Source organism: Sus scrofa, chromosome 6, assembly GCF_054392235.1.
Source record: "Sus scrofa isolate SSC_HxYL_T2T_F1_AM1 chromosome 6, Sscrofa_HxYL_maternal_Yorkshire_Landrace_v2.0, whole genome shotgun sequence".
NCBI lineage: Eukaryota > Metazoa > Chordata > Mammalia > Artiodactyla > Suidae > Sus > Sus scrofa.
Genome location: NC_139388.1, coordinates 51970192 through 52084003, shown reverse-complemented (window position 1 = coordinate 52084003; position 113812 = coordinate 51970192). Strand labels below are relative to the sequence as shown.

At 52.8% G+C, this 113812-nt stretch overlaps 7 protein-coding genes, 2 long non-coding RNA genes and 2 other non-coding genes across 43 annotated transcripts; 6 read left to right on the top strand and 5 right to left on the bottom strand.

Moving 5' to 3' along the window:
- Nucleotides 1-2706: 2706 nt before the first annotated feature.
- On the bottom strand, nt 2707-13053 carry PLEKHG2 (pleckstrin homology and RhoGEF domain containing G2). Of its 7 annotated transcripts, XM_084960473.1 has the most exons (20): nt 12211-13053; nt 11426-11541; nt 10353-10621; nt 10173-10273; nt 9599-9665; nt 9429-9475; nt 9071-9221; nt 8640-8777; nt 8254-8454; nt 7753-7845; nt 7586-7672; nt 7183-7216; nt 6721-6822; nt 6579-6626; nt 6297-6335; nt 6118-6134; nt 5509-5694; nt 4489-5413; nt 4377-4405; nt 2707-4280 (listed from the first exon to the last, which is right to left on the bottom strand). In XM_084960473.1, exons 2-20 carry the CDS (start codon nt 11526-11528, stop codon nt 2916-2918), a joined length of 4002 nt encoding a protein of 1333 aa, XP_084816599.1. In that variant the 5' UTR covers nt 11529-11541; nt 12211-13053; the 3' UTR covers nt 2707-2915. The 7 variants fall into 7 exon arrangements, 5 of the variants coding, with proteins under 5 accessions (XP_084816599.1, XP_084816597.1, XP_084816598.1 ...); XR_014806054.1 differs by lacking the exon at nt 6118-6134 and having other exon boundaries at nt 6282-6335; XR_014806055.1 differs by lacking the exons at nt 6118-6134; nt 12211-13053 and adding an exon at nt 11750-12117 and having other exon boundaries at nt 6282-6335.
- On the top strand, nt 12255-13939 carry LOC146402363 (uncharacterized). Its single transcript, XR_014806178.1, has 2 exons — nt 12255-12320; nt 13242-13939. It is a non-coding gene; the product is annotated as an uncharacterized LOC146402363 (long non-coding RNA).
- On the top strand, nt 13406-13498 carry TRNAI-UAU (transfer RNA isoleucine (anticodon UAU)). The gene is given in 2 exon segments: nt 13406-13443; nt 13463-13498. It is a non-coding gene; the product is annotated as a tRNA-Ile (tRNA).
- A 2418-nt stretch (nt 13940-16357) lies between the features above and the next one.
- On the bottom strand, nt 16358-18864 carry ZFP36 (ZFP36 ring finger protein). The gene is given in 2 exon segments (NM_001168419.1): nt 16358-17996; nt 18810-18864. Coding segments are annotated over 2 exon segments (981 nt in total). The 5' UTR covers nt 18834-18864; the 3' UTR covers nt 16358-17039.
- A 6959-nt stretch (nt 18865-25823) lies between these two features.
- On the bottom strand, nt 25824-30463 carry MED29 (mediator complex subunit 29). The gene is made up of 4 exons (XM_005657496.4): nt 30214-30463; nt 29319-29377; nt 28959-29043; nt 25824-26139 (listed from the first exon to the last, which is right to left on the bottom strand). The coding sequence occupies exons 1-4, from the start codon at nt 30430-30432 to the stop codon at nt 25897-25899; spliced, it is 606 nt and encodes a 201-aa protein (XP_005657553.1). The 5' UTR covers nt 30433-30463; the 3' UTR covers nt 25824-25896.
- A 265-nt stretch (nt 30464-30728) lies between these two features.
- PAF1 (PAF1 homolog, Paf1/RNA polymerase II complex component) lies at nt 30729-36106 on the top strand. Of its 3 annotated transcripts, none has more exons than XM_003359387.5 (15): nt 30729-30775; nt 30859-31044; nt 31636-31665; nt 31764-31856; nt 32154-32275; nt 32369-32435; nt 32523-32624; nt 32705-32810; nt 32899-32967; nt 33052-33155; nt 33399-33515; nt 33613-33741; nt 34952-35057; nt 35165-35255; nt 35335-36106. In XM_003359387.5, the coding sequence occupies exons 2-15, from the start codon at nt 30998-31000 to the stop codon at nt 35748-35750; spliced, it is 1599 nt and encodes a 532-aa protein (XP_003359435.2). In that variant the 5' UTR covers nt 30729-30775; nt 30859-30997; the 3' UTR covers nt 35751-36106. The 3 variants fall into 3 exon arrangements, with proteins under 3 accessions (XP_003359435.2, XP_084816861.1, XP_005657552.2); XM_084960735.1 differs by having other exon boundaries at nt 31764-31953; nt 32095-32275; XM_005657495.4 differs by having other exon boundaries at nt 30729-30779.
- A 772-nt stretch (nt 36107-36878) lies between these two features.
- SAMD4B (sterile alpha motif domain containing 4B) lies at nt 36879-79994 on the bottom strand. 5 transcript variants are annotated; one of them, XM_021094367.2, is made up of 13 exons: nt 79848-79994; nt 63121-63520; nt 53017-53487; nt 46598-46837; nt 45986-46095; nt 45740-45826; nt 44387-44729; nt 43605-43690; nt 42728-42846; nt 41700-41898; nt 41382-41505; nt 38474-38557; nt 36879-38271 (listed from the first exon to the last, which is right to left on the bottom strand). In XM_021094367.2, exons 2-13 carry the CDS (start codon nt 63314-63316, stop codon nt 38243-38245), a joined length of 2088 nt encoding a protein of 695 aa, XP_020950026.1. In that variant the 5' UTR covers nt 63317-63520; nt 79848-79994; the 3' UTR covers nt 36879-38242. The 5 variants fall into 5 exon arrangements, with proteins under 5 accessions (XP_020950026.1, XP_084816704.1, XP_020950027.1 ...); XM_084960578.1 differs by lacking the exon at nt 79848-79994 and adding an exon at nt 64337-64477; XM_021094368.2 differs by lacking the exon at nt 53017-53487.
- Nucleotides 79995-85469: 5475 nt separating this feature from the next.
- Nucleotides 85470-92490, top strand: GMFG (glia maturation factor gamma). The gene is made up of 7 exons (XM_003133210.7): nt 85470-85503; nt 85919-86015; nt 86129-86178; nt 86636-86685; nt 91501-91583; nt 92065-92138; nt 92312-92490. The coding sequence occupies exons 1-7, from the start codon at nt 85501-85503 to the stop codon at nt 92381-92383; spliced, it is 429 nt and encodes a 142-aa protein (XP_003133258.2). The 5' UTR covers nt 85470-85500; the 3' UTR covers nt 92384-92490.
- Nucleotides 91217-91322, top strand: LOC146402362 (U6 spliceosomal RNA). The gene has a single exon (XR_014808683.1). It is a non-coding gene; the product is annotated as a U6 spliceosomal RNA (small nuclear RNA).
- Nucleotides 92491-99064: 6574 nt separating the features above from the next.
- Nucleotides 99065-111440, top strand: LRFN1 (leucine rich repeat and fibronectin type III domain containing 1). 19 transcript variants are annotated; one of them, XM_084960593.1, is made up of 6 exons: nt 99065-99135; nt 101598-101630; nt 102385-102434; nt 103787-103841; nt 104240-105682; nt 109711-111440. In XM_084960593.1, exons 5-6 carry the CDS (start codon nt 104277-104279, stop codon nt 110609-110611), a joined length of 2307 nt encoding a protein of 768 aa, XP_084816719.1. In that variant the 5' UTR covers nt 99065-99135; nt 101598-101630; nt 102385-102434; nt 103787-103841; nt 104240-104276; the 3' UTR covers nt 110612-111440. The 19 variants fall into 19 exon arrangements, with proteins under 19 accessions (XP_084816719.1, XP_084816717.1, XP_084816712.1 ...); XM_084960591.1 differs by having other exon boundaries at nt 102359-102434; XM_084960586.1 differs by having other exon boundaries at nt 99065-101161; nt 102359-102434.
- On the bottom strand, nt 106021-110811 carry LOC102160572 (uncharacterized). 3 transcript variants are annotated; one of them, XR_014806165.1, is made up of 3 exons: nt 109735-110811; nt 108663-108831; nt 106021-108338 (listed from the first exon to the last, which is right to left on the bottom strand). It is a non-coding gene; the product is annotated as an uncharacterized LOC102160572 (long non-coding RNA). The 3 variants fall into 3 exon arrangements; XR_014806166.1 differs by having other exon boundaries at nt 106021-108320; nt 109735-110800; XR_014806167.1 differs by having other exon boundaries at nt 109775-110777.
- Nucleotides 111441-113812: the final 2372 nt, after the last annotated feature.

The following is a 113812-nucleotide window of genomic DNA, read 5'->3' as shown; positions in this document are numbered from 1 at the left end:
CGGGCTCCAGAGACCCCCTGGATGAGGCTCCTGGCTCCCCCCAGAGGCACAGCTGGGACGCATCTGGAGAGCTGAGGGGCTCGTCCCCTTCCCTGTTCCGGGCTGAGGAGTGGACAGCCCCCTTCTCCCTCCCGGCAGCCGGCCACCGCCTCCTCAGATGCCGGGCATTCCGGCGCCGCTGGGAGCCCGGGCCAGGCTGGGAGCTTCCCCTCCGCTGGGAGCGCGCAGCTGGGGGCAGGAGAGGAGGACCCGCCTCAGTACGGAGCTCAGGGGCCGCCGTGGAGCAGGTCCAGGCGCAGCCGCCTCAGCCCAGCCCTGCCGTGTGGCGTGGTGACCATTCACGATGAAACAGGACGGGAGCCAGCAGCTGACCTTTGCTGAGCCAGGCCCTGTTGGGTTTACCCTGTGAATTGTTTTCTCTCTCTCTCTCTCTCTGTCTTTTTAGGGCTGTACCCGCAGCATATGGAGGTTCCCAGGCTGGGGGTCTAATCGGAGCTGTTGCCGCCGGCCTACACCACAGCCATAGCAACGCCAGATCCTTATTAACCCACTGAGTGAGGTCAGGGATCGAACCTGCAACCTCATGGTTCCTAGTTGGATTCGTTTCCACTCATGTTTTTTCTTTTTTTACCCAGCTAATTAATTAATTCCCTAGGGCCTTTGGAGCACCAGGCTGCAGGTCTCCTGGGCGAGGAATTGTTCCCTGTCATGCCCCCAAAGGCAAGAATAGTGCCTGATGCAGAGAAGGACTGAGGACTTGGGCCTGGCTGTGTGGATGAGTCCCAGCTCTGTCCCTTCCCACTCGTGTGACTGGGCAAGTCCCTTATTCTCTCTGTGCCTCAGTTTCCGCATCTCTAAAGTGGGGCTTAAACACTATCCTCACTTGCCTTTTAGGGACGTTGTGAGGACTCGAATGAGTTCAGTGACTCATGCCTGTGGTATGCAGTTAGTACTCAATAACAGCATTTTTTGCTGTGATTAGCTCATTGTTAAAACTTCAGATTCTTAGGTTCTTGTCTTGGCGGTTCTGAGTCCATGAGTTGGGAGGAGACCCTGGGGCCTCTGTGACTTGAGCCCTGGTAAGTCAGGCTCGAACCCATTTGGGAAGTGATGCCATGCTCTCTGGGTCTTCACAGGGATACTGCGAGGCATACACAGCTGTCCTCACTGTACGGGTGAGGAAACCCAGGCTCAGAGGCAAGTTACACACCAAGTACTAAAAGAGCTGGGACTTCCCCTCAGCCGGGATACTGTGCGACCTCAGAAAATTCCAGGGATGATTAAGTGAGATGACGCTCTCCAGCACAATAGCTGTGGTAGAGGAAAGAAGCTAATGTGACCGAAGGAACTCCTTAAATTGTTGTTTGGCAGAGCCCATGGCCTGTGGAAGTTCCCCGGCCAGGGATGGAAGCTGCACCATAGCAGTGACACCACCAGATCCTTAACTGTGTTGCAAGAGAACTCCAGAAATTGCATAAATTGTGCTTCTCCCTAGGCATACCACTGCTGGGAGGGGGACAGAACAATTTTTTCTTTTTCTTCTGTGGCATATGGAAGTCCTCAAGTTATGGATCGAATTGGAGCTGTAGCCACTGACCTACACCACAGCCACAGCCACACAGGATCCAAGGTGTGTCTGCAACTTATATCACACAGCTCACGGCAATGCCAGATCCTTAACCTACTGAGTGAGACCGGGGATTGAACCTGCACCCTCACGGACAGTAGTTGGGTTAGTTACCCATGGGGCACAATGGGAACTCCCAGAATAATCTTAACACAAAAGCCTTTGTCTCTAACACCTGAGTTAATTTGGGGGGGGGGCACACTGAGGCACCATGGAGGTCCCAAACTAAGGGGGGAGGATCAGGTGTGTATGTGTGTGTGTGTACAAGAATCAGAATACTCGTGAGGGTAGAGTAGTTGCCAAGAGAAATAAGACAGATGTGCACACTTTTCCCAGAATCCCAATCCTGGTCCACTTTGGTGGTAGCATGGAACTGTCCCTGGAGTTCTGTAGTACCAGGATACAGAAGAGTCCCATTAAAGAGGGATGGATGGAAAGAGACTAAAACGCTTGGGTGGATGGTCGCAGAGATGACTGGACGGTTGGCTTGATGGATTAGGAGGTGGGTAGGTGATGAGGTGTACAAAGGAATGGACAGAGACGGAAACAGGGAGGGACAAATGGGTGACGGCAGAGGTGGCTGGAGAAGATGGGCAGGTGGGATAGTAAGTGGACTGATGGAGGAATGAGTGGGTGTAGGATGACAGATGAACAAGGCAGAGATGGCTGAATAAAGGAAGACATCTGGGTAGGATGACGGATTGGAAGACAAGAGAGATGGAGGGAGGAGAGAAGAAGAAACAGCTGGATGGACAGATGTAGCGATGGCCAAGCTGATGAGATGCGTGGATGGTGCTGGGACACATGAACTGGATAAACTGCTGAGCCAATGAACTGCTAAAGGGTCTGCTTGGAACAAATCTTCTTAACTTGGTTTTCCTGGACGGGCATCAAGCAGTTCATGAACCCTCTGAAATCATACACAAAATTGTAATGCTTCCAGTAACTCTCAAAGGAGTTTGAGATTCCCCAAATTTTCGGAACGACTGCTAAGTGCCGTGTCAGACCTTCCCATTCACTGTTGTCTTCTGGATCCCCCACTGTCTCCAGCATGGGAAAACATACATAACTTCATAATATTAATTAACAAAATATTAATGACACTCCCCTTGCCCATCCCTGCTGGGTAAATCCAGGTAAGTAATAAGGACCAATCACCAAAGATCCCAGGCATTGGGAAACAGTAGCAATTTTTGGACCTGCATTCAGTGTCTGGACCTCTGTGAATTCTGAGGCTCTGTGGTATGTGGCTGAAGTCTTTGCTTTTCAAGAAGCCCAACATCCTGGGTCACATGTGGAAAGGGGCATCCGGAGCCCCCTGGGCTCTGCGAAGGCCCACAGATTCCTGGGGGGGTGCCAAGAGAGCAGGGTGATTCAACCTGACCTGGGCCTTGGCTGGCCGTAGCCGCCCGCCACCCCCAACGTGGATGTTGACCGTGGTGGCGTAGCTGAGCCTCCTGGCTGGGGGCGGTGGGGGCTGGGGCTGGGGCGGTGGTGAAGGGGCCCGTGATGTGGGGGCAGAGGAGGACCAAGGGCCCCGGGAGGCTGGGGGGGCCTCTCCTCCAGGCCCCTGCCGCCGGGCCAGACTCTGGCTGATGTACGAGGCTGCCAGGTATCTTGAGAGGGCAGCTGCACTGGGGCCCAGGAGCTGACGGGTTGGGGGTGGGGGACTGTGGGGTGGGGTCAAGTCTGAAGACTCTGAACTGGCAACACGAGGGATTGAGTGGCCTCCTGGTTTGCAGCAAACCACGGTGGTCTGAACTGGGCTGGGGAACGGGCCCTGAACATCCTGAAGGCTTCCCTGCTCAGGCAAAGGGGCAGCGGCTGACACGTGGCTGTTGGCGAGGTTCTTCTGCTCCCACAAAGGTGTCAGTTTCTGAACCTGCAGGTCTGTGAGGCGTGGCTCCTGAAGCAGAGGCACAGCAGCTGGACCCTGGACATCTGAGAGGCCTCCCTGCTGGGGCAAAGGTGAGAGGGTGTGGACCCCGGTGTCTGTGAGGCCTTGGGGCTGGGGCAAAGGTGTGGCAGCTGGAACCTGAAAACCTGGGAGGTCCTGGGGCACGGAAAACACAGCCTCAGCTGGCATCTGACAGTCTTCGTGGCCCCCGTGTGCAGGCAAAGGGGAGGTACCCAGAATCTGAGTGTCTGGGAGGTCATGTTGAGGGAGCAGTGGGGTGTCGGCTGGGACCTGAGGATCAACGGCTTGGCCACAGGCAGTGGCTGGGACCGGATCGTCCCTGGAACCTCCTTGCTGAGTTAATGTGGTGTTGGTTGGGCTCTGGCTGTCCAAGTGGCCTTCTCCCTTGGGCATAGGAGTGGTGGCTAAAACCATGACATCAGAACAACTTTCCTGCTTGGGCAAAGCTGGGGAGGTCGGCACCTGGCTGTCCACTTGGCCTCTATATTCAGTCAAAGGAGTGGCAGCCGGAACGTGAGTTTCCAGGTGGACTTCTTGATCAGACAAAGCTGTAATAGCCGGAGGCGGGCCGTCTGAGGGGACTTCCTGCTCGGGTAAAGGCGTGGCGGCTGGAATCGGGATGTTCCAAAGGCGGCCTTGCTCAGGCAGAGGCGGAGCCGCGGGAACCCGGGTGCCCGGGTGGTCTTGCTCAGGCAAACTTGAATCCTTTAGATCCCGGCCATCCAGGCAGCCTCCCTGCTTAGTCAAAGGTGTGGCAGCTTGAACCTGGGCTGCAGGGCTTAGGGGCACAGATTCCTGGGCACAGGTCAGCGGGAAGGCCAGCTCACATACCAGCACATGTCCAAAGGCAGGAAGGGGCCCTGTATACAGAGAAACAGTGGATCGAGTTGAGATGGATGTCCCCGCGTGGGCCACCTCTGCCGACCACGTACCTGGACCTCACCTGGCTCGGCCTGCTCATGCGGCGGGCAGGGCAACAGCTGGGGCTTGGCCAGAGCCCGCGGCCGGCGGCGGGGGGCATTGGCCGATGCCCGGGTCTCAGCCCGCTGCATCTGCTGGATCCGCTCACTGTAAAGCCGGGCCAACTCTCGCACTCGGGACGCTGACCTCTCCGATGTCGGGGCTCCCGCCTTCCCGCTCCCGCTGCCTCCACCCAGATCCGAATCTTCCAGGATCAGCAGTGGCTCGGGGAAACCTGGCCGGGCCAGCTGCCCCTGCTCCAGAGCCTGCCAGGCGCTCCGGATTTCTGAGCACGAGCGGAACTCCAGCTCCTCCGCGAATCCATGGTCTGAGGGGACATCCCGGGGCTGGAAATCTGGGAATGATACTCCCTCCCCCTCCTCTGGCCCCGCCTTCCTTTCTGCGGAGGGCTCCCCCCGTTTTCCAGAACTGCTTGCAGGGAACAGTTCTCTCCTGGAGGCTGGAGCCTCACCCGGCTCCTGCAGAGCTCCCTGGAGCCAGGAGTCGCAGGGGAGGCCGGGGGTGCTGGGAAGGCCAGGGATGTCGGGGACACTCGCCATGGCTGGAAGGCCGGGCACTTCAAAAACACCGGAGATGTCTGAGAGACTGGGAAGGTGGGGAATTGGGGGAATTTCAGAAAGGCTAGAAATTTCAGGGAGGTTGGGTACGTCAGGATTTTTGGAAAGGCTGGGAATGTCGGGAATTTCAGCCGCACTGGAACTTTCGAGGCCCTCTAAGACGTGGAGTGGGGAAGGCTCCCGTTCGTCCGTATCCAGTTCTTCTTCCTCCTCCTCTTCTGAAGAGTCCCGGCTGGGCAGGGCTTGGAATGCGAGGGTGTCACCGTCGCTTGGCCCCTGGGAGTCTCCGGGAAACTTGGGGATGTCGTGGTGGGGTGGCTGCAGTGGGCACTGAGGAAGAAGCCAAAGGCATCAGGGTGACCCCCAGTCTGGGCCTGCCCAGGCCGAGAGCCCCAAGGACACCACGAGGGGGACGCCAGGCTCACCCCCGGATCCCGGAGGCCTCGTTGGTTCAGCAGCTCCAGGATTTCTTCAGTGATCGAGGTCCCAGAGGGGTCCAGCGTTGGGGGTCCAGGGTCCTCCGGGTCCTCCAGATCCTCCGGGGGTCCGGAAGCTGGAACTGGTGGCTGAGGCTCTAAGTGGGGGTAGAGCTCCCCCTCACTGCCAGCGTGCTGCGAGGAAGGACGGGAAGGCGGGCAGGACTTGAGGGCCCCTCCCCTTCCCCCTAGTCTTCAGACCCAGGACTTTGTCTTTTGTTTTTTGTCTTCATAGGGTCACACCCACGGCATCTGGAGGTTCCCAGGCGAGGGGGTTGACTCGGACTTGCAGCCGCCGGCCGACACCACAGCCACAGCCACAGCCACATGGGATCCGAACCATGTCTGCGACGTACACCACAGCTCACGGCAACACCGGATCCTTAACCAACTGAGTGAGGCTAGGGATCGAACCCGCGTCCTCACGGATACTAGTTGGGTTCGTTACTGCTGAGCCACGACAGGAACTCCCCAACCCAGGACTTTGGAACTCCAGCTCCCTCCTCCATCAGACCCCAGAGTCCAGGTCCCAAAACCCTGTCCCAGAATATTTCTCACCTTGAGTCTAGGCTTAGCTGGGGATGAAGAGATGAGAAAGAGAAAAGAATGAAATGTAGGAACACGTGTTATTCCTTATAAGCGATGAGCTGCCCCTACGGCCCCCCCCCATGAACACTGGTCAACCCGCGGAATCAGACAGACAGGAAGGGACGAGGCTGGGCTTGGGGGTCACTCACCATCCTGTGGAAACATGACATAAGGGTCCTTCAGAGGCTCTGTGGGGAGGACACAGTGACATCAGGGGCCAGCTCCCACCCAATGCCCAGCTCACTTGTTTTTTCGGCCGCCCCTTGGCATACGGAGTTCCCGGACCAGGGATCAGATCTGAGCTGCTGCTGCATCCTTAACCCACTGTGTTGGGGGTCGAACCTACGTCCTGGCGCTGCACAGATGCTGCCACCGATCCTGCTGTGCCACAGCAGGAACTCCTAGCTCACTCTGAGGCAGAGACGACTCACCAGACTGTCTGCGGCCGCGTCGGGTAGCAGCGGGTCCTGGTGATGGAGCTGTGGGAGAGGCGGGTCACAACCCTGCTCTGAGCCCAACTCCAGCCTCCTGGGGGAGGACTGGTGGGGGGACTCAGGGTTCCATTTCCTTTACCTGTGTTCCTTCGTCCAGGGGTGAAACTTCTAGCATCTCGAGGTCGGGGAGACCCAAGTGGGGGTGTCAGGGGCTCTGGGATAGGCTTACTTTTGGGAGCACCTGCAGAGAGAGATTTGGGGCTAATAACCTACTTTCTCTTGGAAGTGATTCCTCACAGTTCCCGTTGTGGCTCAGCAAGTTAAGAATCCAACACAGCGTCAGCAAGGATGCAGGTTTGATCCCTGGCCTCCCTCAGCTGCCTCGAGGGGCAGTGCAGGCTGCAGATGGGGCTTGAATCTGGCTGTGCTGTAGGCCAACAAATGTAGCTCCGATTCAACCCCTAACCCAGGAACTTCCCTATGCTGTACGTGTGGCCATGAAAAGCAAAAAACAAAATATTTTTAAAAAAAAACCCTCTTTAAAAAAAAAAAAAGTGATTTCTCTATTTCCACATCCCCCCAACCCAAGCCCCCAACTCACAGTGCAAGCTGTTTTCAAGAAGAACTTGCTTTGCCTGAAAGAGACAAGGATGGCGGTTGAGGGACTGGTGCCTGAGCAACCGGGTCACGCTCCCGCTCATCAGTGCTGCTGCGGGTCAGGCGGTGACATGACTGGGGCTGACTAACCCTCACCACGACACGATGAGGTTGGTGCAGTTATTCTTCCCAGTGAGGAAAGGGAGGCCAGAGAGATTAACTGCCCAAAGTCACAAAGCAGGGATGTGCTGGAGGTGGGACTGAAACCCAGGCAAGCTCGCTCTGCAGTTTAACTAGCACATTCTAAAAGAGCCCCCTACGCTCAGCTCAGGGTTTTTCAGTATTATGGGGGAGGGGGAGCAGGCCTCCAGCACCCTGAGGGCCCCCAGCGGTGGCAAGAGCTGTACCTTGGCAGGGATGGAGGCAGGGTGGTTCTCGAAGAAGAGGCGCTGGAGACAGTGAATCCACAGCCTCTTTTCTTCTTGGTTTTTGGCCTGGGGGTGGAATGGGGAGCCAGGTGTGAGGTCTCAGGGTCGAGGGGCAACCTGCCTGCCCAGCCCCACCTGGTGCTTACCTGGAGCAGGTGCCGGTGCTTGGGGATGGTCAGATCGGACACCTTGAACCCCAGGGGGTCTCGAGGGCTCTCACTCACGCTCAGGTTGCAACACTGGAGGAGGGGCAGGGGGGGAGGTGAGCTCAGAGGCCTCAGACTCTTCCATGGGCCCCTCATGTGCTCCTACCCCGCTAGAACGATGTCCCCTTTCCCCCCGTGGACCCTCCTCATCAGGCTGGCCTCAGCTCTCCCTCACCAACCCTCCCCCCAGGAAGACGCTTGCCTGGTGGACAAACTCAGGTCTTCCTGCTCTGGGCCCTCCCCACCTCTGCATCCTGCTGGCCTTATCCCTCCTCCTCAAACCCTGTCCCCCTCCTAGGACCCAAGAAAACATGGCCTCCTTAAGCTGGATTGTCCTTCCCTGCAGACCCGCCCCAGTCACACCTGTAGGTACACAGGTAAAGGTGTATAAAATACGCCTTGCAGGTCCCATTCTGGTCCTGCCCCTCTCCCTGAACTCACAAAGATGTGGCCCTTGTAGGTGTATTCCGGCCCCCGGCGCTTGGCCACAAGCAGCATCCGTGAGAATAGAAAGAGCAGCCGTTCACCCCCTCGAAGTCGGGGGCCGCCCCCTCCACCACCTCGGAATGCACCCTCCAGCACCAGCTCCCCAAAGGCACTGAGCTCTGGGCCGGTCCAGCCACCCAGCCGCCGCTGCACCTCCTGCAAGGGCCCCGCCAGTGCAGCGGGCACAGAAACACATAGTGGGCGGTGAATGCATGTCAAGACACAGGGCTTGGCAAGCAGACTGTGTGGTCCCGGCCCACCCTCCGAGGCACTGTGGACCCCCCAAAGGCCTTCACGCCCACTCCCCTCAGGCAGCTGGCCCCAATCCCGCCCAGGGTTACCTGGAGGCGCGCAGCGTGCTCCTGCTTGCGTTTCATGTCATTGATGTACCAGGCGACCGCTGTCATGGACACGATAGCCTCCTCCACCATCTCCCGGCCCCCGGCATCTGGGCCCTCCGCCCAGTGCTTGCCAAGCTCCTGAAGGGCAGCAACCAGGCACCCAGGGAAGGGAAGAGAAACAGAAAAAGAGAGAATGTCAAGAGAGAGGCGTATAAAGGCCAAGCCAGAGACAGAAACTAACAGGCAAAGACAGGATGTGGAATCAGCTGGTGGCAGCTCCCCACTGCCAGCAGACCCTGCCCCAAGTGCTGGCCCAGTTTCTAGGGGCGGATGCATCCCTAGGCCAGGGCCCACACTCCAGGGGCAGCACCAGGTGGCCAGTGGCCAGGCTCTTGCCCCTCCCCAAGCAGCCCCCAGGGCTGACAGCTGACCTGCAGCAGCAGATGGTACTTGAGGATGCGCTGAACGGGTTTGAGCAGGAAGCTCTGCAGGGGCAGGGAGTGCTGGAGCTGGGCCTGGCGCTCCTGCAGCCACACAGCCGCTGGCGGAGACAGCGACAGCTCCCGGAGTAGGGCCAGGGAGCTGGGGGCACAGCAGAAGTCAGGGGGACTGGCAGGGGTCTGGGAACCGCCAGGGGCCGGCAGGGTTCAGGGGCAGGTGGAGGGGAAGTCAGATACTGTCGAGGTCTGGTAGGGGTGGCAGCTGGAGGGGTCCGGGCGGAGGGAGGCTGGCTGGCCAATCGGCTCGGGGGCACAGCCTGGGGCCCAGCAGGGGCTCCTCGCCCCTCACCTTGGGTAGTTCATGCAGTACAACGTGTAGATGTCAAAATCCTCGCTCTGCGGGCAACAAGGGAGTCAGGGAGACCTCAGTTCCCAGCTCCCCATGACTCCCATGCCTAGCCCGGGCCTGCTCCCCCTCCCGCGGAGCCCCCCCCCCCCCCCCCCCCGCTCATGCCTCACCCTCTGCACGAAGCATTCGGCAATGCCCCCGGCACTGCTGCTGCCCTCCAGGTCCTCCAGGAGCTCGCTGTGGGGGAGAAGGAAGGGTGAGGGATCCCCCCAAGGGAGGGCTCCAGGAGGCTGGGGCTCTGGTGGCTGCTGGGATCTCTTAAGGAGGTGTCACGTCCAGGTAAAGGGACCACTGATCATGACACGGAAGACTGTAACCTCCCCAGACTTTGTCCTTGGTCAGCGTTACGTTCCTTGGCCTGAGATCTTGCCACGGCTGGCATGAGCCTGGGGGTCTCAGGGTGTGACCCAGGGAGAGGGGTGTCAGACCCTCAGGGCTCAGATGATCTACTGTCACGGCCCTCAGGCCCCACATGAGCCTTGAATTCAACACAATCCTGGACCTGACATAGCGCTAGACCCATCTCAGGGCCTGCATTCCTCCTGATCCCTGCCCAATGTCATGACGCCCCATGTTCCAGCTCGGACAGGGCATCGTGGGGCGCAAAGGTTCATGTTAGCCTGCCTCCCCTGACCACGACCACCCCCCCAGCCAACACCCCTGCCCACCCCACCTGTCTCTGACCTGCTGAACTCATAGATGTCTTCGATGTTGGCAAACAGCGTGCCCACCTGCTCCGCACTCAGCCCCAAGACCCCGCCATCCAGCAGAGGGCCCAGGTAGTCCTGTGGGGATGGCTGGGATTACCGAGGGGGGAGCGGCTGGCCTGGGACCCCACTGCACTCGGGTGCCCACCTGCCTCACCTCCACGATGCTGCGGAGGTCCCGGACATAGGCCCGCTCTGTCTCCACGATCTCACGGGCCACACGCTCCAGCCGCGAGGGTTTTGCCGAACTGGGGTTCCCCACAGGTGACAGATGCAGGCGGATGGGGGGCCCTGGAAGGGGCTCTGGCCTGGAGGCGGGGCAGGCTGGGGCAGGCCCTGGGGCCGGGTCTCCCTCGGAGCCCACCGTGCTCAGGGACGTGGAGCTCCCAGAACCTCGGGGTGAGGCCATGGCGGGGGGTGCAGGGGCTGCTCAGGTGTGGAACAGGTGATCAGGGGGTCTCCCCAACTGAGTACGTGCGCTCAGCCCCCCCCACGCACCCACCCCGGTCACCATCTCTCCCATGGGCTCCCTTCTCCCCTCACTGTGCTGCCCGGTCCAGCCCTGTCCCCTGCCGGCAGGGTCCTCTCTGGACTGCTGGCCTCCATTCCTTGAATCCAGCTCCCCATGTCAGCCTGGGAGAACTTCCTAATCTGCCTGTGTGACTCTGTGACTCTCACAAGTATAGGCCCATTCCTGCCCTCGGGATAAAGTCCAAACTCCTCAGCTCCACAGGGCCCTGGGCAAGGTGGCCATTACCGACCTTTCCCATCTCTGCTCCCTTCCCAGGCCACACTGCGGACTGCGTCAAACTCAGCTTCTTCAGTTACTTAAAGAAGCAGCTGCCTCTCACCTGTGTGCTCACGCACACACTGTTCCTTCTGTGCGGAATACTCTTCCCTGCTTCTCTCAACTCACTCCTCCTCATCTTTCAATTTTCAGTTTAGGTGTCCCCTCTTCCAGGAAGCCTCCCTTGACCTCCCGGACTGGGTTCCCACAGCCCCCTGGGCTTGTGCCACCGCATCCTCTGCACGGGGCTCCCCTTGCTGACTAACACAGTCTGGGGAAGGGTGGGTCTACCCCCCCCCAGACTTGGAGCTCTGGACATGCAGGGCTGGGGCTGTCTCCATCAGCCTGTGTTGCCAGCCCTGCCCGGCACCGGGCCAGCTCCAGAGGGCTCCACAGGGCCTGGAATGAAAGAAGGGAGGTCCACCCCTCCCTCGACGGCTCACCTGTCCGAGTCTCACACACGGCTGCACAGTCACACTCTTCACCTCTGCGGCCGAGGCGAGGGCTGGGTTTGGACAAGCCCAGTCCACGGGCTCCCTCAGGCATGGCTGAGCGGCTTCTGCAGAAAAACCCCTTTCTTGCCTATCGGGACCCCATAGGCCTCCCTGCCCCCCCTCGGAGGAGCGGTGAGAATTAGGAGTGTGGGCTAAGACCAGGGAGGGGGCCCTGGGAGAAGCTAGTGGGGGAGACAGAGACAAAGTGACAAAAAGAGGGAACAAGGAGAGCTACCACTGAGAAAAAGATGGAAAGGGTGAGACAAAGAAGACCTAACGAGTCGCCCAAGCTATGAGTCTGGTGTGTCTGGGGCCAGGGGCTCAAGGATCCTGGGAACGTTAGGGCTCCGGCTTCAGCCGAGGGCGAGGGGCAGGGCTGGGAAAAAGCCGTGGGCGGGAGGCCGCGGGGTCCCAGGGGAGGGCGGAGCAGGCTGGGGAACCGGATGCCAGGGTCCTGCAGACGGCTCCCTCCCCCGCCGAGGGCTGCGAGTTGGGGCGGGCTGCGAGTTGGGGCGGTTGGCCCCGAGTCCTCGACCCCCTCTGGCCGGTCCCTGCGCGATCCGCTCACTGTCTCCACCGCCGCAGCTCCCCCGCAGCGCCTCCCTACACCCCTCTAGCCCCCAACTCCCGCTGGCGCCTCCGCTCGCCCCCCGCCGGCACGCCCCCTCATTGTTCAGCGGCAGCGGCGCCGCCCCCTCCCCCAGCCCGTCGGGGCCCCTCGCCTTCCCCCTCACCTCCCGGGGAGTCTCCAGCCCCAGAGCAAGGCAGCCCGGTTGCTATTCGACCCTCGCACGGTCTCCGAGGAGGAGCAGAACCGGGGCTCCCGCGTCTCAGCAAGTCCGAGGTGTGAACTTCGTGCTCTCAGGTTCCGAGAACAAACTCCGGGATCTCTCCGAAAATGGGGTGTAGTGGTCCGAATTTCTTTGGTCCTCTAAGCAGAAGATGCTGGGAGCCTCGACTCTTGAATCTCAAATTGTAGTGCTGGGAACCCAAATTCCTGAGCCTTCTAGATGGGTTCGTGGGTTGGGGGGGAGTCCGTATTCCTGAGTTCCCCTAACTCTAAGAGCAGGAATTAAACCATCTCTAGGCAGGAGTGCAGGGAACCCCAAATTCCAGGGTCCCTTTCCCTTGAAGTAGTGGGCGCTTCAGCTCTAAACAGGCTGGGTAGGACACTAGGAGTCCGTATCCCAAGTTCCTCCAACCCGGGGAGTCTTGGACTTAGCTTTCTGGGAAACTCTAGAGGGAAACTCCGGTCTGGGATCCTAAGTTCTTCGAAACTGAGTGCAGGAAGCTGGGCCTACAGGGTCGCGCGGGGCTGAAGGGGACTCCTGGCTTCTCCAGGAGGGGGCGCTGGGCACCTGGATGTCTGGGGTCCTCAAGCTTGGACGCTGGGTGGGGCCTGGGCTTCGGGGGTCTCTCGGGATGCGGTGCAGAGTTTCGGGCTGTTGGAGTCTGCGACTCTGGACCCCTCAGGCTCCAGGATGGGTGGCACGGGTCTCGGACGGTGGCGGCGCCACATCTAGGGCTGGATAGTCCGGTCTCAGCTGTGGGGCAGGGGGCGGTCGCCCGAGGCCTCCCCTCCCCCCAGCCGCCCGGGCTCATATCCTGTTCCCGCCCGCAGGGGGGAGGGGCCGCCTTCCGGCTGGCCAGCCAGCTAAGGGTTAAGACCCTTCCTCCCCAGGCTCTGAATATTCATAAGAAGGCGAGTCCCAGGCAGGCTACACCCCCACATTCCAAACGCCTTTCAGACTTTTCCCTTTTACAGCAAGAGCCTTTGAGGCGTGAGAATCCGGAACTGGTAACGCGCTTTCTCCTATTGGCCAACCCAAAGGTTCCTATTTGTATATGCAAAGATGAGGCGGAGCTAGCCAGTGAGGTCACGTGGTCAAGAACGACTGAAGGACCCCGGGACGCGAGGGTGCGGCCGAAGCTCCAGTGGCGCAATCGGTTAGCGCGCGGTACTTATATAGCAGTGCAAGCGGAGCAATGCCGAGGTTGTGAGTTCGATCCTCACCTGGAGCAACTTTTCTTCATATCAGTATTTTAGAGATTTATATGTCTTATTGATCGAGCCGAACACCTACATCACTTAGAGGAATGAACGTTTCGATCTTTGCAATTTTCAAGCTGGAAAGACTCCTGGGACTCTGACGATGGTCGCTAAGGGAGTGTTTTGTATTGTGGGAGGTGCCGTTCTCTTCATCGTCACCAGGGGGTGGCATCGCCTCTTAGATGCCTGGGTCTGCAAATCTCAGTTCAAGACTTCTGCACATGCCAGACTTTTGTGTCCTCTGCAAACTCTGTATGTGACACTCTCTCCTCCATCTGTCTCTGTCTTGAATTTCTTCCCTCCAGTTTTGTCGAGATATAATCGCCGCATATCATTGTATTAGTCCAAGGTGTACAAAATAACAACCTGAGATAGTGTATAAAGTATGAAATAATTACCAGAACCGTTAACATCAATTACCTCACATAGGTACTATTTTGTATATGTGTATCTTGGAGTTTTCTCTGTCCCTCCTCATTTCGAATCGATTTATTATTTTTACTTTAACAAATTCTGAAATTTGTGACCCTTGTATGTCTGGTCTCTGTTTAGAGTTTAGGTGTGAGTGATAAGAGCAGTGAACAAGACAAAGTCAAAGTCTCTGCCCCAGTATTTGACTTTCTAGTGGGGGAGGCAGATTGCTATAAAGATCTAAGTCCATTTTATATGTTAAGTGGTTATAAACAACAAACGTAATGGAAAAAGTAGAGCAACATAGGAAGGATGCGGGTTGCAACAATAGCAGTCAGGGACCATCTCACTAAGGACACATTTGGGCAGAGACCTGAAGGAGGGGAGTGAGCTATTGGGACACCTGGGGAGTAGTCCAGGCAGAGGAACAGCCTGTGCAAAGGCCCAGTGGCTGAAGCGTGTCAGACGTATCGGTAGAAGCTAGCAAAAGGGACCAAAGATGAGAGCCAGACTGGGTAAGCCGGTGAGGACTTAGGACGTTGGCTTTTATTCCATTTGACTCAAGTGTCATGACAGGTTTCCTCTGGCTGTCTAGAGGGGGAGTGTTGAAAAGTCAGGGCAGGGACCAGAGCCAGGAGACAAGGAAGGGGTTCAGGTGGGAGATGATGTTGGATAGGATCAGGGAAGGGACCAGAGGAGGCAGGAGGGTACATTGTTACAGCTCTTTGGGGTGAGGGTTTGAGAATGAAGAGTGTTAAGAGGACTGCTTCCCAGGTGTTTGGCACTGGTACCTGGTGGTAGGTGCCATTTTCTCAGGTGAGGGTTGGTTGGTTGGTTTGGAAGGGGCAGAAAATCTGTTTTTGCAAAGGGAAGGACCAGACCGTGTTACTTCTTGTTCTTTCAGTGTCTGCGTGCCTTGCTCTCGCTCTCCAGTGTCTCTGGGTTTCTGTCTCTCTTTCCCAATCCTCGTCTCCAGGTATGGGGGACTTGAGCCTTTTCCCAAAACTGGGCGGGGTCTTCCTGTAAGGGAGGTTAGAGATCAAAGGCAAGGGCCCGCCAGTGGGCAAGGGGAGAGGGCCAGAGAGGAGTGAGAGGGCAAGGAGGGGAGGGGAGGGGAGGAGAACACTCGCAGGAGGGAATAGGGTGGGGAAATAGGGTGAGGAGGGAAGTGGAACTGCGAGGATGAAGAGCACGGAGAGGGAAGAAGGGGGGATGGGAGAAGGCGGAGGAAGGGGGGATGGGAAGGAAATTGAAGCGGGGGGATAGAAGACGGAATGGGGGCAGGAAGGGAAGGACATTAAAAGGGGAAGGGGAGAAGGGCGCTGGGGAAGGGCTGGAGTAGGGGGGAAGAAGGGGAGAGGAAGGGAGGAGGGCCTGGGGAGGAGGAACTGAGAGAGAGGAGGAGGGGTGCAGTAGGGAGAGAGGAGGAGAGGGAAGTGGCGCGGGGGGAAGAGGGGGAAGGAGAGGAAAGGGGTCGAGGCGGAGGGAGGCCTCCGCGGAAGGGGGGCGGGCCGCAGGCACTGACGCGGGGCGGCTTCCGGGCGCGGGGCGCTGGGCTCCTCCGCCCCAGGGTGGTTCCCGCCGCCCTTTGCCTTGTATGGTCCGAGGACGCCGCTCTCCCCCGGGGCCCCGCCCTGACGCGGCCGCGACCCACAAACCCTGGCCTCGCTACCGCGACCCCCACCCCGCCTGGAACGTGAGGCCGCGAGCTTCCGCGGCTCAGAATCGTCGAGGTCCCGCAATCCCGAACTGCCCGAACCCCGACCGGCCAAGATTCCGGAATTCCGAGGTCCTAGGGGCGCGGAAAGCCAGTTCTGAACGTTCTGGGACCCCAAGGGTCTAGAAGTCGCCAAGAGACCAACGCTGATTCCAAAACGTTGAGATCCTAGAATCCTGAAACTTTCAAGCTGTCCCCCCGACACTCCCGCGTCCTGGAAGGCCGGGCGGTGAGACCCCAGGACGCCCCAGCTTCCGGGGCCACCCCTCCCCCACCCGCCGCGCCCGCCCTGGGCTCGCGCCCCGGCACATTCCGTCCTCCCCACTCCGCCCTGCCCTCCTCCCTCGGGCCCGTAGGGACGGAAACATCCCGTCCCCGCCCGCGTCTGGCCGAGAGCTGGGTCAAAGAGCCCGGCGGGACAGGAGCGCCGGCGCCCCCCCACCCCCACCAACGCCCGGGAACTGGCTCTCCCGGTTTCTCCCGGGTGACCTCACCTGGCCCCGCCCTCTCAGGTGAACGGCCGGGGCAAGTGACGTCACTTCCTGCCAGGTAAGCGCCGCAGGCGGCTCAGCTCCAGGAAGGTTTGGAGGAGCTAAGGGCGGACTCTACCCCGCTTCTAAAAAGGTCCACACCCTCCTCCCCTCTCTGACCGCCTCTAGACCGCAGAAGAGCCAGGATTCCAACTTACAGATTTCTTTTATTTAAAAATTCCAAAAAACACAAAAATAAACTTTTAACAATATATTATTACTTAATATATTATTATAGTATACTTACTTATAACAATAATTATTCCATTGTTTCCAATATTACAAAAAAGAGGAAGAAAAATACAGGGAAGCAGACGACCCAATATATATAAATACTATAAAATCTATTAGAATAAATAAAGTCGTCATAAATAAAGGGCCCAAAGGCGAGGGCGGGAGAGCAGGGGGTTGACGCTGGCTTTGGCTACTTGCTTTTGGAGGGAAATTTGAGCACCAGGATACCCCCTCCTCAGGGGAGGCTCCAGTAACCATCAAACACTGGCACCTCCGTGTCTAGGGAAAAGTGGAAGGGGGCAGAGGGGGGCTTATTATTCACAGCATTGGGCAGGGGAGAGGTGGGAGGAAGAGGGTTCACTGCCTCCCTCAGATTTGCTACATCTTTTTTTAAGACCCCAAACACTCCTCCCCCCTAATACCATGACCACCTGAGCTCACACACTGGGGACCTGCCCCAGCATGCGGTCAGGGGAGTGAGTTAATGCACTCTGGAAAGTGAGGGGAGCTACTTGATTAAGTCCCTCAGTTCTCCACAGCCCTGGGACCCCTTGTGGTGCCCACAGCACAAGAGAAATGGCCCCCTTAAGATCCAGCTCATCTGTACTGGGCAGGCACTTGTCACTCAGAAACAGAAATACGATTGAAGATGGGGAGTCTTCGGGGAACTGCAGTTGGCTGGGGTGGCCCCAAAACCCCGGCATCGAAGACAGGTGAATCGGATCCCCCCAGGCTGCTGCCACTGCTGGCATATTCGTCAGGATCAGATCCCAGGGAGTGTGCAGAGGGGCTCCGAGGCAGGCCACCCAAGGGCCCCCAGATGCTGCTGGGAGTGGCCCTTCGGCAGGACGGGCAACAGGCCGGGGTGGGGTCCCTTCGGGCCACAGGGGTCCCAGGGGCAGCAGAGAAGGCAGAAGGTGAAAGTGGAAGGTCCCCAGGTGGTGGTGGTGGGGAGCTGGAGGGCGAGAAGGAGCATGAGGACAGGGAAGGGCCTGCTAGGCCGGGTGGTGGTGGCGAGGTTCGGCGACCGGAGGGCAGGCCTGAGAAGCTGATACTCTGGCGCAGCACATGCGGGTGACCGGGGGCAGCCAGGTCTTCGCTGGGGTTGTGGATGAAGTGGCAGCGAGAGCCGTAGGGGCAGCGGCCCTGGAGGTAGAACTTGTGGCAGAGTTCCGTCTTGTACTTGGGGTGGCGGCTGGCCTGGCGCAGCTCGCCCAGGCCATGGGCAAACTGGCACTTGGCCCCATAGCGGCAGCGCCCGCTCTCTGAGAAAGTCCGACATAACTCAGTCTTGTAGCGGGAGGAGGTGGTGGGGGTCGAAGTTGGCGAGGTGGGTGAGGGCGACAGTTCAGGGCCTGGGCGGGGAGCCAAGGGTGCAAAGCCTGGGGGTGGGGGCACCCAGCCGCAGCTGCGACCTTCCACCAAGCTGGTGGAGCGACCAGGTAGGCGGGCAGCGACCCCAGCCGGGCTGGAATCGGATGAGTTGAGGCTCCACAGTCCCGCGGTGGCCCAGCCCGGGCTGGACTCAGTCTCTCCGTGGTCGGAGGATGGCAGGTCAGGGCTCAGCGACAGGAGGCTCTGTGGGAACAGGGATGGGTTAAGACACCGAAAATACAGGGTGACGCCCCGCCCCCAGCTGCAGAGCACCTAAAAGCTTGCCAGTCCGGTTTGTGGGTTCCTGGCTAGAACTCCACCCGCCCGCAGGAAAAAAATACGGGTTCCGGATCGCAAGAATCTCGATTCGGAGGTTCTGAGTTTATATTCGCGACTTAAGCTCATCCCGAGGGGCCCAGGAATCCCGGCTGCCCGGCAGGATCAAGTCAGGACACACACCGCTGTCTTCCAATTTTAAGCCTCTGGGCCTCTCGGGATCTGACTACACTCATCGGGTTCTCCAGTTTCACAAGTTGGAGACGCGAACAAAGTTAACCCAGGAGTGCGGACCTCTTGGGTTTTAGAGTTCCCAGAGTCGTCCTCTGGGTTAGGGAGTGGGGAAGCAGAAGTCGGCTTCCCCTCTCCGAGACTCTAGCCCCAGAAACGCCTCCGCGCAAAACCGCGCCCTCAGCAACTACTAGGGGTAAGCCAGGTGTGGGGCCATTTCCGCCTCCAGACAGCCCCAGCCTGAGAAAAGCCCTCCAGCTTTCCACTTCCGAAGGCCAGCCCACCCGTGTTTGGGCTGAGACCACAAAGTCACGGGCTCCATTTTCACCTCCAGAGGATCACACTGGTCTGAGAAGAGGCAGGATCCTCCCGGCCGGAGTGCGAAGCGCTAAAGAGCTTAGTTTGAGAAGGGAGCCAGAGTCCCGGGAGGGAGTTTGCGGCGCTAGAGGGTGAGACTTGAGAAAGGAGTCAGGCATGGGGACTCCGGGGTGCAAATCAGCGGGGGCTCACCTCGTAGATGGCGGTGAGATCCATGGCGGCGCAGAGGGCCGAAGGCTGAGGGGCCGGCCAAGAGTGGGAGCGCTGAAGTCAGGCTACAGCGGGGCCCGCACAGTGGCTGCATTTATTCAGCAGGAGGGGGCGTGGCCTCGAGAGGGGCGGGCCTGGGCGGGCGGGGCCAGGAGGGGCGCTTCCCGGACGCACCGCCCCAGCACAGCCCGCCCGGCCCAGGACCAGTCCCCTTCCGCCCGGCTGCGGGCCGGGACTTGCCTGATCCGGGTCCGCGGGCGATCGCGACCCCGCGGGGAGTGTGTGGGGTGAGGGGTGTCGGCCCAGTTTTCAAAGCTGGAGCCCGAGGCGCGGAGAAGGGAACTGGGACAGAGGTGGGGGCGGGGCAGGGCCCCTGGGGGAATTGACCGGGGCAGAGGCCAACGGACGGGGGCGGGGAGAGGCCCACTGAGTGCAAAAGACAGAAATGGAGGGAGGCAAAAAGACAAACACTGGGAGACAGACAGACACACACACACAGAGACGCACACAGAGGGGAGACGGGTACAGAGAGGGAGAGGGGGTAGAGAGAAGGAAGGTGGGGAGGCAGAGATAGAAAAGACGAGATATAGACGGTCCCAGACGGCAAATTCAGAGCAAGAAGTGGGGGGGGGGGCACATAAAGAAACAGAGAAAAAGGGAGAAGGGAGGGGGGGAGAAATAAACATCCACAAACAGAAATTCTCAGGAGCAAGATGAAGAGACCAATAGGCCCGATGGAGAATTCTTTTGAGACCTGCCAGCCTGACATGGTCTCGCTCCCAAATTATCCAGGTCCCAAGACCTGTACCGCCCCACTCACGAGGGTAGGAGGAGCGCTGCCCCGACACCTGGCTGGAAAGGGGCCTCTTTCCCCAGTTCCAGGGCTTCTGTGACCTCTCACCCTCAAATATATAATGGCAATTCTAACCGCTACCTCTGGGTTAGGCATGAAAGTGCTTTACGTACATTAACTCAAGGAGGTATTATGCCCATTTTCTACACAAGGAAACCCAGGCACAGAGAGGCCAAGTTATTCTCCAATTAGTAAATGACAACAGCTTAATAACAGGGCCTTGAATTATGTTACGAGTTTGCACTCCGAGAAGCTCAAGATAGGAAAAGGTTGGAGATCTCTTGTTATGGTGGAGGGTTTTCTTGGTGGAAAGCCGTCTGGAGGTGGAAAAAGTGGGTCATCATCAGCTAATAGTCGGATGGGTCTCAAGAAAAAGGGACGTGCCTTGAGAGAACGCTAAATTTGCACAAATCACTCCCCCTATTGGCAAATTTTTTACTGTCAAGGGGTTGCCCTGCATGAAGCTCAAGATAAGGAGAAAAAACTAATTTTTAAAGGGGGTCTTGGTGAGCTGGCTGCCCTGAGTGAAAATAAGAGGGGTAGAAAGAAATCATTGCCACGCAGTTATCATGGTGGAAAGTTCATTCTTGCAGGCTGCCCCTGCAGACCGCGGGTTTGTATTGAGGTGGGGAGATTCTGCTAGGCACGCCGACTAGCTCGGCCGACAGAGCTCGGGGGAATCCCTGGTGCGGCGCCTTCTGGGGCCGAGGGGCCTTCCTGGCCGGTCCCGTGAGCTGGGAGTCTGCGGGCGGCTCTGGCACGGTTGCAGCCTCCCTCTCGCCTGTGACTCACTCGCAAGGGGCGGGGGAGGAGGGGGGCTTCCTGGAAGCCGTGACGAGGAGGCTCGGCCCGGACGCCCGGGTTCCTCTCTGTAACCAGGGCTTCTGTAGCCTGTAAACAGAGGCTTGAGGACTACGGGAAAAGGGGGAAAGGGGAGGTGCCTGGCACCCGCCGCCCGTTTGTGCTCCAAATCCCTGTGTCGCTAGTACGGCTCAGGCGGCGGGAGCACGAGAGGTGGGGGGCACCCTGGAGTCCCCGGTGTCCGGCTCGGCTCTGGCAGCGATCCCGATGGAGGGATCCCAGTTTCGATTCCCTGGAGACAGGGAACATTTCCCATCCTTGAGTCAGGATGACCCCCTCCCCTCTCCCATCTGCTGAGTCATCGGCCCGAGAACCAGGTCGCTCTGATTGGGCGACTCTCGCAGAGGCTGGAGGGGCCTCTGCGCGTTGAAGGACGGACCACCCATCGAAACACTGACGCGGGGTTGTGGTCGGGAACCAAACCGGGGCCTCGGCCCCCGCTTGCTCAGCACTAGGGGTCCAGGTCGCTAAGCAGCCTCCAAGCTTAGACCCTGGAGACCCAGCCCCCAGCCCCCTGCTTCATCAGACCCAGGAGTCCGAGCCCCCAGCCTCTCCTCCCTCCGATTTAGGACTCTAGCTCCCACCTCCCATCCCCCTCCCCCGCCCCGTCCAGGCCTCCGGCATCCCAGCCCTGGAGGAAGTTCAAGGCTGGACTCCGCCCCGCTCCCCACGTAGCCAGCGGGAAAATCCGTGGCTCTGGCGAAGGCCGGGAATCCCCTCTGGAATGACGGTGGGGAAGGAGACGGCCGGGGTCCCCCGCGGGGCGCAGGGGGGGTAGGTCCCGCGCGGGCAGACCTAGGGGGAAAGGGGCGGAAACCAGAGAGGCTAAAAATACTGCGAGCGCTTCCGGCCTAGGGGGGAGGGGAACGGAGAGCAGAGTTTCCAGAAAAACAAGCGGGGACGGGAAACGCGGGGGTGTGAGAGCCGGTGCGAGTGCGCGGGCGAGCTGGGGGCCGTGTACTCGCGGCACGTGTGCCAGGGCCGCGCGTGTGCTCGGCGTGATTGAGCGGGCGCGGCCGGTCAGGCGGCGCGTGTACCACACTGTGAACAGCGTGTGCACCGCAGGCGTGCAGGGGGGGCTCCCTGGCTTGCCTGGGTGTGCGGTTGGGAAGGAGGTGTGGGACCCTGGTGCTCCCACGTTCCTGTGTGAAGGTTGTGTCCTCACAACCCGCCTGACACAGCCCCGAGAGGAAACGCGTGAGGCCGCCTCTGCAGGTGTGATTGACCCCACTGTTTACTCCAACCGTCCCTGGGCTGGGAGAGTGTACTCAGCTGTGACTGTCTTTGAAGTCGCCTCGGTGAGAACGTGTGGCTCACATACCTACCCGCACATCTGTGTGTAGCTCTGAACCCCCGTGGGGTCTGGAGTGACGAAGCGCGGAAGCCCTTGAGGCAGGCTGGTGAGGGGATTGACTTTGCCCCTGGTGTGATGAAGGTCCCCGCGCGTGCGCACACACAGCTTGAGAGTGGAGGGTGTGTGTGAGCATCTGCGTGGACTGTAGGCAGCCGGGGCTGTGTGCAAGCACACCCCCCCCAGCAGCCTCCCGTGCGTGAATAGTGTTCCTGTGTTAGTCTGTGTCTTTGAGGTGTAGCTGAAAACACAACACGGGAGGGAGGCAGGAGTATGGAAGCAGTTCCTCTGTGGCTCAGTCACAAGGCAGTGAAACTGGTGAACGTTGGTTCCTGACGTCTACAAGCGCACATGATGGGGAGGGCAGCTGGTCCACTCCCTGTTCCAGGTCACTGTTCCTGTCTCGTGCTGGCCTCCGTGGGCAGAGCAGGGGGCACATACAGACGCACAGGCGAACTTGAGAAGCCTTATCTAAGTCCAGCCTCCACTGCTTTTGATAATGTGCTGAGGGCAGGGCTGAGTCAGCCTATGATGGGCAAAGTCTGAGATGGGGTAAGAGATAGCAGGTTAAGTGGTGGTTAGAGGGTTGTTTGTATAGTCACATGGTTAGATTCTTCCTTGAATCTGTTTGTTTGTGGGACTGTCTCTGGGCTAGAGACTCTGGGGACACCATGATGTAGGATGGTGGGCTATGCTATTCGCTGCTAGGGGAGAGGGGTGTCCTGTGCGTCATCGTTTTGCTCCGCGTGACTGTGCATCTCATGTACACCCTTCCCAGGAGTGGGTGGTTGTGCACCAGTCACACAGTCTCCCTCCCGGTCTGATGAGCCAGTAAGAACCTTTGCTCAGGTCCTCTCCTCTCCCTGCCTCTTCACTGTGGTCCAGGCCTCCACATTATTCCACCAAAACACCAGCACATTTCTGCCTCAGGCAGGGCCTCTGCACATGCGGTTCCCTCTCCCTGGAATGTTCTTGCCTCCAAAGTCCATGACTTACTCCCTCTCCTTCGAGTTCACTCCAGGACCACCTTCTCACTGAGGCTTTCATGACCTCGGTCAAGGATATTTTAAAATTTTATTTTAGTTGGTTTATATTGTTCTGTCAATTTATTTTTCCTCATGTCTTTTTAGGGCTGCACCCGAGGCATATGTTGGTTCCCGGGCTAGGGGTTGAATTGGAGCTGTAGCCTACTACGGCTATGGCTACATGGGATCTGAGGCTTGAGTGTGACCTACACCACGGCTCACTTACGGCAATGCTGGATCCTTAACCCACTGGGCAAGGCCAGGGATACTAGTCGGGTTCGCTACCGCTGAGCCATGACGGGAAGTCCTGTTCTGTCAATTTCTGCTGTACAGCAAAGTGACCCAGTCATACATCTGTACACACTCTCTTTCTCATAATTATCTTTCATCATGTTCCATCACAAGTGACTGGACATAGTTCCCTGTGCTATACAGCAGATCTGTCAAGGATTTTTAAAAGGTTTAAAGTAATCTTGTCATTTATTTAAGAAACAATAAGTATAGATCATACTAGCACACATGAACCAGTACCCAACCTAAGCTCTCCAACTTTCATGTTTTCCAATAAAGTAACAATTATCCATACGCAAATCTTACATAGTGTAATTTACTCCTAAGTACTTTTTTCCTATTATTTTTCTCCACTGTTTTTTGTTTTTGTTTTTTTTTTTTTTTTTGCCATGCCTGTAGCATGTGGCAGTCCCTGGGTCAGACCTGGGCCACAGGAGCAGATCCGAGCCACTGCTGCAGTGACAACGCCAGATCCTTAACCTGCTGGGCCACAGGAGAACTCCCTCTTTTCCACTTCTGATCTCATGCCTCTGCTTTATTTTCCTTCATGGGACTTCCGGCATACTGTGTTTTATCTCACACTTAGAACTGTCACTAGAATATCATCTCCAGGAAGGCAGGGATCTTTGGGTTACACTGTACAGGGCTTGGACCAAACTAGAAGAATGTATTGAATGAATTACACTTCCTGGTGCACAACTTCCCTGTGTGTGGCTGCTGAACTGGGCATCAGTCACCCCACTGCCCACCACGTGTCTCCGTCATCTCCCTGGGTGTGGGTTTTAAGCACTGTTGGGCCCTGTGTCATGGCTGCTGGGATGTCATGTCCCCATCCATGTGTGAGGCTGTTTGGCTGACTCCACCCCACAGGGCCAGCTGTACCTCTTTCTGAGGGTGTGTGCCTGGGGACTGACGCATGTCTGCTGTGAGGTGTGTGCCCCCAGGCTGGAAGCAGGTGGGCTTTTCTGGGGAAAGAGTGCATTTTTGGCTGAACACAGGTAACTGCATCATGTCAGGCTGAGATAGGATGTTTTTGTAGTTACTTGGAGATTAAATATGGTTAAAGAGATGTGTATGGGTGCCAAACTGACGAGGACAAAGTTGTGATAGTTTTACGTGTCAAATTGGCTAGGTTAACATTCCTGTTACTTAGACACACTCATCTCGATGATGCTATGAAGGTATTTTGATGTGATTTAAAGGCTGGAGTCAGTTGACTTTAAGTAAAGGAGAAGATCCTGGAAGATCTGAGGAATCATATGCAGGGGCTGCTGCAGTTAGATAAGTGGGCAGAACTGTGGCTTCCTTGAAGAAGAAATTCCACCTGTGGACAGCAGCTTCAGCTCCTGCCCAAGAGGTTTGTTGTCCTGCCAGGGGCTTGCCCCATGTCCCTGGCCCTTTAAGGAAGGTCAGGGAGAAAGAGAAGGAACTTTCTGGGACGTGTACTCGTACACACACACACACACACACACATACACACAGGGTTGGCCGTTTCCCAGGATTACAGTGTGGGACTTGGACTCTGGGTGAATCACAGGTCTCTATGGCCCTGGGTTTTCCTTGCAGATGTAGGGTCCAGGACAGGAGGCCTATGGGTGGTGCCATGGGAACCAGGGCACAGAAGGTGTTGGGTGGGGCAGTCCCCCAACCGGGCTGAGGGCTGAGGGTTGAGTCACCGGAGCCTTTCGCACCCCACCAGCTGGGCCTGGGCTGGTAGCTCCGCCCTACACTTGTCCAGGCTTGAAGCCGCGGCTGAGATCCTTGCGGCTCCCTCTCAGGGAAGTGGGGAGTCTGGGGGGGCATTCCCTCCCCGAAGCCCCCTCCCCAAGGTCTGCTTCCCGGAGCTAGGGCCCAGGAGCCTGGGTTCTTCCCCAAGACTGATGAGTCACCCCTGCTGGGGCCCTTTCACTTCTCCTTTGGGGCTAAAAATATAGGGACCCAGGCATCCAGCTGGGCCAGGCTTCACTGCAGATTGCACAATGGCCCTCGTTTGAGCGCTGCTGACGCAGGCCCTGGGTATGGGTGGGGGCCTGGCTTGCTCCCCGACCGACCAAGCGTATTGAGGTCAAGGCCTAGACCCCTCCACTTCCCCTTTCCTGGGTCAAGCAGACTGGGAGCTGAGCTGACCTGGGAGGTGCTCCCTGGGCGTGGCTATGGGCCCTGGAAATGAAGCTCCTGCCCCGGGTCCCAGGTAACTCTGAGGTTCTGGCCTCCATCCGAGCCCCCATGCAGAGACACAGAGTTCCAGTTAGGCAGAAGACAGCCAAGGGGGACGAGGAGAGAGACAGGGGGATGGTGACAAAAAGAGACCGAATGACACAAGACACAGAGAAACAGCTAGAAAAAGGAGCAGACAGAGACCGCTTCTAGACAGGATAGAATCAAGGAAGGACAGAAGGAGTGGAGCCAAACCAGGGCTCCATGCCCAGACCAGGGCTGGGAGAGACCCTGAAGAGGTCACCTCCAGGCACAATCCAAAGCCTACTCTCAGCCAGGGAGGAGAAAAGGCAGAGGGCAGAGGCCAGGCCCCACCCTGCGCACTCCCTGCTGGCCTCTGGTGCCCCCTGCTGGCTCCGGCCGCAGTGTTCAGTGGGAAGAAAAGTCAGAGACGAAGCTGCTTTGAGGCCACTTTTCATTCCCTCCCTGTCCCCCTCCCCCACTGCCTGCCCCATTCCTAGTCTGGCCAACTCACAGGGTGCCCCCAGGGCCTGCTGGTGGCGCAGGCGTCTTGCCTGTGACCTTGTTGGCGCAGTCCAGGAGAGCAGTGTGAATGTCCTTGGCACAGGCAATCTGGGCTTTGATGACCGCCAGGTACTGTGGGTAGGGCAGGCTGTCAGGCTGCACGGCATCGGGCTTGGTGGCTGTAGGCACCAGCGTCGGAGAGTGCTTGGCACTGTCGCAACTCTGTGACAGGCACTCATGTGCCAGGCGCTGTGGACAGGCAGACAAAGGGTGGTGGCATCAGCTTCTCTCTGGGTACTGCCAACTCCACCCTAAGGGCCAGCCTGGGGTCTTGGGGTCAGAGCCTGGCCCTGCCATTCACTTGCTTGGTGACTGCGGGGCATGCAGCTGCTCCTTTCCGAGCCTGTCTCCTCCTTTGGAAAATGGGTTTAATAACTACTTCTGCTACCTCATAACCTGAGAATGGTGAGAGCAGTGTATTTGAGAAACAGTCAGAGATCTTGGCAAGTTTATTTGTTTTTCTTTTTTCATTTTTGGCCACCCCGCAGCATTTGGAGTTCCTGGGCCAGGAATCAGATCCAAGCCGAGGCTGCAACCCAAGCTGCAGCTATGGCAATGCCGGATCCTTAATCCACTGTGCTGGGCGGGGGGGATCGAACCTGTGTCCCGCTGCTCCCAAGACATAGCTGATCCCACTGCAGCACAGCGGGAACTCCTTGGCAAGTTTCTCAAGCACTAGCTGATGTCAGTACCATTATTGTGACTGTCCTAACCCTAGGCCTGGCATTGGCACTGGCTTCTCTGGTGGCACCTGCTTCTCCTGGTTTTCCTCCTACTTCTCTGGCTGGTCCTTCTAGGTACTTCTTAGTGTACTTAAGCCTTAAACATGGCAATTCCCAGACCCTGTCTCCTCTCATTCTCATGCCCTCTAGGGGCTCTCTCCCTCACTCCCACCACTCAGTTCCCACCTCTGCACCCATGACACCACATCTGTGTGCCAGCCTCCCCTAAAATTCCAGGATGCTCACACTCTACTTAGTGAACCATTCACTTTCCTGGGTCTTTGTTTCAGGGATGGCCCCACCATTCCAACGAGAGCCCTGGGCCTCATCCTGGAGACTCTGCCCAGTCTCTCAGGGTCATGGCCCTGTGCACAAGGCCTTCCCATCTGCCTTTCCCACTTCTTCAGGACCCTTCCCTGGTGGAACCTTGCCCTCTTGATGCCTGCTGTGAGCTCCCAGCCTCCACCTGAACCCATCCCTCATTTGGCAGCCAGAGGTATAGTTCTAAAAAAGCAAACGAGTCCATATTCTTCCCTGCTTGAAACCCTCCATGGCGCCCCAGCACCCTCTGGGCTCTCTTCAAACTCCAGTAAGTCCCAAGGCCTACCCCACCACAGCCAGACCAGATTTCATGACGTTTGTGACGTTTCTAAAGAGAACTTAGAGCAGAAGCTGTTCCTCTTAGTTGGAACACACTTCTCCTTTTACTTTTTTGTCTTTCTGGCATCTCTTGGGCCGCTTCCGCGGCATATGGAGCTTCCCAGGCTAGGGGTCGTATAGGAGCTGTAGCCACCAGCCTATGCCAGAGCCATAGCAACGCAGGATCCGAGCCGTGTCTGCGACCTACACCACAGCTCACGGCAACGCTGGATCCTCAACCCACTAAGCAAGGGCAGGGATCGAATCTGCAACCTCATGGTTCTTAGTCGGATTCACCAACCACTGCGCCACGATGGGAACACCAGATTTTTTTTTTTTTTTTTTTTTTTTGTCTTTCTCCTTTTTCTTTTTTTGGCTGCACCTGCAGCATATGGAAGGTCCCAGGCTGGGGGTCAAACTGGAGGTGCAGCTGCAAGCCTACACCACAGCCACAGCAATGCCAGATCTGAGCCGCATCTGTGACCTACATCGCAGCTTGTGGCAATGCTGGATCTTTAACCCACGAGTGAGGCCAGGGATCAAACCTGCATCATCACAGAGAACCTCAGGTCCTTAACCCAGTGAGCCACAAAAGGAACTGCCAGAACACCTTTCTACCACCACGAGGCTTCTTCTCAAATTGCCTTTTCCTTCAAAACCCAGTTCAAAATAATGACAATGATGATACTAGAGGAAACATTTGCTATGGGCCCAGTATCACGTTAAATGCTTTACATGCAAGATCTTGCCTGAGTCCTTCCCAAAAATCCACTTTCCAAAGGTGGAATGAAGGCTTAGAAGTAGCGACTGATGGTCCATCTGATTTTGGAGGCTGTGTTCTTAGCCATCTGCCCTCCTTTCAACTCTCACCTGTCTTCCATTTTTTTTTTTTTTTTTTTTGTCTTTTTGTTGTTATTGTTGTTGTTGTTGTTGCTATTTCTTGGGCCGCTCCCGCGGCATACGGAGGTTCCCAGGCTAGGGGTCGAATCAGAGCTGTAGCCACTGGCCTACGCCAGAGCCACAGCAACGCGGGATCCGAGCCGCGTCTGCAACCTACACCACAGCTCACGGCAACGCCGGATCGTTAACCCACTGAGCAAGGGCAGGGACCGAACCCGCAACCTCATGGTTCCTAGTCGGATTCGTTAACCACTGCGCCACAACGGGAACTCCTGTCTTCCATTTTTTGTCCCAACCTCAGCTCAGGTGCACTCTCCACTAGTGATCTACCCTGAACCACTTCCTCCACAGACCCACTCAAGGCAGGGTGCCTTTTCTGGGCTTCCATAGCCCCCCAGAGCTTCCCTTATTTTAATCCTGACCCCTCTGCCTGTGCCTCCCCCATCCTAGTCCTGACCCTTCTGCCTTGTCCCCTCCTCCCCTGCTCATAGCCCTCCACGGCTTGAACTTCTCCCATCAGAGCCCTGACTACTCTGAGCTGTCACTGTTTGAAGATATATTTGTCACCCACTGAAGTGGAAGCTCTGTGAGGGCAAGGATCAGGCAACATTATGTCCCCAGCATCAGCACAGTTCTTGGCCACCAGGAGATGCTCAGTAAGCATGTGTCGATTGATTGAATGAAGGCTCCACAAGCCCAGGAACTGAGGCAGGGTTGTGGTCACCCGGTGCCTAGGCGGTCCCTTACCAGGCAGAGCTCCAGCTGGTCACAGAGTGCGTAGAACTCCTCCAGACACTTGTCAAAGCGCTGTATGGGTCCATCGCTGCTCTTTCTACAGTCCAAGAGAAGAAGGTGAGGAATGGGATTTCAATCTCCGGGACTAAATGACTACCCAACCAGGTAGCATCAGGAAACCAGGTATAGGCCCAGGAGACCAGTGCAAGGCCTAGGGGGACAGTTAATAGTAGAAGGGGCAAAGAAGGGCAGTTAGGCTCTAGGGAGCTGGGCTTGAAAGTAAGAGAAAAAGGGGATGGGTGGGGTGCAGAGGGGGTGAATTTCTAAAACTAGGATGGAGATAGGACACCCTGGGGAAAAGGGATTACTCACTGTCCATTGTCAATGTTAGTATTCTGAATCAAGTTCTGGGCTGCAACCTTCATCAGGGTCTAATTAAAGGGAAAAAAAGGTGAAGAAAATGCAGACACAAAAGAGAACACCTTTGGTCGATCTAATCTCTTCTTCTTCTTTTTTTTTTTTTTTTTTTTAAGCTATTTTTTGGGCCGCTCCCATGGCATATGGAGGTTCCCAGGCTAGGGGTCGAATCGGAGCTGTAGCCACCGGCCTACGCCAGAGCCACAGCAACGCGGGATCCGAGCTGCGTCTGCAACCTACACCACAGTTCACGGCAACGCCGGATCGTTAACCCACTGAGCAAGGGCAGGGACCGAACCCGCAACCTCATGGTTCCTAGTCGGATTCGTTATCCACTGCGCCACGACGGGAACCCCTAATCTCCTTTTAAGATACCCCAATCTCAGGCCTCTTCACTTGGCACTTCTATCCTGCCACTCCAGAGTAATGCCAGCTTCCATTCCTCTATAGCAATAACCACCTGTACGTTCCCGGAGGCCCACTCTCGGTCACCTGGGGTTCTCGCCAATAACCTCTTGGACATAACTTGAGTCATCCCTCACCCACCAGTCATGGTCACTTTCTGTACAGGCCAGTCCGTTTTTCAGGCTTTCACGACCCGAGCTAGGTTTCTTCTTTAAACTCCCTCCCGCGTGAATTCTGATAAATCCTAGGCTCAAGATTTGCCCTGATCCCACCGCACACTGTCAGTTCACAAAGCTTCGCTCTGGCCTCTCCAATATCAAGCCTCACTCATCTTCCTTGCCTAAATCTCCTTTTGCGCTCTCCTTGACTAAAGAGCCCCGCCATCCACCCCTATTAAATCAGAGAGCCACATCTCGCTTGCTTCTCGCAGCTCGTGGCCAATCACCTGCAGACTCTCTTTTAGCTGCGGGATGAGCATCTTATATCGCTGTACAGGATCGAAGTCCTGTTGCTGTTGCTGCAAAAGCCCGCCCTGGGCAGGCCCCACCAACTGTGCCTGTGGTTGCGGCTGCTGCTGAGGACCCGAGCCGCCAGCCGAACCCGGACCCGACACACCAGCAGCAGCAGAAGAAGCTGCAGAAGCCTGAGGTTGGGATGCAGCCATCTTCCCTGCTTAGCGCGCCGGAAGTGCGTCCAAGTGCTCCTTCCGGGTTTCTCTTTAGCGTCTTCGTCTCTAGGCCCTGTTTGCTTGTTAGCTCCGCCTCCTAGACAATTCAGCCAATGGGAGGAAAGAAGCCACCCTCCAACTCTGGATTCTCAAAGCCGACGTCCAGACCGAGATACCCAGTCGCCAATCACAAGAGGCTCTTCCTTCCCCGCTCCGCCCTTACCCGGTCGTTCGCCAATCCGGGTGTAGAGCCAATCAGACTCTATTTCCCAGAAGGCCTTGCGGCCTGAGGCGCTCTGAAGTCCTCGGCGTCTTGGCGGCAGTTGGTGGAGTCGGAGCTGTGAGTATGTTGTGGGCGTTGTGTGCGCGTTTACCTCAGTACCGCGTATTAACTCAGGTGTTAATTGGAACTCTTCTCACCAGCTCACCTCACTCCGACCCTATTCCTGAGGAGAGCGGCGCCAGCCCGAGCCCTGTCTCGGATTGGGCGTCCGCCGAGGTCGGCACGCCTCTTCCTGTGGCTCTGTGAGGCTCTCGTCAGGACTGCCGACGCCTTGTCGCCATGGCGCCCACTATCCAGACCCAGGCCCAGCGCGAGGACGGCCACAGGTAGGAACCGCGCCGCCTGGCTGCACCGCTTTTTTCTAAATCTGTGTAGGCATCAGCGAGTTGGGAGGGTCGGGCGCGATGTCAGTCGCAGTATCACCAGCCCCCTAGGTCTGTCCGTGACGTCACGGAGCGCTCACCTGCTCACGGGGGCGGGTCCCGGGCGGGGTGTTGTCCCCCTCCTCCCGGCCACGGAGTTCTGGAATTAAGCTCTGGAGACGATTATATCCAGATGGGACTGAGCTCCTATCCCTCCAGTCAAGCATTTGGAGACCCCTTTTCCTAGAAACAATTGAGTACGTGACTCTATTTATTAGAGAGCTCAAAAGACCTTTACTTCAAGAGAAATTGACTCGTGTTTCCTGCTGTATGTTTAGAAACAGAAGTATTTGTATAAATTTAAAAAATCGAGCACTTGGTTTCATTTATTGAGGCATTTCTCTGAAAGGAATGAAATACTTGCGTCCCTCCTACCAAGAGGGATTAGCATTTATCACCCTCTCCTTCCCTCTTTTAGAAGCTTAGAAAAGCCCCCTTTGCTCTCCTGCAAATCCCGTTCTATCTTTTGTTAATGTCTTTTTTTTTACTCTTCAGGCCCAATTCTCACCGCACTCTGCCTGAGAGGTGAGCACTGATGTGTTTTCCCGCGAGGGGTGGGCCGCTGGGGGCTGGGGGCAGAGGTGGGGCAGCAAAGGCTGGGTTTTGAGCCACTGTGTTTCCAGGTCTGGAGTGGTCTGCCGAGTCAAGTACTGCAATAGCCTTCCTGACATTCCCTTCGACCCCAAGTTCATCACCTATCCCTTTGACCAGAACAGGTGAGACTGCGATGGGACTGGGAAACAACCCACTCAGAATGTGAGTTCCTTGACGGCAGGGACTGTTTCTCTTGTTGACTGTCGAGAGCCTAGAGCAGTACCTACCACATAACAGTAGGTGCCCCATACTGCAAGCAGCATCCACGTGTCTTCCCACTAGAGAGCTGCTAGCCTTCTGACTCCAACATGGGAGACACTCCGAGTTCCTCCCTGGAGTTGCTTAGCTCCTGGGAAGCAGAGAGGTGAGGAGTAAAGAAGGCATCAAGAAGCCATAAATGGGCATGTTTCCCCATCCAGGTTCGTCCAGTACAAAGCGACTTCCTTGGAAAAACAGCACAAACATGATCTCCTGACTGAGCCAGACCTGGGAGTTACCATTGACCTTATCAACCCTGACACCTACCGCATTGACCCCAATGGTATGTGAAGAGGCAGGGAGGGCCTGCTCTCGGCCAGCGAAGGCCAGGCCCGGGCCTTCCCTATAGTTCTTCTCTCCCCTGGTTCTCTTCTAGTACTCCTAGATCCAGCTGATGAGAAGCTTTTAGAAGAGGAGATCCAGGCCCCAACCAGCTCCAAGAGGTGAGGAGGTACTGAGAGGGAACTCAGGACTGGTTTTCCTGAGAGAAGGGCGATGGGGTCCTAAAGTGCCTGAGCCTTCCATCCCAGATCCCAGCAGCATGCGAAGGTGGTGCCATGGATGCGGAAGACAGAGTATATCTCCACGGAGTTCAATCGTTACGGCATTTCCAATGAGAAGCCTGAGGTCAAGTAAGCTGGTGGGTAGGGAGGGAAGGTGGAGATATCAGGTGCGTCTAGTGGTCCCTAAAGGCCTTTCTGTTCCTTCCTAGGATTGGGGTTTCTGTGAAGCAGCAGTTCACTGAGGAAGAAATATACAAAGACAGGGATAGCCAGATCACAGCTATTGAGAAGACTTTTGAGGATGCCCAGAAATCTGTAATTGAGGGACTGGGATGGGGGGAGGCAGTCAGCGGGGTGGCTTCAGAGTGCTGTGTACTCCTCATCCTGCTTTTGCCCCTATCAGATCTCCCAGCATTACAGCAAGCCTCGAGTGACACCAGTGGAGGTCATGCCTGTCTTTCCAGATTTTAAGGTCAGATCCAGGGCAGGAGGCAGAGAGGGATCGCCTGTGATCTCTGGCTGTCCCATTCTAATCCCAGTGCCCTCCATCCCCCAGATGTGGATCAACCCATGTGCTCAGGTGATCTTTGATTCAGACCCAGCCCCAAAGGACACGAGTGGTGCAGCTGCATTGGAGATGATGTCTCAGGCCATGATCAGGTAAGTGGTCCTGCTGCTCACCTTGGCCTGCTCCTTATTGGCCCCCCTCCCCACCCACCCACCCCCATTCTTTTTTGGGGGGGGGCGACACGAAGAAGTTCCCTGGCCAGGGACTGAACCCACACCATAGCAGTGATCCAACCCACTGCAGTGACAATGCCAGATCCTTAGCTGCTGATACACCACAAGAGGATGCCCATCTTTGTCTTTGTTTTTAGCTGCTCCTCTTTTCCTCCCAACCAGGGGCATGATGGATGAGGAAGGGAACCAGTTTGTGGCTTACTTCCTGCCTGTGGAAGAAACCCTGAAGAAACGAAAACGGGACCAGGAGGAGGAGATGGATTATGCGCCAGATGATGTGTATGTGGGTTGGAGTTAGGTTTGGGGTGTTAAGGAGTAGGTCTCTTTTTCTCCTTCACAGGGAAGAAATGGCTGACCCTGTCCCCTTCATCCTTAGGTATGACTACAAGATTGCTCGCGAGTACAACTGGAATGTGAAGAACAAGGCCAGCAAGGGCTACGAGGAAAACTACTTCTTCATCTTCCGAGAGGGGGATGGGGTTTACTACAATGAATTGGAGACCAGGTACTTAGCACTGTCCTACCTCACTGAGATTATCTGGGCTTGTACTTCAGATTCAGGACCCTGGGGTATGCAAGTGCCACCTCGGAGGTCATTTGTACCTAAGGATTTGCCATGTGCATTTGTAAGAGCAGGAGCCTGATCACCCTTGCGGGCTAGACCTGGTTCTAACATAAGAACCCAGGAAGACATTTTTTTTTTTTAAAGGGCTGCACCTGAGGCATATGGAGGTTCCCAGGCTAGGGGTCTAATCAGAGCTGTAGCTGCCGGCCTGTGCCACAGCCACAGCAATGCCAGATCCAAGCTGAATCTGTGACCTATATACCACAGCTCATGGCAATGCTGGATCTTTAATCCACTGAGGCCAGGGATTGAACCCGCAACCTCATGGTTCCTAGTCAGATTTGTTTCCACTGCACCATGACAGGAACTCCAGGAAGAAAATCTTTACCTAACTAATACTGGAGATGTTTAGTGTTCACGTAGGGTAGACTGCCAAGTATCCCCTGATGTTAGTAAGAGACTTCACGTGGAAGTAAACATAGCCGAAGTATAGAGTAATGCATAAAATGAGCATGGCTATTTTAAATGAAACACTAGATATCCAAGTTCACATGTGACCACCTAAAAGTTTTCCCTGATGGCGAAAACGGCTGTGGTGGGATCCTTGGTGTGTAAAGACTGGCAAGGAAAGTATGACCTTGAGTTTCTATTTAAAGCAGAGATCACAAATTTTGATCCCATTAAGCCAAGCAAGAAAGGTAGAAAGCACAGTAGGCTATCGGGGTCCAGATGACTTGGAGCTCCTGGCAGCCTCCAAGGGGCACCATGACACAGCCCACTGCTGCTATGCTGTGGGGAGGGGGTGCAGCAAGGGCCGAGTGGGGTCTTATTTTCCAAAAGCCAGAAATCCAAATTCTAAATGTTAATACCTAATTCACACTAAAATCTATTTATTCATACACTTACGTGTATATGTACAGGGCATACATACACACACATACACAGCGCAGGGCAACTACACTGCTATCTCGGGAGCTGTCATCCCTGTCCCCAAGTTTAGCCTCCCTTATGCAGTCTGTATTTATTCTGGGCCAAGCGTAAATGAGTAAGGATGGGTAAGGAAGAACCAAGTCAGTCCAGCTTCCCCACAGGGGTGAGTTCTTTAACCGAATCTCTTCCATATCCCTCTCCCCCAACTCCACCGTTGCAGGGTCCGCCTGAGTAAGCGCCGGGCCAAGGCTGGGGTTCAGTCTGGTACCAATGCCCTGCTTGTGGTCAAACATCGGGACATGAATGAGAAGGAGTTAGAAGCCCAGGTAACAAGCACCACGATCCAGGGCACCCACGGGGAGGGTGAAGGTTGGTGAGGAGAGAGAGGAGGTGTACAGAACACTCTCCTTCCCCTCACCCCTGCTGCTTCCAGGAGGCACGGAAGGCCCAGCTGGAGAACCACGAACCAGAGGAGGAAGAGGAGGAGGAAATGGAGACAGAAGAGAAAGAAGCTGGGGGCTCAGGTAAAGCTGGACCAGCCAAACTCTGGGAGCCCGGGGAGGGTCGAGAACTGGGTCTCACTTCTTCATGCTCCTTTCACAGATGAGGAACGAGAGAAGGGCAGCAGCAGTGAGAAGGAAGGCAGCGAGGATGAGCGCTCGGGCAGTGAGAGTGAACGAGAGGAGGGTGACAGAGATGAGGCCAGTGACAAGAGCGGCAGCGGCGAGGATGAAAGCAGTGAGGATGAGGCCCGGGCTGCCAGGGACAAAGAAGAGATCTTCGGCAGTGATGCTGATTCAGAGGATGACGCTGACTCTGACGATGAGGACAGAGGACGGGCCCGAGGCAGTGACAATGATTCGGACAGTGGCAGTGATGGGGGTGGCCAGCGGAGCCGGAGCCACAGCCGGAGCCGGAGTGCCAGTCCCTTCCCCAGTGGCAGCGAGCATTCTGCTCAGGAGGATGGCAGTGAAGCTGTAGCTTCGGATTCCAGTGAAGCTGACAGTGACAGTGACTGAGTCCCAGGGCCTTCAGGGCTGGAGCAGGTACAATTACTACGCGCAGGAAGGCACTTTTCAAGTGGTCTATTTGCAAGCTTTCTGCTTTGTTTCTCTCTCCTCCTCCAAACCTTTGCTGTTTAATAAAGCCACCTTCCTTTACTTCCCCTCCCAGGCACTACAGTCTCCTTCTGCCCCCTCCTCCCACCCCACACCCCCACAGGTGCTTAAGGCACAGAAGCAAAGGCCACAGAGGTAGGGCCACTAGGTTTTCCATGAAATGTAGCATAACAAAGGTCAGAATCCTTTTTGTTTGTTTGTTTTTTCTTTTTTTCCAAAATAAGCCCAGACCATTAAACAAGTGAAACTCCAACAAATAAGTTTTCTCCAACAGCGAGAAAAACTGTACAGTTACTCAAAGCTGATTCTGCCAGTGGGGCTAGGGATAAAAGGGAGGGTGAAATCATGGCAGAGGGGCCAGGGGCTGGGGAGGGATGGGAGTAGGTCAGGATCCTGCCCATCAGAGTGGGGCCGCCTGCGTCCTGCACACTCTGTCAGGTGGTGGGGAGGGCAGCAGCTCTTGCCTCCCGCTGTGTTTGGGGGTGCCCCTCACCACCTCCCAGTGCCTGGCAGACCCAGCTCACTCTGATGGGTAGTGAACAGGACAGGACTGCTGGGAGGAGGTGAGGGTCTCTTAAGAGGGACACCCTGCTGATTCCAAACGAGGTGGCCCCTGTCCATCCCACTTCCCTGGGCTGGGAGGAGGACTGGGGAAGCCCTGGGAGTTGGAGGGGAATGAGCAAAGGCACAGAAACATGGAGGGGCCGGGGTGGGGGACTTGCATAGGTTGATGAGTGTGCAAGAGGTACATAAATAAACCTGACACCCCACCCAGCCCGGCACTGGGAGAGGAGGTGGGGACCCAGAGCAGGTCCCCTGGGCCACCCTGCCCCCTGGCTTCCTCCCACTCTCTGGGCTCAGAGCTGAGGGAGGTCCAGACCAGGAGGGCAGAGGCAAGGAGGTCTGGGGAATGGGGTGAGAGTGCAGGGAGGGTGGTGATCTTTAAAATTTTTTTTTTTTTTTTTTGGTTTTTTGTTTTTTCCCAACATTTTGTATCTTTAATAACATACACAATGGTTACCAGCCATATTCATAACAAAAGTTATTCATAAAATGTATCTAAAAATAACATTTTTTCCTTTTCGGTGTGAAAAGCTTGAGAATGTCTCCCAGTGGGGGGGGGGGGGGTTGAGGGGGAAGGGGGTTTGGAATAGGGGACCCTGGCTTCCCCACAGCCTGAACCCCCAAATCCCCTCCCTCCACCTGGGCCCCAGCACAACCCCTCAGTAGGAACAGGGATCAGAGGGTCTGTATGACTTTGGGGCTGCAACACATCTCTGGGTTATGACATAGTGTTCCACTTAAGTGAGGTCATGACAGAGTGGGGCGGGCGGTGCGGGGGGGGTGATAGGGGAAGGTTGAAAGAAAAGGGCGGTGGGGAAAGAAACCAAAACCCAATCCCTTTCCCTTATTCCTAAACCCCAAGTCTTTCAGCCACCAGACCTGGGAGTGGAGAAGGGTCTGTGTTGGTGGGGGAAGGAGACTTTAAGGCAACAGACTTCCTGACCTCACTGGCTGCCCTGGCTCCTGGCCTTCAGCCTCTGCATCTGGGGAGCCAGGGTTGGGGAGAAGTGGGGAAGGGCTACCGGGTCTGGAGGAGGGGGCTCTGCCCTCTCCCCTTGTAAAATTCAGGCTCCCCCTGCCACTTTCTTAGCTCAGAGAGAGGCCTGGGGATTCTAAAAATGAGAGGGAATGATCAGAGAGAAAAACCGTTAAGAACTATATAAATATGTATCTTAAATAGGCCTAAGAAATTAATTGTATAGAACCTCTGATAAACAGGGCAAAAGGAGGTGAGTGAGAGAAGGGCAGCTCCTGTCCTCAGGAATGACAGGAATGGGGAAGGAGAAGTGGCATTTGGAGGGGGGGGCGGTGCTGGGAAAAGAGAGAGAGGCAGACATACTCCTCGCCCACCTTCTTCTCAGCTCCTCTCAAATAACATTTAGGAGAGCAGGTTATCTGTCCCGCTTGTCTCTCCCCAAATGTCAGAAGGTTCTGAGCAGGCCCCACAAGACAGTGGGTCAGTGAGGCTCCGGGAGACTGTTTCCTTGGGAGGGGCAGGTGGCCGGCGGTCTGGAGGAGGCAGGGGTGAGACAGGGCCAGGTAGGGGATGGAGGAGGGAAGGAAGGGGCAGGCAGGCTGGCCAGTCCCTGCCCCCTTTATCCTGGCTGCCCCCTGCCTCCCTGGGTCTCAGCAGAGATCCCTTGACAGGCCTGGGGGTGAGCAAGGCGTGTGCCAATGTTAAACAAAAGTTAAAAGGGTGAGAGAGTAGAAAAATATTAGAATGTATAGCTGAGCCAGCCCACCCTCTCGCTGTCGTGAAGAAGCCCGTTGGGGGTTGGCCCCCGCCCGCCGCCCGGGGAGCCTATGGGTGCGCTGGGCTGTGGGTCCCGTCAGATGGTGGAGGTTTTGTCTGTCCCATCTGTGGTAAGAAAGGGAGGAAGGGAGGAAGATCAGGAGCTGGTGGGAGGCTCATCCCAGTCCGGCCTGTCATCCCAGTCAGGCCCTCCCTGGAGTCCGGCCTCCCCTGGGGACCCCTCAGGATGACTCTGAGTTGCTCAGTTCAGAGGTGGAGACGCTGCTGGGTAGGTGGGAGCTGGGTCAGGGAAAGAGGAAATGCTCACCACCCAAGGCGTGTTCTGTCATGCTCAGACACAGAGACTCCAGAGTGGGATTGATCTCCAGGTCAGGCCCAGGGACCGGACAGTCTGGGTGGGAGAGAGAACAGAAGCGATAAGGACTGGACTCGGGTAAAGGGTAGAGCCGTGAAGACAAAGGCTGGCATGAGGGAGAGGCTGAGGGGGATGAAAGGGAAGAGGAGGGAGGAGAGGAAAGGCAAGAGACAGAAAAACAGAGCATGTGAGACATGTACACACTTGGATGGGAGGTATGACTGGGCAGAGATGTATCTGGGTGTGTGACAAAGCAGGCAGAGGTGACAATGGCAAGGGCAGAGGCTTGACAACACAGAGAAAGCCTGACCTGTAGACAGAGAAAGTGAGGTAAAGCTGGGGAAGCTGCCTGGAGGCCACACACAGGCTGCGACTGTTTTGGACACTCGCAGCACATTCCTCTGGGCATAGTCTGGGCATCTGCCCTGAGCATTGGGCAGCCCTGTGCTCCCTGATGGATGACCTGCTCTGTACTTGGTGCAGAAGCTAAATCAGAACCCTTCTCATCCCACTTGGACTTGCCCGTGCGATTGGGGCAGGTTCAGCAGGGGGAGCGGACCTGGACAGGCACCCCGGGATGGGGGCGCGCTTGTCCTCACACTGTCTCTCAAAGGGTCTCCTGTTTTGGTGTCTGGGAAACAGCCTACCAGGCCCCTGGGCAGACCCAACCCCACTCACTGCTTCAAACCCTTCCTGGGCTCCTCACTACTTCTACAGGAACTCTGAGCTTCTTAGCTGGCTTTAAACAACCCTGCTCTCTCATCTTGCAGCCCCACCTCTCATCATATTCCCTCTGAACCCTGAGCTCAGGCCATGTCAGACAATTTTTCTGGGAGGGCCGGACTTGTGGCATACAGAAGTTAGTTCCAGGGCAAGGGATAGAAATTGTGCTGTAGTGATAGCAATGTTGGATCCTTAACCTTCTGCACCACCAGGGAACTCCAAATTGTGTCTCTTTAATAACAAGAAAATTTTGACCTTGGACAAGTCACTTCTGAGACTCAGATTCATGACTAATAAGATGGGAATAACACCGGTGCTTTCATGTGCACAGTTGGGAGGATTTGATTCAACAATGCAGGAAAGCTGACTGATAGTCCAGCACACAGCATACTGGTAAAAACAACTGTTCTCATCTTTTGCTCCTGTAATTCATCTATCCAGTCATTTAATATCAGTTACAGATGCCTACCATGTGTCAAACCCTCTACTAGAATAAACATAATAAATGGGGTCTCCTGCCTCCCACTGATGGCAGTCCACATAATCACATCAGTTAAGAATCCCTACTGGAGTTCCTACTGTGGCTCAGCGGGTTAAGAGCCCAAAATAGTGTCTGTGAGGATGCAGGTTCAATCCCTGGCCTGACTCAGTGGGTTAAGGATCTAGTGTTGCTGCAAGGTGTGGCATAGGTCGCAGATGCGGCTTGGATCCAGTGCTGCTGTGGCTGTGGTGTGGGCTGGCAGAAAAAGGAAAAAAAAAAAAAGAAAAAGAATCCAACTGCTGCACCTCGAGTCGCTGAGGAGATGTGGGTTTGATCCCCAGCCTGGTACAGTGGATTAAAAGATCTGGCACTGCGGCTGCTGCAGCTTGGATTCAATCTCTGGCCTGGGAACTTACATGTGCCACAGGCATGGCCACATAAAAGAAAAAAAAACAAACAAAAAAACCCTTCCTGATTTGGCTATTTGTGACAAAAAGAGCTTAGGGTCACAGACAAATCAAAGATCTCTCTAGAGGCAGCCCTTTCTAGCCCAGCCTTATTTGCCTCTGCAGCCTCAGTGCCCAGCAAGAGACCTGGCACAGGGAGTCACCCCCGAATTGCTGAACAAGGCAGGGCTAGTGCTTGTCTAACCTCCTTTTTGCCCACTTTGCCCTCACTTTTTTTTTTTTTTTTTTTTGTCTTTTTGCCTTTTCTAGGGCCACTCCCGCAGCATACGGAGGTTCCCAGGCTAGGGGTTGAATAGGAGCTGTAGCAGCTGGTCTACACCAGAGCCACAGCCACAGCAACGCGGGATCCGAGCTGCATCTGCAACCTACACCACAGCTCACAGCAACTCCGGATCCTTAACCCGTGGGGCAAGGCCAGGGATCGAACCCACAACCTCATGGTTCCTAGTCGGATTCGTTAACCACTGTGCCACGACGGGAACGCCACTTTTTTTTTTTTTTAAGGGCCACACTTTCAGCATATGTAAATGACCAGGCTAGGGGTCAAACTGGAGCTGTAGCTGCCACCCCAAGCCACAGCAACATGGGATCCGGGCTGCATCTGCAACCTGCACCTCAGCTCACAGCAACGCTGTATCTTTAACCCACTGTAGAGAGGCCAGGGATCAAACCCACGTCCTTGTGGATACTAGTTGGGTTCATTACCACTTAGTGGCAACAGGAACTCCACACTTTGCCCTCATTTTGATCTCCCATCTCTAGGCTGGTCTGTGGGCAGAGGGAAGACAGCCCTTCCACCTCAAATACCCTTTAGTGTAGAACCAATCCAAGAATTGAAGTCTACTGGTTCCTGCCTGGTCACCTGGCTTCTGCAAGAATGCCAGTGGATGGATAGCAGGACTCCCCTCCATAGAAACCTGGCTACTTGTCTCATCCTCTCCATCCCTTCCAAACTGAGTACTTAATGATCCTTGAAAGAGATGGTGACAGAGACCAAAGTGAACACTAAGATTCCGACACAGGAAGGGAGAGAGAGAGAGAGATGGGTGGGAATAAGAGGTGAGAGGAGATGGTGTGGCAGAGGGGGAGACAGAAACAGAACATAAGCAAAGACAGTGTGTACAAGACCCAGAAGAGAAATGAAAGTCCAGCTAAGGATGCTATTCAGGCACAGTCCCAGAGTCCTTACCTGGAGGGAACATGAGAATGGCCTGGGGCGATGAGTGGACCGGGAGCGAGTGGGTGCGCTGCACAGAGCTGCGGCTCTGGCTCGGCATGCTGTTACTGCCTCCGGGGTTGGCGAACCACAGGTTCTGCATAGGGCACGAGGAGAGAGAAAGCACTGGGTGAGTGGGGAAGATGCCAAGACCCAAGAGTGGTGGCGTTGGCAGAGGAGTTCCCTCCCCTCCAAGCTGGGCTCAGACACAAAGAGATGGACACACATTATCTCAGGCACCATCACCCCCAACCCCAAAAGTACCAGGCCCTCTGCTTCCAGCCAGCTCACCTGTCGGCCCTGGCCCCCAAGGCTGGGGCTGGTGAGGGCATGTCGGGGGGAGATGCCCCCAATGCCCGAGGGGCTCAGAAGGCCCATCCTGCCAGGTGGAAGGGCCCGGGGAGGCATTGGGAACTGTCGCTGGGTCCGCCGGGCCACCCCCATCCCCACAGAGCCAGCTATGGGGAGTGAGTTGGAGCCGAATGCCCAGCTGTGAGAGAGCAGAAGGCAGGGTATCAGTTTAGGTGGATGGGGCCCATCTGATCACCTCTTCCTCGTACCCTTCCTCCCCAATCCCTCATGGGTAGGACAGAACACAGATCTGCTCTGAGCAAGGATTTCCTGTTCAAGTCCCTGCACTGTACATTCTGTCTCTTCCTGCCCTGAAGGTACTCCCAGGAAGGTTTCCTCAAGTCCACTCAAAGCAGTTCTGCTAACTTCAATTCTCTCTTTTTTTTTTTTTTTTTGGCCTTTTTCTAGGGCCGCTCCCACAGCATATGGAGGTTCCCAGGCTAGGGGTCCAATTGGAGCTGTAGCCGCCGGCCTATGCCACAGCCACAGCAATGTGGGATGCAAGCCATGTCTGTGACCTACACCACAGCTCATAGCAACGCCAGATCCTTAACCCACTGAGCAAGGGCAGGGATCGAACCTGCAACCTCATGGTTACCAGTCAGATTCGTTAACCACTACACCACGACAGGAACTCCTAACTTCAATTCTTGAGTGCAGTATCTGCTATTTGTTTGGGGTGAGAAGGGACTTCAGAGCCCTCTGCACACAGGTGAGGAGAACAAAGGATAGGCAAGGGGCCAGCTATTGGGATATGGGCTGGTTTTGCCAGCTCAACACTCTATGGTAAGAACACCCTAATTTTCTTATGGGAAAGTCTTCACTGGGTGACTTACATAAGGTAACCCAGTGACTGAATGAGTACAACTGGATTCCCAGCTCAGAAAGCAATCACTCCTCTAAGTACTACCTGTCAACCAACAAAGGCCTAGGGAGGGAAGGTCCCTGTGCCCCAGCCACCTGCCTACCCTTTTTGCTGCCGGTAGTTCTGCATCTCTAGTGCAGCTTTGCGTGGGAAGGTCCGGAGGAGCTTTAGCACTTGCTGTTTCCAGGACAGCAGCCGTTTCTTCTGCGTCTCCGTGAAAGCCTAGAATGAAAGGGGTGAGGGGGTGTGTGTGCTTCTTTCAAATCTGCCTTCCATCCATTCATTTTTTTTTTTTTTTTTTTTTGCCTCTTAGTGCCACATCCGCGACATGGAAATTCCCAGGCTAGGGGTTGAATCAGAGCCGCACCTCCTGGCCTATGCCACAGCCACAGCCACACCAGATCAAGGCCGCATCTGTGACCTACGGCATAGCTCACAGCAACATCGGATCCCTGACCCACTGAGCAAGGCCAGGGACTGAACCTGCATCCTCATGGATACTAGTCAATTAACCTGCTGAACTGCAATGAGAACTCCTCGCTCACATTTTTATTAACTGCCTGCCTTGTGCTGGGCAATGTCGGGACACAGAGGTGACCTATGCTCAAGGAGCTTACAGTTTAGTTGGGGAGAAGATACACACTCAATCCTGTGACAAGTGACGTGAGGGAGAAGCACAGGAGGCATAAGGAACCTGATGTTTGAGAGGGCTGGGGAAGGCATCCCTGAGATACAGATATATGAACAGAGAGCTGAGGGGCCAGCAGGAGGGAGGGGGACTTATTCCCCAGAGAAGGATTAGGGACTTAGGCTCTGAGGACGAGAGCTCAGCACATCCACTGAACCAAGAGTGGTAATGATGAGGGCTGGGGAAGGGGGCAGGTGCCAGCCAGGCAGGGCCCTGTTGGTCACATAAGGAATGCTGGTCCTGAGTGATGGGACAGCCTTTCCCTCCTTGGGAGCCCTAGAGAAGGCCTCACCTCATGAGTCAGGCACTTTTCGATGAGCTGGAGGTAACTGGTGATGTTCTCCTCGTCTGGTCGGGACACCAGCAGCTGGGTGCACACTTGGGGACATGGGAAAGGATAGGAGGTTAGCATGTCCTCTGCCATGTTCCAGTTTCCCTGGCCCCAGCTGGGTGGCACAGAAGGTGGATCAGGAAACTCATGCTGGATGAGTTTTAGCTATGTGCCAAGCAATATACCTAGCTTATCATGAGGACATAAAGTGCCCACCATAGTGCCTGGCATAAGGCAGATATGAAGTCAATATCTTTTCTCCCTTTAAGTCTTGCAAGTCTCATCCATGGAGGCATTTTTAGCCTGAGGAGCCTGAGGCTCAGAGAGGTTGAGTCTCTTGTCTCAGGTCACAAAGCTAAAAGAATCTAGACCCAAGTGTAAAGGTGCCTATGCCATGCTGCCTGAGTAAAGGCCGAGCCCATTCACCATCCCCATCTCATGGACTTCAGTCCTCTCTGAAAGAACCAAGGGATATGTCTTATCTGATCCCTCTTTATGCATATAGTTTCTTTTGCTCAGGCTGGAGATGCTTTGAGGGTAAGGATTGTCTCCTACCATCAGCCTGGAGACACCTGAGGGCAGGGGTCTGGTCATTCTGTCTTAGCCACTCTGTAGTGCTCTAGTCTCTGGGGTGCTTTATAAAAAGTTCTGTTCCCATCGCTGAAATTGGACTTGACCTTTGATGCCAGGGTTCACTTGAGGTCCTGCCCCAGAACTTCTTGCTAGGCCCTGGGTGGTCTCACCTTTGCCCATCACCCGTGTAAACTGGCTGGGGATGTCTCCGTCAGCGACGGGAGCCGGGGCTGGCTCACTGCCATCAGTGGAGGCTGGAGCTGGTGGAGGAGGGAAGCTCTCTGCAGCTGGAGGGTCCTTGGCCTCACTGCCCTTGTCTGTGCCGGGGTGAGCCAGGGGAGACTCAGCACCTGGCAGCGGTGGCTCCCCCCGGCCCCCATCCTTGGCAGGAGGGGTGGTGGTGGCACCAGCAGCCACAGTGGCCTGGAGGACACTGTAGGCCTTGATCGGGGTGATGATGATCTGTTGCAGCTCCTGCAGAGCGTTTCGCAGATTTCCACCTTCCAGCACATCCTGAGTGGGGAAGACACAGCCTGGGTCACGCACCAACCCCCAAAGCTATGTAGAACTGCACAAGTGGGATCAGACAACCCTTGTGAAGAGCTGGCAGGACCCAGGGTTCCAGGTGGTAAGAGCACTGCCAGAGCATAAGCGCGCGCGCACGCACGCACGCGCACACACACACACACACACACACACACACACACTCTCCCTCTTCCCCTGTTCAAGGTGGAGTTCCATGGAGCTCAGGAGAAGGTAGCCTAATGCTGGGGGCCTCGGGGATCCCATCAAAGACAGACCCAGATTAGAGTTCCCATCGTGGCGCAGTGGTTAACGAATCCGACTAGGAACCATGAGGTTGCAGGTTCGATCCCTGGCCTTGCTCAGTGGGTCAAGGATCCGGCGTTGCCGTGAGCTGTGGTGTAGGTTGCAGACATGGCTCAGATCCCGCGTTGCTGTGGCTCTGGCGCAGACCAGAGGCTACGGCTCTGATTCGACCCCTAGCCTGGGAATCTCCATATGCCGCAGGTGCAGCCCTAGAAAAGGCAACAAGACAAACAAACAAACAAAAAAACAAAAGACCCAGATTCAGACTCAGAGATGTGGACTAAGATACCAAAGGGGGCAAAAACCAGAAGGTAAGCAACAAGGAAAGGGAAAAAAGAATGCAAATCAAGGCAGATATGGGAAGAGAATGAGTAGTTGAGAAACAACTGGAAGAGAGAGAATGTACACTGGGGAGATAGCCCTTCTCTATCAGAAAGACCTGTTAGAAACAGAACAGTGAAAAAGAAGAGAAGGAGCTGAGTCAACAGATTCTGGAGACACAGACCAGAACCAGGACAGACAGGGAGGAAAGCCTCTTAGTCAGCCCTGTGATCTGACTTGTACTTGGTCCCTGGAGCCCGGATCCCCAGGGCTGGGGAGGCCCCTTGGGCAGCAAGGCCAACCCAGAGCCTTCAGCCACTGGCACTATTGGGCAGCCAGCTGGTCTTGGGGATGCGGATACCAGGTCCTCTCACCTTTTCCAGGGATTTGAGGACGCTCTGCCTTTCACGCAGCTTCTGGATGCTCAGGGCTATCTTGTGGCGGGCACCTTTGGTGACATTCTGTGGTGGGGCAGAAGGGGACAGGAAGCTGGAAACGGGAGGCTGAGGTACTCAAGGTGCCCCAACAAGGCCCGAAGAGATGGAGGAGGCTCAGGCCGAAAGGGTATTGTCAAAATGGTGCTGCTGCCGACCCCGCCATGAAGGTCCCCTCGGCTTCACCTGAGATTCCAAGTGCTGCTCAGTCAGTGTCATCATCTCCTCATAGCTCATCTGTGAGAAGAGGGCCGCGTACTTGTGCAAGCGGAGGCTCTTGAGCCACGAGGGCACGTCTGTGGAAAAGAAGGAAGGACAGAAGCTCAGGAGTCTAGCCCTGGTGGCAGCTGTGAGGAAGGACTAGGCATAAGCCACTGGCTGTAGAAAACTGGAAGGGGGCAGGGAGAAGCCGAGGGTCCACAAGCTACTTTTTCTTCTGCCCAGCTGCTCCGCTGGAAGTGTACTAGCATGACCACTGATGTCTTCAAAAGTGTTCCTGGAACCTCTGCGTTCCATCAGTTACCTCTGTGTCCTGGCTTTCTTGTCAGACAAGGGTGTCTGGGGACAGGGGATTCTCCTCAATCAGACCGGGGCCTGTAGGGGTCTCCTTGCTCAGTCTTGAGCCCTAACGGCAGGGACTGTCTACTCTCCTCAGACCTGTCCCCCTTCTCTGCTGGGGGCAGGGGGGAGAAGAGTCGGTTGGGGAAGGACAGGACAGATGGGGTGGCAGCTTCAAGTTCCCTTCTGGTCTTTCAAGCTCTGCAGAAGCCTCTGGAGGAAGGTCCTCCCCTGCCGTACCTTTCATGCCACTGCCGTCCTCCTGGAAAGTGTTCCGGCTGGAGCCCTGCTCCTCCGTCTGCTCACTGCCAGAGGAGGCCACGCTGCTTTGGGGTGAGAGAGGCGCGTGGTCTGGCGTGGTGAAAGTAGCCCGGGCCACAAGCTCCTCTGGACTCGGCCACTCGCCAGGGGCCTGGGGGCTCGTGGGGATGAGCGACATGGAGCGCTTCAGTGGGCTTGGGTGGATTTGGCAGGGGAGACCTGGCCAGAGGGGAAGAGAGGCAAGAGGTCAGGCTTGGGGATTCTGGCCACAGGAGACCATGGCCCCCGACCCTTGTCAGTGCCAAGGACGGCAGCTCCGCTCTAGACTCCAAGGGGAAGGGACCCTGGGGGTACTGCTGGTTCCCTCACCCTCAACATCCCTAAACGTCAGCAAGCTGCCCGCCACGTCTCTGAACCTCTCTACTTCCTCTGCTAACACCCTGGGCCAAGTCCCTGGCATCCCTGGCTGGAATTACTGCCACAGGTGCCTCACTGGTTTTTTGCTGTCATTTTTGCCCTTTACAGTCCATTTACCTCACCAAAGCCACACTTAACCTTCTTAAAATGCAAATCTGACCCAGTCGGTCCCTGCTTAAGTCCTACCTGTAGCTTCCCTTCACACTGAGAATACAATTCAAACTCTTCTCCCTGACTCCCCCACCCCCAAAACATACAAGGCCTTATAGGACCAGGGCCCGACTCATCTCTGATTTCTCATCTTCCGTAACTCATCCTTTGGTTCAAGCCTTTCTAGACTTTGCTGCACTCCACCCTCAATTTGTTCCTGGAACACTCAAGCTTGCTCCAGTCTCAGGATTTCTGCTCCTCCTTGTTCTCCTAATCAGATGGCTCCTCCAGGTCTCATCTCAAGCAAGCATCCCCCTCTTCTGAGGGCTTTTCTGAACCCTCAATCAGAAGTAGGTGCCCCCTACCAACCCTGGTTACTCTTAGCATTTTACTGTCGTATCTTTCTTACAGCACCCAACACAGCTTGAAATGACCATATCCACTTATTTGTTGACTTGCTTACTAACTGTACACTCCTCCACAAGATCTGGGACAGCAGGGCTCTGTCCTGTCTTAAATATCATTGAATCCTCAGCAATTACAGTGGGGCCTCACTAGGAGATTCTTCACACCTACTTTTTCAAATTTTTATCTTTTTTTTTTTTTTTCCCCTAGGGCCGCACCCACGGCATATGGAGGTTCCCAGGCAAGGGGTCAAATCAGAGCTACAGCTGCCGGCCTACACCAGGGCCACAGCAATGCCAGATCCTAGCCACGTCTGCGACCTACACCACAGCTCATGGCAACGCTGGATCCTTAACCCACTGAGCAAGGCCAGGGATCAAACCTGCCACCTCATGGTTCCTAGTCGGATTTGTTAACCACTGAGCCATGACAGGAACTCCTCAATTTTTTACCTTTTACAACCGCACCCATGGCATATGGAAGTTCCCAGGCCAGGGACCGTGAGCCACCGCTGTGACCTACACTGCAGCTGTGGAAACACCGGATCCTTTAACTCACTGCACTGAGCCAGGGATTGAATCTGCATCTCTGCAGTGACCTGAGCCTCGGCGGTCGTATTCGTAACGCACTGCGCCACAGAGGGAACTCCATTTTCATGACTATTTTTAAAGTAAGTGAAGAAGTACATAAACTTCTTTCTCAATATCTCTGTTATCGGGCTTCACTACCTCCCAAAGATTGTTCCTGTACTGAGTCCAAATCAGGGTGAATCCATCCTCTTCCACGGGATGTTTCATATCCTCCATCCATCCCATTCCCAAGAAAGAAAAAGGGATCCAACCAGATTTTTTTTTTTTTTTTTTTGGTCTTTTTTATGGCCACACCCATGGCACACAGAAGTTCCCAGGCTAGGAGTCAAATCGGAGCTGTAGGTGCCGGCTTATGCCACAGCAATGCCAGATTTGAGCAGCGTCTGTCACCAACACCTCAGCTCACGGCAATGCTGGATCCTTAATCCACTGAGTGGGGCCAACAATCAAACCCCCATCCTCACGGATGCAAGTCAGGTTCGTTACCACTGAGCCACAATGGGAATTCTCCAACTTGATTTTTAACCATTTTCAGGACAGGGCAGGTTCCCATAAACTTCCAGACCATTACACATGCTATTCCCCCTGCTTAGCTCACCTGCCAGCCACTTCGGCCTTCACTCCCGGCTCAAGTGTTCCCTCTTTTGTCATACATTTTTCTGCATTCCCTGAGCCCCTGTGCTTTTACTGCAAGCCCAGCACTTACTGCCACCTTCACTAGCCTGCCTCACACTGGACTCAGGGCTTGCGGCAAGCCTGTCCTATCATTTCTGCATCCCCAGCCCAGGGCATGATACACAGAAATCCCAAGTTTTCATAAGTCCAAATGGAGGGCACTCACCAGCCTAAAGGTGCTAAGGCGGCCTCTGAGCTGACAAAGGAAATCTAGAAAGTTTTCCAAGTCAAAAAAGAAAAGGAAACAAAGCCAAAAAAACCTCACCTTGGGTAGGTGAGAACATCTAGGCCCAGGGAACAGAAGTCCTTCGCCCCAGTTCCCACAAGGAGTTGGGAGACAGAGACAGAAGAACCCCAGCCTTATTGTTGATGGATTTTTTTTTTTTTTTTTTGCTTTTTAGGGCCACACCCACAGCATGTGGAGATTCCCTGGCTAGAGGTCTAATCAGAGCTACAGCTGCTGGTCGCCACAGCCACATCAGATCCAAGCCACCTCTGTGACCTACACCACAGCTCATGGCGACGTCGGATTCCTTAACCCACTGAGCAAGGCCAGGGATCAAACCTGCAATATCATGGTTGCTAGTCCAATTTGTTTCTGCTGTGCCACGATGGGAACTCCGGCTATTTATTTTTTGCCTTTTTTTTTTTTTTTGTCTTTTTAGGGCTGCACCCACAGCATATGGAGGTTCCTGGGCTGGAGGTCTAACTGGAGCTACATCTGCCAGCCTACACCACAGCCACAGCAATGCCAGATCCGAGCCGCATCTGCGAACTATACCAGAGCTCACAGCAACACCAGATCCCCAACCCACTGGGCGAGGCCAGGGATCAAAATCTCAATCTCATGCTTCCTAGTCGGATTCGTTTCCACTGTGCCACAATGGGAACTTCTATTTTTTGCTTTTTACCTTACTGCTGATGGAAAGGCTGGGTTTCCCTGTCAGTGCTACACTGACATCCTGCCCTGGAAGGATGACCAGCCTGGTACAGGCCCCAAAAGCACCTTCCTTCATCTGTGACCAGCATCTATTCTCCTAACCTAGAAGTCACCTGAAGGACAGGGCAGTACACTGACCCGCCCACTAAGGCCAGCTTCCACCCCTATCTGTGATCTCTGGGGTCCTCTGCATAGGGCTTCTCCCCAAGCCTCTTGACTCCCAGAAGAAGAGGGCACCTTCCACAAGGCCTTTTTTGGCCTGTCTCGGTGCCCTGGCCTCCTCCTTCCTCCCTTCTCAGCCAAGAAGGGGGCAGGCGAGGCTGAGAGGGCAGGAAATTACCCTGATTGGAACGATTGTGCAGTTCCTGAAGGAGCCCTGCTTGGCCCCACACTGGGGTGGAGGCTGGCCACAGCAAGAGAACTATGAAAACTGGAATGCCAGCCAGAGATCCAGGGCTGCACACTCTCCAAGAAACCCTGGTCTGTCCTTGGCAGCACCCCAAACCCACCCTGCCTGCCCTTACAGGCCAATCCTTGCTCCCCACTCAAAAATATTTTAGTGGTTTCCCTTTTCCTGAAACTGCTTGAAATTGAAAAGCTTCATCTTATTCTTCAAGCGCCCCCCTTCCCCAAATGGCCCTAACATACTGAGATCTGAGAGTTAAGACAGACCTGAGTTCAAATTCTGGCTCTGTCACCTATTAACTTCATGATTCTGGGCAAGTCACTTCATTTTATCCCTCTGCCTCCACTTCCGTGTTAAGTCTTTGGCACAGGGGCAGACAAATGGTAAACATGAATATTTGTTACTACTGTAACTCATTTAAATCCTTGCTCCTCTCCATCCTAGCCAGACCTGTCTACATACTGTCCCCTCCAATTTGAAACCCCTATACCTTCAATTAATGCTGTGCCCTCAATCTGGAACATCCAATTCCTTTCTCTCTTCTGGTTCAAATGCCCTCCCCAACACTGCTGCAGTTGGTCTTTCTTCCTTTTTTTTTTTTTTTTTTTTTTGTGGCTGTACCCATGGCATGTGGAAGCTCCTGGGCCAGGGGTCAAAGCTGTATCAGAGTGGTAACCTGAGCCGTAGTAGTAACAACACTAGACCCTTAAGCCACCAGGAAATTCCCCACCTTGGCCCTTTAAAAGCCACTGTCCCCATCACAGGGAAGAAAGAATGTATGGGCACCTGCATGGGTGACCTCTTCCCTTGACGAGGTCTGAGCATCTTTAGGAGGGTCACTTTTAGGTGGGGGGCAGTGTAGCACAGGAGTAAAGAACATGAGCTGTGGATTCAGACTGCCTGGATTTTAATTCTGGCTACACCATCTTGGGCAGGTAACTTTTCTGTAACTCAGCCAATGAATTTACAGGTATAAAATCTGCAGAATGGCTTGTGGTAAAGATTATGCTGAATTACATCTTACCTAGAATGATCATTATTAATATACCCTCCCAATCTGAATCCAGAAACTGTCTCAGAGGAGACTGGAAAATCAGGCCCAAGACACCCTGGGTTGCTAGAGTTCCCAGAAATGCACCTCTATCCCTCTATCTTCCCCGATTCTGGCCAGCACCTGGGAGGGAGACAGGTGACAAGGACATCCATATTCAACTAGGGAAGAAAGAGGCTTGGGGATGACTGATATGTACCAGGTACCACACAGCTGGGTACCAAAGACCCAAGGGTTACTCCACCCACTGGCACAGAAGACATTTCACTTTCACCTGCTCCTGGCCTGCTTTAACCAGTGCCTGCAGAAGAGGGGCAGCCACCCTGACATTAAATCTTGGAAACCTCTTGCCTTTTTTCTTTTTTGGCCATACCCGAGGCAGGTGGAAGTTCCCGGGCAAGAGATCAAACAAGTGCCACAGGAGCGACCCGAGCCACTGCAGTGAAAACACCATATCCTTAACCACAAGGTTGCCACAAGGGAACTTCCGGAAATCTTTTGTCTTGAGTCAGGCCACGTCACCTCATCAATCCTTGGAAATGGCACTCTCCCTTACCCTCTTCATTTCAACTAATTCAGAAGCTCACTGGAATACCAGTTTCTCCTGCTCACCCCAGCCTTTGGGGGTGCTTGTTAAGAGAGCCCTTTCGAGATGACTTAATTGGAGGATGGCGCAGTGGTCAGAGGCAAGCTTGATATCAGACTGCTTAGGTCTAAACCTTGGCCAGTTCTATTACTTGTTATGTGACCTTGGATACATGACCTTATCTCTTGGTGTATCAGTGCCCTCATCTGCAGAATGGGGCTAATGATATGGTTGTCATGAGTTAAATGAGATCCTGTCTGAAAGGTGCTTATAAAAGAGTACCCGGCCCAGTCAATGCTCAACAATGTTACTACTACTAGTGCCTTGCAGCAGGAGTTCCATCTTACATGAACAGGCTAACAAACACACGTTTCTCAGAAATGAGTCTGTAAAGTGAGGCCAGATACAAGCATTCAGAATGTCTGAGCTGGAAGGGACCTCAAATTATGGTCATTAACTCAATGCCTTCAGAGGTCAGGCAGGTTTATCACACATGCCCAAAGTGGGGCGGGAGGGGCAGAGGCACACTGGGACACGTGTGCAGGGTCTAAAGGCGGTGATCAACACTCAACTCCACATTGTTGCCACCAGGAATACAGGCCTTGAGCTGCCAGATCTTTTGACTTTTCAAGAGAAGCTGAAATCTTGATTTTTAGGGAAAATTTCCGATTTCTTATGTTGCTGAATTTATTTAAAAACATAACAAAACAGTTTTGTTAAGTCTGGGATCAATATATAACATGTGCACAGGTCAGAAATAGCTCTGGTGGGAGCTCCCATCGTGGCGCAGTGGTTAACAAATCTGACTGGAACCATGAGGTGGCGGGTTCGATCCCTGGCCTCGTTCAGTGGGTTAAGGATCCGGCGTTGCCGTAAGCTGTGGTGTAGGTCACCGATGCAGCTTGGATCCCGTGTTGCTGTGGCTCTGGCGTAGGCCAGCAGCTACAGCTCCAACTGGACCCCTAGCCTGGGAACCTCTTTATGCCCTAGGAGCGGCCCAAGAAAAGACAAAAAGAAATGGCTCTGGGAATGCCAATGTACAACTTCTGTACTGCCTCATAAAGCTGAGACCCTGGGAGGCTATGTGATTACCCAAGGTCATAGAGCAAGTGAAGAGAGAGAGCCCAGTCTGACCCTTTTCAAGTAGGCATGGCCTCCGGGGACTCCCACCTCCTCACCTGCATTTGCGTTGCTCCCAATACTGTTGATGGCTGGCGGCACTGAGCTGGGTGGGTGGAAGGGCACGTGTCCATTTTCCCGGGGTGGTTTGTCCTGCCAGCCTGGTCCTGCCTCCCCAGGGCCCAGCTCTGCAGGGCCCCCCCACTCATCAGAGCCCTGGCGTGAGTGGTAGCTGGGCTCAGGCCGGGTGCGGAAGCCGCTAGCTAGCCGCTCTTCCAAGTGGCTTAGCCAGAGGGCCAGAGCATTGCGGTCCTCCAGTGTGGTGGCCGGGTGGATGAGGGCATAGGAGAGCAGCTGGCGGCTCTCCTCGATGAAGGCATTGCTCTCAATCGAGTAGGCCAGCACCTTCTGCAGCAGCCTCATGTACTCCGACTTGGCCTCTGTGTTGCCCGGCTGGAGCAGGGGCAGGTGGGACAGCAGGAGGGACACCACCTTCTCTTTGGACTCCTGCTGCCACTGGCTGACGATGGCTGCAGAGGGGACAAGAGGGAATGTCAAGGAAGCCGGGCTGGGGGTCTCCTATAAAACCAAGAGAGGTGCCCATAGCCTGCTCCCTCAGCTCCAATCTCACTTCTCTTCTCTTTTCATGACCCCGACTTCATCCTTTACATAGGTGATATCAAACACACCCAGCTTGCTTCCAGAGTCATTTTCTCTGGTTCCATCACTCCCACTCTCCGAAACCTGCTACACTCTGGAGTCTGAGCTCCTCCTGCTGTCCCTAGGCCTGCTCTTTGCGCTGTATCCCCCCTCTTTATCATCATGGCCTCTACCCCCTTCCCCCAACTATTAAACCAGGCTCTTTCCTGACTTGGAGGACAATAAAGTATAATAGTTAAAAGCTGAGGCTCTGGAATCAGATGGTCTGGACTCTCCAACTTACTAGCTAGACCTTAGAAAAGTCACTTGAATCTCATAAAGCACTGATTTCCTCACTTGAAAAATTCTGAAGATAATTACAGTACCCAATTCACAGTGCTGCTCTGAGATTCAATGAGTTAATAAAGAATGGAAAAGTGGAGTTCCCATCGTGGCTCAGTGATTAACAAACCCAACTAGCATCCATGAGGACGCAGATTTGATCCTTGGCCTCGCTCAGTGTGTTAAGGATCCAGCGTTGCTGTGGCTGTGGTGTAGGCCGGTGGCTATAGCTCCGATTAGACCCCTACCTAGCTTGGGAACCTCCATATGCCACGGGTTTGGCCCCAAAAAGACACACACACACACAAAAAAAAAAAAAAAAAAAAAAGAATGGAAAGTGGCCTAGCATATAGAATATACTTAAAATCTTTTTGTTGTTTTTTACTGGACTCAGCCTTTATCTTCACCCCTCCCAATTCATCCCAAACATCCAGATGGATTTTTCTTCCTAATGCACACCAGGATAACATTCTCCTGACCAGAAGCTTACAATGGCAACCAGCGCCAAAAGACTCACGTTCAAGAGCTCCTAGCCTAACATCACCTTCATTTCCAGGGCACTCCTCTACCTTCCTTTCCTCTACATAAAGACTCGGTTTAGGATAGCCCCATTTTTCCTGGAGCTCTCTCCATGCCACACTCACCCATGCTTCTACACTCAGGCTGAGCTGTGATTCAAGGATTGCCTGCAAGTCTCCTTCCTCCTATCCAAATTCGAAGTCTTTGATGGACTGCTAAACCCGCCCTTCTCCGGCAGGTGTTCTCTGGCTATTTATTCCATGCCCTGGTGATGTGGCGACATCTTCTTCCCCTCCCATAGTGTGAGGGACTGTCTGTCTTGTGAAGATAAGTGAAGCTTTCTCTCTCTACCCAGAAGTATATACCCCAAGAATAAGGCCCCATAAAGGAGGCCTCAGGAAGGAACTGTTACAGGTCGGATTGTCCTCCTTGAAAATCTTACCACCTCCACAACTAGCTCGATGGAGTGGTGGATGATGGGTAATGCTGACGGAGTAAGGGAAAGAGACAAAGAATACTAATATTTGAGAAAAGAGACAATGATCAGTGACTGGGGCCAACACTGTCCTTACTCTTGAGCAAGTGAGCTCATTCTTGTAGCCACGGTGACTACTGTTTTTTTTTTTTTTGGCTGCACTCAGGGCACATGGAAGTTCCCCAGATAGAGACTGAATGTGGGCCACAGAAGTGATGATGCTGCATCCCGAACCTGCTAGGCCACCAGGGAACTTCATGGTGATGATTTTTGAACACCTAACAAGGGAGTTTTGAGAGCTGAGTTACTGGGCTGTTGGTGAGGTCTTGGTAAGGGACAAAGGAGCTGGCTCTAACCCAACAGAGCTAGGACCCCAGAAGGGTGAGTGATGAAAAAGAATAGGCAAAAATGTGGCTTATGTCCCTCTCTCCCACTTACTAATGAAATATGGTCACTTCACTGGGCTCAACTTTATCTGTAAAGTGGTGCTCAGAATCATTCCCACCTGGCGTGGATGCTATGAATTGATACCAGGCACAAAGTAGAGCACAAAGTTAAGTCCTCAGTCAACATCACTGGCCATCATTTTTTTGGGGGGGAGGGGCACGCCCACAGCTTGCAGAAGTTCCTGGGCCAGGGATCGAATCCAAGCACAGCAGTAACAACACTGAATCCTCAATTGCTAGACCACCAAGGAACTCCTCAGCTGTCATTTCTAACACCATGGATCTTACAGTGGCTCCTTCCTTTTGAACAGCCCCAGAGATTCTAAAGGCACAAACCAACTCCTGGACTAGGAAACAAAGAAGCTAGGAAGAGGCATATATATAAGGAGGAACTTAGAATTCTAGGCATCTGGATTTCAAGTGAGCCCTGGTCTAGATCCCTCTGCCTCTGATGGTGGCTCGACCCAATTTCCTTAAGGCTGACATTCCAAGGACTTCTGGTCTCCTCTGCCCACACTACAAGTGGGACGCTGGACACCTGGCCACTGGAAGGCTTGCACAAAATCCTGAGGAATACTTTTTTTACACATCTCTTCCTCTTTATGACCTGTTTGGAAATCTATGACCTGGGAATTCACATAAACTTCTAATTCCTACACTTACAGCTCTAAGAAAACGAATTACATACAACCCCCAACTCCTGGCCATGTAAGTGCACATTTTCTTGGCCTGGGTCCCTCTGCCCCAAGCTTCCTAGAGAACCCCTATTTAAGTGCTCAAGGGCTGATCCATTTAGTCATAAATTCATGCTATGCCCATAGTACTGGCTAAAACAGGACAATAATATCACACAATCATAGTAACAATGGGTAGTATTTATTGAGCATTTACTATGCACCAGACACATGCTAAGAACATGATCATTTTTCATCCTCACCTCAGCCCTGTTTTAGCATCTCCATCTTGTACATGAGAATAATAGATTTGGGAAGATGATATGACTTCTTTAAAGTGACAGAGCCAAGATCTGAACCCAGATCTCTCTGCCTCCAGAATTGGGAGGAACTTTTATCTACAACCCCCACCCATCTCTCCAATGCCACAGATCTTCTTCTCCCTGTCCCTGGATTTCCAGATCGCTTTCAGGACCTTCCACTCAAAGCTAGGAAATCTCACCCACTCCATCTTCTCCTGAACCAGCTCCCCGTGATCACAAAGCTATCTCTTAGGTCATCTCCATATTTAAAGGGGACAAGCCTTACTGATTCCAGGGAGCCTTCACCTTTCTATCTCTCCCACCCCCACCTGGCACTAGATCACGTGGAAAGGAACTTCCTAGTACTCCGTTTCCCTGACTTAGTCCCTGAGTTTTTAGTTCCTGATGAGAAGGAAGAATACATATGAGTGATTAAGGTTAGGGACAGAAAGTCAAGGACTTGCTGTGTAGTTCAGGTGCCTGGGCTATGTGCTTCATCCTCTGTAAAAAAGGGATTACAGGGCTGCTGAGAGGATTCAGGGAGACAATGCATGTAAAGCACCTGACAGAGTCTGCCCACAGTACGCACTCAGTATGTGACTCGATTGGTATTCTTCTCCCTTCTCCAGCAATAGTCCTATCCCTTTAGTTCTACCCTGATGCTCTCAATTGCTGTTGTTTAGGCCTTGCAGGGTAGCCAGAGGCATCTGGGACAGAGAGAAGCCTTGTCTAGTCCCTCCCCCACCCTAGAGTACTGCCAGGACCCCAGGGCTAAGGGACACAGCTTCTCCTATGGTACTGCCAGGGGATGTGACAGAATAGCCCCAAGGGTTGGGCTCAATGAAGGACCTTATTCTACTGCAGAGAAAGGGGAGAGTGGTTTTGGATGAATGGAGGCTGACTCCAGGGAAATGTGTGTTCATGTGTCTGTGCAGCGGTGTGCTGGGAAGGGTGGGCCTCTCATGACTGGGAAGCATCAGTGAGCGCTGGAACTGATCCAAGAACTCTGCACAGCCTCGAGCCCCTTGGGGTGAGTCCAGCTGTAGCTGCAATGATGGGTGTGGATGAAACTTCCACTTTCCTGCCCAGATCAGAAAAGTCTGGCCCAGAGTTGAGGCATGGCAGAGGCCCACTGAAAACCTGCACAACTGAACCCAGAGGGTCCCCTGGAATGTAGTGGTATCTATGTGTGTATAACGTGCCCTCTAGGATCCCTTGGCCTCAGGTCACCCTAGCTCATGTCCTAGCAGAGTATACTGAGTAAGAGCACAAATTCAACAGGTAAACTTGCCTGGCTTTGACATCCAGCTCTGCCTCCATGACTTGGGCCAGTCCCTTAACCTCGCTGAGCCTGTACAATGGGGGTAGTTAAAAGCCCCTACATCACAGGGTTGTTGTAAAGATTCAATGAGACATGGAGTTCCCGTCGTGGTGCAGTGGAAACGAATCTGACCAGGAACCATGAAGCTGCCGGTTCGATCCCTGGCCTCGCCCAGTGGGTTAAGGATTCGGCATTGCTGTGAACTGTGGTGTAGGTGGCAGATGCAGCTTGGATCTGGTGTTGCTGTGGTGTAGGCCAGCAGCTGTGGCTCTGATTAGACCCCTAGCCTGGGAACCTCCATATGCTGCAGGTGTGGCCCTAAAAGCCAAAAAAAAAAAAAAAAAATTCAATGAGACAATCACGCAAAGCACCTGTGTTAAGCACACCATGCATTTCAACTACTATTGTTGTTACTCCTGGTTAAAGATCTAGACCCTGAGCTATCTCGGGGCTGGAGGGAGCAAGTCACATAGGAGGGCACATCTGGGTCTGCCCCTTAAGATTCCTGACAAGGGTGGGGAATTTCATGCAGTTATTTACCAAAAACAGACACGTCTCTGGTTCCTCTGAGCTACAGGCACAAGCAATGATGAAATTCTAGAGGTGGGTGGATGGGGGAGGAGATGAGGGAATGCCATGACGCCAATGACTGCTTCTCACCAAGCTGCAAACCCAGACTCCAGAGAGGACATAGGAGACTGTGCATATGAGTGCTCTCCTTGGCCCGGTGACCAGAGCTAAGTAGGTCATGACCCCGGGTGCTGGCAAATCACAGGAGCCAAATATATATTGGAGATTGCCACAAGAACAAACCTATTTTTAAATGCTGAGCTGTTGCAACAATCGTGGCAGCCTTAAGGCACCAGTTAGAGGGGTTGGGGTTTGGCTCCAAACATGCCCCTCTATGCTCCACCCCAGCTTACACAAAACACAGGGGAGGGTTGGGGGCTCACATTTTTGTTTGATGAACCGTGTTAGCAGAGCTTGAAAAGGGAGGGTGGAGGCACCAGAATTGAGCTCCGGTGACTCACTCCGCCATAGCCCACTCTTGACCTCAGTTTCCCCACCCAGATTCAGTGAGCCAGAGAGGGAGGGGCTTAGACCTGCTGGATGTGGGGACTCTGACTCAGAAGACAGGAGGGAAGATATGCAGGAAATGTGGCCCAGGAAGCTTTACGACCAGGGAGCGAAGGGGATTTCAGCTTCCTTGGACCCACCCTTCTGGTCTAAGTCAGCATTGGGGGGGGGGGGGTTAGAAAGGGCCAGGATTACTATTACAGCTCCAGGCAGGCCAGGAAGATAGCACTGAGGGAAGGAACAGGGATAATGACTAATGACAAAGGGAAACCTGTGGTTTCTCTCTCTCTGTTCCAGAGCCCCTTGAGGTGCTGCTTCTTATTTCCAGGTGTTGTCTCAGACTCTGCTTCCACAAAACCAACGCTGGCTGCCTGGCCTGGGGGACTTCCCTATACTCTCCTAGCTACTTAAGAGGAAGGGACGGCCTAGACCAGAGCCCTCTTCCAAGCCCCCCACTCTCCACTCCCAGTAGGGTCATGTGATGGTACCCTCACCACCTTCCTGGGTCCACCTAGAATCAGTATAAGCATCAAGACCAGTAGTTTCCAGTGGATGCACACAAGAGCCAAATAGAGAGCTTTAAAAAAAACCCAACGAAACCCAAAAAATTGCTAGAATCTCTGGAGATAGGACTCAGGCTTCAAGTTCTTTTTATAAAGTGATTCTGACATGAAGCCAGTTTTGGGACCCACTCACCTAGATGGAGGCTTACTGTACCCCCTGCCCTTTCTGGGAAGGAAATGGGTAGGTGGGTAGCTCTGACCCAGACCCAAACCTGAACCCAGGGTCCTCCTGGGATAACAGAAGGAAGTAGCAAGGTCGGGTAGATGGGACAAGGAGTAAAAACCCAGAAAAAGGCAGAGAGAGGATCTGCCTCATTGTTTTGTCCTCCTGGCCTGAAGGCATCTGAAAGGCTGAAGAAGAGCTTCAGACCCTGTAACAGGCTACCTTTATCCATGAATAGATGGATCGACTGAACTCAAGATGTGGTTTGGGAGGTAGGGGTGCATCTCGGTGGAGAGGAGGGACAGATTCTCTGAGGGGCCCATCCCATAAAATACTAAGAATTACTGCTGTACCTGGAGAGTATCTCGAACAATCCCCTCATTGTCTTGATGTGAATCCTCAGGCCCAAGAGGGGTGGGGCTAGCCCAGGTCACAGAGGTATGAGTGGCAGAGCTGGATCTGAACTCCTGGGTGTCCTGATTCCTATTCTCATGTCCCATGACAAATGAATCATCCAGTAGAGCACCAGCTCACAAACTGCTTGGTCAGCAGAAGAACCCATTACCAGGCCTCTCCTCTCAGGAGTCTGATTTAGTGGGTGTGGGTCAGAGGCTCAGGAATCTGAATTTTAGGTCATATTCACTCCCCACCAGATGATTCTGATGAGGATGATGCAAATGTGGGAAACACAATAGAATGGGAAAGCCGTAATGAACAGAGGAGGCAAAAAAGAGGATGCAGGCCTCCAGACGCAGGAAGCAGCTCCGTCCTTCACAGTAGGGTGGGACAGCTGCTCTACTTGAGGGTAGGTGTGTGAAAGGAGATACAGGCCTCCTTAGTCATGGAGCCCTGATGTCTATTAGGAAGAAGCAGTCAAGGCCCTGGAGAATTTACCTCTGTGATCATTTCTCTCTCCATTCATGCTTTTGCTCTAATCCTGGCAGGATTTCTGCTAACTCTGGAACAGACCTCCCTCTCTTTCCTCATTCAAAGTGTTCCCATCCAAGTACTAACTTGGTTTATTCTTACCACCTAACATGGGGCTATGGATAAAGACCTCGGTTCATACATTCATTCGTCAGGTCATTCCACCACAGTTCTTAAGGACAGGCATTATCCCCAACATCTCAAGTCTGAGATGGGTCTCAGGTTCTTGGTATAAGGTGTATGATGTCTTTCAAGGGCAACAGGGTAACAGCAAGTGTTTTAAACATGTATTAACTTCACACTAGTAGTTCCACAGAATTCTAGGAATTTATCCTAAAGATGTTTAAAGGGTACTTAGTAGAACACTACTTATAAGAGTAAGACCAAACATAACAAGTATTAAAGAACCCCAAAGTCAAATTCCAGCTCTACCTCTGACCAGCTGTACGACCCAGGGCACATCACTAACCTCTGCAGACCTCAGTCTCATCTGTAAAATGGGGGAGTTATAAGAACTTGCTTCCAGAGCAGAGGTGAGGGTTATAAGTAACAAAGGTAAATCGTTACTTGACAGACAGGGCAGGCTCTCTGTTACCTTACTGTTCCATCAAGCAGTCATTAACAACAATGAGGAATATATATGTATGTGCTGAATATGAACTGATCTTCAAGTTATACTGTTAAGTGAAAAAACCAAATTGGTCAATATGCATGATGTTCTGCTCTGTGTGTTAAAACAATCAAAACAATAAAAAAGCTGGAGGGAGAACGTGTGTCTGTTCATACGTGAACAGAGTATCTCACAAAACGTACACAAACTAGGAATGTCCAAGTCTAGAAGGGAAACCTCACTTTTCATCTTTCATATGCTTTTATTTTACTATAAAATTTGAAAACAAAAGCAAAAAATCAAACTGCTTTGATAAATAAATAGCAGTAATTATCAGTGGGACTCTGATATACAGCCAGGATCAGCAGCCAGTGCTTATCCAACTGCCTGCTCAGGATAGGGTGGTGGGATACGTAACCAAGATGCATGAGACACGGGCCTGACCCAGAGGAGCCCCCCAACTCTGGAGGCACAGCCATATCACAACCTCAGAGCCCATGCCCTGGTGCCAGAGCAGAGGGGAGCCCTTCCTGGTGCGGAAGATGGGAGAGTTGTGAAATGGCTGAACTCTGAGCCTGCTGTAGCCAAGCTGGGATCCTGCTGCCTACTGTCTATGAGACAGGGACTTAAGCTGATGGGACTCCTGGCCTGAGGAACTATCTTCCCCTACAATCATGGCATTTCTGTAAATTGTACATAAAATTTCAGAAAAATAAAGGTGACTGTTGCTAAGGCAGGTTGGCCTGAGAAGATGAGGGAAGCAGCTCTGGGGGTCCCCAAATCCCAATCCTAGCAGCACATGCTGATTTCCTCACCTACAAAATGGGGACAACACCACCACCTCCCTCATAGGGTTGCTGTGGGGACTAAATGAGTTGCTGACAATAAAAGTAACTGACATTTCCTGAATCTTTACCACATGCCAGGCACTATTCTCAAAGCTCATAACTAACCTAGAACGTCGGCAGCGTTACTGTCCTGACTATAAAAATGAGGATGGAGTTCCTTGTTGGCCTAGTGGTTAAAGGATGTGGCGTTGTCACTGCTATGGCGCGGGTTTGATCCCGGCCTGGGAACTTCCACGTGCCACAAATGCAGCCAAAAAAGAGGCACAGAAATAAAGATAAAGAAACCAAGGCTCAGAAAGGTTAAGGTACTTGGGTTATAGAGCAAGTGACAGAAGTGGGATTCAAAACGAGTCTGACTCTAGAGCCACCAAAGAACACCGCTTTTAAAGTTACTACACCAGTACCTGGCTTGTTGTAGGGACTCAACATGAACTGTTACCACACGGAAGAAGGTGGGAAAGGTCTGGACACTCCACAGTGGGTCCTGGGGTTCCCTCCAAAGCTAATTTTCAGGTACACATACCCCCCTCTTCTTTGGCCTCCATCTCTCCCTCCTGTCACCGAGGTCAACAGCTTCGTGAAGGTCCACAAGGCCAGAATGGCTTCAGCAGTGCCTCCTGGAGAGAGTTCTCTGGACTGACTCTTTTCTATGCCTGGGGCCTGAGCTAGAGGTTCTAGAGAAGCCTACCTTACCCATCCCAATGCCAACCTCATGGGACAAAGAGCACTTCTCTACTGAGTGCTCCAGGAACCGACAGGGACCTTATCTAAATTTTAAAACTCTCTTGAAGCTGTTTATGCCTAAGACCAACCTATCTTTGGGGGAAGGGGTGGGGGGAGGGTGTAGAATAGTAGATGATTTAGGAATTTGGGGAGAATTCTAAAATTCCTTTCCAGCTCTGAAGTCCTGGAGCTTGAGAAATGAATTAATGCTGATCTTTCATTCCTCTTTCACAGGTAATGGCTTTAGTCTGTTCCTTTCAGCAGCCCAGACAAGCCACTCTATGTGATGGGTGGTTTCTAGTTTGCACTGCACTCCCCCAGGATTCCCCCATCCCATGTCTGAGAATTTCTGGCAACAAAGCCCCAGGAAAGCCATGATGATGACCTGGGAGATCAAGGACTGCCCACCGACAAACAAGCCTAGAACCGCATTTCTTAGCACCCTGCTGGGGAGGCCTCCTCAGCCACCTGACACCTGTTCCTGTTCCAGGTTTCCCTCCTGTTGTGCTCCCATCTCTGGGGGTGGAGACTCACCAGCACTGTTGGCCTCCGACTCCAGCAGGTGAATGTCATTGCAGTCTGCCAGTGAGTGCTCCAGGCAGAGCTGCAGAAAGCGGGCCTGGGTGCGGGTGACTCGCTTCAGAAGTGACAGCAGGGCCACTGTCTGTTCACACTCATTCCAGCCCTTGAACCAGCCAGCAAGGATGCCCACCTGGTCTCGGAACATCATGGTGCCGGGCCTTGGGCCAGGGTGGGGGGGACGGCGGTGGCAAGGGCCAGCGCCGTCACATGGTCTCGGCTCCGGGCTCTGGTTACCTCTCCCCTGAGGGCCAGGGCTTGAGGACGTTCCCTGGCGTGGTGGCAATGGGTGATGGGGGGAAGACACCTGCTCACATCGGGAGAGGTCTTGGTCCAGCCACACCTCTCCAGGCTCCTAGAAAAGGAAGAAAGGGGGTCAGATAGAGGGAAGAGGCTGGAATTAGCCTGGTGAGTTTGGGTTGAAGGGCTAAGGAGGCCTCATAACTTCCTCTTTTAGGGTACATTCTCTGCTGAGCTCCTGGGAGAAAAATGAAGTCAATATCAGATACTAAACCAACTCTTCCTCCAATCACCAGATCCAGAGAAAAGGCTTGACTGGGACTCAGAAACCTAGACAAAGAAGAGAAAATGCTACCCCTCAGGTCTGGCTGTCATAGGGCCAAAGGAAGTGGATTTAAAGCAGAGAGTAAGTTGTTAAGATTTTTCTAGAAAGGGGAAACAGGAGAGGCTGCACACAATGGGAAAAGATCTGAATTAATGGAGACCAGGCCCTAGAAGACATGTGATCCTGACCACATGTCCTAACCTTGCTGGTCTTCGGCTACTGCCTCCGGAGGGCTGGACGGAATGATTGCTCACCTGCTAAAAGGACCCTATCGGCTCTGTATTATAAAATCCGCAAAGCTAGGACATAGGTGAGTGGTGATCCCGGTAAAGATCTCAGGCATGACCAGCAATTGTCTGGGCACTTAAAGGTAGGGGCAGAGGCCCTCTCAGAGGTATCCACAGGCTGCAGGGAATCTCATCTCCTCCAGTCCAGCTCTTCCACTCTGATCTCTAAGATCCCACCATTCTCTGTATCTCTCTCAGCTTTCTTCCTCATTCCCTTGAAGGCTACTCCTGACCCAAGTCCCCTGGGTTGGGAAGTCTCCTTGGCTCCCAGAAATGCCAGCCTGTCATTTAGACTCATAAAAGCCAAGAGGATACTAACCTGAGGAGAAGGGAACTCATTAATGTCAAAAACTCCCAAGCAAGAAAGCATCCAAATCCTCCTCTTAGGCAGGAACTACACAGGAGCTGTGTCAACTGGGCAGACAACAGGCCTTCTTCAACTGACTGGTTTCTGGACACTATTCTGAGCCTTTTTCTAAGTGCCTCCTGCTCCAGGTCTCCACTCATATTTCCCATCTGTCTCTCTCGCAACCAGTGCTCTTGGCTCCCATCCCCAAACCACCACTCGGCTCCATGCTCCTCTGGCTGCCAAGAGGACTGAGAATTCCACACAAAGACCCATTGAACTTGCTGGGCTCAGGTCTTAGGGAGCTACTGCCATCTTCCTGAACGTCCACGTTCCTGCTGAGGAGGGCTGAGAGGCGCACCTGACAATGGCTGTGGCTCACCTCACATCCTTGGTGGGACACCTGAACAAAGCAAACTAGCCTGGTTGTCAATCCCTTTGGATCTAAGAAACGAGGAAAAGTGTGGGGAGAAATGAAACCTTGTGCCCAGGTAAACAAGCCTCCCAGAAATCTTTTTTAAAAGCCAAATCAAATGTTGCATCCCTGGCTTAAAATCCTCCGATTTCCCACTGCATTTAAAGAAAATGCCTATAGGGCCCCCTACAACACTCCTGTGGCCTCTCCAACCTCATTCTGTTCCAAGTTCTTTCTTGTTCACTGGACCTATCCATGGCTTTCCAACCTACTGCTGGCTCCTACTTGTCACTCAAGTCTCACCTCAGTCCTTATTCAGATATCTTCCCTGATCATCTACCAAAGGAGTTTCTTGCTTTCATTTTTTTTTTTGCTTTTTAGGGCCCTACCTGCGACATATGGAGGTTCCCAGGCTAGGGGTCAAATCAGAGCTGTAGCTGCCGGCCTACACCATAGCCACAGCCCTGCCAGATCCAAGCCAAATTTTCGACCTACACCACAGCTCATGGCAACACCGGATCCTTAACCCACTGAGCGACGCCAGGGATCGAACCCACAACCTCGTGGTTCCTAGTTGGATTTGTTTCTTCTGCGCCACAACGGGAACCCCTCTCTCAGTCATTCTATTATATTAATGCTATTTCATTTATTCTACATAATTAGGCACCTTCAGATATCATCTTATTTATGTTTGTTGATTCTATCTTCCCATAAAAATGCAAACTATACAGGTGCCCAGTGCTGGGAACAGTGACTAATACACAGAAGGTACTCTCACTCTCTCAATATTTTTTTTTTTTTTTTTAGGGTTGCACCCATTGCATATGGACATTCCCAAGCTAGGGGTCAAATTGGAACTACAGTTGCTGGCCTACACCACAGCCTCAGCAACCTGGGATCCAAACCGCGCCTGTCAACCTATACCACAACTCACGGCAACACCAGATCCTTAACCCACTCACTGAGGCCAGGAATCGAAGCAACATCCTCAGGGATACTTAACCTGCTGAGCCACACCAGGAACTCCTCAATATATATTTAGTGAGTGAATGAATAAAGAAGGTAAGTATGGAAGCCACACTCAGGACTTCTACAGCCTTGGGGAGAAGATGATAGAAGAAGGAAAGGCCTAAAGGATGATAAAGAGATTTGAAAACTTTGTCCTAACAGAAAAATTTGAAGGTACTAAGGAAACCTCCTCTGAGGAAGAGAGGATTCAGGAAGAATGGCATAACTGACTTCAAATATCTGAAGAGGTAGCACAGAGAGGAATCAGACTTGTTTACTCCAGAGGAGAACGAGGTTATGTGGCTCTAAGAAAAGCATCATGAGATATGGGAAATGTTGAAAGTCAAGAAAATTCAGTTCTAGTCCTGCCCCAGCCACTATTTCACTTTAATCTTTGAGCTAGTCTGTTTCCCTTCTAGAATGTGTAAGATAAGGAGCTAGACTGGATCAGACATGACAAATGGGTTTTACCTCACAGGCTAACTCCAAATGACTGGTAGTGGATGCCTGGAACACTGTGGTGAAAGGGACCCTGAAGAAATGAAGCAATGGGGAAATCCTGTTGTGGCTCGGCACTAACAAACCCAATTAGTATAAATAAAGACGCAGGTTCAAGCCCTGGCCCCACTCAGTGGGTTAAGGATCTGGCACTGTTGTGAGCTGTGGTGTAGGTTGCAGACATGGCTCAGATCCCGAGCTGCTGTGGCTGTGGTGTAGGCCGGCAGCTGCAGCTCCGATTTAACCCCTAGCCTGGGAACTTGCATACGCAACAGGTATGGCCCTAAAAAATGAAAAGAAAGAAAAAAGAAATGAAGCAATGGAAATACCCACTAATGGAGAATGATTAATAATAAATCGGAGCATACCTCTCACAAGGGGATATTATGTAGTAATTAAAAACATGGCTGACCCAGATAGCAGAATTCAAATGATATATCTATACCTATGTATGGTGCTTTAACTACCAACCTGGAGGAATGTCCATTAAGTACACAGTAAATTGTACAATAATGGCATTTTTGTAAAATGGAAAAAAAAGAGCCATATACAAAAATTCTCATTTATCTTTTTTTTTTGGCTGTGCCCACAGCATGTGGAAGCTTCCAGGCCACGCATCAAACCCAGGTTACAACAGCGACAACACCAGATCCTTAACCTGCTGCACCACAAGGAAACTGCTATATATCTTACATATGAATGCCTACATATGTATATAGAGAAATGTGTAGAATATACACCCTATGCTGTTCACAATGGTTACCTTGGAGAGGAGGAGGAATTAACACTCTTTATATAACTGGCTGTACCACAAGGAACTCCTACTTCAGTCATTTTTAAAGATAAATGAAAAAAAAAAAATTAAGGCTGTATTCTACTTTCTGGCTCAGTGAGAAAGAGTAATGTGATCAATTATCAATGTTTGCCCTGGATGCAGCACTGATGAATGGCAGTTCATGTGCCTGAAAAAATCAGTTTCTCTTCCTAGCTCCAACATTTTGTGGCTTTTAGTCCCAAGGAGACAGCAGCTGCCTCAACATAAGGAAGAATTTTTAAATAATGTATCTCTCCTAGAATGGAACTGGCTGCCATGTGAGGAGGTAATAAGCTCCCTGGCTGCTGGAAGTGGTCAAGCAGAGGCTGGATGAATATCCCTCGGGAGTGGGAGGGATTCCTCTACTGGGTGGCAACTCATAAGACAGGACACGTTACTATTTCGGGGGAACATTTGTGACGGGAGGTCTGCTATGCCAACAGCATTTATGGCAAAAAGATGACCAAATCCATAAACAGACTAAAGTTGTGCATACTCTTTCCTATAAACACTTAGTGGGTTGTTACTTTTCCTAAGCAACAGCACTGTGTCCCCCAAATAAACTGCTGACTGAATACTGACCCAGCTTCTTCAGCCAAGCCAAATGCTAGAAGCAAAGCCCTGGGACACAGCAGGATCTCAAACATGGTGTTTGCAAGGCCAGGGTTTGAATGGAGCAGACTGGTGAGGACTACTGTGAGCTGGAAACACATACCCTGTCTAAAGGGAGAAGTTACTATGCTTTAATCAACTGCTGCCATGTGAGAATGTGGGTCCAGTATGGTTAGATCTTAGAATTTTTTTTTTTTTTTGTCTTTTGTCTTTTTGTTGTTGTTGTTGTTGTTGTTATTGTTGCTATTTCTTGGGCCGCTCCCGCGGCATATGGAGGTTCCCAGGCTAGGGGTTGAATCGGAGCTGTAGCCACCGGCCTACGCCAGAGCCACAGCAACGCGGGATCCGAGCCGTGTCTGCAACCTACACCACAGCTCACGGCAACGCCGGATCATTAACCCACTGAGCAAGGGCAGGGATCGAACCCGCAACCTCATGGTTCCTAGTCGGATTCGTTAACCACTGCGCCACGACGGGAACTCCCTAGAATTTTTTTTGTTTGTTTCTGCCTTTTCTAGTGCCGCTCCTGCGGCATATGGAGGTTCCCAGGCTAGGGGTTGAATCGGAGCTGTAGCCGCCGGCCTATGCCACAGCCACAGCCACATGGGATCTGAGCCATGTCTGCGACCTACGCCGCAGCTCACAGAAACACTGGATCCTTAACCTACTGAGCAAGCCAGGAATCAAACCCGAAATCTAATGGTTCCTAGTCGGATTCGCTTACCACTGAGCCACGATGGGAACTCCAGAATTTTTTTTTTTTTTTCCAAGAGGAAACAGGAGTTGCCTTTCTGGCTCAGCAGAAATGAATCTGACTAGTAACAGTGAGGACACAGGTTCGATCCCTGGCCTTGCTCAATGGGATAAGGATCTGGCATTGCCGTGAGCTATGGTGTAGGTCACAGATGGGGCTTGGATCTGGCATTGCTGTGGCTGTAGTGTAGGCCAACAGCTACAGCTCTGATTAGAACCCTAGCCTGGGAACCTCCATATGCCATGGGTGTGGCCCTAAAAAGATACACACACACACACACACACACACACACACACACACACGAGGAACCAGAAACCTGGACTTTTAAGAAAAAATCCCGTGTGTGTATATATATATATATATATGTGTGTGTGTGTGTGTGTATTTTTTTTCTTATTTTCTTTTTTTGGGGGGCGCCCACACTCAGGGTATATGGAGGTTCCCAGGCTAGGGGTCTAATCAGAGCTGCAGCTGCTAGCCTACACCATAGCCACAGGAATGAGGGAACCGAGCCGCATCTGCAACCTATACCACAGCTCACGGCAATGCCAGATCCTTAACCCACTGAGCGAGGCCAAGGATCAAACCCGCGACCTCATGTTTCCTAGTCAGATTTGTTTCCTCTGTGCCATGACGGGAACTCCTTTGTATTTATATATAAACACGTTCGCGCAGGCGCGTGCGCGCGCGCACACACACACACACACACACACACACACATTTTAGAGCCATACCCACAGCATATGGAAGTTCCCAGGCTAGGGGTTGAATGGGAGCTGTAGCCGCAGGCCTCCACCACAGCCACAGCAACTTGGGATCTGAGCTGTGTCTGCAACCCACACCACACTTCAGGGAAATGCCAGATCCTTAAACCACTGAGTGAGGCCAGGGATCCAACCCGCACCCTCATGGATACTAGTCGGGTTTGTTACCGGTGAGCCAGGACAGGAACTCCTTCCCGTGTTTTTAAATGTTGGAAAATAATTCACATTAAAACAGCAACAATGAACCACTACACAGAACAAATAAAGCCTGTAGCCTATGGTCCTTAGATCAGCTAGGCGCTAACAGGAAAAAGACTAGTAAGTCCAATAACTATTCCTCCCCAGGGCTAGAGAAGGTCTTATACTTTCAAACATGATTGGTAGAGAAGATTTAGTGCCCAATGGTGGCTTGGACAGTCCTCAGGAACGACCTGGGCTTTAGGTAACAGCCACTTTTAAGAATATATTATTAGGAAAGGGATAAACTACAAGTTTGGGATTAGCAAATACAAACTATATACTAATTAGATAAACAACAGGGTCCTACTGTAGAGCACAAGGAACTATAGTTAGAATCTTATAATAAACCATAATGGAAAAATATATGAAAGAGAATACATGTATATATAAACATAACTGAATCACTTTGCTATATACCAGAAACCATCCCAACATTGTAAGTCAACTACACTTCAATGACCATAAATAAAAATCATCCCTAAAGGAAGTGTTCCTATGTTGGGGCAGAAGAAGGGTGCTGGATATTTGGTCTGGATGGCAACTGGAGAGGAAGACTGGATGGCTTCTTCCATCAAAGGGCCAGAGGCCCCCAGTTTCCTCCTGGGTGCTTGGCAACAGTGAGAAAGGAAGACCTGGCTTGGTGAGACTGGCCAGAGAAGAGGCATCAACACCATTTCAAGGCATCTTACTATGACAGATTCTGGTCAATTTGCCTGCCAAACATTCATGACCATTTTCTGATACCAGGACCCTAAATTCCTTTGGAGAATTAACTGTCTTTCTTGGATCCAGGTGTAGACATGGAGTAAAGCCTGGCCAAGGAAAAATTATCCCTGGACTTTTGCTGAAACTAATGGGAAAAATAAGTTCTTGGTTAGGGTTGCTCAGATTATACATTTCCTGATATTTCTGGTTGCCATGTCTGCTACCTCGGTCAGAGCCCACTTCAGAATGAAGTCAATACAGATGAAAGCAGAGTCAAAAGAGGGAAGAAAAAGGGAGATTTGTTCACATCATTTGAACACCAGTCTCCAGCCAGCCTGAAGCCTCCCACCCTACCTCCCCATCCCAGACTTTTCAGTTATACAGACCAGTAAACTCCTTTTTGATGAGGTCAGTTTGAGTTAGGATTCTACCACTTTCAACTTTAAGCCTTGACTGCTCCCCTACAAGAAAATTCACCACTGCTCTAGTCTCTTTATCCTCATGTGATCAAAAATGACTCCCCACCTTTGAGAAAAGATACTAGAGGGGAAACCCTATGGTAAAGTCTCTCAAAATGCCTACCAATGTGGCTGCCATATTTGGTCTCTAAGAGACCAAGTAACCTTCTTTATTTATTTATTTGTCTTTCAGACATTTCTTGGGTTGCTCCCGTGGCATATGGAGATTCCCAGGCTAGGGGCTGAATCAGAGCTGTAGCCACTAGCCTACACCAGAGCCACAGCAACGCGGGATCCAAGCTGCATCTGCAACCGACACCACAGCTCACGTCATTGCCGGATCCTTAACCCACTGAGCAAGGCCAGGGATGGAACCCGAAACCTCATGGTTCCTAGTCAGATTCGTTAGCCACTGAGCCACGACGGGAACTCCGCAAGTAACCTTGAGAAACACCTTCCAACCCTAGAGGGTGGGAAATGGAATAAAAAATCGGCCAAGAGGTTCCAGGAAAAGCTGTCCATTGGGTTCTTTCCTTGGCTCCAAATAGACCTAAGGTACCTACAGAAGCAGCAGCACTGTGAAGTCAGTTTGACCTGGCTGAAACCTGAGCTCCCCTACTGATGCTTGCTGTGGTGACCTTTGGCAAGTAATTCAGCTTCTTCCTCAGTGAAGCTTGTTGTAAGAATGAAATAAAATGCAACAATGTATATAAAAATACCTAGCATGATGCTTTGCATGTTTTCACAGTCTATTGTGTCTGTCAGGTGCCAGGCTTATGCTAACAGCTTTCCAGGGATGAGATCATTTGCTCTCAAAAACTATGGACAAACACCGACAGACACATATGTATATGTGTATATAGGTACTAATATGAGTATATAACAATATCCTCATCTTTCAGATGAAGAACCTGAGGCACAGAGACAGTTAAAGTTACTTACCCAAGCTGGGATTTTCAAGGCCAGGCAGTCTGGCTTCAGAGCTCATACCTGTTCCTGAGAATAATGCTACAACCTCTTGTAAATTCCCTTCCACTGCCTAGAAAGTTGGACCAATTGGCCCTTTAACGCCAACATTTCTGTACAGATAAGGGAGGTGGGGTGGGGTCTTATTAGCCTTCCCACCTATTTATAGCCCTTCTAGGGCACCTATCTAAGCCTTTGAGGAACTTGCTCACTTCATGAACAAGGTAACAGGCTAGTTATCTAAGTTTAACTCACTATCCTGACTTAAGAAGAACAAGAGAATATCTAAAGCCAAGGGAGCCCAACTTCGCTCTTGTGAAAACCATTATTTGCTGTCACTGCATGGCTCTGGTTGCTGCTGTGGTGCAGGTTAGATCCCTGGCTCAAGAGCTTCCATATGCTGCAGGTAGAGCCAACAAAACAAAAACAACCATTACTTTCAGAAACCCCTGAAATACATATACAAAATATGTGTATTATTGCCTCGGCTAAGAAAGAGGCTTTTGTATGAATGGTTCTAGAAAAGGGAGCAGGGGAAGGGAGAAGCTAGGCAGGGAAGATAACACAGCCGGGAGCTTGGGGAAACTTGCATAATTCGAGACAAGTGTTTTCACCTCGCTGTGCTTTTCATCCATAAAATGGGTTTAATAATAATACCTACTCACAGTTGTGAGGCATAAATACTCTCATAGAGCTGTTAGCTAGTATCATCATCCTTGATTCCCTTCTCTAACCCCAACATCAAGTCCTGTTTTCTCTATACCCAACGTGTGTTTCCATTCACTCCATTTTTACTTCCATCATATTCAAATCTCCACCCTTTCTCATTTGGACAAATGTACTGCCTCCTGCTTCCATTTCTGCCTGTTTTCCTTGCGGAAACCAGTTCTCTCTCTTTAAAAAGAAACAAACAAGATCATGTGACTGTCTTGCTTTAAAAATCCTTACTCTTTAGTGAAAATGTAAACTCCTTACCTTGGCCCACAAGGCCCCACACGATCTAGCCTGTGTCAACCACTCCAAGCCCCTGTCCCTTCTGCCTCAATTATGCTTTAGTCACACCCATCTCCTTGCTGGTTCTTGAACACATCTCAGGGTTTTGGTTCTGGCTGATCCCTCTACCTGAAATGCTCTCCCCCAGATCATCACTTGGCTGGTTCCTTCTCATCAATCAAGACCTGGGTCATGTGGGCCCCAATCTTCCTCATCTCCACAGCAGGAAGGAGTCTTTGCTCAAAGGTGTTTCTACAAAGGCTGCAAGTCTTCCAGAACACCTCATCTGTAAGACCCATGAAGGAAAGGAGGACTACGGTTGTATTATTCGCTGCTACATTTTCAATTCCTGGCATCGTACATGGCACACAACAGACCCTCAAAAAACATCTGTGAAAACCTTCCCCACATTGCAACCTTCTCTCTTCACATGTAACAATGCTTTAGATTAGAAATGCCCAGATCTTCTCACAACTGGTGCCTTCTCATCCTTCAGATAGTCAGGCTCAATTGTCACTTCCTCAAAAAGGCCAATCTGACCACCATGTATACAGTGGCCAACCCCCCAACCCTTCACACTGTTTTAATTTGTTCATAGCACATATCACTATCTGATTTCTTTTGTTTGCTTATATATTTTTCCTCCATCAGAATATAAGCTCCAGGGAGTTCCTGTCGTGCCTCAGCGGTTAACGAATCCGACTAGGAATCATGAGGTTTCGGGGTCGATCCCTGGCCTTGCTCAGTGAGTTAAGGATCCAGTGTTGCCGTTAGCTGTGGTGTAGGTTGCAGATGTGGCTTGGATCCCAAGCCTGGGACCCCTAGCCTGGGAACCTCCATATGCCCTTGGAGCAGCCCAAGAAATAGCAAAAAGACAGAAAAAGAAAAAAATATATATGTAAGCTCCAAGTGTTCCAAGACGTTGACTGCTTCATTCATTGCTGTAACTCTTGTACCTAGAAAAAATACCTTCATAAACTGTTTAACTGCTGAAGACACTTGAGACATGCATACTCTATACATTGTGGTTCTGTTACTTGCCCTCAATCAGACCCTATTCAACAAATTTACCCTAAAATAAAACTCTACTCATAGTAATCTACTTAATCCTCTTCTAAAGTTCTGAGCCCTGAAAACCCAAAGCTGAGGTAGGGAACTGAACACCAGTACTCCTGGATTTCACTACCCCAGGGCTACAACCAACCCAGGCCAGTCATCTGATTCCTGTCTCTTCCAGTGAGATTGCAAAAAAAAAGTCTGGTTGGGTCAGACCAGCCATAAACTCTCTCTGGATCCAAACAATCATAGAGAAGAGAATGACTGGGTTTAGGGAACAGAAAGGTCCTGGGATGGAATCAGTCTTATCTGGTTCAACAAGCAAAAGAGTTTCAGGGTGAAGAACCCAAAACATATCTCTAAGAATCTTTTGTCACCATTTCACTTATTCAGAGAAGAAACTTTTTTCAAGCTGGGGCTTTCAGGAAAGGGTTCTCTTTCCACTATAGCTACTAAGGAGGTAGGGTTTAAGCCTAGGGGATTGCAGAGGGTCATCTGTTGCCACAAAGCAGAATCCACTTGAGGATGAAGCTAAGTCAGTGGAGAAATTACTGGCAAGATTGTTTGAACTCCTGGATGCAGCTAGGTCTAAAGCCATACTAGTTCTGGATTTTTCAGTACATAAGCCAATTACTTTTCTTTTTTAAAGTTTTAATTAAATCAGTTTGAGCTCAGGTTCTGTCACTTACACCTTTATCTAGAGTCTTGGCTGATATGAGCAATATTTTTTTTAAGTTTTAAAAATTAAAAAAATTTTTTTTTTTGCTAACACTGAGTACTTACACACAGGGGATTGTTCTAAGCACTTTATACATATGGGCTTATTTAATCCTTATAATAATTTTATGAAGTAAGATATCATTACCTTCATTTTTTAGCTCTGGAAACTAAGGGCCAGAGAAGTTAAATAACCTGTCTTAGGTCACAAAATGGGTAAACAATGATGTGGGGTGCAAATCCTGCCTGGTCCCCAAAGTCTGCATATTTAATCACTACACCACAATGCCCCAATGCACCCAATCCCATATGAACAGAAAATCCAACATTGATTCCAGACACTGTCATCTTGGGATGGACAGAGCCCAGAGACCTTCTATTTGCGCCACCTGTCCTCAACTTCACCCTCTGTAAAATGAGGATAATCATAGTTTACCTACCTCATTGGATTCCCGTGAATATGAGACCTGACAATACATGTGAAGCACTTAGGCGGTGACTGGAAGATAATAACTACTCAATAAACGGTGGTCATATTTAATATTATTACTCTTTGAGTCACTAAAATGCAACTGGCAAATACAATGCAGATGAAAGGGATCTGTTTTCTCCCCCCCCCCTTTCTTTTTAAATTTTTTTTTTTTTTTGTCTTTTTTTTGTCTTTTGTTGTTGTTGTTGTTGCTATTTCTTGGGCCGCTCCCGCGGCATATGGAGGTTCCCAGGCTAGGGGTCGAATCGGAGCTGTAGCCGCCGGCCTACGCCAGAGCCACAGCAATGCGGGATCCGAGCCGCGTCTGCAACCTACACCACAGCTCATGGCAACGCCGGATCGTTAACCCACTGAGCAAGGGCAGGGACCGAACCCGAAACCTCATGGTTCCTAGTCGGATTCGTTAACCACTGCGCCACGACGGGAACTCCTCCCCCCCTCTTTTAAAGGCCATACCCGCAGCATATGGAAGTTCCCAGGCTAGGGGCTGATTTGGGGCCATGTCTACGACCTATACTGTGGCTCATAGCAATGCCAGATCCTTTACCCATGGAGTGGGGCCAGGAATCGAACCCGAGTCCTTATGGATACTGGTCGGGTTCCTTACCACTGAGCCACACAGGAACTCCGAGATCTGTTTTCTTTCATCTCTGTCCTTTAGGTGAAAGAAGAGATGCCATGAGTTTAAGAGATGAAGTCTTTCTTATCTTTGACCTACTGTATAAGCTGCTTTCTCTGCCTGGAAAGCCATTCATACTTGTCCCTACTCTTGTGGAATGGCACAATACCACCTTTTCTATGAAGTCTTTCCAGATGAAGGGTGCCTTCTCTCACTGCCAAATTTCCACAGTATATAATCTGAACCTCACGTCCTACTCACATACCAACCCCTCTACTGTACCGTGAGCTCCTTGTAGGCAGGCCCCAGCATTTACCTTATGATCTGTTCACTCTTCTTACAGAGAAACAAAATCCCTTGAAGAAAGCTGAGACCTCTGTGGAGGCCCCAGACCTATACAGGCTGAAGGGGACTGAGAAGCCAACTAGGATGGGATGAGACAGATCACCAGGAATAGGATGTTGGGTTGCTCAGAATCAGGAGACAGCACAAAGTTCCAGACGAGAGAAGGTAAGAGAGACAACCTCTCCTAGGAGAGGCAAAGGGGGCTGGATAGAGAGAATAAAGGAGGTGAGAGAAGGGGTGGGGAAGGTGTGGTAAACCTGAATGGGAAATGAGATCTAAGGAACTTAAGAGATTTCTGGCCAAATGCAGGAAGAGCTGCCCATTTACTCCTGATTCCCAATAACTTACAGAGGGCAGATTCCCCCCTTGTGGGATTCAGAGAGGAACAAATTACATCCCAGTACTTTACAAACTCCATTCCAGTGAGGGTGAGTGGGCCAAGCACATGAAAAACAAGGGAGAAGGTGAATGATGCTGTAAGAAGTACAGTGGAGGGCTCTGGGTTATGAGACACAGAGAACAAAAAGACTGGAAGGTGCCTTAAGGGGAGGGTGCTTACGTGGAGAAGGATAGATGAGGAATAATGAGAAGAGACGGACAGGTGTGTTCAGGGAGGGAGCAACTTGAAACAGAAGCACCAAAGGCCAGGAGATGGTACAGAGGGGTGGAGGGGAAGCCAAGAGAAAGTGCTGAGGAAGATCTAAAAGGGAACCATTCAAAGGCAGAATCTGAAGTAACTGCTCAGAAGGTGGAGGAACCTTCTGAAGAAGCCAGAAATCTTTCAAGGAGGGTATGGAAATCTTCTGGAGGGTGGACATCTTCGCAAAGGGGACTCCTGGGAAGATGGGGGTGGGCAGTAGGTCACACAGGCATACCCTGAGGTATCTTTCAGGGGGCTTTCTATAGGGAAAGAGAAATCTCTTAGAGGGCAGTGGTTCTCAAACTTGAGCATGCATCAGAATCACCAGGAAGGTTCCTAAAAACAGACAGCTGGGCCTTACTCCCAGGTTTTTTTCATTCAGTAAGTCTTGGTCGGACCCAAGAATTTGCATTTCTAACAAGTTCCCAGGTGATACTTATGTTGCTGGTCAAGGACAACACTTTGAGAACCACTACTATAGGGGAGAGGAATTCTTTCATGAGGAGGCCCTCAAAGGGGAAAGAAAAGGCTTCTGAAAGGAAAACAGGGAGAGTCGTTAAGAAGAGTCTAAGGAGTGTGCTAAGGGTCTCTGAAGGGAAAATCTACAAAGACGGAACCTAAAAAAAAATGGTCTGAAAGATCTCTGAGGGTTGGGATTTCCAGGAGTGAGGATATCTCTTGAGAATCTTTTCTTTTTTTTTGGTCTTTTTGCCTTTTCTAGGGCCGCTCCCGTGGCATATGGAGGTTTCCAGGCTAGGGGTCTAATTGGAGCTGTAGTCACCAGCCTACGCCAGAGCCACAGCAACATAGGATCCAAGTCGCGTCTGCAACCTACACCACAGCTCACAGCAATGCCGAATCCTTAACCCACTGAGCAAGGCCAGGGATCGAACCCGCAACCTCATGGTTCCTAGTCGGATTCATTAACCACTGAGCCATGTCGGCAACTTCAAGAATCTTTTTAATAAAAGGGGACATAGAGCTCTTGACAGGGGGAGTCTGGAGGATGTTGGAGGCCTATGATGGGGTAATGGGGTAAGGAAGCTCATATCTAAGAAGGACTGCTAAGCTGATTTTAGACGAGAATGGAGGACATGAGAGGGTGTAAATGGGGGTTCTAAAAGGACCCAGAATAAGGTTTCTTGGGGATATGAGAGGGAGAATCTGGAGAGTTCAGAGGAAGTCTCACAAAGTGCTGGGGGCATGTTTTTTATATTTTTTTTCTTTTTAGGGCCGCACCCAAGGCATATGGAGGTTCCCAGGCTAGGGGTCAAATCAGAGCTACAGCTGCTGGCCTACACCACAGCAAATCCGGATCCAAGCCGCGTCTGCGACATACACCACTTCTCACAGCAATGCCAGATCCTTAACTGACTGAGCAAGGCCAGGGATCGAACCTGCATCCTCATGGATACTAGTCAGATTCGTTTCCGCTGCGTCAGGACAGGAACTCCAAAGTGCTGGGGTTACTGATGTACAGCAGTTTTGGAGAAAATTCTCTAAAGGATGTCTGGGGAGGTGTGGTCTTCCGTGGAGATCTTAGATTTACTGAATCAGGATGACAACAGATCTTTTTAGGAACAATTCAGAGAACTAAGAAAAGAAATCTCTGAGTAAAATCCTCAAAAGAATGTATGAGGACGGTGGGTCTTCTGAGGGGACTGTGGGACTATCAGGGCAGAGGGTTTTTCAGAAAGAATTCTGGGACTTTCTAAAAAAGGAGCTCAGTGTTATCTTGAAGGAAGACTGAGTGGGGGGGTCTTCTACAGAGGGTTCTAGAGGATTTGAGGGAAACCCAGGGAGCGTTTTCAGGAAGGGAATTATGCAGGAAGTCTCTTAGTAAGGCAGGAGGTCTCTGAGTGGAGACTGAAGGGGTTCTGGGAGGTGCTGGAGAGGTCTTGGGAAGGATTTCAAGGGCATACCTCAGACTCAAGGGTGTCGCTGGGGTCTCTGAGAAGATATGAGGAGGTCCTGAAAAACTATCTCAGAGAGGTCGTGAAGAGAAGGTCTTAGGATTTTGGGGGGGGGTTATGAGAAGGATTTTTAGCTTATTTGAAAAAAGTTCATATAGGAGAGATTTTTGAAAGGTTATCTAAGGGGGGGGTGGTTCTATAAAATTTCAAAGAGAAACTATGAGGAAAACTGTTGGAATCCTGAAGAAGCAATTTATGGAATATTTCGCGTGGGTTACTGGGAAAGATTCGGGATACAAAAAAGAGGTTCTGGAAGAGGCTTGTGGAATATGAGAAGAGAATTCTCTGCAGATTTCAGGGCATCTCTGAAGGAGAATTTTGGTCTGAGGTAGTCATCAGGGGAAGATTTTAGGGAGGCGTGAGGGTCATCTCCAGGGCATTTCAGGGTGGTGGGATTTGGGGTACATGAGGAGGTCTTTAGAAGAAATTTTGGGGGTCTGTGGAAGGGTCCAAAGGTATGGATGACTTCTGGGATATGTGAGGGGGGGAGCGTAAATGGGAGGTGGATGTTGCGGAAACGCGGGGGTGGGGGGGGAAGTCACCGGACACGGGACCTCCAGGTGAGCTGTGGGGATCCAAGAGTCTCTGAGGAAGATTCTCAGGGGCTATCAAGGGCATTCTGGAGGATTCCAGGGGGGAGGGGCTCTGAGATTTTGGGGCTCTGAGTGGAAAATCTCCAAGGTGATTTCTGGTATGGGGGTAGGTGGGAGAGAAAATTCTTGGGATGTGTGAGAAGGAAATCTGGGGGAGATTGTTGGGACATGCTAAGTAGGTCGCTGGGGGAGATTTCTGGAATGTACGGGGTCTGGAGGGGATTTCGGGGAGTCTCTGAAAGAGATGTTTAGGGCTTATAAGGGAGGCTCCTAGAGACGATATATGACACATATTGTTGGTACATGAGTGGCTTCGGGGAAATATTTTTGGTCACGGGAGGAGGATGGGGGATCTGGGGCCACGGGGGGGGGGGTCCTCTGAGGAAGATTTTTGAGGCGTATGACGGGGTCTGGAGCAGACGTAGAAATACCAGAGGTGGTCTCTCGAGGTCTTTCGCCTCGTGGGAGGGGAATGGAGGAGTTGGGGCAGACTCCGGGGATCTGTGGGCGTGCCCGCCAGGGAGGTGTCGGAGGTAAACCTGGGGGGGTCACGAGAAAGGGCTGCGGGCCGGGCCCCCCGACCACCCCGAGGAGCGAGAATTTCGGAGAGAGCTCGAGAAGCGGCCTGTGCGGGCGACTCAGGAGACCGGTGTGGGGGATTCTCTCGAGGGCCGGGAGTCCCGAGGCCCGCACTCCGCGCCCGCCACCGCCCGGGGTCCCTGAGGGGGCGGGGCCGCCCGCGCGGCCTGGGGCGCCCCGAGGTGAGCCCCGCGCGCCCCGACCCGCCGCCGCCTCGCGTCCGCCCGGCCCTGCCGGCCACTCACCGCCTCGGCCTCTGCCGCCGCCGCCGCCGCCGTCCAGGCCTCCTCAGGCCGCCGCCACCGCCGTCGCCCCCTCTCCAGCCCGCGAGCTCCCCTCCCTCCTCCCGCACCGACCACCGCCGCCGCCGCCGCCGCCGCCGCCGTCGCGCTGCGTCACCGCGCCGTGCGTCACCGCCCCTGGCCCCGCCCAGGGACCGCAGCGCGCCCGCATTAGCTGATGCCAAGGTGATGAACAGCGCACCCACCAATGGGCGGCGAGGGCAGCCCGAAGGGCGGGAGGTGTGCGCGGAGAAAGGCGGGGTCGCGGTGGAGAGGGGGGCCACGGAGGTGGAACGAGGCCCACAAGACCCGCCCCCTGCTCTGTGGGATTGGTCGGCTGCGCGACTGACGGGCAGTCGGCTGGCGGGCGGGGAAGGGGCGGGGCGCGCGCGGCGTTGCTATGGGCAACGGGCCCGGCGGAGTCTGGGATTGGGCCTCCAGGCCCGCAGGGGGCAGTCTCGTGCCGGTCTACCTCACCGGCCGCGACATAAGTCACAATTCCTGATTCTGGCGTTCAAGGACTGGTGGCGCGTCCCGCCAGCGCACCCCGCCAGCGCTCCCTGCTCTAGGCCTGGGCCCGGTTGTGCCCTGACCCTCCAGGTTGCGGGTCGGCGCTCGGGCTGTAGGAGTCTCAGCTCTCTCACCAAACCCTTCTCTGCGTCTGTTGCCTTGTCTCTCAAATGGGATTAGGATCGAAAGAGACGATACATATATAAAGTGCTGGACACCAAGCAGACCATCAGTAAATGGGGGTTGTTGCTCTGACTGTTGTAACCTTTTTATTTCACACACTGTCCTGGACCGGTGTCAACTAACCAGAGTGGGGGCCCTCAGAAGGCTTCCAGGTGACCATGGTTGGTAGAGGAACTCAAAGAAATGTATTCGGAGTGGAAAGTAGAATTTAAGGCAAGGAGTGAAGGGAAATGAGTCACGGCCAGAACTTTGGCCACTTGAGAGAGTTGAGACTCGTCCCCAGGGCACTGAGAAGCCATGGCAGGGCTTCAAGCCAAGGAGAATCGGTGGGGGTTTGGAAAGGTGTTCCCGGCTTCTATATGGAGGATGGATTGGAGGGAATAGAACTGGAGCCATTAGTCCAGGGAAGCAGCTGTGGTGGGAGAGGGGCGTTTGCACTAGGGTGGGACTATGGGAAGGGAAGGGGGCATTGGTGGGAGGGATGGACGCCCAGGAGGCCCGTGAAGCTGCCCTGGGACTGGTTGGCCCCGGAGGGGGAGGGAGGGAGGAATCCAAGACAAGGCCTTCTGGCTGGAAAACTAGGGGGTTTGGGGGCCTTCCCTGAGAAGGAGACCCAGAGGAGAAGCAGGTTTGGAAGGTACTGAGCCCAGTGTGGGCCACCTAGCATTGGAGTCCAGGAGGCTGCATAACCCCTGGATCTAGTGCTTAAGAGAGGAATTGGGGTTGGAAATCAGGATTTGAGGATAAGCAAAGATGGTAATTAGGAGTTCCCACATGGCACAGTGGGCTAAGGATCCGGTATGGCTGCAGCTGTAATATAGGTTGCAGCTGCGGCTTGAATTCAATTCCTAACTGGGGAACTTCGATATGCTGCAGGTGTGGCAAAAAAAAAAAAAAAAAAAAGATTGTTATTGAAGCTGTGGGAGTTAGTGACCTAGCTTGGGGAAGGTTTGGAAGGATGAATGGAGACAAGGACCAGACAGAACCTTTAGGAGGGGAGACATGTAAGGTTGGAGTAAAGGAATTGACACTCGACAAAGATTGAGAAGAAGCAGCCACAGAGAGAGAGGCCATGTCATCTTAGACATGATCAGGAAAGGCCATGGGTGTGGGGATATCACAAACCCCAGACACTACACCTTTCATTTAAACAACTTTCACCTCATATGGAATGGTTATGCTCCAAGGACGCTAGTTCATTTATTCATTCACTGATATTTCTTGAGAGTTTCCACTGTGACACAGTAGGTTAAGAACCTGGTTGCAGCAGCTGAGTTGCAGCTGCAGCTTAGTTTCAATCACTGGCCTGGGAACTTCCATATGCCATGGGTGCGGCCATTAAAAAAGTAGATACACATACTTTTATACCTTTTTTTTTTTTTTTTGGTCTTTTTGTCTTTCTAGGGCCACACTTGGGGCATACAGAGGTTCCCAGACTAGGGGTCCAATCGGAGCTGTAGCCGCTGGCCTACACCACAGTCATAGCAACGTCAGGTCTGAGCTGAGTCTATGACCTATGCCACAGCAACACCAGATCCTTAACCCACTGAGCAAGGCCAAGAATCAAACCCGCAACCTCATGGTTCCTCGTTGGGTTTGTTTCCGCTGCGCCATGATGTGAACTCCTCCACTTTTATACTTTGGTATATATATTTCTTGAGTACCTTACATGTGCCAGGCACTGTTCAAAGTGCTAAAAATTCAACAGTGAAAAAGATGGGCAAAAATCTCTTGTCTTCATGAAGCTTACATTCTACTTGGACAGAAAAGAATGATAAATATTTACAGTGTAACTTGGTGATAAGTACTATGGAGAACAACAAAGCCAGCTAAGGGGATGGAGTGATGAGGTCAGCGATATTTTAGGTGGAGAAAGGCATCTTTGATCAAAGGTCAGTTGAACAGAAATCTGAAGGGCGGAAGGGGTAAGCCATGAAGGAAAGAGGGTTCCAGAAAGAGGAACCAGCAAGTGCAAAGGCCTGGTGGCGGGATCATTTGCAGAGCCACAAACAGGCTGGTGTGGACGGAGAGGAGTGGACAAAGCACAATACTGAGAGACAGGATCCAAGAGGTCATGAGGAGGGGTGGTGGCAGGTAATGTGGAGCTTTAAAGGCTGCTATAAGGGCTTTTGCTTTTACCCAAATAATATGGGAACTATAAGACGGCTTCGAGAGAGCGGGTATGTCATCTGACTTGGGTTTTGTTAGGACCTCTTTTATTAGGGTCTAGTCTCTGTGAAGAATAGAGCGTTGGGAAGTTATGTGGTGCAGCGTGTTAAGGATCTGGTTTTGTTACTGCAGTGGCTTGGGTTGCTGCTGTGTTGCAATTTTGATCTTTGGCCCAGTGGCAAGAAAAAAAAAAAAAAAAGAGTGCAGGGAGTGGCGTGGGAGCAGGGAAACAGGGAGAAGCTGCTGTGAGAGTTCAAGCAAGGGTTGAAGGTGGCAGGACCAGAATGTGGGCTGTGGAGGAGAGGTGGGCTGGTTCTGCTTATATTTTGAAGTTCAGAGCAGACAAATTCTGAGGTACTTTGACAGAGGAAAGAAGTGATTCAAGGATGCCTCTAAGACACTCAGATGGAGGAATTCCTGTTGTGGCTCAGTGGTAACGAACCCGACTAGCATCCACGAGGTCATGGTTTCAATCCATGGCCTCGCTCAGTGGGTTAAGGATCTGGCGTTGCTGTGAGCTGTGGTGTAAATCACAGACATAGCTCAGAGGATCTGGCCTTGCTGTGGCTGTGGGATAGGCTGGCAGCTGCAGCTCTGATTCGACCCCTAGCCTGGAAAATTTTAGGGAGTGGCTCTAAAAAGACCAAAAAAAAAAAAAATATATATATCCAGATGGAGATAAACAATACGGTCCTACCATAATAGCACAGGGAACTATAGTCAATATCCTCTAATAAACCATAATGGAAAAGTATATGAAAAAGAATATGAAAAAGTATGTATATATATGTATAACTAAGTCATTGTGCTGTACAGCAGAAACTAACACAACATTGTGAATCAGCTACACTTCAATAAATTAATGTAAAATAAATAATAAACAACTGAATAAGACATCCTTATGGAGAAGTCATGCAGGCAGCTGGCTATAAGAGCCTAGAGTTCAGGGAGAGGCCCCGGCTGAAGAAATTCTAGGCTATCCCCTTTGACCACCAAGAGACTGATGCACTCAGGAAGAGGGGAAAGTGGATGGGAGAGAGAAAGGGACAAAAGCCTGAGCCCTGGGCCCCTCAGTGGTTAAAAGGAGGCTGAGAAGGAGCGGCCAGGAGAGCCAGAGGAAAACCAGGCCAGAGTGCTGGCCTGGAAGCCAACGGGAGAAAGCGTTTGGGGGCATAGGGAGCGATGGGTGGTGTCGGATGTGGCTGACAGGGCACAGCAGATCAAGGTTGAGAATTGACCGTCCTCGATGGCCCTGACCAGGTATGTCGCTGGAGAGGGACAGGAGTAAAGGGGCTGGGAGAGGGTCGAGCAAACTGGGAGGAGAAATTGGAGGCAGCAAGTGTGGACAATATTTTCAAGAAGTTTTGCTGAAAAGGGAAGGAAATGAACGGGCAGTGGCTGGACGGAAGATAGGGTTTGTCGTTTCTAAGGTGGAAGAAATGACATCGCCTGTGGACTGAGGGGAAAGCTCTAGCAGAGATGAGGACCCTGGGGGCACGGGGAGAGGGAGAGCCTCGGCACCAATGCCCTTGAGGGGGTGAGAGACAGGGTGGGACCCAGAGCTGGAGCAGAGGGGACAGGAAAGTTCTGCCCGCTGCTATGGAAGAAGCCAGCACAGCGGGCCGACGCCATGGGGCTGGGTCCTGTGAAAATTCTCTCTGGTTTGCTTATATTTTCTCATGGAAATACACAGGGGTTTCTCATAAATTACTTTCCTTTTATTTCTCCTTTATATCACATTTAGAACACTATACTGTCTTGGGGGGGATTTATGTCTATAAGTAGGTTACATTATCTAGGAATTTCATTTCAGGATGAGAACAGGGTGAAGGGGGGCAATAAAAATGCTCTTAATCAAAAAGGAGGTACTGGGAGTTCCTGTCCTGGCTCAGCAGAAATGAATCCGGCCAGTATGCATAAGGATGCGGGTTCGAACCCTGGCCTTGCTCAGGGGGTTAAGGATCTGGCGTTGCCGTGAGCTGTGGTGTGGGTCACAGACATGGCTCGGATCTGGTGTGGCTGTAGCTGTGGTGTAGATCGGCAGCTGTTGCTCCAATTTGACCCCTAGCCTGGGAACCTCCATATGCCGCAGGTAGCGGCCCTAAAAAAAGAAAAAAAAAAAAAAAAGAGAGAGAGAGAGAGAGCGAAACAAGGTACTGGTCTGACAGGACTGAACGTCATTGTTGTAGGGCCCATTATAAGGCCCATGAGGTTGAATAATTGCAGGAAAAAATTCACAATTACCTGGGGCACCGTGGTGATCCCTCTCTATCTTCCATATCCCCATCAGTATTGTAAGTGGCCATTTGACCAGGAAACATCTCTAAGCTCCCCCTTTCAGCTCTGGAATTGAAATAGTCCAGATGAGGGAAATCCAGGAGGCCTTCCTGGAGGAGGGACAGAGCTAAAGAATTCATCATTACCTACTGCCTAATGAATGTGTCCACCATGCTGGGAGACATGCGAAGCTATTTTATCATGAATCAGAGAGGTGAAGTTACTTAGCTAGGGCCACACAATAAGGCAGCATCCAAACCCAGTCGGGGTGATTGCAAAGCCTGGAAGGTCTGAGCACATGAGGGGAAGGAAAGAGGGGGAGGAGCCCTCTGTGACAGTTGCCCAGAATGGGCATAAACAGGATGTGGTGTTGGATGAAACCTTCCCCCTACCCCACACCCCGCCCCCAGTAGCCCTGGTCGCCACCCCTAGAAGATAGCGGAACCCAGAAAAGAAGAGGCTCGTGGACAGAAAAGTCATGGTCAGGGGCCAGGGTCTATGGGAAGGGCTAGGGGCTGGAGTGGGGCTGGGGCTGGGAGGATGCCTGGGTGAAGGTCAGGCCGAGGAAGGGAGGTCTGGCGGTGGGGGTCCCACTGTGACAAAGGCCCTGGCTGGGGGAAGAGAGATTGCAGTTCTGGGTTCAGTCCCAGGCAAGCAGATCCCTGGGTCTCCCTGGGCGTTTCCTAAGGGCACCTGCCGAGAAGGCCTGAGCCCAGCCTCTGCTTTGCAAGGAGCAGCATCTCCCCTGAGGAAAGGCTGCCTTTCCCTAATGCTCACGAAGGCAAGCTATGAGCTATCAGGGCCTCCTCTTCATTGCTAGTTGGAGAAACCGATGTTCGGGGAAGGGGGCAGGGCTGAGGCCAGGCGACTCTGCTCTTACTGGGCTCCTCCGGCAGTCCGACTCCCTGGTGGTGTGCGAGGTGGACCCAGAGCTAAAGGAAAAGCTGAGGAAATTCCGCTTTCGAAAAGAGACAGACAACGCAGCTATCATAAGTGAGTGTCATCTTCCCCCGGAAGGATTGGGAGTGGGGACATGCGTTAGGGCTGGGCTAATGTCACTGATGGAAGGCAAGGGTATCTAACTCCTGTGTGCCATCCCTCCCCAGTGAAAGTGGACAAAGACCGGCAGATGGTGGTGTTGGAGGAAGAATTTCAGGTGAGGGGTGGGGAGGGAGGTGGCAATGGGACCCCTGAGAAATGCAGGGTGGAACCAGGAGACCCAAGGGGCTGTGACTAAAAACCTGGCATTGGGGGCCAAAAAGACCTGAGGTCACATCCCAGCTTAGCTATGACCCTGGGTGAGAGACTTGGCCTCTCTGGGTCTCTGCTTCCTCATCTGTGAAAAGGGGATAATGGGACCTTCCTCTTAGTGTTGTCTGGGGATTCAGTGATTTAATCCTGGTAATGGGTTTAGAAGAAGGCAAGTGTCTTAACACCTCTGACCTCAGTTTGTTCACCTATAAAATAGGGGTAATTATAGGACCTACCTCTCTGGGTTTGGGGAGAGGCCAATGAGTTAGTCCATGTGTGTTTCTTGGACCAGCGCCTTGGCACATAGGAAGTGTTCATTGAATGCCAATCTTGCTTCCTCTATTCCTCCCTAACCCCTACAGAATATTTCTCCGGAGGAACTAAAAATGGAGTTGCCAGAGAGACAGCCAAGGTATGGGGGGTGGGGGAGGAAGGGGAAGGTCAGGCCGTGGGGAGTGGGGTGATGATGCAGGAACAGACTGAAGGACCATTTGGGTTTCAGTCCTATTCACAGGCTCAGAATCTATATGTTTAAGGTCAAGTGTTCCTACCCTAGGACTTTGGGTTTGTATACTAATTAAAAAAAGATTTTTTTTTTCATTCTTAGGGAGTTCCCATTGTGGTGCAGAGGAAACGAATCCGACTAGTATCCATGAGGATGTGGGTTTGATCCCTGGCCTCACTTAGTGGGTCGGGGATCCGTTGTTGCTGTGAGCTGTGGTGTAGGTCGCAGACACTGCTCAGATCCCACATTGCTGTGGCTGTGGTGTAGGCTGGCAGCTGTAGCTCCAATTTAACCCCTAGCCTGGGAACCTCCATATGCCATGGGTGTAGCCCTAAAAAACCAGCAAAAAAAAAAATTTATTTTTATAAATAAAAAATGCCTTTGAGGAGTTCCTGTCGTAGCGTGGTGGTTAACGAATCCGACTAGGAACCATGAGGTTGCGGGTTCGGTCCCTGCCCTTGCTCAGTGGGTTAGGGATCCGGCGTTGCCGTGAGCTGTGGTGTAGGTTGCAGACGCAGCTCGGATCCTGTGTTGCTGTGGCTGTGGCGTAGGCCGGTGGCTACAGCTCCGATTAGACCCCTAGCCTGGGAACCTCCATAGAGCGGCCCAAGAAATAGCAAAAAGACAAAAGAATAAAAAATAAAAAAATAAAATGCCTTTGAAAGCCAGTGTATATTTACATTTACACACACCTCAGTTTGGGGGCGCCATTTTTTTCTTTTTATGGCCATGCCTGCAGCATATGGAAGTTCCCGGGCTAGGCATTGAGTCGGAGCTGCAGCTGCAGGTCAACATCACAGCCACAGCAACTCAGCATCCTTAATCTACTGAGTGAGGCCAGGGAACGAACCCGTGTCCTCCATGGATACTAGTCCGGTTCTTAAGCCGCTGAGCCACCCTAGGAACTCCTGTGTGCTAACATTTTATTACAGAATTGGACACTAATAGTCATACATGATGTTAGAATTTGCTTTTTTTTTTTTTTTTGTCTTTTTAGGGACGCACTTGTGGTATATGGAGGTTCCCAGGCTAGGGGTCAAATCAGAGCTGCAGCTGCCGGCCTACACCACAGCCACAGCAACGAGGGATCCGAGCCTCATCTGCGACCTACACCACAGCTCATGGTAACGCCGGATCCTTAATCCACTGAGATAGACTAGGGATTGAACCCATGTCCTCATAGATACTAGTCGGGGTCATTACCACTGAGCCATGATAGGAACTCCCCAAAACTGGTTTCTTTAGATTTTTCATCTTGACCGGGGTGAATTTTAGGTGCCCTAGGACTTTGAGCCTCAATACCAGGCTCTAGATCTCAGCCAGCACCGGCTTCCTGGGCATCTGACAAGTGCAGTCACACAGGGCCCCATACCCAGAAGGGAGCCTCGAATGTGGGGCTTGATGCTGCACAGCTGTCCACTGTGTTGCAGTTCTTTACTGTTTTATCTCTCAGTCTGCATTTTGTGTGAAGTCTGATGGGACAGTGGAGCATGTGCTGTGGGCTTGGAGCCTCCCTCAGCTCACACGTGCCCCCACCTCTAACCCTGCTGGGTTCTCAGCTACCCCCTCCCTGCAGGCCCGGTGATGGCTGCTGCCCTCTGCCCCAGGCCAGGGGCCTGAGTGCAGATTCAGGGAGAGGCAGGCTCAGGGTCAGCACCCACCGCCTGTGTGGCAAGTTCCAGGTGTGCCTCTGAGCATCTCCACTCCCCACCCTGGTGCGTGTCCTTATGCCCACAACAGCATGACTTTAAGTAGCAAAAAAGGTTTTTTTGGCTACACCTGTGGCATGTGGAAGTTCCAGGCCAGGGATGGAACTTGTGCCACAGCAGCAACCAGAGCCACTGTGGTGATGAAGCCAGATCCCTAATCTGCTTAGCCACTAGGGAACTCCTTTAAATACCAAATTTTATTTTATTTTATTTATTTAATTTTTTTGGTCTTTTCTGGGGCTGCACCCATGACATGTAGAGGTTCCCAGGCAGGGGTCTAATTGGAGTTACAGCTGCCGGCCTACACCAGAGCCACAGAAATGCCAGATCCCAGCCGCATCTGCGACCTACACCCCAGCTCACGGCAACGCTGGATCCTTAACCCACTGAGCAAGGCCAGAGGTCGAACCCGAAACCTCATGGTTCCTAGTCCGATTCATTAACCACTGAGCCACAACGGGAACTCCTAAATACCAAATTTTAAAAGACCATGATCAGTCTGGAGAGAGACAGTGAAACTGAGGAAAGAAACTTTCTCTTGCATTGATAATAAGGGGCCCTACATTTTCATTTTGCGCTGGGCTTGGGAAATTATGTAGCTGGCCCTGGTCTCAGCTCAGGGTTCTCAAGCACAGTGGTTGAGCATGTACACTCTAGCACTAAATTTTCTGGGTTCAGAGCTATCCATAGAACCTTGGGCAAGTGACTTCACCTCTCTGGGCCTCAGTTTTTCCATCTGTAGTATGGGGATAATAATAGTACCTACATCATAGGGTTCTTGTGAGTCAACTAAGCACTTGATATTTAAAAAAATTATTATAGTTTATTTACAATGTTCTGTCAATTTCTGCTGTACAGCAAAGTGGCCCAGTTTTTTTTTTAATATATACATATATATATCTTTTTCCTATGTTATCTCCCATCATGTTCCATCACAAGTGATTGGATACAGTTCTCTGTGCTAGCACTTTTTTTTTTTTTTGGTCTTTTTAGGGCCACACCTGAGGCATATGGAGGTTCCCAGGCTAGGGATCCAATCAGAGCTGTAGCCACTGGCCTACGCCACAGCCACAGCCACGCAGGATCTGAGCTGTGTCTGCGACCTACACCAAAGTTCACAGCAATGCTGGATCCTTAACCCAATAAGTGAGGCCAGGGATTGAACCTGTGTCCTCACGGATGCTAGTCGGGTTTGTTAACGCTGAGCCACGATGAGAACTCCTAGAACTATTTTTAAGCCACTTTAATTTTTTTTTTAGATTGTGATATAGTTTACATATAATGTTATATTAGTTTCAGGTGTATAACTTGATGATTGATATTTGTATCTGTCACAAAATGTTCACCACAATAAGCCTAATTAGCATCGGTCACCATGTGTACTTAGAAAAAAATTTTTTCTTACGATGAGGATTTTTAAGATCTGCTCTCTTAGCAACTTTCAAATAGACCATGCAGTGCTATTAACTATACTTACCATGCTGCACATTAGATTCCCTAGGATTTATTTTGTAACCGGAAGTTTATACCCTCCCTTCACCCATTTTGCCCACCCCACCTCAGACAACCACAAATCTGTTCTCTGTATTTATGAGCTTGGTGGGGGTTTTGTTTTTATTTTTAAAAATTCCACTTATAAGTAACTTTCTCTGTCTGACTTATTAGATTTGGCATAATGCCCTCAAGATCCATCCGTGTTGCAAATGCCAAGATTTCATTCTTCTTTATGGCTGAATAGTATTCCATTGTATATATGTTATATATACCACATCTTCTTTATCCTCTCATCCATCAATGGACGCTTAGGTTTTTTTCCATATCTTGGCTGTTATAAATAATGCTGCCTTAAACATGGGGGTGCATATATCTTTTCAAGTTATTGCTTTCATTTTCTTTGATAAGTACCCATTAGTAGAATGGCTGGATCATATGGGAGTTCTATTTAGCATTTACTATTATTATTATTTTGCTTTTTTTTAGGGCTGCACCTGAGGCATGTGGAGATTCCTTGGCTAGGGGTCAAATCGCAGCTGCAGCTGCCAGCCTACACCACAGCCGCAGCAACACACCACAGCTCATGGCAATGCTGGATTCTTTTTTTTTTTTTTTGTCTTTTTGCCATGTCTTGGGCCACTCCCACGGCATACGGAGGTTCCCAGGCTAGGGGTCGAATCGGAGCTGTAGCTGCTGGCCTATTGCCAGAGCCACAGCAACTCGGGATCCAAGCTGCGTCTGCAATATACACCACAGCTCACGGCAACACTGGATCCTTAACCCACTGAGCAAAGCCAGGGATGGAACCCTCAACCTCATGGTTCCTAGTCAGATTCATTAACCACTGAGCCACGACATGAACTTCATGGCAACGCTGAATTCTTAACCCACTGAGCGGGGCCAGGGACTGGACCCAAATCCTCATGGATACTAGTCATGTATACCATCGGAAATTGGGATTTACATTGTGCCTTAGTGGGTTATGAACCCAACTAGTATCCACGAGGACGAGGGTTCCATCCCTGGCCTCCCTCAGTGGGTTAAAGGATCCAGCATTGCCATGAGCTGTGGACTCAGTCTGCCATGAGGTTGTAGACTCAGCTCAGATCCTGTGTTGCTTTGCTATGTCATAGGCTAGCAGCTGCAGCTCTGATTCTTCCCTTAGCCTGGGAACTTCCATTGGCTGCACCTGAAGCCCTAAAAAGCAAAAAATAAATAAAATAAAAATAAAAATAGTACTCACTTTGAGAGCACATATCCTAAAATTGGAATGATACAGAGAGGATTAGCATGGCCTTGAGCAAGGATGATACCCAAATCCCAATTGTAAAATAACTATTCTTAAAAAGAAAATAAAAAGCATTCATTTATTGTGTTTGATGCCAGCACCCTGGGTCTCGGTTGTTAACCCTAGGTTCTCAGACTCAGGCAAGATTGCAGGGTTGTGGACTCAGTTGATGGGCATTGGGCCTGGGCTCCAGGCCGAGTCCTGAGTTTGAATTCCCTTTCACTGCTGTAGGTTCGTGGTTTACAGCTACAAGTATGTGCACGCTGATGGCCGAGTGTCCTACCCCTTGTGTTTCATCTTCTCCAGCCCCGTGGGTGAGACACAGCTCTACTCATCCTGAGAAGGGGGTCTGTGTGAGGGGTGTGTAAGCACGTGTGTTTGACTCCAGGTATGTGTGCATGTGTGACCAGTGATTGTGTGTGTGTGTGTGTGTGAGACTGTGTGAGCGTGTGGCCTGTGTGGCGTGTGGGTGCTGGGAGGGCAATGGGGAGGAGTTGGGAGCTCAGAGTCCTTGGGAGCTGGCCCATCCTCCTTAGTTCTGAGGCATGTAAGCAAGTCCACCTCTTTCTTTTACCTAGAAACCTCCATCTGGTCCCTAAACCATCTCCAGGGACCCTAGAATAAATTCAAGGCCCCAAAGAAACCTGGAGACTTTGCTTATGGCTTCCAGGGACCTCCTTCAAACAATCCCTGGGACCTTTAGAAAACTTCTGGAGGCCTGCAGGACATTACTAGGGCCTTAGAGAATATTCTGGTGTCTCCCAGTTACGTGCCCTTCTCCTCTTTTCCATGCAGGCTGCAAGCCCGAACAACAGATGATGTATGCAGGGAGTAAAAACAGGCTGGTGCAGACAGCAGAGCTCACAAAGGTCTGAAGCTCCAGTGTGAGGGAGGAGGGGGCTAAGGGCCAGGACTCCTGGTCTGAGGGGGGCAGGGAGCTGAAGATCTGGGTTCCTGGGTCTGATGGAGGAGGGGGCCGGAGTCCCTGCCGTTTCAGTTCCTGAGCACAGGCAGCGTAACACCGAGCCCTTCCTCCGTCCAGGTGTTTGAAATCCGCACCACTGATGACCTCACCGAGGCCTGGCTCCAAGAGAAGTTGTCTTTCTTTCGTTGACCTCGGGGATGGAAACCTGATTTCCTGATGTCTGAGTCCCCTCTGGGGACCCCTAGGACCTGAACATCTGAAACCTTAAAGGAATTAAAATGCAAGAACTCAAGAGACCCTCTGTTCTGCTTCAGTTTCTGTTTCTCATTTGCGGGCACAAGGGGGCAACCCTGCAGTACCAGCCGTGAGCCAGCAGAGGGCAGGCAGACCCAGAGGACTCCCGCTGAGTCCGGGGAGGAAAAGGATACCTGTTTCTCGGAAAGGAAAGGAGGGGCCTTGGCGGTTTCCCTCGGGAGAAATGAGGGAGGCCTGGGTCTCCTGGAGGAATTGGGGGAATGTCTGAGTCTGCGGAGGAGCCACTCCCAAGGAGAACAAGGACACCCAGGTCCCTGAGAGTAAGGGAGGCAGGGTGCCTGTCACCCTTCCTCTCCCCTTCCCTCCCTAGCAAGTATTAGCTTGCACCTATGCTAATTTTCTCAGTAAGCCCCCAGGCAGGAACATTTTAAAGGCAGAAAAGTTGTTGAAGTTGTTATAAATGTCAAATATAATAGCTTCAGGGGCTGGGGAGTTGCTGGCAGTGGGTGGTTTGTGTGGTTGGGTTGGCCAGAGGGCCCAGGCCTTGGAAAGATGAAGAGCATCCAGGACTCTCAGTGGACCCCTGAGGAGTATGAGGTTGAGGAGGCAGGAAAAAAACACTACCCGTCCCTGTCTGGAGATTTTTCTTTCTTTCTCTGTCATCTCTGGGCATTTGACTCTCTCAGGCTTTCTGTTTCTGAGGGACATTTATTGAGCACCCCAGTGTACCAGGCTCTGAGGATGCTGAGATGGTCAGGTCTTCGCAGAGATGAAACACTCTCTCTCTCCCTGCTTCTCCTCCATGTCTCTGATTGTTCCTCTCTGCGTCCCTAGATTCAGGGACCTGGGAACTCCCTCCCCCCATGCCTTTCCAGGTTCCCTGTTGAGAGGTGGCTGTTGCCATGGTAACAATGACACAGTGACCTTGGGCCCAGGCTGCCCCTCCCCTAGCCCTGTCGTTCCTGGGGGAGAGTCCACAAGCCCAGCTCCAGCCCTTTTCCCTCCCTCCCAGCCTTAACACAAGGCATACTCATCACCTCATTCTGCCCCATATCTTACCCCCTTGTCCCCAGTCAGGACGAGCCCTTGGCCGGAAGGATTCAAGACAAGAGTCACTCTACAATGGGCCAGAGACATTCCCCACTGCTCTCAGTTTTCTGGGGGTGTTGGGTTGAGCTCCTCTCTTCTTTTTCACCCATGCTGGGGCCCCCTCCCCCTATTTCTCTTCCAGGGATGTCTTTACTCCTCCCTCTGATCACAGCTTAGTCCCTCAAAGCTAGATATGAGAGGACAGGAGGGGTCATTCAATGAAGAGGTCAAGCAACTCCTGGTCTGCAGAGGCCAGAGAGGCAAAAGGACTTGTCCAAGGTCATGAATCTATATGCTCAAATGGATCATAGTGGCTAAGTCTCTGAGAGCTTCCTATGTATCAGGTACATCTATAAATATTTTACAGGTATTAACTCATTTAATTGTCATGTAACCCATTTAGAAGATACCGTTATTATTCCCAGTTTACAGATGAAGAAACTGAGGCACAGAAGCCAAAAAGAATTGCCCAAAGCCACACAGCTAGTGGTCTTTACGGTTAGAACTCTAACCCAAGGCTATCCTGTGGTCAGTGGCCATTTCGTCTTCTAGGCAGGGGATTTAGGGAACGTCCTCTTCTTCACCTCCTCTCCTCCTCTTCCTCCCCCTGCCAGCCACCCACCTAACCAGTAGAAGTGTGGAAATCCAGGTTCAAGATTGCAAATAATCCAATCAGAAAGAGGCATGTACAAAGACTTGCCCAATCAGGAGCAGGGAATTTGACAAGCAGGGACCAATCAAAGAGGGTGACTCTGAGGGGCGGTCCAATGCAGAGTAGGTTTTCTAGAGGGCTTGTGGACAGAACCAATCAGAGAGGTCATAACACAATACCGCTCTACAAGGAAGAGTGGGCACAACAGGGCGTGGCTTTGGGCTTGAGGACCTGTCTTTGAGGGGCGGTACAAACTGGGAAACACCTCCTCTCTTTCCACCAACCTCTCCTCTAGGTTTCCACATATCCAGACTCCCTAGGTTTTCCCTGGGGCACTTCTCCCTGCTAACCTTGAATGTGAACGGAGCTTTTGTTGGAGAGGCGAAGACTGGACTTTAGGTTGAAGTTGAGAATGGGGTATTCAAACTAGGCCTGAAGGGCCAGTACCTAGGCTGAAAGCTTGAAGCTTTTGGAATGGAGCGTAAGGTGGAGGGGTGGGGCTGGGGCGGAGGGATTGGGGCAGCCCAAACTGAAGAAGTCTGAATATTAGTTTGAGTCTAAGGTAAAGGGGTGGGGCTCAGGCTGTGAGGGTAGGACCTAGGCTTGAGGGTTGTTATTTATTTGGGTGAGATAGGGCAGGATTTTTGCTGTAAGGCGGGGCCTTAGAGACAGAGGGTGGAGCTATGCTGGGGGCGGGGCCTAAATTACAGAAGAATTAGATTGGATCTCTATTAGCTGGTCTGGGTTAGGAATTAGGGCTCCAGGGAAATAATCACACTCTTATCGACTTCCACCTGCTGCTCTCTTTTTCAGGCCAACTCATTCCTTGAGCTCACGAGGCATTCTCTCTGCCTCGGTGGTACATCCGTCCACTTCTGGTGACCCCAGGCTGGGAGATCATGTTTACTCTTGAGTGTAGGCTCTGCAGTGAGTCTGCAGCAGACCTAGTTCCCAGGCCCTCTCCTAAGAGGCGGTCAAGAACACATGTTTACCGAGCACCTAACTGGGTGCCGATTACTATTCTGGACACTGGAGAAAATTAGTGTCCTTGCCACTTGTCTCAGGTGGCTTACATTTCAATGACTAGACAGGACGCCATAAACAAATGAATAAGGAAACAATAATAGGTAAACAAACAAGCAAACAAGAGCATTACCAAAATAAGGGCTATGAAGGAAATAAAATGAGGTGATGGGATAGAAAAAAATGGTGGGGCCTGTTGGGGCTATTTTTTTGTTGCCTCTTTCATCTCTAGAAGAGTGCTTTGGGTTTCTCCCACTTACATGTATCATGAAAAATTTCAAATGTGCAGCAAAGTTGAAATAATTTTACAGCAAACAGCCATATACCCCCTGCCTAGATTCCACCGTTAACGTTTTGATAGTACTTGCTTTATCACATAGTCCTCCATCTATCCATCCCTCAATCTATTTTATTTTTATTTTATTAAAAAAAAATTATGGGGCTCCCGTCATGGCTCAGTGGTTAACGAACCCGACTAGGATCCATGAGGATTCGGGTTTGATCCCTGGCCTTGCTCGGTGGGTTCAGGATCCTGCGTTGCTGTGGCTGTGGTGTAGGCTGGTGGCTACAGTTGTGATTCAATCCACCGGCCTGGGAACCTCCATATACTGTGGGTGTGGCCCTAAAAAAAAAAGGTAAAAAAAAAAAGAAAAAAGGGCCACACCCGTGGCACATGAAGGTTCCTAGGCCGTGGGTCAAATCAGAGCTACAGCTGCTGGCATCATAGCTCACAGAGTCTTAACCCACAGAGCGAGTGTCAGGGATCAAACCTGCAACCTCAAGGTTACTAGTCGGATTCGTTTCCACTGTGCCATGACGGGTACTCCTAAGAAAAATTTCTTAAGGCCACACACCTGAGGCATGTGGAAGTTCGCGGGCTAGGGGTTGAATCAGAGCTGCAGCTGCTGGTCTATACCACAACCATGGCAACACTGGATCAGAGCCACACCTGGGACCCATGAGGCAGATTGTGGCAATGCAGAGTCCTTAACCCACTGAGCAAGGCCAAGGATTGAACCTGCATCCTCACAGACACTCTGCTGTGTTCTTTTTCTTTTTTGAGGCCACACCCGCGGCATGTGGAGGTTCCCAGGCTAGGGGTTGAATGGGAGCTGTAGCTGCTGTCCTAGGCTGTAGCCACAGCAACATGGGATCCAAGCCGTGGCGTCTTCAAACTACACCAGAGCTCACAGCAACGCCAGAGCCTTAACCCACTGAGCAAGGCAAGGGATCGAACCTGCATCCTCATGGATGCCAGTCAGATTCATTTCCTCTGAGCCACGACGACAGGAACTCCACTATGTTGTGTTCTTAACTGGCTGAGCCACAACGGGAAATCCATATTTTTAAAGTATTTCAAAGCAATTTGCAGACGTCAGGACGATTGGTTGGGGTGGGGGCGTAAATTGGTCAGGGAAAAGGAAAGCCTCTCTGAAGAGATTACATTAGAATTAAAAATCAAATGAAAAGAAGGAATCAGCCATGGAAAGGGAAAAAAGTGCAAAGTCCCAGGGGCTGCAATGAGCTTGTACATTGGAGGAATAGAAAAGTCATTACTGAGGCTGGAAGACAAGAGTGGATGGGAGTGTGGTCTAGAGGTGGGCAGGGCCAGAGCGCACAGGCCCAGGTGTGCCCTGCGAGTGAGCTGTCTCTGCGGGAGGCAGGCTCTTTGTTTCTCCACCTCTGTGTACCTCTTTCATGATCATCTTCTTTTTTTTTTTTTTTTTTCTTTGTCTTTCTGTCTTTTCTAGGGCCGCACCTGCGGCATGTGGAGGTTCCCAGGCTATGGGTTGAATCGGAGCTGTAGCCACCAGCCTACACTAGGGCCACATCAATGAGGGATCCAAGCTTGTCTTCGGCCTACACCACAGCTCACAGCAACGCCGGATCCTTAACCCACTGAGCAAGGCCAGGGATCGAACCTACAACCTCATGGTTCCTAGTCGGATTCATTAACCACTGAGCCATTATGGGAACTCCCATGATCATCTTCTCACCCTCCTCTTTTCCACTCCCACCCATCCCCCAGGCCTGCCTTCATCCTCTTTCCCCTGAACCTCCACCCTCTCTGCCATTTCCTATCTGTATGACCTCAGACAAGGGACTCAACCTCTCTGTGGCTCGATTTTCCTCATCTGTAAAATGGGGATAGTAGAAATCTCCTCGTCTGACTGCTGGGAAGAGTGAATGAAGTCATATCTGTGAAGCTCTTAGATCCATTCCTGTTGCATAGTAGTGCTGGACACGTGTCCACTTTTGCTGTTGGTGCTCTTATTCTCCCCCATCTGTCCTCCTGGTCCTGGACCTCCATGTCCCGGCAGGAAGAATCAGGAACCAGAGTGAGAGGTGGGGATGGTGCCTGGGTGGTGGTGGTGATGGTAGTGGTGATGGTGAAATCTGGAGCCTAGGGGGTGGGGTGGGATTGTGAGCATCCTCAGGGGGTATCTAACAGTCGTGAGTGGTTCTCTAGAGGGAGGCCCTCAGAGGTGCCTTGGATCTGGGGGCAAGGCAGGCTCTGTGTGATGATGTGGCTAGGAAGAATTTAGCGAAGGGCTTTAGGGAAAGACCTTGACACAGTGGGATCCAAAGTGGGAGGGGTTTGGGCCACTAGGGATCTGTGGGATTGCAATAAAACAGATTTTGAAGGGAGGACCTGCTGGGTTTCTCTCTTGCTGAATGAATAATGTCAAAAAGAGGTGGAGAGTGGCTTGAGATACTCAGTGGGGTTTGGGGAGAGGGGCTGGGGGTCAGTTATTTCATAGAAGTTGGGCAAAGAGTCTGAACAAGGAAGGAACAAGGAGTCCTGGGCTCCACAGAAGTCCCAGAGAAAGGGACGGGCCTACAGGGTCCGAGAGAGAGAATAGGAACAGGGAGAAGGCAGGGGCCTCACAAGGGGAGCACAGGTGAGGAGGATGATCAGGAATCTGGGTCAATTTGGGCCTTCCGGAAACTGAGGGGGCCCTCGGAGGAGAGGATGGTCTGGGATCTAATGGGGGAAAATTTAAGGTCTCCCATGGGAATAAGAGACAAGGAGTTACAAGTCCTACAGGGTAGAAGGACATAGATGGTCCCCCGGAAGCTGTGGGCTATGGTTTGTTGTCCCGAGTGGTTGTAGAACATGGTTTGGGACCCCCAAGGGAGCAAGGCACGATCTGGGGTCTCCCTGGATTCTGACACATTGTCTGGGTCCTCTCTGAATGTTGGGGTATGATCTGCGGTCCCTGAGGGATGGGGTGTGGTCTAGGGTCCACTTGAAGATTGGGGCATGATTTAGGGTCCCTGATGGGGCCGCTGTGGAGCCCCTTGGATGCTGATATAGTCTGGGGTCCCCCTAGATTGGAGGGTGCAGTCTCGGGTCCCTAATGGGTGTGGGGCAGAGTCTGAGGTCACCAAGGAGAGTAGGACATGGTTTGTAGTCCCGGGTGGTCGTGGAACATGGCCTGGGTCCTCAAAGGAGATAAGGCATGCTCTGGAGTCCCCCTTGGGTATCGGGACCTGATCCCAGGTCTCCACTGGGGGCTTCGAGGGTCCCCATGCCAGTCGGGGCGTGGTCTAGTGGTCTCCGGGGAAGCCTGCTGGGCTGGAGGTGGGGCTGAGGAGGGGTTGGGGGCGGGCCGGCGGCTCCGCAGTGGAGAGGGGTCTGCGGCGGGCCCCCGGGCGGGGGTCGGGGGCGTGTGGCCGCCCCGCCCGGCCCCTCCGGTCGGCGCCCCCTCCCCCCTTGCGGCGGTGGCGGCGGCGGCGGCGGCGGCGGGGCCGGGGCGGCGGGCGGCGCGGAGGGCGGAGCTCGGCGGCGGCTCTGGAGGGAGGGCGGGAGGCGGGAGGCGGCCCCGCGGCACCGCGCCCCCTCCCCCGGCCCTCCCCCCACCATGGCGCGGAGCGAGGCGGCGGCGGCGGGGCCGGGCCCGGGGCCCCCCCGGGCTGGGTGAGCGCGGCCCGCAGCGGCCGGGGAGGCGGCGGGCGGGGGCGCCTGTGTGAGCGCGGGTGTGAGCGTGTGAGCGTGTGAGTGTGTCCGCGGCGCTGCGGCGGGCCCGGCGTGCGCTCGCGCGGCCCTGTGTGTGCCCGGCGCCGGTGTGTGCGGCGCCCTGCTTGTGTGGCCATCCGGGTGTGTGCCGGTGTCGAGCCGAGGTGCTGTGTCCGGCCGTGCGTGCATGTTCCCCCGAGTGGTTGCCCCTCCGGCGGTGTGTCTGGGGGGCTGTCGCGCACCCATCGAAGGGGCTGTGTGCAGGTGTGTGTGCGTGGGTTGTGTGCTCAGGTGTGGGCCTCCCACCCCCCTCCAGCGAGTGTGTGCGCGCGGCTAGCTGCGTTGGATGTTTGTGTCCGGGTTGGATGTCCATCCAAGGGTCTGTGTAGCCGGGTGTGCCCGCTCGGGTGTCCATCTGTGTGTGTGTGTGTGTGTGTGTGTGTGTGTCTGCGGGTTGTATGTCTCCGAGGGTGTGTGTCTGTGCGTCCATGTCAGGTTCCGGCCTGGGGGCTGGGGCTCAGCACCTTGTGGGGCCAGGCCTCTGTATGGGTTTGGGGGAGGCGAGTTTGCCGCTCCCTCTGTCCCTGTCCGTGTCTATTGGGGGGGGCTTCGGCGGTCCTTGGGGGAGACGGCCATGTCTTCCCCTTCCTGGTGGCTGGGTAGGGGGGATGGGCAGCCGGTAGGTGGACAGATGGAGGGATGAGAGGCCGAGGGATGGACAGATGGGCCTTGAGGGGAGGGACACAGACTGGGTCCTTCCCCACCCACCCCACCCCAACCCCCACTGGTCAGATCTCCGCAGATGGGGCCAGAGTTGCCTGCATCCAGACGGCCGGGCTGGGGGACCTTTGGGCTGCTGGTGGGAGGATTGCCTTGAACCAGTGCTCTAGGACTCAGCCCCCAACCCCTGAGATTTGACCTGCTGAACTCTGACCTGGCTGGGGATGGGGGGGCTTGCTGGGAGGGAGGGATGCTGGGATTTCTTTGGCTTGGGAAGTAGGTGGGGCGGGGGTGCCTCAGGGCTGGGAGGGATGTGTTCGTGACTGTGTGTGAATGGGAGTCTGTGCCTATCTGTTGACTGTGCCACTGTGGTTCAATATTTTGTGGTGTTTATAAGTGTGTAAATACCTCCCAGGGCTGTTGTGTGAGCATGTGTCTGTGATAAGTGAATATCTCGGAGTATCTGTGCAAAGGTGGATCTTTTTGTACCCGTGTGCTTGTTGGAGTGTGTATCAGCCTTTTAAGTGTCTTTGCACATTGTAGTTCTGTGTGTATGTGTGATGTGTGTATCCGCTAGTGTGTGCATTTATGCATCTGATGGTGTAGGAATACATCAGCTTTGTGAACATGTGTCCTGGGGATATGTGAGGTTGTAAGAGTGTGTTTGGGCACTTAAGAGCATGCACATATGTATCTTTGTGCAAGTGAGCATGTTATATGTGCATGCCCCTGTGTGTTGGCGAGTGTGCAAGGGTAGATCTGTTATAGGTGCATGCACCTGGGGGTAAGTGCATTTCACTGTTGTGTGTGCATCTGTGTTTAAATGTGCAAGGGAAAAGGCAGTGTTGTGTGGTTGTGTGCAGGTGTGTCAACCTTGAGGGTATACGTCTATGTTGTCTCCATTTGTGTGTCCATGTTGGCCTCTGGGGGGTGGGGTTGGGTGCGTTCAAATATATATGTGCAGGGTGATGTGCACACAGGTGCCTGTGTCCCAGCACAAGGCTGACCCCACTTCTGAGCCCAGTGAGACTGGGGTCCCTGTGACGTGACCTGGGGTCTACTGGGGTCCATGGACACAGTGTGTCCACACCTGGGACAGGAGTCAATGGAGGGCAGGGGACACACAGATCCTGCTGCTGTGTCCATGGAAATCCAGATGTAGAGTCATAGGTTGTGGGCCCATGTAGGTTCTGGCATGTCCACACATGTTGGTGTGACAGAGGTGTGACGGCGAACATGGGAACTTCTGGTCCTCTTCCAGCTCCTGGTACTGTTCAGGTCTTTGAAGTTGGGCGACTGGGGTATGGATTCTGGAAAGAGGAAGCTGGGAGCTTAGAATCCTGGGTTTGAAGGAGAAGGGGGCTGAGGGGCCAGACTCCTGGGTCTTGAGAAAGGAAGGGCCTGAGACCTGGACTCTTGAGGGGCGGGGGGAGGAGGGTGGGTTCTTGCTTCTTGAGCCTCCAAAGGACAAAGGACAAAAGTCCTAGACTCTTAGGTTTTGGAGGGTGAACAACAGTCAGAGGCCTGGAATCCTGCATTTGCAGAAATGACTTCTTGGGTCCACTTTAGCCTGTGGAGAACCTGCAGCAGGAAGGCTAAGAGAGTGATCACACCAGGGACGCCCTTGGCTAAGATGGTCTTTCAGGCAGGTCTCCAGAGAGGAGCCAGAAGGATGCTAACCGTGTGGTTTTGTTCCTTTGCAGGGACTGGCCCAGGCCCTGACTCCCTGAAGAGAGGTGAGTGGGGCCCCTCAAGCTGGGGAGAGAGAAATGGAGTGATTGGGTTTGTTCTGAGCCAGCCAGAGGCCTGGAGCTCTGCCTTGTATGGATTTCTGTGGCCGGTATGGCAGTTTCCTGAGGGGCAGGCGCCCACCCAGGCTGGGGGTGGTGACCAGGTCAGGAACATCATGTTTGGGTAAGGGCTTGATAGAACCAGGGCACAGGGTGGGGGTGGGGGTCAGTGGGGCAGGGGTGTCTCAGGCCTGGAGGTAAGATGGGTAAGGTGGTTGGCAAAGGGAAGTCTCCTCTTTATCAGTAAAGGATGCAAGAGTTTCCTGACATGAAATGAGCCTGCATTTGGAGAGCGGCATGAGGATGCTGTACCATTTAGTGTGTGTATGTGCATGGATGTGGGAAAATCTGATAGTCAAACCTGCTAGTGGCTGAGAGAGAGCCAGAGAGAATGATCAAGCTGATGGCAGCTCACATTTATATAGTGTTTCCTGGGTCAGCAACCACTCTAGGTACTTTCCAGTCTATTATCTCATGTAAGACTCATAACAGCCTTATAAGATAGGTGTTATCACCCCCATTTTACCAATGAACACACTGAGGCATAAAGAGAAGAAGTCACCTGACTAAAGTCAGGCATCAGGGCACTGGGATGTGAATGGGGCAGCAGGGGGGCCCAGGTTCTGGTTCCATTGTTATTATTACTGTTTCAATTTGCCCCCCCTACCCCCCAGCTATGGGAAGATTTCCTGTTTCACAGGTTGCAGCTCTGAACCCTGGAGACCCTACAGCCAAGCAGGTGCAGAAAAGGTGGGTCTCCTAACTCAGGAGCGCCACCTCCCAGACCAGGCTTTTCTGTCCAGCATAGAGTAGTGTCCCCTAGGGAGTGCACGACAGGTTAGGAGGGGGCCTCAGAGCTAGTGGGACACCCTGACTCTGCCTCTGCTTCCTCTCTCCAGCCCCATCCCTGCCTCCCTCAGTCTCTCTGTTGCTTCCCCTCTTTGTCGGTCTCTCTAACACTCGTCTTCACTCTCCTGTCTCTCCCTTACGCCGTCTCTTTATCTCAGTCCCTCTTCGCTGCGTGGGTCTCGTCCACTCAGTTTTCCTGTCTCTCTCTGCTTCGGGCTTGCTCCCCAGTCTCTTCGCCTCTCTTTCAGAGTCTTTCTCTTTTTGTCTCTTTGTCTCCCCCTTGTCTCTCCCTGTCTCTTTACCTCTCTCTCTGCCTCTCCTGGTCCCTCCTCTCTGTGTCCACAGCCCCCCCATGGGCTGAAGGATCAGAGCCACCTCAGGCCGCAGCCCCGCACTGCAGATTCCCAGGAGGTGGGCCAGCAGGGACAGGTGTGGGGTGGGGTGGAAACAGTTTCAGGGACGCCCCCTTCCCATCCTTTCCTCTTCACCCCCCCCACCCACCCTGTGTTGTGATGGGAGCTGACAGGCCGTGGGCTGCAGCTGCCGCGGGGGGAATCCCCGCCGGAAGGTTTTGCCTGGAGCAGAGGCACAGTGTGTGTGTGTGTGTGTGTGTGTGTGTGTGTGTGTGTGTGTGTGTGTCTCTGGCATGTATGGGGCCTTGTGTGTGCCCATAAATGTGAGCCTGAAAGTCTGCCCCTTGCCGGGGAGCTTAGCAGAGCCCAGGATGAAATGAGGCTCAGAGAAGGAATTCCCAAGCCTGAGCAGGGAGACTGATGTTTTTCTCATCACCTCCCACCTTCAGACCCCTCTGCCATTGCCAAAGGTGGGGGGTGTTACCCTTAACATTTATGGAATACTTACTGCGTGCCAGGCGCTATGCTCAGTGACCCCTATGAATGAGCTCACTGAACCTTTGCAACACCCCAGAAAAGACGGTACAATTACCATACCATTTTACAAATCAGGAAATTATGGCCTATTCAGGAAAAGTCATTGGTTTGGGGTCACAGAGCTAGCAAGTCTGGGAGCCAGGACTTGAACCTGAGTCTGTTTGATTTCAAAACCCTTGCTCTTGATACTAGTGCCCATTTCTATGCCTGGCACATATTGGACCCTTGGTGATGATCATAACAATTACATACTAATATGTATTGAACACACGTTATGTGCCAGGCACTGTTCTGAGTATACCATGCTCATTAATCCGTTTAATCCTCACAGAGGTAATGCCTGTTTTTATCTCCATTTTCCAGATGAAGAAACGGAGATTCAGAGAGGTTCAGACACTTGCCCGAGGTCACACAGCTAGTAAGTGTCAGAGCTGGAATTTGAATCCAGGAAGTATGGCTTTGAAATCTATGACTTTAAACCCTAGTTAGCAGTGATTTTTCAGAATATTTAGTGGGTACCGGAAAGCCCAGGCTGGCCCAGATGTCATCCCTCTGGTTGGGGGATTATGAGAAGTCTGGGAGCTCCTAGAACAGGGGTCGGGGTGGGGGTAGGATGCTCAGAGGTGGGGCAGTGGTCATTTACCAAGTAGCGTTATCTATTAAGTCCATGGCCACAAATGATGGGTCTTGTCACTGTCCCACAGGACCGGGTTGTCAGGAAAGGAGGGATCTGGGTCAGACCCTTAGCAGGACATCCCAGGGTGGCCAGGTTGGTGGTCAAGCCCTACCCCTGGGTAACCTTTTCCTCCCTTGCAGATCTCACCTCCCACTCTCCCCGCCTCCTCCCTGCACCATGGCTCCAGGCCCTTTCTCCTCGGCGCTCCTCACGCTGCCGCCCGCTGCCCTGCCCTTTCTGCTGCTCCTCTGGGCGGGGGCGTCTCGAGGCCAGCCCTGCCCGGGCCGCTGCATCTGCCAGAACGTGGCACCCACGCTGACCATGCTGTGCGCCAAGACCGGCTTGCTCTTTGTGCCGCCGGCCATCGACCGGCGCGTGGTGGAGCTGCGGCTCACCGACAACTTCATCGCGGCCGTCCGCCGCCGCGACTTCGCCAACATGACCAGCCTGGTGCACCTCACCCTCTCCCGGAACACCATCGGCCAGGTGGCGGCCGGCGCCTTTGCGGACCTCCGCGCCCTCCGCGCGCTGCACCTCGACAGCAACCGCTTGGCCGAGGTCCGAGGTGACCAGCTCCGCGGCTTGGGCAACCTCCGCCACCTGATTCTTGGCAACAACCAGATCCGCCGAGTGGAGTCGGCCGCCTTCGACGCCTTCCTGTCCACCGTGGAGGACCTAGATCTGTCCTACAACAACCTGGAGGCCCTGCCGTGGGAGGCCGTAGGCCAGATGGTGAACCTGAACACCCTCACGCTGGACCACAACCTCATCGACCACATCGCGGAAGGCACCTTTGTGCAGCTCCACAAACTGGTTCGCTTGGACATGACCTCCAACCGCCTGCATAAACTGCCTCCCGACGGGCTCTTCCTGAGGTCCCAAGGCCCCGGGCCCAAGCCGCCCACGCCGCTCACGGTCAGCTTCGGCGGCAACCCCCTGCACTGCAACTGCGAGCTGCTCTGGCTGCGGCGCCTGACCCGAGAGGACGACCTGGAAACGTGCGCCACCCCCGAGCACCTCACCGACCGCTACTTCTGGTCCATCCCCGAGGAGGAGTTCCTGTGTGAACCTCCGCTGATCACTCGGCAGGCGGGCGGCCGGGCCCTGGTGGTGGAGGGCCAGGCTGTCAGCCTGCGCTGCCGCGCCGTGGGTGACCCTGAGCCCGTGGTGCACTGGGTGGCACCCGATGGGCGGTTGCTGGGGAACTCGAGCCGGACCCGGGTCCGGGGGGATGGGACCCTAGACGTAACCATCACCACCTTGCGGGACAGCGGCACCTTCACTTGCATCGCCTCCAACGCCGCCGGGGAAGCCACAGCACCGGTGGAGGTGTGTGTGGTGCCTCTGCCTCTGATGGCACCCCCGCCAGCCGCCCCGCCACCTCTCACCGAGCCCGGCTCCTCGGACATCGCCACGCCCGGCCGACCTGGGGCCAACGAATCGGCGGCTGAGCGCCGGCTCGTGGCGGCAGAGCTCACCTCGAACTCAGTGCTCATCCGCTGGCCAGCCCAGAGGCCCGTGCCTGGCATCCGCATGTACCAGGTCCAGTACAACAGCTCCGCAGATGACTCCCTTGTCTACAGGTGGGTGCTGCAGTCCCAGGGCCTCCTCCCACCCCAGGGGCCCTCCCTCCCCTGCGCCCATGCCCTGGGCCTTCTCACTCAGCGGAAGCTCTCACTTGCCCTGTTTTTCTTCTCTCTTTCTCTCTCACTGTCTTTGTTTTTCATGCATCTTACAAATCTTCCTTGAGCGGCCGCCAGAGCCAGACCAGCGCTGGGCACTGGAGTTAGAAGAGTGAATGCACTCAGTCTGATCCTTGCCCTCCTGGGGCTCATGGTCTGCATCAGCGCTCACCAAAGCTGTTTGCATTCCTTGTCAGTTAAACACCTCAGAGCAGGAAATAGACTCACATACATATATATTTACAGTTACAGTTATATTTAGAAATTATATACCAGTGCTACTGTATCAACACATTGGGTACCTTATGGAAACAGAAAACTATGAGAAAAATACATCGATATAAGTCATTTCCACCATCCATTGGGTTCGAAGCCCTGGTGTGGATACACCTGCCATGGTATAGACAGACATTAAAGAGTTAACTTTCTCCCACTATCTCTGTTCGTATCTTGCTCTCACCTCTGTCTCTGTTGGTCTGTACCTCTTTTCCCTCCTGCCCTCATGAAGCTCTAAGCCCCTGCTCTGTGCTAGGCCCTGCTAGGCGCTGGGAACACAGGGAGCTCACAGCCCAGAGGGAGGAGACAGACAGTACATGATGAATAAGATGAATTACTGCCTTGGCCTTGCATTATCACTCCATGTTGGTAGTTTTTTTTTTTTCCTTGCCATACCTGTGGCATATGGAAGTTTCCAGGCCAAAGACCGAATCCGCACCACAGCAGCCACCCAAGCTGCTGCAGTGACAAGTCAGATCCTTAACCCACTGAACCACAGGAGAACTCTGTCTCTTTCTGAATGTGGCTCACAGCCACAGACCTGTCCCACAGTGGGCGCTTGGAAAGTGGTTGTGGGCTCTGTGGCCATTGCCCTCTGCCTGGCTCTGCCTCCCCTGCACACTTTGTAGAGCGCCCGCTGAATGCTTAATCCTGTGTTTGGCTTCACGTGGGGGCGCCAGAGCCCCAGCTCTTGGAGGTGCTCAAACCCACACTGAGAAGCCTGCCTCCTGGCCTCCATCTTCACCTCACCCAGCGTCTGCTGGGTCACAGTCCTGGCACACAGTAGGTGCGCTCCTATTGTTGACTGAATGAGTGAAACGCCTCTTTTCTCTTGTCTCTGATATCCTTGTTTTCTTCTCTTTGAATCTGGTCACCGAACACTGAATAAATGCCCACTGCTTGCCAGCTGCCAGTCTGGGCCCTAGGCCTACCAAGATGCATCAGACACTGGCCCAGTCTTACAAACATCAGGGCAAACAAATGATCAAAAACAGAAACCTTTCTAAGGTACTGCCAAGGATGCTACTCTCCATTCCATATTCCCAACTCTGCTGTGAAGCAGCAATGATCCCCCTCCCATTTTATAGACAGGGAAACTGAGGCTCAGTGGGGGGAAGTCACTTGCTCAAGGTCACACCGAAAGAGGCAGAGTCAGGATTCCAGCCCTTACCCTTCTAACTCCTAATTCTGCCCTTTTACATTGAACACTCATTTATCGAGCACCTACTGTTTGTCAGGCAGGGATTAGGGGAGATGGATAATACATTTCTGTAAATAGCTCTTGGCTTCTGTGATTCTCCACCTCTCTCTTTCTCTTTTTCTTTCTCTTTCCTGTCCATGGTCACTAGCTGGCAGGGTGGTGGGAAGTTCCCAGGCCCCAGTCCCGGCATGTATGCAGATACTGATGGTCCTCTAGCCCAGCTGGGCAACAGACCCTGGGACTCTTCCCTTCCCCGTGGGACCGCAGTTCCAATCCTCCATCGCACACTGCAGACACCTGTGCTACAGCACTGAGGGGGTTAACTTCCTCACTGCTGCCATGGGCAGAGGTGACAGCCAACCAGAATCCAGCTCTGCTGCTTGCTTGGGTCTTACAGCCAATTAGAGACACATGGGCTCTAGCTTTCTTAAGGAGCTAGCCTCTGTCCTTGAAAAGGGGGAGTCCCCTAGCAACTGGTTATTTTGGGGGAAGGAGCAAGAGGAATCCAAGGCTCTTTGAGAGGGGGGAGGTGAGAGGAAGAGGAAGACTTACAGCCAGAGGCCCAAAGTTGGTTGGGATGGGAGCCAGTGGTCTGTGAAACAGGCAATGAGGAGAGTCGGAGAGGTGGTGGGCCTTTATGGGGGAGGGCTGTACTTGAGGGCTTTTGGTGGGAGGGTGGCTCTTGGTGGTGGGGGAACTAAGGTGGGCTTCAGAACCAGCGGGTAGCCTGGCTGAAGGGAGGGAAATGCTTCTGAGAGGTAAGAGGCCTGTGGAGATGGGGGAGTGGCCTTGAAAGTAGGTGGTGCTCCTGCTGCATGGTCCCCATGAAGATGAGGAGGTGGTTCTTGTCTGGTGACCCACTAAGAGCTTTGTAGGAGAGGAGAGCTTTGAGGTTGAGTGCGGAGCCTGCAAATCCATGTGGATGTGGAGGTCCCAGGTTAGCCGAGGCTGGACGTAGACGGGATGTGCCCAACAGAGGAGGGGCAAGGCCTCATGGGAATGGTCTCATAGATGGAGGCAACTGGTGATAGAGTGTGAGCCACGGCGAGGGTGACTGGCCAGCTTCAGGAGGGATGCATGCTATTAATGAAATTAGTAAGTGCCAGGCTCTGGATATGTTAACTCATTCATACTTCACGCCATCTCTGCAGTGTAGGAATTCTTAATACCCCCTATTTGGGGGAGATGAGACACAGAGAGGTTAAGAAACTTGCTTGAGGTCACAGAGCTAGCAAGCAGCAGAAGAGAAACTCAAACCCTCCTGGCACTGTGGCTCTCAGACTTTGTCAGCTTAACCACTTCTCTCCCCTGCCCCAGGAGGGGAGAGGCGTGGAGGGCAGGGGCCTGGAGCAAGAAAGGAGCTGCTTTCTTGGCTACATTTGCCCAATTATGGATGAAACTTACCTGGGTGCATGATCTGGTGACTTCAGTCAGTATGGAGCAGGGTGTGCACACTGAGTGGTTGCCTCTGATAGCTGGGTTGGGAGCAGGACATGCAAAGAATGGACATGGTCCTAGGCACAGTAGGGGAACGTCACCAGTGGGCCACTGTGAGGTGTGGCTTAAAAGGCACCTGTCAATAAAAAGCGAAGTAGCCTTTAGCCTTGGCCCCTCAGTGGGCAGGACTATTTAGTTGAGGGCCTTGGAAATTGTCTTAGAAGATAGATACAGCTAGGAGAAGTGTCTAGTTAAAGGTAGGATATGCAGATGAAGGGGCAAGGTCTGTGTCAAGGTTTCAGGAAAGTGCAGGAATATATAGAAGAGAGAAACCAGAAGAGCATCCATTGCCCCTGTCAGTAGGACAAGGGATTTGGGAGTTCCCTTTGTGGCGCAGTTGCTGTGGCTGTGGCGTAGGCTGATGGCTACAGCTCGGATTTGATCCCTGGCCTGGGAGCCTCCATATGCCACAGGTGCAGCCCTGGAAAAGAAAAAAAAAACAAAACCAAAAACAACCACAAAGGATTTGAGTTGACCTCCACCTCCACTTGAGTGAGGGTGGGGCATGCAATTAAGGGGGCGTGATCTGTAGCGTTTGTCCCTTTAAAGGACGGGAATATGAACGTAAAAGCACTTGAATGGCAGTTCTAATAGCGATGAGAAGCTTCTTGGGGGGTGTGCCCCCTGAGGGCAGGGCTTGAAAGCTGTAGCATTTCTCCCAGGCGGGAGCCAGGATATGTAGATGAGGGGACATGAATAGCTGAAATTATCTTGGTAGGTGAAGAGACTGGGAAAGGAGGTGGGTCTGAGGGTGGGGCATGCAGATAAGGGGCGTGGCCCATAATAACAATCCTGAGGGGCTGGTGATTTGTTGTTTGAATGGCTGCTGTTGTCTCCGTAGAGGGTAAGATTTTGGTAGGGAGGCATGGTTTGGTCCCCTCGCGTGGGACTTGGAAGTGAAGCCGAGTGGTTCAGAGTGGAGCTAACCCCGCGCTGATCCCTCCTCCTCCCGCAGGATGATCCCATCCACCAGCCAGACCTTCCTGGTGAATGATCTGGCAGCGGGCCGTGCCTACGACCTGTGCGTGCTGGCGGTCTACGACGACGGGGCCACGGCGCTGCCGGCCACACGAGTGGTGGGTTGCGTGCAGTTTACCACCGCGGGGGATCCAGCGCCCTGCCGACCGCTGAGGGCGCATTTCTTGGGCGGCACCATGATCATCGCCATCGGGGGCGTCATTGTCGCGTCCGTCCTCGTTTTCATCGTTCTGCTCATGATCCGCTACAAGGTCTACGGCGACGGGGATGGCCGCCGCGTCAAGGGCACCTCCAGGTCGCCTCCGCGGGTCAGCCACGTGTGCTCGCAGACCAATGGCGCAGGCGCAGCGCAGGCCCCGCCCCCGCAGGACCGTTATGAGGCGCTGCGCGAGGTGGCTGCTCCAGCTGCTGCGGCCGTGGCGGTCGAGGCGAAGGCTACCGCAGTCGAGACGGCTTCCACAGAGCCAGAGGTGGCCCTTGGACGCTCCCTGGGCGGCTCGGCCACCTCACTGTGCCTGCTGCCGTCTGAGGAAACCTCTGGGGAGGAGTCCCGGGTCGCGGCGGGCCCCCGGAGGAGCCGTTCGGGGGCCTTGGGACCGCCCGCTTCGGCGCCCCCCACGTTAGCTCTGGTTCCTGGGGGAGCCCCGGCCCGATCGAGGCCGCAGCAGCGCTACTCTTTCGATGGGGACTACGGGGCGCTCTTCCAGAGCCACAGTTACCCGCGCCGCGCCCGGCGGACAAAGCGCCACCGGTCCACGCCTCACCTGGACGGGGCCGGAGGGGGCGCGGCCGGGGAGGACGGAGACCTGGGGTTGGGCTCCGCCAGGGCGCGCCTGGCCTTTACCAGCACTGAGTGGATGCTGGAGAGTACCGTGTGAGCGGCGGGTGGGCGCCGGGACCTGGGTGCGGCGGACCAATGCCCAGCCGCCCAGACTCGCCGGGGTAAGGCTCGGAGAGAATGCGCTGAGCCATCAAGTCTGACTGGAGGGGAGACGCGCTCTTCTCCCTGGAGGGGGCGGGCTGCCTGGGCTGCGGCTCGAGGCCACGCCCCCGCGCCCCGGCGGTTTGAGGGCGGCCCGCGGGGCTCCGCCCCCCCACGGACTTTAAGCCCCACCTCCTGCCCCTCCCCCCGCGCGCTCGCGGACCTCGCTGGAGCCGGTGCCTTACACAGCGAAGCGCGGGGAGGGGCAGGGCCCCCCCGACACTGCAGCACTGAGACACGAGCCCACTCCCCCCCGCCCGGGACCCGGGACCCGGGGCAGGGGCGAGGGGCCCATTTCTTGTATCTGGCTGGACTAGATCCTATCCTGTCCCGCGGCGGCCTCCAAAGCCCCCACCCCCACCCCATTCAATTCCCTGGTCCCGTCGGGTCTGGCTTGGGGTCCCCCTTCCTCTGTTCCCTTCGTTTGTCTCCGTCCTTCCCTCTATCGTCTCTGTCTTGTGTCCTTCCCTTTGTCCCAATTTTCTCTGTCCTGTCGTCCTATCTTCTCCCTCTGCCGTCCTGTATTTCGTCCAGTCTCCTTGTCTCTCCTGATTCTCTTCCCAGTACCCATTCTCCGGGGCAGGTCCCACTGGAAGGACCAGACTCCCCTATTCCTCTTTCCCCCAAATAAATCCCCACATGAACAAGATCCAAAAACAAATCCCCCTCCCTACCGGAGCCGGGACCCTCCGCCGCAGGAGAATTAAACTTTTTTCTGTGTCTGAGGCCGCTCTGCTGACCTCTGTGTATCGTGTGTCTTGGGGCAGGGGTAGGAGGAGGGTGACCTAGATTACAGCATAAGGACTCTTAAGTGAGACCGAAGGCAGGGTGGCTAACTGGGACCAGGGACATTTGCAGGCAGTTTCCTACCCTCTGAGAGACTACGGAGGTGGAGAATAATTAAAACAGAACAACTCACGAAAACAATAGCTAACGTTTAGTGAGTGCTTATTATGTGCCAAGTGCTTAAATCCTCTAATCCTCAGGACAACCCTAGGACATCAGCACTGTTTTTCCATTTTATAAAGGAGGCAGTTAAGGCCCAGATGTTAAGTAACTTGCCCCAGGTCACATAACCAGGCGGTGAAATTGGGATTTTAAAAGGCCGGCAACCTTTGGAGTCTTTAGTGCTGAGCAACCGTGGTATGTTCCCGAACACACAGGCGTTGTGCTGACCACAGCTTCTCTCTCTAAGGTCAGACAGCAGTTTGAGGTAGATACGTTTGGCCCCATTTTACAGATAGGAATCCGAACCAGGGAGAAGTGAAGTCACTTGCCCAAAGTTCCCCCGGTGAAGCAATCAGAGAGCTGGCAGCTGGACCTCAGTAATTCATTCCTCACCACCACACGAAGCTGCCTGTGGTGTCTCTTGAGGCTGGGGGATGGCCCCAAGGACCTTAGTTAGCAGAGTTTGGGTCTCCAAAGCCAGCCTGGGGTGGGGGTGGGGAATGGGACAGGGCTCATTGGTCAGGCTGTCTGGAATCTGAGGGACCTTAGGTAGAGAAGGGGGGCTGCAGGGAGGGGAGTTTCTCAGGTGAGGGCGTGGGCTGCGGCTGGGGTAGGGAAGTTGTTTTGCTGGGGGGTGGGCCCTGCAGTAAAAACTCTTTCCTGATCCTGGGGAAGAAGGAAGAAGGCTTCATGCCAGCCAGGGGCTCCCTGAGGCCTAGAGAGGAGGAGAGAAAGACAGAAATAGAAACGGAGCCAGAGGGAGGAGGATGGATCTGGGCAGAGAGGGTGGGAGGCAGCAAGGACAGAGGCACCAGAGAATCACAGGCCAGAATCACCCAGTGGCCCAGCCACACTTATCTCAGTCATCACGACTCCTGGGTACTGAGGGCTTCCCACACACCCGGCACGGTGCTCACAAACCCTCCTTGATACATGAATAGAGAGCATGCAACTTGGCCCCTGGAACATAACGCTCACAAAATAGAGTTACTCAGATAGTAAGCCTGATCGCATTTATACTCTGCAACAGATGTGTGCAGTGTGTGCGCCCTCTTTTTCAGATAAGGAAACTGAACGTCAGAGGGGTAAGGAGCTTGCCTAGAATCACACAGCCAATAAACGGCAGAGCCATGATTAGGAAGTTTACTGCCTGCGAATCCTGCACACCTAGCCATCTGACTCTGTCTGATTCACCTGGTAAAGCATTATTGAGCATGTATTATGCACCTGGCCCACCTCAGGGGATATAGCAATGAACAAAACAGACAAGGAGTTTTTTGGTGGCACAGCAGTTTAAGGATCCAGCATTGTCAAGGCAGCAGCTTGGTGGTGGGGGTTTAATCCCCGGCCCGGGAGCTTCTACATGCTGCAGCCACGGCCAAAAAAAGTGTCTGTTGAAAATGTCATGTTGAGAATGAAAACAGGATGATGGGACAAGGAATGACTGAAAGGCCAACTTTATTTATTTACTTATTTATTTATTTTATTGTGGCTGAGCTGGCAGCATGTGCAAGCTCCCAGGCCAGGGATTGAACCTGCATCACAGCAGTGACCTGAGCCACTGCAGTGACAGTGCTGGATCCTTAACCCGCTGAGCCAGGCCAGAGATCGAACCCAAATCCTCATGGATCCTATTCAGGTTTGTTACTGCTGAGCCACAACGGGAACTCCTGCTTACTTTAGATTGGGGGTTCAAGAAAGGTGATGCTGGAGTTGAGGAAATCCACTGTGGGAAGAGCCAAGAAAGAGCATTCCTGGCAAAGAAAATAGCACGTGCAAAGGCCCTGAGGTAGGTGTGCTTGGTGTTTTGGAGGTAGTATGTCTCAAGTGGAATAAGGATGTTACTAAACTCAGGTTCAGCTGCTCACCACTCAAAAGCCAATAGTTTAAGAGGCAAGTGTTAATGGAAAGGAAAGGTATAATCAGAAAAGCTGGCAATCTGGGGAGACAGGGTCATGTTCCAAGACCAACTTGAAGATCCTACTCAGTCGTGACAGTTTTAAAAGGGAAACAAGGGGAAAAATCTCAGTGAATCATTGAGGCAGGAGGTTGGCTTCTGCATCATTCTCCATTTTGTGCAGACTAAAGCTGACTTTTCAAATGTTACCTTGCCTGTGTGATCTGTCTGTAGGATTGCTAGGGGAGCTGT

What these genes read in the sequence shown, in the direction of transcription:
- GMFG (XM_003133210.7), top strand. An exon ending in TTGCCAGAGAGACAGCCAAG is followed by an intron (nt 86,686 to 91,500) that starts GTATGGGGGGTG and finishes TCACTGCTGTAG; the next exon opens with GTTCGTGGTTTACAGCTACA. An exon ending in CATCTTCTCCAGCCCCGTGG is followed by an intron (nt 91,584 to 92,064) that starts GTGAGACACAGC and finishes TTTTCCATGCAG; the next exon opens with GCTGCAAGCCCGAACAACAG.
- LRFN1 (XM_084960583.1), top strand. Translation starts at nt 104,277, where the DNA reads ATGGCTCCAGGCCCTTTCTCCTCGGCGCTCCTCACGCTGCCGCCCGCT. An exon ending in GATGACTCCCTTGTCTACAG is followed by an intron (nt 105,683 to 109,710) that starts GTGGGTGCTGCA and finishes CTCCTCCCGCAG; the next exon opens with GATGATCCCATCCACCAGCC.
- PLEKHG2 (XM_084960471.1), bottom strand. Translation starts at nt 11,528, where the DNA reads ATGCCTGAGGGAGCCCGTGGACTGGGCTTGTCCAAACCCAGCCCTCGC. An exon ending in CTGCCTCCATCCCTGCCAAG is followed by an intron (nt 7,217 to 7,585) that starts GTACAGCTCTTG and finishes TGTCTCTTTCAG; the next exon opens with GCAAAGCAAGTTCTTCTTGA. An exon ending in CCCTGGACGAAGGAACACAG is followed by an intron (nt 6,627 to 6,720) that starts GTAAAGGAAATG and finishes CCTCTCCCACAG; the next exon opens with CTCCATCACCAGGACCCGCT.
- PAF1 (XM_003359387.5), top strand. Translation starts at nt 30,998, where the DNA reads ATGGCGCCCACTATCCAGACCCAGGCCCAGCGCGAGGACGGCCACAG. An exon ending in TATCCCTTTGACCAGAACAG is followed by an intron (nt 31,857 to 32,153) that starts GTGAGACTGCGA and finishes TTCCCCATCCAG; the next exon opens with GTTCGTCCAGTACAAAGCGA. An exon ending in TACAATGAATTGGAGACCAG is followed by an intron (nt 33,742 to 34,951) that starts GTACTTAGCACT and finishes CCACCGTTGCAG; the next exon opens with GGTCCGCCTGAGTAAGCGCC.
- MED29 (XM_005657496.4), bottom strand. Translation starts at nt 30,432, where the DNA reads ATGGCTGCATCCCAACCTCAGGCTTCTGCAGCTTCTTCTGCTGCTGCT. An exon ending in AGCTAAAAGAGAGTCTGCAG is followed by an intron (nt 29,378 to 30,213) that starts GTGATTGGCCAC and finishes CCCTTTAATTAG; the next exon opens with ACCCTGATGAAGGTTGCAGC. An exon ending in ACTAACATTGACAATGGACA is followed by an intron (nt 29,044 to 29,318) that starts GTGAGTAATCCC and finishes CTTGGACTGTAG; the next exon opens with AAAGAGCAGCGATGGACCCA.
- SAMD4B (XM_084960578.1), bottom strand. Translation starts at nt 64,387, where the DNA reads ATGCTTTCTTGCTTGGGAGTTTTTGACATTAATGAGTTCCCTTCTCCT. An exon ending in TGGGAGCAACGCAAATGCAG is followed by an intron (nt 46,838 to 53,016) that starts GTGAGGAGGTGG and finishes CCCTCTGGCCAG; the next exon opens with GTCTCCCCTGCCAAATCCAC. An exon ending in GACAGAACACGCCTTGGGTG is followed by an intron (nt 38,272 to 38,473) that starts GTGAGCATTTCC and finishes TTCTTACCACAG; the next exon opens with ATGGGACAGACAAAACCTCC.